Source organism: Rhinoderma darwinii, chromosome 9, assembly GCF_050947455.1.
Source record: "Rhinoderma darwinii isolate aRhiDar2 chromosome 9, aRhiDar2.hap1, whole genome shotgun sequence".
In the NCBI taxonomy this organism is placed as follows: Eukaryota; Metazoa; Chordata; class Amphibia; order Anura; family Rhinodermatidae; genus Rhinoderma; species Rhinoderma darwinii.
Window position 1 is genome coordinate 22,917,628 of NC_134695.1, and position 144,179 is coordinate 23,061,806.

The 144,179-nt window shown below is 43.4% G+C and overlaps 1 protein-coding gene and 2 long non-coding RNA genes across 4 annotated transcripts; 2 read left to right on the top strand and 1 right to left on the bottom strand.

The window, feature by feature from the left end:
• Positions 1-6,454: 6,454 nt before the first annotated feature.
• On the bottom strand, positions 6,455-116,445 carry BBS1 (Bardet-Biedl syndrome 1). 2 transcript variants are annotated; one of them, XM_075837362.1, is made up of 17 exons: positions 116,214-116,445; positions 108,277-108,347; positions 103,888-103,922; positions 103,522-103,794; positions 55,677-55,723; positions 54,926-54,964; positions 54,748-54,820; positions 37,946-38,077; positions 35,268-35,374; positions 33,052-33,172; positions 22,688-22,846; positions 22,071-22,140; positions 21,820-21,978; positions 21,517-21,650; positions 21,075-21,209; positions 15,816-15,902; positions 6,456-9,259 (listed from the first exon to the last, which is right to left on the bottom strand). In XM_075837362.1, the coding sequence occupies exons 1-17, from the start codon at positions 116,243-116,245 to the stop codon at positions 9,173-9,175; spliced, it is 1,761 nt and encodes a 586-aa protein (XP_075693477.1). In that variant the 5' UTR covers positions 116,246-116,445; the 3' UTR covers positions 6,456-9,172. The 2 variants fall into 2 exon arrangements, with proteins under 2 accessions (XP_075693478.1, XP_075693477.1); XM_075837363.1 differs by lacking the exons at positions 103,888-103,922; positions 116,214-116,445 and having other exon boundaries at positions 6,455-9,259.
• A 4,034-nt stretch (positions 116,446-120,479) lies between these two features.
• LOC142660291 (uncharacterized) lies at positions 120,480-122,475 on the top strand. Its single transcript, XR_012850448.1, has 2 exons — positions 120,480-120,846; positions 122,077-122,475. It is a non-coding gene; the product is annotated as an uncharacterized LOC142660291 (long non-coding RNA).
• A 4,317-nt stretch (positions 122,476-126,792) lies between these two features.
• On the top strand, positions 126,793-136,844 carry LOC142660292 (uncharacterized). Its single transcript, XR_012850449.1, has 3 exons — positions 126,793-127,048; positions 136,203-136,322; positions 136,507-136,844. It is a non-coding gene; the product is annotated as an uncharacterized LOC142660292 (long non-coding RNA).
• The last annotated feature ends 7,335 nt before the right edge of the window (positions 136,845-144,179 follow it).

A 144,179-nucleotide genomic window follows, 5' to 3' on the forward strand; every position in this document is an offset into this window, starting at 1 on the left:
AGTCCTGTACTGGAATTCCGGTGAGGTTCTCCAGTGGAGTCCCAAGTGTCTCAACCGCTGCCTGGGACAGATCCATCCGGCCCAACCTTCTCTTCCTCGGTCGTTGGCAGGATTACCCCCTCACTACTCACAGTTTGCGGATGTCTTCAGCAAGAAGGAGGCTGAGATGCTACCCCCACACCGGGCGTATGACTGTCCCATTGAACTGTTCCTGTTGCATCTCCTCCTCGTGGACGGGCATATCCTCTCTCCTTGCCAGAGACCCAGTCTATGTCCGTTTATATCCAGGAGAATTTGGAGAGGGGTTTTATACAAAAGTCCTCCTCCCCGGCTGAGGCCAGGTTCAATTTGTCAAGAAGACAGACGGATCTCTTCGACCTTGCATCGACTACCGGGGTCTCAATCAGATCACGGTCAAGAACAGATATCCGTTGGCACTAATCTCTGAACTGTTTGACCGCATACGAGGAGCCAAGACTTCTTCCAAGCTAGACCTACGTGGGGGCTTACAACTTAATCCGGATCCGCCAGGGTGATGGGCACTATGAATACCTGGTAATGCCCTTGGGCCTGTGTAACGATCCCGTGGTCTTCCAAGAGTTCGTCAATGACATCTTCCGAGATCTCCTCTATGTCTGTGTCGTGGTCTACCTCGATGACATCTTGATCTTTTCTCTAGACCCGACGAATCATCAGAGACACGTCCATCAAGTTCTGCTGCGATTAAGGGAGAAATCGCTTATATACTATGCTGGAGAAGTGCGTGTTTGAGAGAAATTCTCTACCTTTCCTGGGCTACATCATCTCGGATCAAGGCCCCAAGATGGATCCTGAGAAGGTAAAGCCCGTCCTGGAATGGCCAGGCCCTTAAGGCTTAGGCTGGATTCACACGACCATCTTACGTCCGTAATGGACGGAACGTATTTCGGCCGCTAATCCCGGACCGAACACAGTGCAGGGAGCTGGGCTCCTAGCATCATAGTTATGTACGATGCTAGGAGTCCCTGCCTCTCCGTGGAACTACTGTCCCGTACTGTAATCATGTTTTCAGTACGGGACAGTTGTCCTTCAGCGAGGCAGGGACTCCTAGCGTCGTACATATCTATGATGCTAGGAGCCCGGCTCCCTGCACTGTGTTCGGTCCGGGACTTCCGGCCGAAATACGTTACGTCCATTACGGACGTAACATGGTCGTGTGAATCCAGCCTTAAGGTCCATACAGCACTTTTTGGGATTTGCCAACTTCTACCGTCAGTTGATCCCAAACTTCTCTTCACTGACAGCGCCCATCTCTACCCTCACCAAAAAGGGCATGAACGCCAAGGTGTGGACTCCAGAGGCAGAATCTGCGTTTAATAGCCTGAAGAGTGCCTTCACATCAGCCACTACCCTCCATCATCCTGATGTGTCTCGACAATTTTCATTGGCGGTGGACGCCTCCTCGGTTGGTGCATGCACACTTCTGTTCCAGAGAGGTCCCAAAGGCAAGACAGTGGTATGTGGCTATTATTCTAAACTTTTCTCTTCCGCAGAGCGCAACTACTCGATTGGGGATTGAGAGTTACTGGCCATAAAGTTGGCTCTGGAGGAGTGGAGACATCTACTGGAGGGCGCAGCTCACCCTATTCTCATATTTAATGACCACAAGAACCTCACCTATCTCGTCAGCCCAACGGCTGAATCCCCGGCAAGACAGGTGGTCTCTGTTATTTGCTCAGTTCCCGTTTGAGCTCCACTACTGCCCTGCCTACAAAAATGTGAGGGCCGATGCCTTGTCCAGGTCGTTCAAGACTGAGGATGCCATGGAGTCTCCGCCAACCCTCTGCAAATTAGAGACAACCCTCTTGGGAGGACTTTTGTATGCCTGGTAGACAGAATAATTCTTCGCTGGGGACACAGCTCCAAACTGGCAGGTCAGGCGGGTGCCTGTAAAACCCGAGACCTGATTGCCTGCCATTTTCGATGGCCCACGCTGCCCAAAGACAGACTTTGTCTCGTCCTGCACGGTGTGCAAGGCTAACAAGTTTGCTCACTCCAAGCCTGCTGGCCTGCTCCAGCAACGGTGCCCAATGCACCCTGGTAGTATATAGCAATGGACTTTGTCATGGATCTGCCTCCCTCTGATGGATGCAGTACAGTCTTGGTGGTGGTGGACAGTTTCTCGAAAATGGCTCACTATGTTCCGCTAACCAGCCTACCTTCTGGCCAACCTCTTCATCCAACACATCTTCCGCCTGCACGGTTTACCTCTGCATATCGTGTCTGATCAGGGGGATTCAGTTCACCTCAAAGTTCTGGAGAGCCCTCTGTAAACTCCTCGATGTAAAGTTGGACTTTTCCTCAGCCTACCATCCCCAGTCCAATGGCCAAGTCGAGAGGACTAATCAGATCATGGAGAACTATCTACGACACTTCATCTCCAGGCAGCATGATGACTGGGTGCAGCTTCTTCCTTGGGCCGAGTTCTCTTATTACAACCACACAAGTCAGTCCACTGCTGCCACACCAGTCTTCATTGTTTACGGCCACCATCCACAAATTCCTCACCCGGTGTCAGCTACGTCCCAGGTGCCCGCAGCTGACTCTGCATTCAGGGACTTCCTGCCGATCTGGCAGCAAACCCGATCCTCTATTCAGCTGGAGGTCGACCTCATGGAACGAAAGGCAGACACAAGGAGAAAAGAGTCGCCTCAGTTTCTTCAAGGTACCAAGGTCTGGCTCTCCTCTAGGAATATCGGGGTGAGGGTGCCGTCATACAAGTTTGCCCCAGGTTCCTCGGACCCTTCGAGATCCTACAGCAGATCAACCCTGTCTCCTACAAGCTTCGGCTGCCTCCCACCCTCAAGATTCCCAACTCCTTTCAGGTCTACCTCCTGAAGCCTGTGGTCCTGAACCGCTACACCAAGATTCCTAGTTCTGAAGTTGCCCCTAGCGGTTCATTAGATACATTCGAGGTTAAGGAGATCTTGGACACCAAAAAAGTAGGAGAAAGAACTTTTTGTTTTGTTGGATTGGGGGGGGGGGGGGGTTAGTCCAGAAGAGAGGTCCCGGGAGCCAGAGGAGTACTTCAATGCTCCTACCCTCGTGAAGAAGTTTCTCTCCCGCTCTGGCCCTAAGAGGGTACGTAAGAGGGGGATACTGTAACGCCCATGGCCACGGACCATCAGGATTACTCACCCCGACGGCCACATCCATGGATCTGTGAGCGCTGGGTCGCATCTCCTCCTCAGGAGACGCCAGTGCTCACTTCTGCTTCGTTCTGCGGTGTCTTGTAGGGTGCGCTCGCACGCTCGTGCCCGGCCTTAAAGGGCCAGCATGTGCACTTGAAGAAAATTTTTAATTAGCCAATAGTCACCCTGGACTATAAGAAGGGCCCTGCCCCTTCCTTCATTGCCTGATCGTTGTTGTGTTTACCCGTGTTAGTCTTTGCAAATGGTTCCTTAGTATTTTCCAGGTACCAGTGTTCCCGTACCTGCTACCTGTATCCCGTGCTACCTTGTTCCTGTGCCTTAGAGAGTTGGAGTCGTGTTGTGTGACCGATCACATCTGCTGTCAAGGTTCCATCCGAGCCCAACCATCGCTACTGTCTAAGCTACCACAGGTACCCTTACTCGAACTATAGACATTGACTTGGTACTGTTTGGCCAGCTGCTATCCCGCTACGGCGGTACGGCCCAGTGGGTCCACATACCCACAGATCGTGACAGCCTTACTAGTGCCATAACTCTTTTTGTTTTTTCCATCCACATAGCTGTATGAAGGCTTTTTTTTTTTTTGCAGGATGAGCAGTAGCTTTTATTGGTACCATTTTCAAGGGCATGTTACTTTTTATTATATTATCATAAATTACACGTTAACTTTATTCTGTGGGTCAATATGATCACGGCGAAACCACATTTGTATAGTTTTTTTTAATGTATTGCAGCTTTTGCACAACAAAATCACTTTAAAAAGAAAAAAAATCTATTTCAGCAAGCCCTCTATCCGCAAGCCAATTAGCACCTTCCGGAGTGGTACTGCCATGGCCTTAAACGTGGCTCTAACCTATGCCAAGGTGTTCATGTCGGCCCTCGAAGAACACATCTATGTATCCCACCACTTCAGTCATGTGCTGAGGTGGTGGAGAAACATTGATGATATTTTTGTGATTTGGACTGGGACTATGGCACAGTTAGATGATTTTTACATGTTCCTAAACAATATCGGTGATGATATCAAATTCACGATGAGTTCATCTTTTGAATCTTTACAATTTCTGGATACATATGTGTACAGGATTGAAGACAGGTTGGTCACTGATCCCTATACTAAACCTTCGGGCCGCAACATCCCCGACGCATAATGGAATCCCTCCCTTTTAGTCAAATGCGGAGGGTAAAACAGATGGTTTACGAACCCCAGCTTTTGACCAGACGACTGGATAAAATGAGTAATACATTTGTACAAAAGACGCTACCCTCAATCCCTTTTGACAGAGATCTAAAGTCGAGCTATGGCTAGGGAAATTTTATTGACCCCCATAGGCGTGAGTTAGGATGTCTTTTGTGTCCACTTATTCTCAAGTTAGCAGCAATATCTGTAATATCATTCGTAGAGAGTGGCATATTTTGAATAGTCTATCTGGATCGACACCTGAATTTAGTTGTCCTCCAGGGATGGCATATAGACGTTTGAGAGATCATCTAGTGCATGCTGATGCAGGACAAATACAGAATTTACAACAGACGACACTAGCCCCACGTAAGGTTAGAAGCTTTCCCTGCTTAAAATGTGGGAATTGTGGGAACCTTGTTAAGGGTAATTGCTTTATTCACTGTTAGTGGTAAGGTTTTCAAGATCAAACATTTCTTAACATGCTCCTCGACTTATGTGAAATATGCATTACAATGTCCCTGCAAACTAGCGTATGTGGGAGAGACCACTCAGAAATGTAGAATAAGAATAAACAAACACAAATCGACCATAAGGACGAAGAGACTGGATCTCCCAGTCTCTAAACATTTTCTCTCTGCTGGCCATTTGGTCAGTGACCTAAAATTTTGGGTCATTGACCATATACCACCACATAGGAGGGGGGGGGGGGCAAGATAGCCAAACTAAAACATAGGGAGTTAGAGTGTATTTTCAAATTAAATACGTTATCCCTCAATGGCCTTAATTTTGATTTTGAGGTTGGACCTGTTGTCTACTGATGGTTCATTTTGACAATCTTTAGAGACTTGCCAAATCCCATACACTTTTTACTATTTGTCCAATTTTCTCATTATTTTTCACACGGAATCGACCGTTTCTGCTTTTTAAATATTTGAGTAATAATCTCAATGTCTATTAATATTTGTTTTATATCTTTTGTAATTGAAGATACAAGTGTGGACTGCCCCTCTGGATTCATGCGTCTTACCCTTTCCATTTCATGGTCATGAGGTCTTCTCTATATTTTTGCTTATCTATTTATATATCTTTCTCTGTACATGACATATTTATATCGTATTTTGATGCCTAGAATATATTATTATTAAACTTCATTTAAGAATTGAATGTGTTTGAGGCATTTCCGGTTACGATGTACTGACCTTTGTTTGGTTGGTCTAACCATTAGGGATTTGGATTATGTCTGGCCATATATACTGCAACACCTTTGAAGGGCAGAATTGCACCTCCTGTCGTGATCTGTTTGACTCCCTCTTAACCATCTGGTCAGGCTTCGGGTGTTCCCTGGGCTGAGCATGGTTGGATTCAACCTATTCTGGGGCCCATTCCATACTCTACATGTGGGTTGGGAAATTGGATAGGTGGGAGGGAGTCATTTTTTCACTCTGGTTATATGGGTGTTTAAATACCTCTGGTTACGAGGTTGGCAACTGTTTTAAACCCCTTTTCCCCCTATATGCATGAATAGGTGGGCTTTTACGTTTGTTTAAGTCTTATGTAACTATACCTTTGCCTCGTGCCCATTCTGTTTAATTGTTCATAATAAATAAATGTACTCCCATAGGGGGGTTCCCGCTTTTCTATAGGCACTTTTAGGGTATGTTCACACGAGGGCGTCCGTAACGGCTGAAATTACGGGGATGTTTCAGCCTGAAAACATCCCCGTAATTTCAGCCGTAACGGCATGTGCAGGCGTTTGAACGCCGCATCCATTACGGACGTAATTGGCGCTGCTATTCATTGGAGTCAATGAATAACGGCTCCAATTACGGCCAAAGAAGTGACAGGTCACTTCTTTGACGCGGGCGTCTATTTACGCGCCGTCATTTGACAGCGGCGCGTAAATTACGCCTCGTGTGAACAGACAAACTTTGCTTTCAATGGGCAGATGTTTGTCAGCGCTATTGAGGCGCTATTTTCGGACGTAATTCGGGGCAAAAACGCCAGAATTACGTCCATAATTAGTGCGTGTGAACATACCTTTACATCTATGTACACGATTATATCCTATCATATACGTTCGTTGGCATTTGCCTATTTCCAAAAGATGGCCGTTCCTCGCATTGTTGTACGGAGCATGCGTGAGTTAGGTCATAGGTGACGGACTCTGGACCCATGCACATCTGACAATTGTGTCATTTGCGCATGCGTAGTTAGGGAAACTGTCTCCCTTCCGGCGCTTTGCATTGATTACGGTTCTGACATGCACAGTAGTATTGTGCGGATGCTGGGTTTCACGAGGAGTAAGTCCACTATTGATAGATATCATTTGTATCAGATTTTGTAATAAACACACACATCTGGTTTATTGGGCATTTATATTTATAAATATTTTATATGGGGTCACATATTCTATACTGTATTAGTTACCAAGATACTTTGAATTTTGTTTTTCGAACGTCTCGTGATATGTGTCACGTTCACTGAATTTTTACATCCTTCTATTTTTCGCATTTTTATATTAATTGTATCTTATGATCACCAATGACTCGGAGTCCTTATATATTGTTTAACATGCTTGAGAAAGGCTCTGTTTAGCTGAAACGTCGCATGGGTGAAAAAAGTTCTCTTTATTTTGGATGTGCTGCCTTGTCTCATTTGGTAATGTATAGCTAACACCAAGCAGTGATGCCGCGGGCTCAGCTTGAGCCCACGTTATCACTGTGATGTAACTACACTGCAGTTTGCGGGAACCACTTCCTGACTGTGCCATACATACACGGCACATGTCGGAAAGGGGTTGAGAACCATTTTTCTTTTAAAAAAAAGATATATAAAAATCAGTAGGGTTCACTTAGAAAAATGGTGCAGTGATACAAAAGCTAGATGAGCACCAAGTTTATATTACATACCAATGTCATGTTTTTTTTCTCCTCCCTTATTTCTACTGTACACCATGTCTGAATAAGGTGCATATCATATAAAATCTAAGCCATTTTTTTCTAACACAAAACAGAGTGCAAAATCAAACATTTAATAAATGTGCCTGACTCTCCTTAATTAGGAGGACGCTAACTGCTACTCATCAATGTATTTGAATCATCTTTAATTTTGTTTCTGGAGAATTATATCTGGCAATGATGTGGCAAAAAAACAAAGCAAAACATTAAAAAAAAATAAAATGCACATTTAAGGCACTTGGCTGCTTTTATTTTTTTTAATTAGTAAAATTTGTAAAATAGGAAATCAGAAAGTTTTCTAATATACATGTATTAGGAATTCTGCTCAGTTTTCTTATATCAGTGTAGTAGGCCCCTGTCTCTTCACAGTCGAATGGTATAGCCCACAGATCAGTCCTATGTAATGCATCCATGGGCCAAATGATTAGGACTAAATAGGACGTCAGACCTCATGCACACTTGATTCTAGCATTCAGTTAGCAACAGGGTTACATGACATACATGTGTTAGGGCATTAGACGTCTATGAAGGACAGTGTCAAATGCCTTTGCCAAGTCCAAAAACACTATATCCACAGTGGCCCCTCTGTCTAGGCTTCTATTCACCTCTTCCTAAAAACAAGATCAGGTTGGCTTGACAATTTCTGTCCTTCGTAAAACCGTGCTGGCTGTCACTTATAATACTATTTTTTGTCACATACTGCTGTATATAGTCCCTCAAACATTTTTCCCACAATGGATGTTAAGCTTACTGGTCTATAATTACCCAGGAAAGACCTAAAGCCCCTTTTTTGAAAATAAGGACCACATTTGCCCTGCGCCAGTCCCTCGGCACTATACCAGACACTAGAGAATCTCTGAATATTATGTAAAGGGGCCAGAACTAAGTTCTTTAAGAACTCTAGGGTGCAACCCATCTGATCCAAGAGCCTTGTGCACATTTATTTTAACTTAGCTTGGACCATATCTACATTCTACAAAAAAATAAATAAATAAAACGCAAATACACACACGCGCACACACACACGCACACACACGCGCACACACACACGCACAAAGATGAGAATGTAAAAGCTGCTACTACACAGACACTATCAAATAAAGAGGAAATAGAGTTCTAATCAATAGACACGTCAGAATCTATGTCAAGAGAAAATTCTCAAAGCGGTGCCCAATACTCAACTAATCAATATTTCAAAAAGGACACAAAAAAAAAAAAAAAATATGGTTTAGGCTCAAATTCTAAGCATATATTTAGAAAAATATATGATATAATTTTACTTAAAAAACACAATTCAGCAAAAAAAACAAAACAAAGAAACACGGCAAGAAATTTACATTATTGCATTCATGATACCTCTATAACCAAATACAGACACATGTAGAGTATCGGCCAGTAAATTTAGACGCTGCTGTGGGTTGAAATACTTTATACTCCTCAGTAAAATACTATTAACCGGTTACATACCTGGACAGTCACCTGAATGCCAGTGGTCACATGATGTGTGAGTGGTGGGTTACATGAATAACACCATGTGTTGGCCATTCAGTTATCCTATGGAAGCAATACTATGGGCTAAAATGTGGGCTGCAGCACAATAATTTTTTTTTTTACAAAGGCAATCGAACGCTTATTAGAAAGATGCCAGCAGAAATTTTAATACAATCTGTATTTATTATAAAAGTGCACGATTTCCTATTCTACAAATAAATACAATAAAAACTGCACAACCCCTTTAAGGTGTCCAGTTTCCTAAGTGTCCATAAAGAAAGAACTGTTGTCCTTTGATGTTCTGGGTTTTCATGCAAGTTGATGGATATAGCTCTGCAGACGTCTTCTCCTCAGCCAGCCACTAGGCCTTCACTTACTGGCATGTTGATGTGTGCTGAGAGCAGCGGTGTACTTTTTCCCTCTCTCAGGACAAAAACCTAGCGAAAAAGAAAATATGGATTGATCAATATGCAAATCATTTGAAGTACAGTAAAACCACCCCAAAAGACTACCTCTATGAGAAGACCTCCCCCTTATTCAAACCAGATGTGACAAATTTTCAGTTCCACCATATACTATGAATAACGGCCATCATCTTTGAGAAGACCACCAGCCAGAAGACCACTTTTCAATGCAATTGTGTGGTCGCCTCAAGGAGGTTTCACTGTAAATTATACCCAGAGCCTCACTAACAGCAACAGTTTCCCTCAGTGGGTTCGTTAACAGGAATTATACCCTCATACTCTGTCTCATCTACAAAAGTCTCAGCATCTAAGTAGTAACCTCTAACCTTAGAAGACATTGACTTCATATGTTATTTTAAATTCTAAGACTGTGTGTGATTGACGCTAGTCATCTCCTATAAAGCCTTCCTTTTAAATCTTCTGATCTGGGTTATGTAATGAGTCACTATGGTAAAAAAAACCAAATAAATTACTTACCGGTAATTGGTTTTTCTTGAGCCCTATGACAGCACCCATTAAGAGATAGCCAGCTCCACTGGACAGCAACCAGGATTCATTTAAAGGAGTGAATACCCCCATGATCCCCAGTTGTTGGCAAGAACCGAGGACTAAATTCATAATTATTATACTTTAACACACCCTTCTTAATATTTACTGTAAGTGTAAACGTGGGTGGGAATTGGCGGGTGCTGTCATGGGCTGAAGAAAAAAACGATTTACCGGTAAGTAATTTTGATTTTTCCCTATAGCCCTATGACACCACCCATGGAGATTAGACTAGATAGTCTAGGGTGGGACTACCGCCTGCAAAACTTCCTACCAAAGGTCAGATCTTCATTTGATTGGAGCTGAAGCCTATATTACTTAAAGAAAGTATGCGAAGAACTCCATGTGACCGCCTTACAAATCTGTTCAATAGAAGCACATGCTCTTTCTGCCCAGGAAGAAGCTACTGAGCAAGAAGAATGTGTAGGAAACCCCAAAGGTGGAGTTTTACCCGTAGATGGATAGGCTAGAGAAATGGACTGGTTACTCCACCCTGCTATAGTTTTTTATTAAGCTGCCTTCCGTTTATTCTGACCCTGAAACTGTAGAAGTAGCTGGGAAGAGTGTCTCCATTCCCTAGTAAACTGAAGGTACTCCATTAACCAACGTCTAACATCTAAGTTGTGGAATTTCTCCGCTCTAATTTTTTGGATTTGCGCAGAAGAAGGGTAACACTATTTCTTAGGATCTATGAAAATCTGTGACAACTTTAGGGAGAAAGGACGGGGCAGGAGAAATTATAACTCTCTCCTCCAGAATGTTAGCATATGGCCTAATTATGGCAGAAGCCCCAATCTCCCCATCTCCTCTTTCTGAAGTGATTGCCAGGAGAAAGGCCAACTTAAGGGAAAGATTCTTAACAGATTTATTTAATGGGCTTAAAGGGAGGCTCAGTAAGGGCCTATAAAACAGTATTGAGATCCCAAGGTGGGGATTTTACTTTTAAAGAGGGTCTAAGTCTACAGGCTGCCCTCAGGAACCTTTCAACCCAAGGGTGCTCGGATATCCTAGCTTCAAATAGGGCACTAAGAGTGGAAACCTGGACCCACCTCAATGTGCTGGCATAAAGATTTATATTTAAGCCTTCCTGTAAAAAAATAAAAAAAAATTAAAGGGATATCCAGACCCTCAAAGATCGACAGGTTTGCCCTCAAAAATTTACAGAAGGCTCTCCAGGTTCCAACGTAAATCTCTGAGGGGACCTTTTTTCTACTGGCTAGAAGTGTCGATAACCTGATCAGACAGGCCCTTTTTCCCTAGAATCTGCCTTTCAAGGGCCATGCATTCAGGGTGCAGGCTTCTTACCTCTGGGTGAAATACTGGGCCCTGGGACAGGGGAGTCTGAAAATTGTCAGTAGCAACCCCATGGGTTCTTCCGTAGAGTCAAAGCCATGAACACCAGACCGACCCTTCTCGGCCAAAAAGGAGCAATTCGAATTACTTTTGCAGAATCCGCCTTGATCTTTTTCAGTGTTCTCCGAATCAAACGGAAAGGGGGAAAGGCATACGACAGGCCTTTTTTCCCCAAGATTGGGAGAAAGCATCCAACCCCCTTGGAGAAAGGGAAAAAAAACAAAAAACAAAACAACAAAAAACTGTCCACCTTTCGATTTACTCGAGAAGCAAACAGATCTGTTACCGGGACACCCCATAGTTTTGTAATCAGAGTGAAAACTTTCTGATTCAGACTCCACTCCCCCTGATTGATATGATGATGGCAGCTGAGGAAATCTGCCTTCTGGTTGTCTATCCATCAGATGTGAACGGAGATGCAATTCTGGTAACTGAAAATTATTTTTTTCCCCAGGACAACAGACTTGGGATTCTTGTACAGCCTTGTCTGTTTGTGTATGCTACCACTGTTGAGTTGTCAGAATATATTTTTACACTGCGATCCCTGACCACTGGTAATGACTGGGATAATGCTAGGAACACTGCGATTGAACCCTGGTCTCTTGATCCCACATGCCCTGTAGAAGAAGAGAGAGTCTGCTTCTGCTCCCAAACCGGGTGGGCTGGCATCTGTCATCCGTTTGAAGATATTCTCTCTCTTCCAAGGGTTTCCTTTTCCTAGATTTCCCAGATCCACCTACGAAGATAAGGATTGCAATTTCTGCGGGGACAAAACTATCTTGTGACCTAAGGACCCCTGTGTCTTGTCCCATTCTGATAAAATCTGATTCTGAAGGAGTCTAGAGTAGAACTGGGCCCAGTCTACTGCTGGGATACAGGCTGTTCGTAATCCCAGGACCGACATCGCTGCTCTTAAAGGGACCATCTTCTGTATGACCTCCCTGACCCTCACTACCACACTCTTTGCAACTCAAATGTCTTCCCTTCCCTTGGTAAGAGCAGAGTCCAGCATTATACCTAGAAAGATGCACTGCAGACAGGGGACTAGCTTTGCATTTTCCTTTTTCAATTCCCAGCCAAGCTTGAAGAGAATATCCTCTACTATTTTTATTCGCTGAAGAAGTATCTGATCTGACTCAGCCAACAGCAGAAAATCGTCCAGATAAAGACATTGTTAGAATACCTTTTTTCAAATATTTAGGCTAAGAGAAAAAACATAACACGGCACCACATGGTGCAGATTACCCAAGGAGGGATAAGGGAAGAAAGGGAACAGTGTTGGCACAGGCAACAGGCACAACTTTGGATAGGGCATGAAAAAAATCCTCATATGAAATGCTGCAGCCAGGTCCAATGCTCGCAACAGGAATGTTGCCACAGAACGTAAGGGATAAGGAGAAAAAAGTATAGGACCACAAAACGGCGCTGCTAATCCAAATAATTGTGATAAGTTTATTGGTAATAATAAAGGCTACGACGCTGGACAAGCATCTTCCTCAGGCCATGTGTTTACAATACAAGGGACATCTTAAATACAATAGGATGATGCATTGAACATAGGAAAAAACCGTCAATAGACAGGTCAGGGATCCCACATGACGTCACAAAGGGTCATCTCAAACGTATAGCAGAAAAAAGGTGTATCAAACAAACAAAAACACACAACATTTTCTGGAATGTTATATCCTATTTTAAAAGTTTGTAAAAAGATGAACCTTTGTGACGTCATATATGATCCCTGACCTGTCTGGTGGCGTTTTTTCTATGTTTAATGCATCATCCTATTGTATTTAAGATGTCCCTTGTATTGTAAGCACATGGCCTAAGGAAGACACTTGTCCACCGTCGAAACACGTAGCCTTTATTACCAATACATTTAGGTTATCACAATTATTTGGATTAGCTGCGCGCTTGTGGTCCTATACTTTTTTCTCCTTATCCCTTATTTTCTGAAATATGGGCCATCATCTCTGCACAATTTTTCGCTTGCGAGAGTCCAAAGGGGGAGAGCCCTGAACTGTAGGTGACAAAGTGTTCTCCAGAAATACTGCCACTCTTAGGAATTTTTGGAAGTGACTATGGATGGGCACATGATAGAACATGTCGCACAGATCCATAGTGGCCATAGCACATCCTAGAATTAGATTGTTTACGGCAGAAGTAATGGATTCCATGCAAAACTTCTCGTAAGATAGGCTTACATTTAGCTTCTTTAAATTTATAATAGCGCGATAAGTAGAGTAGAACCCTCTCCCTTTTTCTCCTGAAGAAACCTGGATTAATACTTCCTTGGAAGCAGAGAGTAAATTTCTTCGGAAAGGGCCCTTTGCTTATCTCGATCTGCGCGCAGGTCTATAATAACAAATTTTTCCTCTGGAAATAAAAGAAAAATCTAGATTGAATCCTTTTATAATGGAGTTTATCCATGGACTGGCTGAAATCTCCTGCCATTTGTGGGAAAACAGCAATAAACCCCCCCCCCCCCCCCCCCCAGTATCCCTGCCATCATTGCTGGAAGTTCTTTCTAAAGGACTTTCAGGCTTGGAATTTAACATAAATCCTTTGTTCTTTTTTTGGACCTTTCCAGCTGTTCTTATTGAACTATTTAAAGTCCTCCCTTTTATTGCTCTGAAAGGATTTTTTTGTTACAGGGAACAATCACCAAGAGGAAGCCTTTATTCCTATCTGAAGCTTTTTCAAGTAAATCATCTAGCGCTGGGCCAAATAACTCCCCCCAGGGTATGGCTCAAAGTTTAGACTTAGATCCCGCATCACCCTTCCAGCATTTGATCCATAAAGCCCTGCGAGGCAAATTTAACAGTGCTGCCGCTCTTGAACGCAAGCGTAAGGAATCAGCTGACGTATCAGAAACAGAGTCAATGGAACTGCTTAGGGTAGGTAATGAAGCAAACATCTGATCTCTGGCAGTACCGCTCTTAATATGGGCTTCTAACCTGCAAACCCATATTGTAAGGGATATAGCTACACATGTTGCTGCAATTGCAAGTGAAAGCGGCAATTTCTTCTTAGGTATACCTCCGCTCTCTTATCCATAGGGTCCCTTTTCAAACCCAAGTGCTCAAAGGGTAGAGAAGTCCTTTTTGAAATTTTTGCCACAGAGGCGTCAATTCTAGGAGCCCTATGCCAGGCAGAAGACTCCTCTTCTTCAAAAGGGCTACTTCCTTTTAATGGATCGTGGAATAAAAAAAAAAAAAATTCTATCGTGTTTTTTCCACTCCCTGGAGATCTGGAGGGCTCTGATGTTTTTATGGATCGGAAACACTTTCTTACTTTTGAGCCTTAAACCTTCGAACAGTATATTCTAGCTTTTTCTTTAAAATTCCACATTCTTTAAGATTAACTGATCTTTTCCCCGGGTCCTTAGAGCCCTAAAAACAATAAAAACAAGATAAAGCACCCAAAGGCCCCACACACAGCAGGAGGGAGGGAGGCACGGAGAGTCCACTGACAGGGGGGGTTGAAGAGAAGGAGCCAGACTATCCCCGATGGTTCCTAGTGGAGACTTATGCCGACAGGTCATCCATGAGCCCCTCAGATATAGGTTGGTCTCCTGCAGCCTGCTTTTATTTAAATCCTATATTGTCCCTGCCTTTCGTCCAAAAAGACAGGAAACAGTGCTTGAGTTGATGGAGGTATTTTCTCCTTTAAACAAATCCTAGCTCCTGTCCAGCGGAGGCAGTCTCTCCATGGGTGCTGTCATAGGGCTATAGGGAAAAACCAAATCCAACTTCCACAGCAGTGGTGCCATACAGCAGCAACTTTCCAATCAAAAACAACCACTTGCTTTCACAATGGAAATCACTGCTCAACTCAGTAATACCTTATGCTAATCTAGTATACAAACATCGGGGATGTCCGTATAAATTTCTGGAAGTGTGGGGTAGTTGGTGCTCATCGCCTCTTGCATCGTTCAATGTAGGGGACCTCAGGTCCTCCCTAAACAGTCTGGGGGTTTAATTGAGTAAGCAGGGATGGGGTAGCGGGCCCTAACTGGGGGGGGGGGGGAGGTTCGATAGGGGGTTGGACGAGATCAGTCCTGGATTGTACAACTATTTATAACAGGGTTGTATATATTTGCATTGCTTTTGTTCCTATAAATGTAATGGTTATACTCAGGAACATATCGGAAAAGGATGTACCAAATCTTATTATCACTGTGTAACGGAGATCGTTGTTGTTGTTTGTATGGTTATGTTACATTGAAATAATGGGTTTCTTGCATGTCACCCAAAATGTTATGTTTATCATACCTTGTGCACTGTGTATTTTCAATAAAATGAGTTAAAAAAAAACAAACAACCACTTGCAGTGTGACTTCCTCCTGGGACACGGACTTGATTCTCACAGTATCTTCCGGTTAGTAAGGGAGCATGGAGGATGTAACTGAAAAATGGCTGCCTGGTTGGTACAGTTATGGGGGCATTGTTGGTTTGTATTTTTCAGGGAATCCATGGATTTAGAAAATGGATACATCCATGGTTTACAATGCTAGCTACATATCCAGACACTGTTGCGACACCTGTCATCCTGCATTTAGCAGGTTATTGATAGACTGTGGGTTATGCTTAGATGGAGGACTCAAACAAAGCCAAATACAGATGATATCTACCTTTATTATATCAGAGATCCCTTTGTCAGTGCAGCAATCCACAAATGTCTCAATAGGATAATTCAAGCCAGGAACCAGCAATGGAACCTAAGAAAGACAGAGGGGGGGAAAAAAAAAAAAGAATGATAAAAGGATTAGCGAGGAGCCATCACTTATAATATAGTGCGTTTATTTATTCAAACCAGACTTCATATAATATATACATTATAGTGAAGAAAAGTCCTCTGACCTGTGTTCATCACTCAGATAAACGTATTATTATGTCATTTAGAAAGCACTAGCCGGGTAACAAATACAGTAGTTACATACTAAACCGGTTGATGGTCAAACAAAGCAAAATTCAGACGTTTTGCATTTATAAAACATAGTAAGGCTATGTTCACACAGAGTTTTTTGCAGGCGGAAATTCTTCCTCAAAATTCCGTTTGGAAGTTTGAGGCAGATTTTCCTCTCCGTATACGCCGATTTTCACGGCGTTTTTCGCAGGCGGCCATTGAGCGCCACGGGCATAAAACGCAGCGAAATACGCTTTCACTGCCTCCCATTGATGTCAATGGGAGGTCAGAGGCGTAAACGCCCGAAGATAGGGCATGTCCCTTCTTTCTCCCGCGAGACAGTTTTACCGCCTGCGGGAAAAAGACGCCTCCGCCTCCCATTGATTTCGGGCCGTTTTTGACGAGTTTTGCGGCGCGGTTTCCGCGTCAAAAAACTCTGTGTTAACATAGCCTAAGGTTGTCTCTAGACACTAAAATATTATGTATACTTTTTAATGAAACATTCTACTTGTGCCTAGGTTACATTATTGACCACTTATTTATTTTATCATAGTTTGTAAGGCCAAAAAAAATACATATGTCCATCCATTTCCACCTATCATTCTGCAATGTTGATCCAGAGGGCAAAACCCCCATGAGGCAAAAGCCACATTTCCTCATCCTAGGGAAAAATTCCTTCCAGACTCCAATATGAAAAATAATTACTGGAGCGAAGCTGGAGTTTCATAAAACACAACTTTTACGGTTATTCCCTCTTAAAAATGTGTTCATAATATAGGTCAATTTTTTGCATTGTGCATAATATTGACATGTGCAAATTATATAGAAACTTAATTTTTTTTCTCCTTGTTTAAAAGTATTCCAACACAATTCAATGTACCATTAAATGGGTTGTCCGAGATAAAATGACTTTGTGTTAATGCTTGTCATTTATAAATTTAGATACATTTGTAATATACATACATTTTCCAAAGCGGCCCGGGGGGTACTTGACGGGTGACGTCACTCTCTGCACTGGCTCTGGCCGCTGTGTTGATCTTCAATTCTTTTCCAGGTATACGATACGTCACTTGCCGTTTATGGGCTGTTCGGTTGTAACGCGCATGCGCGGTCCCTGCTGTTATCTCGAGAACAGCAGGGACCGCGAGTACAGCAGGGACCGCGCATGCGCGTTACGGTCTGTGCAGCAGAACAGCTCATACACGGCACATCACAAGTGATGTGTCGTATACCTGGAAAAGAATTGAAGATCAACACAGCGGCCAGAGCCAGTGCAGAGAGTGGCCAGAGCCAGAGCCAGTGCAGAGCCATCAAGCCAATCCAACTTGTGGAAGGGGCTTCTGGAAGCATGGGGTGAAATTTCTCCCGATTATCTCAGCAAATTAACATCTAGAATGCCAAAGGTCTGCAATGCTGTAATTGCTGCAAATGGAGCATTCTTTGACGAAAGCAAAGTTTGAAGGAGAAAATTATTATTTCAAATAAAAATCCTTATTTCTAACCTTGTCAATGTCTTGACTATATTTTCTAGTCATTTTGCAACTCATTTGATAAATATAAGTGTGAGTTTTCATGGAAAAAACAAAATTGTCTGGGTGACCCCAAACTTTTGAACGGTAGTGTATGTAAGCTGGGCGGAGTACATCAGGGTATATGTAAGCTGGGCGGAGTACATCAGGGTATATGTAAACTGTGTGGAGTACATCAGGGTATATGTAAGCTGGGCAGAGTACATCAGGGTATATGTAAGCTGGGCAGAGTACATCAGGGTATATGTAAGCTGGGCAGAGTACATCAGGGTATATGTAAGCTGGGCGGAGTACATCAGGGTATATGTAAGCTGGGCGGAGTACATCAGGGTATATGTAAGCTGGGCGGAGTACATCAGGCTATATGTAAGCTGGGCGGAGTACATCAGGGTATATGTAAGCTGGGCGGAGTACATCAGGGTATATGTAAGCTGGGCGGAGTACATCAGGGTATATGTAAGCTGGGCGGAGTACATCAGGCTATATGTAAGCTGGGCGGAGTACATCAGGGTATATGTAAGCTGGGCGGAGTACATCAGGGTATGTGTAAGCTGGGCGGAGTACATCAGGGTATATGTAAGCTGGGCGGAGTACATCAGGGTATATGTAAGCTGGGCGGAGTACATCAGGGTATGTGTAAGCTGGGCGGAGAACATCAGGGTATATGTAAGCTGGGCGGAGTACATCAGGGTATGTGTAAGCTGGGCGGAGTACATCAGGGTATATGTAAGCTGGGCGGAGTACATCAGGGTATGTGTAAGCTGGGCGGAGTACATCAGGGTATATGTAAGCTGTGTGGAGTACATCAGGGTATATGTAAGCTGGGCGGAGTACATCAGGGCATAATAGGATGATGTAATATGATAAATTAATAATAAAATTAATAATTTATGGCTATTGACGTACGCTTCGAACCAATCCTTTATGCACAGGCCAGGTTTTTTGGGGCAGTTGTCGCACTGAAATAGTGTCCTTTCTTATACCCTTTTTGGAACACTCTGCAAACAAGGGCAGGACCCCCAAAAAAAGTGCAATTTCAGGAACTTTGCTGAGAAAGTGTTGCCCTGCTATTATAAAGCAGCCTCGCTTCCAGCGGAGATCACAAAGTTCTGGGGCAGACATCAAGGGCCCAAGCAGAATTACCTCTTAAAAGCTGAAGGAATGTTCCCAATGGACCTGCACATCGCAATAGAAGGAAGCCTTACAATACAATGCTATGTGAGATGTGCACGGCTAGCTCTATGTATCATGGGACACGGCTATGTGGTAAATCTGGGGTATTGTACAAACCGTCTGTGTCAAAGATATTTTAATATCTTTCTATGTGTGAACCTAAATTGCTTAACATGACAGACAGGTGAAACTGTTAAACAGCCTACAGAGGGGGATGGGTATTCTAGAATAAGACTTCTGGTGTTGATTTTGCATTCAGCTGTAACAAAATCTGACGTGACAAGACTTGATGACATTGTATTTCTTTTGGCCAAAAATACATACGAAGATGAGCTTGGGATTCTGTAGGTTAAATATGTAGAATGTATATGTGTGCAAGTAGGAGGGTAACGCCTACTTTCAATTCCTTACAAATAAAGATGCATCTGCCCCTCCTCCCAGGGGCAGAGACTGTTTTGAACACCGACGCTGCGTGTCATGGTCCCTCTCTCCGGCCGGCTGGCCTCTCTCAAATCCACCAGTGAGAGAGCATTAGTTAATTTGGAACTCAAGGGACAACGTAAATTCTGCAGCGACATCTGCGCTCCAGTATTGCCTAATCTTTGACTCGACTAGCCCTATAAGCAGCACCAGGCCCTAAAGTGTCCTCGTCTCCGCTGCGTCTACAGGGTCCACCTGTGCAATCATTTTGCATCATTGCGTTCTGAGAGAAATAACGTTTTATTTTTCCGTTGACTGAGCTATGTGAGGACTTGGTTTTTGTGGAAAAAGCTGTAATTTTTATTAGCTCCATTTTGGGGTACATATTTTTTTTTATCAATTATTGCATTTTTTGGGAGACGAGAAAGTCAAAAAACTGCAATTATAGCACTTTTTTTTTTACAGTGTTCGTGTAGTATAAACAACATATTAACGTTGTTCTGCGGGTTGATAAGATTACAGCGATAAATTTATATAGTTTTACTACTTTCCCCACAATAAAAATACTATTATCTAATGCACACGACCGTAAAAAATCTCATTCAACCCATTCAGTTCTATTGGCTGCGGACACCTTTCCGTATCGCTACAGATATGTGTCCGTGCCGTAGAACTATACTGTAAAAGATAGAACATGTTCTATCATTAGCGTTTTTCGGGCCGTGCTCCCATACTTTGTATGGAACAACGGGCCGAAAATGCAGGCTGCGGCCGTCAGTCGTGGGCCGTAATTACGGGCAAGGCCATGTGCATGAGGCCTTAGTGTCACCATTTTCTGAGAGCAATAACTTTTTAAATTTTTCTGTTGATAGAGCTGTGGGAGGGCTTGTATTTTGTGAGACGAACTGTAGTTTTTATTGGTACCATTTTGGGATAGTTGCGATCACTTTTTATTCTATTTCTTTGTTTAGACTAGGTGACCAAAAAAAGAAATTCAGTCATTGTTTATTTAACTTTTTTTTCTGTGTTCACCGCAAGGGAAAAACAACATGATGATATTTTTAGATTTCAGGTGTTCCTAACGCAGCAATACCCATCATGTATTTTTTTTTTCCATTTTTTCACAATTATAAAACTTGATCAGGGAAACGGGGCGATTTTTTATTTTTTTTACACTTACTAGGGGACTTGAAGTCCTGATCTTCTGTACAATACACTGCACTACTTATGTAGTGTAGTGCAGTGCATTGTAACGATCATTTTTCGACAGTTAGCCTATTAGGTCCTGCCTTGGGCTTCCGTACATGGCCAACCAGGAAGCCATAGCAACCATCGGCACCCTGCGATGACTTAGGGTACAGAGGGAGCCCCCTCCCTCTGTCAACCACTTAAATGCAGTGGTCGCTATTGAGCGATGCATTTAAGGGGTTAAACGGGCAGCAATCAGAGGTAACTGATCGCCGCCGTTGCAGCCAGATGTCAGCTGAATATTACAGCAGACAGCTGCTGCAGATGGCGCAGGCACATCTCCTGTGTCCGTGCCATCTTCAGGACATGACTATGCACCCATTTGCGGGAAGTTATCCCTAATATGCACGTATAGTCACGCCTAATCACGGGAAGGGCTTAAGTTCGGGGTATATTATTTATGAAAAAGGCAGAAGCAGTAATATGGAGTGCCAGGCTGTCACTGATGGCCGGCACCCAACCTACAGCTGTACAATTGTTGGTCCAGAACAATATCAAAAGAAATTGCAGTCAAATAATTACCTTGGATGCCCAAAATTCATCAAGCGATCATTAAGGGGATAACTTTCACATTAGTGAGGAGACATGTAAAGTAAGGCAAGGCTTTACGATACCTTAAAAAACGCTGGTGTGAGCTGGTAAAGTTGTTCGTCATACAGAAAACTAATTAGCAGTTGCATGGAAGGTCGGTTCACGGATGTGTTCTGTAAATTCAATATTAGTTTGAACCGGGGACCAATTCCCTGTACCTAAAGAGAAGAAACAATTCCTAAATAATTACTGTTCATATAAATAGGCAGAAAGTTTGGAAAATATAATGATATCTGGTTGTTTGATCCAATTAGATATACTAGAATACATTCCATACATTTCCTCACTGAACAGTCGAACCTTCACCATGAGTTTTTTTTTGCCAAGTATAAAAAAAGGGACGTGTGGAATGAGACTTGCAACTTGATTAACAGAGAATGGAGGCCACACTAGAACGTGTTAGGAATATATTGTAACCAAACTAATAGCAGATCAAACCATAACCACAACGTATCGTGTACTCACAGCAGCATTTAAAGTAAGTGGCTCCTGCATTGTTGAGGACACCGGAGTGAGGTTGGCATCCAGGGCTTTAACATAAGCTCGGGCAGTACTAAGACGAAGGCGGTACAGATCCATTTGGAAAACACGGTGCATCACTGAGGGGAAAGGTATGGTTATAAAAAAAAAGCCATGGTCGTAATCCTATCTATGTTCATTTATAGTAGGAGTAGTAGTCTTTGCTTCCTTCAAACCAAATGATGCAACATTTTTAAAAGACACCGAATATATGCTTTAGAATATAGCACAGGTCATAGTTCATCTTACCCACTGCATTCTCTCTCTCACGAAGGGTCTGGTCTACATAAAGTTTGGTTTTCTTGGGTACATTGAGCTTAATGCTTTGTCCAATAGGAGGGCCAGGAGCTGTATCCTTACTGTCAAAATGAGTCGTCCTCTTCAATATCTTAATAATAAGACCCCCTCCTGTGAGTATGATAAAAAATATTTATGGGAAAAGAAAGTTGAGGGAATTTAGCCCATTAAGGAGAAAATCTGTTAAAAATGACACATAATACCTCTTGTAGTCATAATCAGAGTGTCATCCTCTCTTCCATATCTTCCAAAGCAAAGACTAGACACGATGTCCTGTGAAACAGAGTTTTAACATAGGTCACCGTTATATATATAAAAAAAAAAAAAAAAAAAAAAAGAAGGAGCATGTGACACTTGGTAAATTATAGTAAAACAAATGCCAATATATTCTTATATGTGAGCCCTAATACAGGAGATTGCTGGTAATTACATAGGACTACTTTGCGGAGTTCAATGTGCAGTATAAACGTAACTATTTTGTCAGGACCCACCCATCATCTAATAACCCATCTTTATGGAATACAGTTATAAAAAGATACTGTACACGAACACAAAAAAAGGGTAAACACTAAAGGGTGACTTAACGGATCAGTGTTTGCATCATTTATTCAACACCTCTGCATAGAGTAGCCCTCCATGGACAAATAAGAAGGATAGCATCAGGCTGGCAATTTTTAAGCTGATGGGGGTAACGGCTGTAGCCTCTTTCCACACCTCCCTGGTTTTGCAAATGAATGTATATTTTGATACAAAGCAACGATATGCAGACAGAAAAGTATATAATATAGAATAAGGCAAATCTCAACAGACACCAACTCACCGGGGTTGATATGACGCTCAGCAGGTTCTTATCTCTGTACAGGTGCACTTCCAGATTCTTTAATCCCACCAGAACAGCTTGGATGCTACGCGACTTCTGTTCTAGCAGAGCCATGGTTATAATGGATGCAGGCAGAGTAACTGTCCAAAGATGCTTTCCCTGTCATAGATGAGCCAATGTTATTTTTTTTTTTAACAATTCTTCATTTGTAGAACGAAAAAATAAAATTTTTGCTTATCAAACGGGATAAGAGACATAGACAAACTCTGCAAGCCATATCCAGCAAAAGACCGGTACATACACAAAATGTACACGCACGATCCAAGGAACCAATACAGCAGTACAAGGTACAAAGGAAACATAACAAAAATGTAAAAACTACGTACATAAGAGAGAACAAGTACTGTGCTCATTGAAGAACAGGAACAGTATGTAACGGAGACACAATGGTAAAAAGTCGGAGTAAGGGGTTGGGAAGGTCCACCGAGCCCAAAAGGAAAGGAGTGTCAACCTAAGGCAATAGTGTCCCTGGCAGCCCAAGGACCCCAGGTATTCGCAAATCACTAATGATTCCTATCGTCACAACTAAGTAAGCGCCTCCGTCCTACAGAGATGGTCAACGTTATCAACCCACAATCAAATAGGTGGTTCCACAGATCTCCATTTAGAGGGAATAAGAAATTTTGCTGCGGTAATCATGAAAGTCACTAGATCATTTTTCGCAAGTTGAAAAGTTGTCAGGTTTCCATAAGAGAACCAAGGCGGCTGATAAGGTCACGTTTGTTGCCAACAGCTAGGATAGAGGAGGAGATCACCAGCCAGAAAGGAGCAATCTTCCGACAGTTATACCAGATGTGCGAGAGTGAACCAGTGTGATCTCCGCAACGCCAACAAAGATCATCCGAGGTGAGACCTATTTAACAGAAATTTCAGGGTTCTATACCACGAGGTGAGGGTTTTAAAAGAATTTTCTTGGACTCACATCTAGTGTATCCATGAGAACCGCTGAGGATCTGGGACAAGCTAGGTTTGTCAATAGTTATCTCTAGTTCCACTTCCCAAGCCAGGATGAAGTTCGGTTTTTTATTTACCAGGACTTTATGATGCATTCAGTCAGAGTGGATTTTGGATAGTCATTTTTAAGGGGGTGAGGGGAAATGGGTGAGAAAATCTAGCCAGGAAGACACAGGGACGACAAGGAATTTATTTTTACAAATTTTACAGGATTGACGAAAACCAGACAAGTGTAGAAAGTTATTGTAGTGCAGTGGTAGAAAGGGAGGGAGATACATGGAGAGCAGGTCAAAGACCTCTGAGATAAGGGTGTTCCCTAGTAAATCCCAGAAGCCCTCCAGAGGGGGTTTACCGCTTAGTATGATAGGGTTCATACTCAAAGGGGCATTAGGTAAAAACGGTGTAGGAGGTTCTGAAGAAGCAAGATAGATTTTCGTTCCTATGATAATACCCCTGAAGCGTGGGCTGAGGTCTTTAGTGACAGAAATGTGTGGGAATAATCCCCACAATAGCAGGGAGTGAGAATTACCCAACAGATAGCATTCAATATCAATATGGTTGGGTTCTCGCTTCTCGTGCATAAGGAAAACCAACTATTTAAAAAGTGTGTAGCCAGGTAATAACCGTACGGATCCGGTAAACCAGTCCCACGCTGGTGATTCTTCAGAGACAATAAATTATATGATAGATGCTTCTTGGACCATAGGAAACACTTCGTAATTGAATAAAAAAAAGGACTGGGGTAGAAAAACGGGTACGGTCTGGATTAAGTATAAGAACTTGGGGAGAATGTAGGTTTTAAGATAGTTCTTCCTGCCTAACCAGGCCACAAAGGGGAGGTTTAGTTGTCTGTGTTTTAATGTGTTGTAAAAACTGGATAATATTAAGAGAAAGTAAGAATGCAGGGTCTTTAGGCAAAAGGATACAGGTGTTTAATTATAGTGTCTGGCCATTTAAAGGGCGAGTTTATTTTGATAGGATCTACAACTGCATGGGGAGCTGAAACGTTTAACACTTCAGATTTGTTAAAATTAATTTTGAAATTGAACGCTAATCCAAAAGTTTTCAAAGATCCGAAGAATCTCCGGGAAAGCGGGTCCAGGGTTGCTGATGAGCAACAGATCTGAAAAGGCAGCAGCTTGGTGCGTAAAATTTCCCACCTTTAGACCCGTGATCTTGTCGGATCTTCTGGATGAGAGTTTCCATCGTTAGGATGAAGAGGGAAGGGGATAAGGGGCACCCCTGTCTAGTGACGTTCAGTATTTGGAAACGGGGCGAAAGAATACCATTAAGTTTCAATCTGGCCCTAGGGGAAGAGTACAATGAGAAAATGGCCTGGATAAACCCGGGAGTGAAGCCAAACTTTGTCAGTACCGCTCTCATGTAGTCCCAGTTAACACGGTCAAAAGCTTTTTCTGCGTCAGTACTCAAAAATACCAAGGGTGTGTGCGATTTTCTAGCATAGTGTACAAGATTTATTAGGCAGGTAATGTTATGTCTGCCCTCCCTTCCCAGAACGAACCCAGCCTGCTCGAGACCAATCAGTTTGTGCAACAGGTGTTTGATCCTATTCGCAAGTAATTTATCCCATAATTTTAGGTCCGCAATCAGTAGCGAAATAGGACAGTAGCTACCACAATCAGCTTAGTCTTTCCCTTCTTAAGGAATGAGAGTGATATGGGCTTTGAGGGCTTGGAGTAACAAATGGGAACCTTGGAGAAAATAGTTAGACATTAAAAAATTTGGGGAGGAGACCCTGACATTTTTTTAAAGGTAAGAGTTAGGAAGGCCATCCGTTCCTGGGCTTTTACCATTAGGCATCGAACTTAACGTAATGGTCAGTTCCTGTAAGGTAAACGGGGCTAGTAAGGCAGTTTTATCAGTCTCAGAAAGGGAAGGCCGACTCAAAAAGCTCAGGAAATCAAATCAATAGGAGTGGGTGCTTGGGCATCCACTGGAAAATTGTATAGAGAGAGGTGTAGAAGGACAGAAATTCACGAGTAATATCATCAATGTCTGACACCTTAGAAAAGAAATTCGTCAGTTTTAAGTTACGATATGCGAGACATCTACCCGTTTATTAACCAGGGACGACATAACTTTAGGGCTTTTATCTCCCTGCACATAGAATTTAAAATTGGCTACGCTGGTAAAGTTTGACTAATCGAACGTTGAGGAGATCCTTAAGTTGGCGTCTCAATTCACAGGTCATCCTGTACTGAGATCTCTTACCTATAATTTCAAGAGATGAAATCTGGGCTAATAACGAGTTCAATTTGGACTGTCTCAGCTTTTTTAACCTCGAGCCTAACGGCGATGAAATCGCCCCGGATAAAGGCCTTTTGTTTCCCACACTAGATGGGAAGAAACGCCATGGGTCTCATTTCTTCTTAAGAAAAAAAATCAGATAAGGTGCAGGAGAAGAGCTTCGCCAGCGCCCAATACCATCAGCCGCCATCCTCGCTGCAGCCGTTTCCTTGCTTCGGGAGACACACTCAGCACTGCTCCCCTCGTGCTCTGCTGACGGCTGGGAGCCTTTCGGCGCCGTTGGCCGACATTTTTGGATCGGGTCCTACTCTCCGTGGCAGATCGGAACACTGAACTCTGCTACGCTCCCTGGAGAGGCTCATCAGCCTGGGACGCAGCCCCCGTGAAAACTACACAGTCTCCACTATTGCTGGCCACACACCAATCACCATAGGCGCTTCACTCCGGACGTTGTTGGGTGCGGCCGTCATCTTGGACCTGCATCTGTTCTCCTGAGGTGTGGTGTGTGTCCCATTTATTTGGCTCAAGCAATTCTCTGAAGAGGATCCCAATTTCGTTGTGGGCGACCCCCCACAATATCCTCCTCTCACCATATGATGTAGCGACTGGAGGATTCTTTCCCTACCCTATGCACTTAATACTGTAAAGTATACTCCTGGTGCACTAGCCTGAATATTGTATCTACCCTGTTACACATATATATGGTCTGTGGTCTAGCGGCAATGGTGCCTCCCAAACAATCCAAAATTACTGACAAGATCGAGAAATCGGCGGGAACTGCGTCTGGGTCACATTCATCATGACCCTCAGAGGCTGCTGCCTATCCTGACACCCAATCTGATTCTACCACAGAGCAGTCTATTCTAGATGTTTTGAAAGCCATCACTGAGTCCCATACAATTTTAACAGAAAATGTAGACACTCTCCAGACTTTGGCCTTCTTAGAGCGGATGTCCACACGTTGCGGGAAAGGGCTACCGAGTCCGAGCGGAGAATATCTGACCTGGAGGATGTTGTGACCACTCTCACAGCTCGTGTTGATACTCTAGAATCCCAGCACTCTAGTTTGGCAGCTAAAATGGATGACAGAGAATCGCTTAAGACGGTGTAATATCAGTTTTGTTGGTCTGCCGGAGGGAGTTGAAAAACCGGACCCCGCTGTTTTCCAAGCCTTGCCTTAAAGCGTCTTTTGGTCCGGACACACTTTCTCCCATATTCTGCGTAGAACTGGCACATCGTATCCAGACCAGAGCTCCCCAACTGGATTACCTCCAAGTACATTTATTAACAAGTTTCTCAACTTTAAAGTATGCTGTACTAATGCGGACACGAAGGACTGTGGTTTAGCCTGGGATGCTTTGAAAGCATATACAAGGGGAGTGATTATAAGGGCTGTCTCCTCGGATAGAAGAGGTGCCGGTTCACCTTGAGAAAGTTGGCTGTGGCGGAGATTACATTAATTCCAGGGAGGATTCGGATTTCCTTGACTTCTCAGCCAAAGAACGAGAATAGAGTCTATTTTTGACAGAACTACCAGAAAGAAAATATTGTACTCCAAAAGAGATGCTTTGAGCAGGGTGACAAAAAGGGCTCTTATTAGCATATCTAGCTGGAGAAGACACAGAAGCAAATCCTATATTGGGGATAATGTCCCCTGACAGATTCTCTTACCATTAATCAAACATTCGCCCAATTTTATGCTGAGCTATAATCATCCAAAGATACGTACTCTATGACTAGGCTGGAGGAGAATCTCAAGAACATTGACTTCCCTGTTCTAGATGGGGAATATGCTGCTTCTTAAGATGCTGAACTAACCTTGGAGGAGGTTATAGCGGCCATTAACTCCTCCCCGAATAGGAAAACCACCGGGATTGGATAGGCTCAATTGAATGGTATAAGTTGCATGTGGAATGGATTGCTGCGAGACTTCTTGACCAGTTTCAGTCCCTGTGCGGGGAGATAACCCTCCTTCCATCTATGAGAGAAGCCCTAATTGCACTGATCCCTAAGCCGCATAAAGTTCAGCGTAATTGTGGTTCTTACAGACCCATCTCCCTTCTCAATTGTGATATTAAAATTCTGGCCAAAATAATAGTTATGTGATTGCAGAAGGTGATATCACATGTGGTTCATCCAGACCAATCTGGCTTTATGCCGGGTAAAGCTACGGATATTAATTTTCAGAGACTATTTCCTAATCTCTCCTCTGCCTCTAACACCCTTGGCTCCCGGATTGTGGCCTCTTGACCTAGAGAAAGTATTCGACTCAGTAGAATGGCCCGTATCTAATGGTCTCCCTCATTTGCCCTAGCGCGAGGAACTAGACAGGGATGACCTTTATCGCCCCCTATTTGCACTAGATATTGAGCACCTAGCTATAGCCATAAAAACCTCGCTATATCAGGGGAGTTTATACTTTAGGCGGAAGAGAGAAGATTTCACTTTACGCCGATGATCCTCTTGTTTTTCTCAATGACCCTCATCAGTCACTGCGAGCCTTGCTTCTGTTATTTGATAAGTTTACACTATTTTCTGGTCTGAAGGATAACTGGTCAAAGTCCTTGATAATGGCGGTGGATGCGGTAGTCAGGGGGTCCACTCTCCCATCACCCTTGCAATGGGCGGATAATAGGATAATATTACTTATCTTGGTGTAAGAATTAGTCTGGGTACAAAAACTTTTATACCCGATAACATTTCTCCGCTCCTACAGCAGCTTAACCCCTTCCTGCACCTTGGCGTAAATGCACGTCCAGGTCAACAGTAACTTTGCGCACCTGAGCGTGCAGTTACGTCCACGCTTTAACAGTTAACCACCGCGTTGCTCTAGACCGGGTATCCTGGTCAGAGGATGAAGTCATAGAAAATAAGATTGTCACTTTTACGCAACTCAATAACAAACATCAGATCCCACTGCATTTGAAATTCTGATACTTTCAGCTTAGACATGCCCTTTGGTCGCAGTTTGCGTGTTATGATCTACGATTGTGCACATCCCCGGTGGAGGACTGGGTGATGCAGCAGACACTGAACAAGCCGTTCTCCACACTCTACAAACAATTATTACGGGTTTATACAAATAAAACTGACAGAGCTCTAGATAGATGGTCAATTATTTTACTCTCCGTTTCTACTGAAGATCATGCAGAACTTCTGGGTGCCCTGACTGGTCCCTTGAAATCTGCAAGGGATCGGGTCATTCAAGTTAAATTCTACACCAAATTTACTACACCCAGTCAAAGTTGTTTAGAATGGGGAAGCTTCCTTCTCCTATATTGCCCCGGTGCATACCTCCTAAAACACATTGCTGTTTGAGGTGTATCTCCTGTGGTTTACCTGATCCTTCGCTACCTACTCTGTATATGATGCATTTCATTTATCATTCTGTGAATTAATAGAGAGCTGTTTTATTCTGTTTGATTTATGTTTTCATCTAAAATGCTGTATATCTCTGAATAGGTGTGTACACCATTGCCTTTACGTGTATGCTAGACTATTTTTTTGTGGTGCCTATGCTGCCATTCTTGTGCTTTCAATAAAATGTGACTTTAAAAAAATTAGATAAGGCTCCTTCAAGTCATGTAACCTGCCTAACATCATCGAAAACCATCTCATTAAGTTTCCATGACCAGCTTAGAGGAGGTAAGGAAGTAATAGTAGGCTTCATATAAATAGGCGCGTGGTCAGACAGTCGTACAATCTGGGTGGAGTGCACGAACAGGAGATGTGAAGTCAGATATGAAAAGGTAAATCTAATCTGTGGTAGGTGTTATGGACTACACATTTCATTCAGCCGTACAGATCACTTGGGTGCTGGAGGTGCCACGCGTCTACTAGTTTGGCCGAGTGTAGTTTAGTAACCAATCTCTTAAAGAAACGAAAATGTTTCAGCAGATCTTGGTCAAGGAACCAACTAGGGGGTTGACTGCTAGATTTAGATCACCGCCCAGAATAATCATGCCCTCCGAAAAAATGAAAAGGTTATCTATCACCTCCAGCAGCCAATTAACCTGGTTTACATTAGGTGCGTACAAATTAGCAATGGTAGCAATGGGCCCAGCAAGGTGACATTAAACAAAAAGAGAAACGGCCCTCAGGGTCAGATTGAATCAGTGTGGGAGAAAAGGGAAGGGACCTCTTAATAGCAATGCTGGTACCTTTGGAGGCAGAGGAAGGGTGCGTGAAGTGGAATCACTGTAAGTAATAATGAAGGGACAGCTTGGGAATATTGTGGGATTTAAAAAGGTGTCTCTTGCCGTAAAGGAATAATCAGAGCCAATTTTTTTTATTTTAAGACAGATAGCAATTGGCTACGCTTCCTAAGGTCAGTAAACCCCTTGACATTATAAGAAGTAACGCAAACATTCTGACTAGCCATGAAAAATGTTTACTACAGGGAGGGGGGGGGGGGGTACCCAGAGAGTAATGAAACCTCTCCAGGGGCCAGAGTTACCTAACCATACAATACTGAAGAGAACGAGCACAGTACACCTCCAATGGATGGAGAACATAAAAACAAACAAGGGGAGGGGGGGGGTAATAACTGAATATTACAGATCCGCACCGACTGGGCCGAGAGATCTGGGCCAATGTGAAACTGCATGGTGGAGGAGTGCAAAACGGAAATGCATGAGTTGCAAAGGGTGGGGGGGACGGACGGACCAAAACTGTCATAGTGGGTGATGTATCAGAGGTAGGGCAGTTACCCTGGGATCCAATATAAATTCAAAGACATTCAAACATAGTTTAGAAATAAGAGAATAGAAACAAAAACTATATGATCGGAAGATAACATTGCAAAACAAATCTCACATATCCCAGCTGAAACCCGCAGACAAAGGGTTAGTGACTACTTGAAGAAACCAAATAAGAAACATCTCACAAATTCAGGAAGTGTCCATGTTGATCTTCTGAGGGGTAAGTTTCCCAGACTTCTTGCATGACGTGCCTGATCTGCTTGGGCCCAAGACTTCCCAAGGAGTGGGGGGGATGCAGAGTGGGAAGAGAAGTTAAGTCTTATCCATACCTGACTGGGCAGGAGTTCAAGTCCGGCTCATTCAGGTCTCCGAGGGCATTAGGGAGGTCTCTATGATGATGAATGACAATTCTGCCAGAGGCCAAAAACATGATTCCAAAAGGGAAGAGCCATCTGTATGGGACATGTTGATGAAGAAGCTCATTGGTCAGAGGTTTCAGAGTTCTCCGGTTTGCCAGCGTAATAGTGGAGAGGTCTTGAAAAATAGCAATGGAAGAGCCCTCAAACTGAAGATGGTGTATATCTCTGGATTCCCTTAAAATAGCATCACTAACTTGGGAGCTGAAGAGTCGACAGATGACATCTCTAGGAGGTTCTGTAGATTTAGGTTTGGCCCAGAGAGCCATTTCAATCGAAATTTCCTCAGGGAAGGTGTCATCCAGGATTAAGATGAACAGTTGTTTAACTGTAGAAGTCAAGGATTCCGGCTCCATGGACTCTGACAAGCCCTTTAAGCGGAAGTTATTCTGCCGTTCTCTATTATCCTGATCCTCTATGAGATCCATCACCGAATTGAGGAGAGTTTGGCAAGCTCGGAAAGAGGTAGTAGCGGCTGTGGCGTAGGCAATGACTGGTGAGTGAGAAGATTCCAAGTTCTCCACCCTGGAACCAATCTGTTTTACCCAGTTTGATTTCCTGCAGGTCCCGCTCCATGGGGTCTAGGGCTTTGGTCAGAGCTCTGGTGATGAAAGATCTAGATATGGGCATATCCAAGGCAGAATGTTGACCATTATCTTCGCTGCCGGAGTCCTGTTGTGAACTAGCAAGAGGTTTGGTCGGGCCCATTGCGGTATTTTGGAAAGTCCATGAGTTAGCCTTTACCAAATCTGTAGCGGAGTTCCTTTTCAGAAAGAGGTCAAGGTAACCGTGTCTGGTAAAGGCAGCAGATTCTCTGGTATTGCTGGAACCGATTTTAACCATCGTAGAGGTTTCTTCTGCTCAAAGGATCATGGGGCTACCCAACAGAGATCTAAGGTCAAGGCATATTCAGGCCCTCTTACAAAATGAAGGACGAAAACTGAGAAGTGCAGTAGAAAACCAGTGGCTATCTGAGAAAAATTAGGGCTTAGCCCTCAATATGGTTGAGGCCGTACAGTCTAGAGAAAATAGTTCTGGGTCTGCCCATACAGTCCGTAAATATTTGTGCAATACGTCTGAGGTAGTATAATGGGGTCTCTACTCTCTTGTAGAAGGAACTGACGGAAAAGTGAACCTCACCGGTAGTGAGGTCCAGAAAAATTAGGGCCAAGCCCCTTGCAGGTCCGGAGAACAGGTAGGCCGTTCAGACTCAACAAAGAAAATGCCCAAACTTCAGGTGCCAATGTCCAGCAGGCAAAGGCAGAAGGTGAGGTGGGGGGGGGGGAGGCTGATATAAACCTGTGTGGCACAGCAGGTTTAACTGTGGGCTTATCCCCAACTCAATTGCCTCACAGAGGCCACTCACCAACCCCGAGGATTGTCCTTCAGAGGAACAGGACAGCTATCTGTGGAGTTGCAGTGTCAGCCTGTGAAGGCAGAAAAGTTTTCCACGCGTGTCCAAGATGTCAGATAAGATGGCGGACCGGCTCTGTCCCTGTTTGGATAAATTTGTGGGGTCCCTGTAGGCTGAAGCAGTAGTCCAACTGCTGTGGCGCGTAGGGTGAGGGGTCCGGTATCTAGCGCAGCCGTCTCCAGGGCTCCAGAGAGGATGTCGGGCGAGAAACCTCCTCAGCCGCTGTGGAAATTGTAAATAGAGACCGCGGCTTCAAGCAGGCCGCGAAATTGGATGAGCACCGAAAACTCAAAATTTCGGTCTCAAAATCATCAGCGGGATGTCAGGAGTGTAGGGCTGATGGTAAAACCCCATTATCCGCTATAAACCAGGCAGGGTGGCGCTGGATAAGGCTTTGATGGTCAGGAGCTCTCCCTAGGTGAGACAATCCAGTTCCGCCGCTAGCCACGCCCCAGACAATCTTTATTTAGGAGTCTAACAATTTTTTATTGTTAAAAAAAAAAATATATGGTAGTGCTTTACAGATTTCAGTGTAGTTTCTGATGCGCTTACCTTTTGCGAGTATCCAAGCAGCGTCTCCTGTGAGGTTCCAATTATTATATTCTTCTGGACACGGACCATTCCTACTACCGGACTACGCAGCTCAATGCAATATTTTGGCCGCTTAGAATCTCTGCGAAAATTTTTTTTTAAAAAGAACATAATAAACATGACATTATAAAAAATGGGGTTCTCGTTTCAGAAAATGGAAGTTGCTTTTTGTATAATGAAAGTGTATAACATTTTTCAATATATTTTCTGTAGCAACTCCTCAGTTTTTAAGATCTCTGCTTGCTGTCATGGTATGAGAACTCAGTTTACTTCCAGGAATAGAAGTCAGTCATCAGAAATCTCGCTCTCTTTAGCTGATCTAGTGTTAATTGTTCTGAATCATGAAATCATACTTCCAATAATGCTAATTCGCTTTTATTTAAAGAGACTCTGTCACCACATTATAAGTGCCCTGTCTCCTATATAAGGAGATCGACGCTGTAATGTAGTAGACAGTAATGCTTTTTATTTAAAAAAACGATCTTTTTTCACAAAGTTAGGAGCGATTTAAGTTTATGCTAATGAGCTTTCTTAATGCCCAAGTGGGCGTACTTTTACTTTCAACCAAGTGGGCGTTGTACAGAGGAGTGCAGGACGCTGACCAATCAGCATCATGCACTCCTCTCCATTCATTTACACTGCACTAGCGATATAGATATATCGCTATGTGCAGCCTCATACACAAGCCCTAACATTACTAGTGTCCTGATAATGAATACACATGAAATCCAGCCTGGACGTCATGTGTACTCAGAATCCTGACACTTCTGAATCTTTTTTTTGTGAGATTCCGGCAAGTGAAACCAAATATCGTTTAGCTCCGAGATCTCGCGAGATTTCGTATACGTTGCTGGAATCTCACAAAAATCAGTCAGAAGTGTCAGGATTCTGAGTACACATGACGTCCAGGCTGGATGGTCATGTGTATTCATTATCAGGACACTGTAGTAATGTTAGGGTTTGTGTATGAGGCTGCAGATAGCGATATATCTATATCGCTAGTGCAGTGTAAATGGATGGAGAGGAGTGCATGATGCCGATTGGTAAGCGTCATGCACTCCTCTGTACAACGCCCACTTGGTCGAAAGTAAAAGTGCGCCCACTTGGGCATTAAGAAAGCTCATTAGCATAAACTTAAATCGCTCCTAACTTTGTGAAAAAAGATTGTTTTTGTTTTTTTTAAAAAAGCATTACTGTCACCTACATTACAGCGCCCATCTCCTTATGTAGGAGACAGGGCACTTATAATGTGGTGACAGAGTCTCTTTAAGGAGTATTCCTGTATCTGACATTTATGACATGTCCTATGGATATACCATTAATGTCCGATAGGTGCAGGTCCCAGAGCTGGCAACAGCATCTCTCTCGAGATCGGGGGTTCCCAGACCTCCTCCTGGTGAGATGGCTGCTAGAGGCCATATCCAGTCGGACGGAGACTCAGTGGCAATGCAGTTGGCAATACAGAAACCGCTAAGATCACTGAGCTTTGCTGTTTCTGTAACTCCCATAGAAGAGGATATGAGTTACGTGAATAGCATAGCATACCGATCTACGCTATTTCCGTAACTCCCATATGCAATAAGTGTCTATAATGGTTATAACCCTTTAATGGTAGAAATTTGAAAGGACTTTATTCTCTCTCTAAGTTTACAGTGTTTATCCTTCTATTCACAGGACATTACGTAACTACACCTACAAGCTAAAGATAAAAAGTTTAGGCCTGGAAGGATACGGAGGGTCAGAGCTTAGCACATTGGAAGCAATTGGTGAACAAATATATACTCACGTATCAAAAACTATATCTCAGCAGAGGCTGCCCTGATAAATTTGGTAAAATGTGGTCACGGTGGTTGGAGACTGGAAACTGCGGTCTAATTGTTACTTCTTGAATAACAGTAGTTGGGGGGTGGGAAGATCAGAGTACTAGAATGAATGTGAGTGAATGTTAGGTGTCCCAGTTCGGCATTAACGGATGGTGTTCTTCTATGTCCTGTATATGCAATTTATCTGCTTTGGATTGATTCTTATTCACTGTACTAATGCCTTTCTGAATGCCTTGATCGGTATGTAATGTATATTGTACGTGTTTTGTACAACAAAAGTTTGAAAATAAAGCCTTTTAAAAAGATAAAAAGGTTAAATACAATACATTGATACACCTAAATAAGCTTTTTTACCTTCGGAGAATGTACACATTTCCATTGCGGCATGCAACAGTAATGCGGTATTCAATATCATACTGTCCATTTACATCCAGGAGAGCTGGGACACTTGGAAGACTCACCTGTAAGAATGACAAGTATTATTTTAAGTTTACCATTATTATGGTGTAATCTTGCACAATCTGAGACGGCACAGGGAGTAGATACAGGCTTTCCTGTAATAACATAGGTAAAGTAAAAGTACTTGGAGAACCCCGCTGTAGATTTACTGTTACACCAGATGCCCATACCTAGTGTGGATGGTTTAACGCATCATTCAGAACAAAATATCAACATATGAAAGAATGAATAGCAATAGAAACCATTTTTACACTAAATTACTTTAGGGCATTTTACGACCTTGCGTGCTACAGGCACTCTCCTAATAGCTTCAATTCTCTCTTTTCTGAATTTGTCAGGAGCCCTCTAGGCATCTTGGAGAGTGGGGTCTGATTTAGCAGCATTCGTTTCACATGACCTGTGCCACACTGTTCACATATTTATTTCATTCTTTGAAGGTAAGGAAGATCACCTTCAATTAGCATATAGGGAGAATAGATCTACAGTGGTTGCTGTAGCCTTAAAGAGGATCTGTCACCAGATTTCACAATACAAACTGCATACGGTACATTAATAAAATAATCTCTTATACCTGATGAAGCTGGTGTACTTATTTAGAAAATCTGTGAATGGCTGTAAAATACTCAATATGTTCTTGCCTGACCTTAAAATGTTAAATTTAGGAGACCAAGTAAGTATATGAATGTGCAATCTCAATCTCCTCCCACCTAGAATTGACAAGCTCTTACTAGTGTCCCTCCTCCCCTGCACCATGCTGAAATATCGCACATGCGCAGTGCTAGCTGCGGTCTCCCTGGCTCTGCAGTAAAAAAAAAAAAAAAAGTAACAGATGGAGTTGGAAGCTGTAATTCCACACACTAACTGCTGCTAGGAGACAGGCTCTCTCGCTGCAGAGATCAGCTCAGCTTGTATGGAGAATTTGTGAGATTTCAGCATGGTGCAGGGGAGACGGGACACTGATAAGAGCAAGGCATGCATAGACTTGTTTCATAAATTTATCATTTTAATATCAGACAGGAAAACTTATTATACGTATAAGTATTATACAGCCAGCCATTCTGATTTTTAAAATAAGTACATTAGTCTCATTGGCTTTGCTGAACGTGCAGGTGTTCGCAATAGGAAAATGGGACAAAGCCGGTCAGCGGCTTATATCTTCACGAGCAAAAGGATCGATCGTACATGTTGAAATCTAACATGCTTTTTTTTGGACATCTGATGCCGAAGGAGAGTCCGGACACTGCCATACACATTAGATGGTCGACTGGCCCCGAAATCATCCAATATTCATCAATATGGCGACCTTTAGTTATATACACTATCGTAAATCTTGTTGATACGAGTTGTAATTACGCACGTGTACTGTTCATGTATTTCAGTTCAGCTTTGAATACAGTGGTGACTGCATGGTAAGTAGCAAAGTTGGGGAAGCTTGGACTGCCATTGGAGTTATGTAGTTGGCAACTGCGTTCCCTGACTGACAGGAATCAGGTGGAAGAGTTAACTTCGATATCTAGAAGGGTGAAATTAGGGGTACCAGAAGGATTCAATCGGAGTCCCTTTAACTTCTGGGATTGCGTAACGGGTTATCAAGATGCCATTTTATAGAAATACGATGATGACATAACGCAAATTGGCTTGATCTCGAATGGTGAGGAGACATAGATTCAGATACAGCATCTTGATACAGGTTGTCCTGCGATAATAATTTGTTTTTGAATGTGGAGAAGACTAAAAGAGATGGTTATTGATTTTATGAGGAATGTACAGGAGCATTCCCAGATTAGCTTGGATGGAAATCAAGTGGGAGCAGTAAGAGAATTTAAGCTTTTAGGGATTACTAGTTTTTTAGGATCTCACATGGTCTGCAACGATTTACGCTACAGTCAAGGCGGCCCAGCAGCGAATTTATTTTTTTTAACAAATTTGGAGAAATCTGGTTTTAGCGTTGAGGTCTTGAAGATTTTATTAGACAATTGAAAGTGTTTTAGACCTATGGCATTACATTATGATTTGGAATGGCCATAAGGAAAAGGTTGTGTAGAGTGGCAAAAACATATGGATCCATAATTGGCTGTGGTGCTTTAGACCTGTCAGATATTTTTGTGAAGTGATGCGTTAGTGTGGCAAATTAAAATTTTAAAGGATCAGATGCACCCGTCATAGGATTTGTTCGAAGTATTTCTTTTACCGCACAGAAGGAAGTCTTTTAAACTTGTATGAATTATTAGGAGTTCATTGTAGTTTTTTTTCGAAGTATTTAAAAACGCAGAATGCCACTGTGAAATTTACAAATTCCAATTAAGTCAATTGCGGTTTTTACGTGGTTTGTCATACTTAGAATATAAATGTTATTGCCACTTTTTATATTGGGATTAGCAGATAAATTGAATGCACACATCAAATTTTCAGTTTTCAATCCACTTATTTTAGTTGTAGAGCAAACATCTGTGCCTAGAAACCAAAACAAACATGCCTAGCCACATCATCTACTCACTATGGTGACCCTGCCACGTCAGTAAAATCAACGGAATAACAATTTTAAAAGAAAAAGGAACTATATAAAGACTCACACGGCTCAAAATAGTAAAGGCTTCTGGATCCAGAATAAATATTTCTCCACTTTCTGTACCAATCACAAGGCAACACACAGCATCTTCATCTGCCATGTTCTTCTTCAGAGTCCCCATACATGTGATTACAGTCTAAAACAGATTTAAGACACATTTGTGGTTTGTATCTAGCAAGAATATTTATGTTGCCATTTCCACTTAACAATTCATGCAAAGAGTCATGAGTGAAACACTGACAATTATTACTACTACTACGAGGTGGGTCTTCCGGTTGCTCCTTAAGTTTTGGATGGTGGGAAAGAGTCTGATGTATTGAGTACAGCTGTACTCTTCTGATGTGAGGAGTACAGCAGAGAAGAAGGTATTGTGAGCACGGGCAATTAAGTGTGGGTAGGTATCGGGAGCTTAGGCAACGTTGAGCAATGGGTAACCAGTACATAAATCGGCCGAAGAAAGAAGCAACAAAGGAATGAGAGAATAAGTAAATTAACCGGGCAGCGGAATAGAGGATGGATTGGAGGGTTGCAAAAGCGTTACATTGGAGGCCATCGTCAGGGATGATGGCGAGAATCTATGAGGGCATGTATTGTAAAAGCATTTTTTTTTTTTTACTAAAAGGTGGAGTAAAGAGCATATTTGAGAAATATTTTTGTGCTGGCAGCATTAGGTGGTACGGGTTTGGGTGTGTGGTCGGTAAACTAGAGCGGAGTGAAAGGCTATACCAAGGCGGCAAACTTGTGAGACTGGGGAGAGTGTGATGCCATTAACTGATTAAAAAGGCCTTATTCACTCGACAGTAAAAAACTGCCGTGACACGGCAGATTTTTTTAACGGCCATCACACGGCCGTTTTCAGAACAATGAGGTTCTATGTTTTTTGGGGTTTTTTTAACGGCCCGTGAATACCAGCTATCAAAAAATAGGACGTGTTTTATTTTTGGCCGATTTCACAGTCAGACGGCTCCCATAGAAGTCAATGGGTCCGTTTTTACCAGCCTTTTTTCAGGAATCAATCCTTATAAGGGCCGGTAAAAACTGATCCTGGTGGAGGACTCCCTGCACACAGCGCTACTTTGCGGTCAGGGGATTCCCAGCGCTCACTGCCCATACATGGACAGTGAAGTCAGGACTTTCAACTATGGATTTCCTCAGCCAGAGAATCGCAATATCTCTGGCCGGGGACTCCTGTCTTGGGAAAGCCCTTGAAGTCACTGCCCATATATGGACAGTGGCGTCAGGGGCTCCTCTGATCCCCCCAGTAGATAGCACCACTGTAGCTACCTGTAGGAGTGGAATCCCCGGTAGCCAGACCCCGCTCTGGCCTGGGATTCCGCTCCTGGAGAAGCCTCCCCCATCACTATCCATATATGGACAGGGACGTCAAGGGGTTACTCCTGGAGCGGAATCCCCGGCCAGAGCAGCCCCTGGCGTCACTATCCATATGTGGATAGTAACGTCTGATGCTACTCCTGAAGTGGAATCCCTGGCCAGAGCGATAGCGAAGCTCTGGCAGGGGATTCTGCTCTTAGAGGAAGCCTCTGACGTCACTGTCCATATATGGACAGAGAAGTCAGGTGCTCAGTCTATGAGCGGAATCCCTAGCCAGAGGGATTCCGCTCCTACAGGGAGTTACAGTGGCACGATCTACAGGGGGGTGCAAGTAAAAAAGGGGACTCTTGAGGCAGGGTGTGATGACTGGAAAGTAAGTCTTTACCGATTATATAGGTAAAGAATCGATGTGCGAAACACGTGTTGGCGTTTCTCGCCAAACCTTGGATTGTTTTGGTCTGTATACCCTGGCTTGCCTTACATGGTTTTGACTTCCTCATGTGTGTATATTCTTGATGCAGAGGTAGCTATCCATTGTACTAATAGAAAACCGGAAGCAACCCACAGAGACCAGAGGGCGATGGAATCCATTGACTTTAATGGGGTCCGTCGGGATGTCTGTGGTTTTACTGGAAATAGCGCAGCATGCTACGCTATCGTTTAGGTAATCTCAGCCAGATTGGAGATGGAGGCCCCTAAAAGAGCCATCAACTCAGATGTGAAGAAGGGCTAAATATTGTTATAATCACTTTTGCATTTTGTCTTTTGAAACTGGACAGCACATTTCTTAAATTGAAATGCAAAAACTGTTTTTATACCTTACATCTATATGTAAATAAAATGGTTATACTTTGAGTTATTAGCCCAAACCTTGAGCTGCATTACCGAGATTACGGTTTCTATTCTGATCACGAAACGAAAGATTTCCCAAAATATACATACATTAGGCCTGTAACTAGAGCTAATGTATTAAAAAGGTTTTCACATTTAAATGTATACTATGTATGTATTTTGAAACTATTTGCCAAAGAAAATTTTATTTAAAAAAAGACAAAAAATAGGAGCCGGAAGCTATACAGGGGTCGGTGCCGGAAGCAGGCAGCTCCGGTCACAGTATAGCAGCCGTGTTGCAGTAAGTCGGAATATTCAGATTTTATTTAGAATAGGAGCAGAGCTGCAGTAACCTAGCACGGCCGCTATACTGTGACTGGAGCCTTCTGCTTCCGTCACCAACCCCCATATAGCTTTCGGCACTAGGTGTCAGACCCCCCCCCCCCCAATCATACACTGATCATCTATTATGTGGCAAGGTCATCAGTATAAAAACAGCCCCAAACCTGGACAACCCCTTCAGGACAGAGTTTATTTGGGCCTTCAGGACAAGCCCCATTTTTTTTAAATCTAACATGTGTCACTTTATGTCATAACTCAGGAATAGTTTTACTTATCGAAGCGATTCTGAGACCGTTTTTTTGTAACACATTGCTCTTTAGGTTAGTGGTAAATATTGGTCGATCGGTTTAATCTATTTATAAAGAAATAAATTCCAAAACTTAAAGAAAATTTACATTTGAAGTCCTCAGTTTCTAAAATGGATAATGGTACCACACAAAATTAGTAAATAAGGTTTACTATATGTAGACATTATATTTTTAATTTAATTTGTTTTTCAGGACATTAAGAGGATTTTAAGTTTACTAGCAGTTTTCAAATATTCAACAAAACGTAAAAAAAAAAATTTTTTAGGCACCACTTCAGTTTTGAAGTGGCTTTGAGTGGTCTATATATTAAAAAAACAAAACCTCATAAGTCTCCTCATTTTAAAAACTGCACACCTCAACGTATTCAAAACAACATTTAGGAAGTTTGTTAACCCTTTAGGTGTTTCACAGGAATTAAAGCAAAGCGGAGATAAAATTGACAAATTTCTTTTTTTCTGGCAGATTTTCAATTTAGTTTAGATTTTTCATTGGTATAAGACGTAAAGTAGGAAGCATACAAAAAAAAAATATTAATCCTCGCTCGGGGGATCGAACGGAGATTAGCCATTACTAAAAAGGGGCAATGGTATGGAGGAAAGGGGGTGGGGAGGGACATCGGAAAGAGCAATATACAGGAACATTCAAAAAATAAAACAAAAACCAAGAGCTATGATATCAACATCCACAAGTAGTCACTTGATTACAGAAAGAACAAAGCATCCTTGTATCCATAGAGTACAATACACCTGTATAGAAAGGTATTAAAACAAAATGTTTACAAAGTAATGGTATATTGGAAGTTAGGTGCATGAGGGGAGGAGAGCCATGGGCCCCAGACCGTACGATAGAGTTCAAGTGAGTCAGTTCTTATAGCCTCTAACTTCTCATATATAGCTATACGATTAATTCTGCTAACAGCAGAAAATTCAAACCTACAGTACGCCACTGTGAAGCTATGTATATGCGAGCTGCTAGTAATATATATTGGGCAAGCTTAAAGGGAACCGGTCACCAGTATTTCACCTATTGAACTTTACTTATCCCTCACTGGCCGCTGCAATAAAAAGTTAATTTGCAAAATTAGCCTTTTTCTAAATTTAAATGTATCTGCTTGTAAAACAGATAGTAATACCACAAAAGAGTTACTAATTAGCATTTCCCATTTGCATACTGTAGATTGCCATAATTTTTTTAAACATCCTTTTATTTTTCTAGGCCGTTACAAGGCTTAGAACTTTAGCAGCAATTTCTCACATTTTCAAAACCTACTTTTATAGGTAAAGTACAGTGAAGTTTACCGCTCAGACGGCACTGGTAATAGTCCAATATCATTCAGTAACGACACTCTGACAGAAAAATGCAGTGGACAATCCGCAATCCAACGAGGGTGTGGATGGTAATTCTTATCCCTGTAGTCTCACATAAGAATTACCATCCACACCCTCATTGGATTGCGGATTGTCCACTGCATTTTTTCTGTCAGAGGGTGTCCATACTGAATGATATTGGACTGTTACCAGTGCCGTCTGAGAAGTAAAGTTAAAGAGACTCTGTCACCACATTATAAGTGCCCTATCTCCTACATAAGGAGATGGGTGCTATAATGTAGGTGACAGTAATGCTTTTTATTTAAAAAAACGATCTTTTTTCACAACGTTAGGAGCGATTTTGGTTTATGCTAATGAGCTTTCTTAATGCCCAAGTGGGCGTACTTTTACTTTCGACCAAGTGGGCGTTGTACAGAGGAGTGCATGACGCTGACCAATCGGCATCATGCACTCCTCTCCATTCATTTACACTGCACTAGCGATATAGATATATCACTATGTGCAGCCTCATACACAAGCCCTAACATTACTACAGTGTCCTGATAATGAATACACATGACCATCCAGCCTGGACGTCATGTGTATTCAGAATCCTGACACTTCTGAATCTTTTCTGTGAGATTTACAGCAACGGATACGAAATCTCGCGAGATTACGAGGTAAACGAGATTTCGTATCCGTTGCTGTAAATCTCACAGAAAAGATTCAGAAGTGTCAGGATTCTGAGTACACATGACGTCCAGGCTGGATTTCATGTGTATTCATTATCAGTACACTAGTAATGTTAGGGCTTGTGTATGAGGCTGCACATAGTGATATATCTATATCGCTAGTGCAGTGTAAATGAATGGAGAGGAGTGCATGATGCCGATTGGTCAGCGTCATACACTCCTCTGTACAACGCCCACTTGGTCGAAAGTAAAAGTACGCCCACTTGGGCATTAAGAAAGCTCATTAGCATAAACTAAAATCGCTCCTAACGTTGTGAAAAAAGATCGGTTTTTTAAATAAAAAGCATTACTGTCACCTACATTACAGCGCCGATCTCCTTATATAGGAGACAGGGCACTTATAATGTGGTGACAGTCTCTCTTTAACTGTACTTTATATATGTCATTTAGGGCATTTGTTGGATCATACCCAATTTAGTTTTACCTGCTCTGGTCTGAGAGATATATTGTGGGTATTTGAGCCAGGAGAAACTACCATTAGATTTGTATTTTTATAGGTACCAGTTCAAAACTGAAGTGGCTTTGACGGCCTTATATATTAGAAACCCCCATAAGTCCCCCAATTTTAAAAACTGCACCATTCAAAGTTTTTAAAACAGCATTTAGAAAGTTTCTTAACCCTTTAGGTGTTTCACAGGAATTAAAGCAAAGTAGAGGTGAAGTTTACGAATTTCTTTTTTTTTAACATAAAATCCATTTATTTCTGTAATACAGAAGGTTTTACTTGAGAAATGCAACTCAATATTTATTGCCCAGATTCTGCAGTTTTTAGAAATATCCCACATGTGGCCCTAGTGTGCTAATGGACTGAAGCACAGGAGAATCTAGTGGATTTTGGGGCCTCCTTTTTATTAGAATATATTTTAGGCACCATGTCAAGTTTGAAGAGGTCTTGTGGGGCCAAAACTGTGGAAACACCCCCAAAACTGATCGCATTTGGGAAACTACACCCCTCAAGGAATTTATAAAGTGGCATAAGGAGCATTTTAACCCCACAGGTTTTTTGCTGAATTTAGTGGAATTAGTCCGTAAAAATGAAAATCTAAATTTTTTCCAATTAAAAAAAAGAAATGATCAATTTTTACAAGGCATAAAGAAAAAGCACTCCAAGATTTGTAAAGCAATTTCTCCTGACAGCAATACCCCAGATGTGGTAATAAACATCTGCTTGACCACACGGCAGGGCTCAGAAGGGAAGGAGCACTATTTGGCTTTTGGAACTCAAGTTTGCTGGATTGGTTTTCGGGTTTCATGTCGCATTTGCAAAGCCCCTGAGGGACCAAAACAGTGGACACCACCAGAAGTGACCCCATTTGGGAAACTACAGCCCTAAAAAGAATGTATCTAGGGGTATAGGGAGCATTTTTATCCCACGGGTTTTTTGCTGAATTTAGTGTATTAGGCTGTGAAAACATCAATTGTTTTTTTATACTTCTTTTTTTTTTTTTTTTTTTTACGCCGTTCACCGTGCATTATAAATGACATATTTAATTTATTCTGTGGGTCGATGCGATTACGGCGATACCATATGTATATAGGTTCTTTATGTTTTACGGTGTTTGCAAAAAAATTATTTTGTTTTTGTGTCGCCATATTCTAAGAACCATAACTTTTATTTTTTCATCAAGAAAGTGGTGTGAGGGCTTGTTTTTTTGCAGAACAAACTGTAGTTTTTATTGGTACAATTTTTGGGTACGTGCAACATTTTGCTCCCTATTTATTAATTTTTTTTGGGAGCTGAATGGACTAAAAATAGCGATTCTGGAATTGTTTTTTACATTTTTTATGGCAGTCACCGTGCGGGATAAACAACCTAATATTTTTATAGTTCAGGCAGTTACGGACGCGGCGATATCAATTATGCATAGTTTATTTTTTTCTAATAATAAAGGGACTTTATAAAAAAGGAAAAAAAAGGGCCATTTTTAATTTTATTACTTTGAACTTTGACTTTAGTTTTGTAAATTGTTTTTTTGTAACTTTTGTTTTTTTAGTCCCACTAGGGACTTGAAGATCCAACTGTTGGATCGTTGTTATAATACCCTGCAATACTTATGTAATGCAGGGTATTATACCGGTCAGTTTCACACTGACAGGGGGCACATTAGGCCCTGCCTCTGGCTAGTAGCAGCCTGTACTGGGCGATACCGGGCTGCAGGGAATACCTGTGTGCTCTGTTAGGAGCACGCGTAGATTAACGGGCTGCAGGCACAAGGACCAGTGCTGCAGCCCGTTAATCTATGTGGGGTGGTCGGGAAGGGGTTAAATTTGGAGTTGGGCATCAGGGGAGGGACAGCCCCCAACAAAAACGTAGGTAATAGTTTTGGGACTCTAATCTCTGACATAGTATTTCGGCCGTTTACAGCCCGAAAAACGTCCGAAAATAGGCCGTGTGAACATACCCTTACTGGACAGTTTGGCTGCAGTGGAGCGGTTGAAAACAGCGCTGAGACGGCTTCATCTGTGCTGCGGGAACGGACCTAACATCAGGCACGTACGGTCTCTTAAACTTCGCTCATGCGCCCCCCAGAGATTTTCAATTTAATCCATCTATTTCAGTAACACAGCAAGTGTTAAGAGAAACCCGACTCAACATTTATTACACAGATTCTGCAGTTTTAAAAAAAAAAAAAATATCCCACCACATGGCCCTAGTGTATTTCTGGACTCAAACACAGGTTTCAGAAATGAAGGAGCGCCTAGTAGATTTTGGGGTCTCCTTTTTATTAGGATGTTTTCCAGGCACCATTTCAGGTTTGAAAAGGGCTTGAGGTGCCAAAGTAATATACACCCCCAAAAATACCCAATTAATTTTTATATTAAGTGTATTTCAACCCGTTAGTGACCGCCCCATAGTGTTTTTACAGTGGCCACCAACGGCTTTATTCCGAAGCATAGGCCTATTTACGGTGCTGCATCGGAATAAATAAACAGAGCAGGGAGCCGTTAAATCTCAGAGGTAGCTGAGGGCTAGGGGCATCCCTGCGCGAACGGGTGAGATAGATATCAGTATCGATCTCACCCATTTGACACCTCATTAGCGAGCGCAGCATCTGAGTGGTTTTGGAGAGAGGGAGCTCCCTCTCATCCCACTGACACCCGGCGATAAGATCGCCGAGTGCCTGTGTCTCCGATGGCAGCCGGGGGCCTAATAATGGCCCCCAGGTCTGCCTGTAATAAAATGCCTGCTAGCCTCTGGCATGACCGAGCAGATGCCTGTCCGTTTTACACGGACAGGCATAATACACTGCAATAAAGAAGTATTGCAGTGTATTATAAATGCGATCGGATAATCGCATAGTGAAGTCCTAGTGGGACTAGTAAAAACTTAAGAAAAGTTTCATAAAAAGTGAAAAAACAAAAAACAAAACACTTTTTCCCTTTACAAAAACCAAAAGTTAAAAAGTTCACATATTTGGTATCGCTGCGTCTGTAACGACTCCAACTATAAACTTATTACATCATTTAACCCGCCCGGTGAAGGTCGTAAAAAATGTTTAAAAAAACATGCAAAAATTGCGGTTTTCTTTCAATCAAGCCTTAAAAAAAAATGTGAGAAAAAGTGCTCAAAAAGTCGCATCTACTCCAAAATGGTACTGATAAAAACTACAAGTCGTCCCGCAAAGAAAAACCCTCATACAACTGCATCGGCGAAAAAATAAAAAAAGTTATTTCTGTGGTGTTGAGACAGATGCGATCTCTAGTACACCTGATACTGAGGGAATATAACGGCCATCTTCAGAACGTGAATCCTCTTCCACCATGATTTCCTGTTTTTTAGGTGTGGGAGGGGAGGTCAGCTGGGAGGTATGCTTGAGAAAAGGAAGTCAAAGGATTGTATCTCCTGTTTGACCATCCGTTTAATTTGCTCCAGTAAAGATGGCTGCTCATCCCTGATAACTTTTTCTATACACATTTGACATAAATTCTTCTTATTTGGAGTAAATTTTTTAGTGCAAATAGAACATCTATGAAACAATGTTTCTTTTTTAAGCTTTAAAAGGGGGCTCCTTTTCCGGCTGTACACAAGAAATAGACAAGATAACAGGATTAAGCCGGCGTGTGTCTTACAGTGGAGCGCACGCTTGGCTTAGAGGAGTCAACGCTACTTCCCCCATGGAAGTAGAATGGCTCCGGAGAGGACCGCAGCCAGTATCAACCCCAGCTTTACCATTTGTTACTAGCCTTCCCTGCCACCAGCCCAGAGACGGTAGTATCCTCTTGTTGCCCAATAAAGGACAGGAAAAAACACTGTGGAGGAACGGTAGGGTGGGACAATTTAACCTCTTGTGCTTTTTCCTGTCCATATTATAGGCGGGGTCTTACCTCCTGTGGTGTGGTCATGGAGGGTGCCTTGAGAAAAAATGGTTTTATTATTTATCTTTTTAAATAATTTTAATTGACATCAATTAATAATTTTTTTTTAGTCCCACTAGGGGACTTCACTATGCAATCTTTTGATATACAGAGCTTTACACTGGCAGGCAGTAATGCTTTGGTATATTGACAGGAAATCTATTAGGCCATGCCTCTGGCACAGGGGGGTGGGGGGGGGGGGTTTCTTTACTAGGCCCCAGGGAACCCTCTCCATCTGTAAACCTTTTAGACGCCACGGTCGCTATTGAGGGTATAGTACGTCAGTAGACCAGTAGGACCGTATGGTGGTTGTTTTTTTGTTTTTTTTTTAAAACTGGCATATTTAGAAAAGGCCCCCAAAATCTTTGCATTTCTGTGGCATCAGTGGGATGCCACATCTGGCTTCTTGCATAGTAAGATGTGGGGTGACTTGCCAGAAATTCAGATGCGTACAGGTTGGTTTGTGTAACCATCAGGTTCATGAACGCTTCTGTGAAGATTTAAAAAACAAAAACAAAATACAGTTCACTGTACCCGTAAATAAAACCGTGTAAATTTTTATTCCCGGGGCAGAAATAAATTCTGCAATTTGGGGAGAAAACATATTTGAGGGCATCCAATTGGAGTCACATGACGGACTGTCACTCTGCCTACTCCGTCTTTGCGGAGGTTCTACACGATCACTTGATGAGGACATTATTGGGAAATGTTCCTCATCATCACTGGCGGTATCGGTGTCTGAACACAGCATGGTGTAGGCCTCCTCCACAGCCATACAGAATAGACATTTTATTTTTCGGACTGAAAATGGCTGAAAACTCCACAAAAAAAATAAATAAATAAGTACCTAAATTATACTAAATGTACACTACCGTTCAAAAGTTTAGGGTCACTTAGAAATTTCCTTATTTTTCCAAGAAAAGCACAGTTTTTTTCAATGAAGATAACATTAAATTAATCAGAAATACACTCTATACATGGTTAATGTGCTAAATGACTATTCTAGCTGCAAACGTCTGGTTTTTAATGCAATATCTACATAGGTGTATAGAGGCCCATTTCCAGCAACCATCACTCCAGTGTTCTAATGGTACATTGTGTTTGCTAACTGTGTTAGAAGGCTAATGGATGATTAGAAAACACTTGAAAACCCTTGTGCAATTATGTTAGCACCGCTGTAAACAGTTTTGCTGTTTAGAGGAGCTATAAAACTGACCTTCCTTTGAGCTAGTTGAGAATCTGGAGCATTACATTTGTGGGTTCGATTAAACTCAAAATGGCTAGAAAAAGAGAGCTTTCATGTGAAACTCGACAGTCTATTCTTGTTCTTAGAAATGAAGGCTATTCCATGCGAGAAATTGCCAAGAAACTGAAGATTTCCTACAACGGTGTGTACTACTCCCTTCAGAGTACAGCACAAACAGGCTCTAACCAGAGTAGAAAGAGAAGTGGGAGGCCCCGCTGCACAACTGAGCAACAAGACAAGTACATTAGAGTCTCTAGTTTGAGAAATAGACGCCTCACAGGTCCTCAACTGGCAGCTTCATTAAATAATACCCGCAAAACGCCAGTGTCAACGTCTACAGTGAAGAGGCGACTCCGTGATGCTGGCCTTCAGGGCAGAGTGGCAAAGAAAAAGCCATATTTGAGACTGGCTAATAAAAGGAAAAGATGAATATGGGCAAAAGCACACAGACATTGGACAGAGGAAGATTGGAAAAAAGTGTTATGGACAGATGAATCGAAGTTTGTGGTGTTTGGATCACACAGAAGAACATTTGTGAGACGCAGAACAACTGAAAAGATGCTGGAAGAGTGCCTGACGCCATCTGTCAAGCATGGTGGAGGTAATGTGATGGTCTGGGGTTGCTTTGGTGCTGGTAAAGTGGGAGATTTGTACAAGGTAAAAGGGATTTTGAATAAGGAAGGCTATCACTCCATTTTGCAATGCCATGCCATACCCTGTGGACAGCGCTTGATTGGAGCCAATTTCATCCTACAACAGGACAATGACCCAAAGCACACCTCCAAATTATGCAAGAACTATTTAGGGAAGAAGCAGGCAGCTGGTATTCTATCTGTAATGGAGTGGCCAGCGCAGTCACCAGATCTCAACCCCATAGAGCTGTTGTGGGAGCAGCTTGACCGTATGGTATGCCAGAAGTGCCCATCAAGCCAATCCAACTTGTGGGAGGGGCTTCTGGAAGCATGGGGTGAAATTTCTCCCGATTACCTCAGCAAATTAACAGCTAGAATGCCAAAGGTCTGCAATGCTGTAATTGCTGCAAATGGAGCATTCTTTGACGAAAGCAGTTTGAAGGAGAAAATAATTATTTCAAATAAAAATAATTATTTCTAACCTTGTCAATGTCTTGACTATATTTTCTAGTCATTTTGCAACTCATTTGCTAAATATAAGTGTGAGTTTTCATGGAAAACACAAAATTGTCTGGGTGACCCCAAACTTTTGAACGGTGGTGTATATAACTTGCAATACAACTACCTATATATTTTTTTAATTATATATACATTTTTTTAAACTTTTTATATTTTATGATCACTACTATCTCTATATAATTTTTTTTATATTTATTTTTTATTTTTAACAGAACACAAGAAATGACAGCTCCAAACAACTCCCCAAAAATCAAGCAACAGTTCAGGGGGATTATAGGGGTCTCTATTTCTATTTTTTGTACTGGGACACAGTATTTCACAGCTCTTCTCTCCGGTTGCCTCACAACTGTGACAGAAATGAGGAGATTGGAGCTAGGGGAAGGCATTTTTTTTTTCCACATTTTGGCTGTGATTGGTCAGTCTGGATTGACTGTCCAATCACAGCCATCTCCAGGAGGGGATGGCTGTGATCGGTCCCATCACTGACATCTGTGACTATCAGCTGTCTATGACAGCTGAAGTCACTATTCAGTCACAGCATGTTTACATGTTGTGACAGTTTAACCGCAAGACGAGAATGCTCGTCCTAATGCAGCAAGTATACTCGCCCTGTGGCGGCAAGAGGCTAAGCATTAAATGGAATATCAATTAGATACACTATCAATGTCCGATTGGTGGGGGTCAGACAGCGGACCTGTATGGGCCACAGCCATAGTAAAGCATATTGTCCCCTATAATGCACCAACAACCGTAAGCTAGTAGTTTTAGTATTTTTACAACAGCTGGAGGGCTACAGATTGCAGAGCACTGATGTTCTTTTAAATGGACATTCAGGCCCTGTGTTTTTTTGCAGGCAGAAAAAATCCGCCCCAAAGTTCCTAAAGGAATTCTAAAGCAGATTTTGAACTGTCTGCACGTATTTTTCCCTTTTACTGATTTTCTTGCCCCCAGCCGTTGATGTACGGACCGCGGTCGCCGTTTCATTTCATGGAAACCGAGGCAAGAAAGGACACGCCACATTTTTTTCCACGAGCGGCCAAAAGACAGGGGAAAAACAAAAAAAAAAAAAGCCTCTGCCTCCCATTGAAAAAAAATGGGGGGCCATTTCGGCCGTTACAGAGCAGAATTGACGTACTAAAGAAGGTTGTGGGTGTCTCTGTGCACTGCAGGCCAATACAAGTGTATGGAGAGGGGAGGGGGAGCAGAGGATGGTAGCAAGAGCAGAGTGAGGATGTGTTTCCATGTCACCCCAGTGTTGAATTCTCAGAAACACTACTCATTACTGCTGTATAATCTCCATGCTGCTACAGCTTCTATATACTAGTCAATGAATTAGAATATTAAAAAGTTAATTTTAGTAATTCAATTCAAAAAGTGAAGCTCATATTATATAGATTCTACACACAGAGTGATTTCCAGCTTTTTTTTCTTTTAATGTTGAAGACTATGGCTAACCGTTAATGAAAACCCAAAATTTAGGGTCTCAGAAAATTTTTATATTGGGTAAAAGTTCAAGATTGTAGACTCCTGGTGTCACACTCTAATCGGCTAATCAACACAAAACACCTGCAAAAGGTTTCCTAAGCCTTTATATGGTCCAACAGTCTGGTTCAGTAGGCTACACAATCATGGGGAAAACTGCTGAATTGACAGTTGCCCAGAAGACAGTCATTGGCACCCTGCACAAGGAGGGTAAGCCACAAAAAGACAATGCTAAAGAAGCCGGCTGTTCACAGAGTGCAGTATCCAAACATATTAATGGAAAGTTGAGAGGAAGGAAAAAACTGTGATCGAAAAAGGTGCACAAGCAACAGGGATAACCGCAGCATTGAAAGGATTGTCAAGAAAAGGCCATTCAACAATCTGGGGGAGATTCTCAAGGAGTGGACTGCGGCTGGAGTCAGTTCTTCAAGAGCCACCACACACAGACGTATCCAGGATATGGGCTACAACTGTCGCATTCCTTGTGTCAAGCTACTCTTGACCCAGAGACGTCAGAAGCGTCTTACCTGGGCTAAGGAGAAAAAGGACTGGTCCGTTGCTCAGTCCTCCAAAGTCCTGTTTTCAGATAAAAGTAAACTTTGCATTTCATTTGTAAATCAAGGTCCCAGAGACTGCCTAATGGAAGAGTGGAGAGGCGCTCAATCCAAGTTGCTTGCGGTCCAGTGTGAAGTTTCCAGTCAGTGATAAATTGGAGAGCCATGTCATCTGATGGTGTTGGTCCACTGTATTATATCAAGTCCAGAGTCAGCGCAGCCGTCTAGCAGGGCATTTTCGAGCACTTCATGCTTCCCACGGCTGACAAGCTTTATGGAGATGCTGATTTCATTTTCCAGCAGAACTTGGCACCTGCCCACACTGCCAAAAGTACCAAGACCAGGTTTAATAACCACAGTATCACTGTGCTTGATTGGCCAGAAAACTCGCCTGACCTAAACCCCATAGAGAACCTATGGGGTATTGTCAAGAGGAAGAGGAGAAATACCAGACCCAACAATGCAGGCGAGCTGAAGGCCACTATCAAAGCAACCTGGGCTACCATAACACCTCAGCAGTGCCACAGGCTGATCGCCTCCATGCCACGCCGCATTGATGCAGTAATTCATACAAAAGGAGACCTGACAAATGATTGAGTGCATATATTGTACATACTGAAATGTTGGCCTACTGAAAAGTATTAAAAACCATTTTTGAAATTGGGCTTTTTTAATATTCTAATTTTGAGACACTAAATTTTGGGTTTTCATTAACGGTTATCCATAATCATCAACATTAAAAGAAAAAAAATGCTGGAAATAGATCACTATGTGTAATGAATCTATATAATATATCAGTTTCACCTTTTGAATTGAATTACTGAAATAATTAAACTTTTTGATGATATTCTAATTCATTGAGAAGGACTAGTATATGTGATATATAGAAGATGAGAATCTTGCTCTCATATCTCTATGTGTGATGTTTAGAGAAGACATGATAGAGGTTAGGTTCCGCACACTAGTTCAGAGACAACTGAAAATTAGAGATAGAGCTTTCAGAGGGGAAAACTTCTAAAAAATTAAATAAATAAAAAAAATGCCACAAACATGTCATATAAATGACCATAAATAGCGTTATTCCTAATCTACACACATACAACAGCTTATTCTGATAGGTCATCTGGAAAGTTAGGTACGCTTTATCTAGACTGATAACTCCTTTTGCTTTAAAAGGTTTGGGTTTTTTTAAATTCTGCTTTTTAAAAGCAGAAGACATATTTTAGAAGAAAAAAAAATAAAAAGTACTGCCTGCCTGTTGGGGACTCAAACCCCGGTCTCTCGCGTGATAAGCACTTTCCACTACACTACCAATGTGAAACCAGTTTTTCTGTTTTAGGAGGCTGGGCTGCATCAGTAGGACAACGCCAGTGAAGGAAAAACTTGTCTTTTTTTTTTTTCACCGATTACAGCCGAAAAATCTGCAGCGCAATTTTTTTAATTAAATCAATGTTTAGTTTTTCCGATACAGCTACTATGTGGCCTCTATACATAGAAGCTACAAAACGAATATAGGTATCTGAACAGAGCAAGTGAAATTCTCATGCCAGCATATCTTATTTTCCCAGGGCTGTCCTTCTCCAGGTTCAGATCACCCATTCTTGCAGCAGGAGACATTTTGCTAGTAAGTATATTAGGGAACCAAAAGTACACTTTATTCTATAATCTGCAAACTTTCACGTTTCCCTGAATTTGCCTCTAATTAGGGCTTCAAATCAGATCTCCTGACCAAAAAAAAAAAAATTTTAAAAAATGTAACCGGATTTATTATATTTTTGTTTACGGAATTCACCAGTAAGGTTTGTATGACCAGAAATGAGGATTATCAGCAATAGTGGTTACAACTATTGGAAAGACAAAATGAAAGAATCATTAAAGGGGTCACCCAGGATTAGAAAAAAAATGGCTGCTCTGGTCTTCCTTACCTGCACCAGTTCTAAATGTACATATTTATATTTATTTTTTGTGTACGTACCCTTGATTTTATTACTTTAGGCCCTTGCGGTATTCCTAGTCTGCACGTCCTAATCTCCCCCTCCGCAGGTTTCTACTACCTTCCGCCCTTCCTTTATTTTTTTCTTCCTTCCAAACCCCAGTTGAACCATCATCACATGGCTGCATTTTTTTCCTATACAGCAATCAAGGACTCTAGATTTCAGAGAAGACAGTCCCCTCATAGGTATCTGCTTCACAACGGAGTACCCGAACTGGGGCATCCAGTAAGCTCTTCTTTTGGTGCCCCACACTAACAGATTGCTTTGTTACACCCTTTGCCGTCTCATCCCTGGAGGCTCTACACTGGTGGGCTACATATTCTTCTTCACCACAGGTATTGTGACAACAGAAAACCATTTCTAGACACTTTTCTTCGTCCTTTCTTCCCTCCTTTACCCTTCCTTCCTTTTTTATCTATTTCTCACTTTGGCTAAAAAAAAAAACTTGAGCTTTTGAACCAAAGGCAGAAGAACTAGAATCATTACAAGTAGAATTAGGCCCGTGACCATACACTTTAAGCATCATACAGAAGCGTCTCTTCACGGCCAAAGTCATGTTGGGCAGGAGATCACAAGTGGAGGTACACTTTAAAGATAAAGCGAGTAGAAGTTCCTGAACTACATTTAAGAATTTGATGTATGGAATGGTTGAAAAACCATCAACCCTGTGGGGGCATATGTGACATCAGCTTATAGGTGTTCTACAGCAATATACACTGCCTTGTACTGCCGCTCAAAGATAAACCTCCAAAGACTCATGTATGGACACGCTGCTGCGCCTGGATAAATATTGAAAGGGCCGCAGCCAAGGCCCCTTTGTACCTGTGATCAATGGTGGTCCCGCAAATTAGCCCCCCCATGATCACCCATTGATGGCCTATTCTAAAGATAGTTATCAACATATATTACCGGAGATCCCCTTTACCATTACATGCTTTTTACAAGTTCTACTCAAGTGTGCTCCGATTCAGTCAAGTACAGAATTGCTGGCTACATCTTAGAGTAAGTTTAGCTATTCCACGCTGAGTTTTGTACACCGTAGACAGCTGACGGTGGAGAGATCACAAGATCACTCCACACGTTTGCTGTACAAGGATTTAACCATTTCATTTTTCTAACACTATCACACAATAAAATCTAATTATTGTTACCTGTCGTTTCAGAGGCAACGGTTTATATGTGTTCACAAAGGTCTCCATCTCCTGCGGATCCAGCATAAGGTACCTATAAAAGAGAAACAAGACAGATGTGATGAATTGTTTTTTTCGATTGGCTTAGAAAGACTAAATACTGATCAAGTTGGAGCAGTATAGAGTGGATAATACATACCGAAGTGACCTGACAGACAGAGGAATTTCTGCTTTATCTCTGTAGGAAGGATAAACAAAACACAGCAGAACAGGCTACAGTTAATACTGATAAAATGCATGTTAGCTAACTATCAATTTATTATCACTAATAGGCAGAGCATGAAAGATAGGTCCTGTAATACTGCTGTATTGCCTGAGCCAAGATAGGCAGCTAGCAAATTGACAATACCAAAGGGAAACAGTAGACAGTTAATTAAGACAGGGTTCCAGGCACAGAACACTGACCTTAAAGAGGCCCTGTCACCACATTATAAATGGCCTATATTGTACATGATGCGATCGGCGCTGTAATGTAGATTACATCAATGTTTTTTATTTAGAAAAATAGGTCATAACTCCGTCAAAAATGATTGTTTTTCTAAATAAAAAAAACACTGCTGTAATCTACATTACAGCGCCGGTCACATCATGTACAATATAGACCACTTATAATGTGGTGACAGAGCCTCTTTAAATTAATGTTAATATTTAATTGGATTTCTGTTATAAAATATTTGTCTGCTAGCGCATTTTTATGTAGAATAGATTGCTACTTACAAACAATAAATTTAATCTGCTCTATAATGTAAGATACAGGACAATTTAGAAACAGCATTTTAGTGAATTTCATTTTCCATATACACAGTAGAAACATTTTAGCTCCGTCAATCTTGATTATACTACCACTACTATCTGAGAGGATGGAGTAGCACAGAGACATTGCTTCCTACCTGATTCCATCCAACATCTCTTTCAGCGTCATGGGGTCAATTTTGTCCTGTGACAAACGGCAAAAATGTTTTTTCAGTTAAAAATGTTAAGAGGGTTTGTAAACTCTAATTAAATTACATTGTAATTAAACTCTTTCATTACATGTAATGTCATGTGGTAAGCTTGAGGGCCCTTGCACATGACTGTATTATGGCTCTGTACAAAGCCGTAATACCGTGTTCAGTAGACTTCCTAATGATGTCATACAGAGATTTTAGGAAGATTAAAACACGACAATATTTTTTGTTTTTGGATGCCGTATTACAAAGCTGTTCTATCCAAGCTATAACTGTAATATGGTACGGTGTCCGCCGCCATATGGTGCCTCTGCAAAGCCCTTACGGCTATGTACTATGGCGTTGCAGGTAATATGTGTGCCTTAGGCCTCCTTCACACACACACACACAATAATTCTGTCAATTGAAACTGCATCAGGCGTTTTTTCATTTAGTGTCATTTTTCTAGCCTTTTTGGAGTCCTGTGGAGAAACCTATAGAAAAACACCTAAAAAAAACAAAAAAAAAAAAACACACACCACACCCAGAGCATGTGGTTGCCTCAAAAATGCCACAAACCAAAACGCAGTTGTATGCAGTGCATTTTATATTTTACTATAGACTTTGGCCTTATTCACACGAACCTATATTACGTGCGTGAAAATCACGCATGTCACACGGACCTATGTTAGGCTATGGGGATGTTCAGACTGTCAGTGATTTTCACCCAGCGTGTCCGCTGCGTAAAACTCACAACATGTCCTATACTTGGGTGCGTGCTGCGCGAAACACAGGCATGTCAATGGGTGCGTGCAAATCGTGCACGGCACACGAAAGCACTTCCGTGATTCGCACTACAGTTGTTAAAGACGTGAAGGGAAACATAAAAGCCCCTCCTTCTTTACTGTTTCGTAACATAAAAACAGAGTGTCATAATGATGCCGGCTGCGCGAAAATCACGCAGCCACGCACCATATACAGATGCCACACTGAACAAAACGCAGCGTTTTTGTGCGTGCGTAAAATGGACATATTCGTGTGTTAAAGATAAAAGTTCTGGCCAAACTAAAATAAAAATGAGCAGGTAAAACCGCCACGAAAAACGCAGCTAAGTGCTGTGTGTGAATCCAGCCTTAAAAGAAAGCTTTATTAACAAGCAGACACAGCACAGCGCATCTGCATCTACATTAACAAAGAACAGGAGCAGGAGTGAGAGGACTGGGGTTTGACCCTGTCGTGTAAGGCTCTATTCACACGACAGGGTCTGAGTGTCGGTCGATAAAACGTCTGTTTTTCTCGGCCGTTTTCCATCAGTTTCTCTGGTCAGTTTTTTTTTTTTTTTCTTTAAACGGAAGAATTTCATTTGGCTATTTTTTTTGCCACACACTTTCCTCCATAGACAATGCCAAGCAGCCACTGTAGATACTGCCACACAGCGCCCCTTGTAGATAATGCCACACACTGCCATCTGTAGATAATGTCACAGCCCCCCTCTAGGTAGTACCACACAGCCCCCCTCAAGGTGGTGCCACACAGCCCCCTGTACATGACACCACCATAGATGCCGCCCCCAGTAGATGGAGGAATAAAAGCAAAAATGCAAAAAGCTGGCGTATTCCATGCGCTACTGATCGGTACGGTTAACACGTAAAACCAGATTCCTCAAGGGTACCAGTGTGGTCGGTAATAAAAGAATTTATTGGTACAATATAGTAAAAATAAAACACAACTGTTTGACAGCGAACAGTTTTGAAACCGGACCGGTTTCTTCCTCAGGTAGTATATAAATCAATGGGTGGGGTGCCGGTTAAATAACCGAGTGAAAGGTCACTTAAGGCAAGAACTACCGGGTCGGGTACAGAATTAAAACACCAACTCAAATTACATATCGGGACATACATATGATCACTACTGATTAAAACAATTAAAACGAAGATAAAAAATATATATATGAATCATATATATATACATATGTCCAATGAAAGACAATTAGTTTCTATACATTATAGTTGGAAGCTGTCTAGTTGTAAAAAAACATACTATATTAGACGTAAATGAACGCATATATATATATACACAAAGTCATGCACATGTATAATTACATGCGTTCATTTACATCTAATATAGTATGTTTTTTTACAACTAGACAGCTTCCAACTATAATGTATAGAAACTAATTGTCTTTCATTGGACATATGTATATATATATGATTCATATATATATTTTTTATCTTCGTTTTAATTGTTTTAATCAGTAGTGATCATATGTATGTCCCGATATGTAATTTGAGTTGGTGTTTTAATTCTGTACCCGACCCGGTAGTTCTTGCCTTAAGTGACCTTTCACTCGGTTATTTAACCGGCACCCCACCCATTGATTTATATACTACCTGAGGAAGAAACCGGTCCGGTTTCAAAACTGTTCGCTGTCAAACAGTTGTGTTTTATTTTTACTATATTGTACCAATAAATTCTTTTATTACCGACCACACTGGTACCCTTGAGGAATCTGGTTTTACGTGTTAACCGTACCGATCAGTAGCGCATGGAATACGCCCGCTTTTTGCATTTTTGCTTTTATTCCTCCATTTACTATTGAGACTTTGCACTCCAAGTTCTCAAATCGGGTCCTATGCTGCAACTTGATCCTGCTACCAATACCCCGTGGAGGCTATCTATCGGGAATCTACTACACTGGATGTTATGCTCCCAGCATAACCGCACCAGGTGAGCACTTTTCAACACCTTGTTCACACTTGTACCATCACAGTGTCATGCACTATTGTGCGCTTTGTGTTTTTTCTACTCTTTTTTAGCCCCCAGTAGATGGCACATACCCCCCTCCATGTAGATAGCGCCACTGTAGGGGACCGCTCCAGGAGAAGTGCCTGACTTTACTCTCCATATATGGACAGTGAAGTCAGGGACTTCTCCTGGAGCAGAAACACCGGCCGTTGTGCCCTGGGATTCCGCTTCAGGATTAGGGGACTGCTCCAGGAGAAGTCCCTGACCTCACTGTCCATATATGGACAGTAAAGTCAGGGACTTTTCCTGGAGCGGAATTCCCGGCCACAGCTTCGGCAACATGGTGGCCGGGGATTAGGGATTCTGCCCCTACAGGGAGCAAAAAAATCTCCTCCTCCTCCTATGCACTTCACACTGTGGGGAGGAGAAGAGAGCGAATGAGCGTCAGAAAGCTCGGCAGTCACTCAGATCACATCCAAGCGGTAGCCGTCCTTTGCTCGGCCCCATAGATTTCTGTGGGAGCCTTGCAGCCGGGAAATTGGCCCAAAATAGGGCATGTTTTTGATAGCCCGGTCAAGAATAAAAATAAAAAAAATGGCCGTGTTAATAGCCCCATTTGTTGTCCCGTTCTCCTAGGCAGCTTCTTAACCCATTCAGTTCCTGCTGCATTTCAAGGCTTAAAGAGGCTCTGTCACCACATTATAAGCGGCCTATATTCTACATGATGTGATCGGCACTGTAATGTAGATTACAGCAGTGTTTTTTATTTAGGAAAACGATCATTTGACCTATATTAGCTTTATGCTAATGAGTTTCTCAATGGACAACTGGGCGTGTTTTACTATATGGCCAAGTGGGCGTTGTGGAGAGAAGTGTATGACGCTGACCAATCAGCGTCATACACTTATAATAAAATGTAAAAAAAAGTAAAAATTTAAATTTAAAAAATAAAATTATTTTTTTGAAATAAAAAGTGGTTTGATTTACTAGAAGTGCAAAAAAATAAATAAATACAAAGCACACATATAAGTAATAAAGTTAACTCATTAAACTGCCGGATGAACTCAATAGAAAAAAAAATAAAAATAAAATAAAATTAAAAAAAAATACATAAACGGCGAAAAAATAACCCACTAACCATTCATCACCAATAAGTCACATATACCCCAAAATTATACCAATGAAAAAGACATCTCGTCCCGCAAAAAAAAAAAATCCTCATGGCGACATCGACATACAAAATAAAAACGTACATCTCTTGAAAAGAGGCAACGCAAAAACAAAATTTGTTTAAAAGGGTTTTAATTGTGCAGAAGTAGTAAGAAAAAAAAAAAAAAAACCTGTAAATATTTGGTATCGCCGTAATCGTACTATTTATTTACACCACATAGTGAACAGCGTAAAATTTGAAACGCGAAAAACAACGCTTGAATAGCTGGGTTTTTTTCAATTCCTTCCTTACAAAAATTAATAAAAGATAAGCAATATAATAAATACACCCATTGTGCAATTGACGATTACAAGTCGTCCCGCAAAAAACAAGCCCTCATATGGCCATGTCGACATATAAATCAAGAAGTCATGACTCTTGGAAGGAGGGGAGGAAAAAAACGAAAAAGAATGTTTGGTCCGTAAGGCCGAAATAGACCTGGTCCTTAAAGAAAACCTTTCACCTTCCCATACATGTGCAGCTGAGTGCAGCATGTAATGGGGGGGGGGGGGCTGCACAAACCCTGGGGCACTTTACATTTTTTTAATAACTCCCTCCGTTATTTAGAGATCGGTGCCGTTATATTTGGCACCCGATATTTAAATGACCCCCTGAACAGTCAGCGGGGCGAAAAACTGGCAAGGGGGCGTGTTACTATATCTGTGACACTGTCCATCATGATCACTATGTGCAGAGTAAATGAATGGAGAGAAGTGTATGAACCCCTTCCCGCCCCTTCACGTAACTGCACGTCAATGTGTGCAGTAAGTTCGCGCACCTTGACGTGCAGTTACGTCTGTGCTTTAACAGTTAACCGCCGCGCGGCGCTACACCGCAGCGGCAGATAACTGTGCAGGATGTCTGCCCTGCATTCCCCGTTGCCGATCAGCGGCCTATCGCCGCTGATTTTGGTAGTTAACCCCTTAATTGCGGCGTTCGATTTGAACGCCACAATTAAGGTGTTTAGCGCCGATCGGCAGCCCCCATGTGAAATCACGGGGGCTGGCGATCGTACCCATGGCAACCGGACGCCAGACAATGGCTTCCGGGTTGCCATGTACAGAAGCCTATGAGGACCACCCCGAGGGTGGTCGTCGTAGGCTTCCTGTCAGTGTGACTGTGACGTCACACTGACAGTTGGAATGCATTACACTATGTAGGTAGTGTAATGTATTCCAGCAGCGATCAAAGCTGCAAGTCTAAGGGTATGTGCACACGCTAGCTGGCTTTTACGGCTGAAATGACAGCCTGTTTTCAGAAGAAAACAGCTGTGTCGTTTCAGCCGTAAATGCTCCTCCTCGTAATATACGAGGCGTCTGTGACGCTCGTATATCTTGAGCTGCTCTTCATTGAGTTTAATGAAGAACGGCTCAAATTACGTTGCAAAGAAGTGCCCTGCACTTCTTTGCCGAGGCAGTCAATTTACGCGTCGTCGTTTGACAGCTGTCAAACGACGACGCGTAAATTACAGGTCGTCTGCACAATACGTCGGCAAACCCATTCAAATGAATGGGCAGATGTTTGCCGACGTATTGTAGCCCTATTTTCAGACGTAAAACGAGGCATAATACGCCTCGTTTACGTCTGAAAATAGGTCGTGTGAACCCAGCCTAAGTGTCCCCTAGTGGGACAAGTGAAAAAAGTAAAAAAAAAAAAAATGAATAAAAATGTTTTAAAAAAAGTGTAAAAATAAAAGTTAGAAATGACAAACATGAACTGCTTTTTTTCCTATAATAAGTCTTTTAGTAGAGGAAAAAAAATGAACACGTAAAAAAAAAAGTACACATATTTTGTATCACCGCGTTCGTAACGACCTCAACTATAAGACTATAATATTATTTTTCCCGCACAGTGAACACCGCAAAAAAAAAAAAAATGAAAAACAAAGCGAGAATCACTATTTTTTGGTCACCACCACTCCCAAAATATACAATAAAAAGTGATCAAAAAGTTGCATGTACGCCAAAATTGTACCGATACAAATTACAACCCGTCCCGCAAAAAACCAGCCCTTACACAGCTTTTTTGACTGAAAAATAAAAAACTTACGGCTCTGAAAATATGGTGACACAAAAAATTAATTATTTTCTAAATAAGTTATTTTATTGCGCAAACGCTGCAAAACATAAAAAAACCTATATACATATGGTATCGCCGTAATCGTACCGATCCGCAGAATAAAATATAATGGTCATTTATAGCCCAGGGTGAACACTGTAAAAAATTAATAAAAATCATTGTCAGAATTGATGGTTTTTGGTCACCTGGTTTGCCGAAAAATGGAATAAAAAGTGATCAACAAAATCGCATGTACCCCAAAATGGTACCAATGAAAATTACAGATTGTCCCGCAAAGAATAAGCCCTCACACGGCTCCGGTGGTGAAAAAATAAAAAAAGTTCCGGCTCCCAGATTATGGCGATGCAAAATGTGCAGATCGTTCCAAAAGCGGATAAGATTGGGCGCCATTTATAATATAAGTGCAACACTGGCCACATATCTGCGGATTATTATTTATTTACCGCATTATTATACCCTCTTATTATGCCCCTGATGTACTTTGCCCAGTCTACATTTGCCCCCACATTATAAACTGAAATACCAGCAAAACGCCAGAGCTACTACCAAGCAAAATCTGCGTTCCAAAAGCCAAATGGCGTCCGTCCCTCCCTTCTGAGCCCTGCAGCGTGCCCAAACAGCCGTTTACGTCCACCGATATAGCATCGCCATACCCGGGAGAATCCGGTTAATATTTTATTTGTGGTATTTGTGGCACAAACTGGGCACCACATATAGTGCACTAAAATGGCACATCAGTGGAAAATTGTAATTTTCACTCTGAACCATCCGCTGCGCATTAAACCCTTCGCGCACCATGACTTAATAGCATGTCGTGGTGTGGGGGTGATATATGGAGCGTCTCACGCGCTGAGCCTGCGCCATACGCTGTGGGTGTCAGCTGTGTATTACAGCTGACACCCGGGACTAACGGACAGAAACAGCGATCGCGCTGTTACAGGATCATGTAAAAATGACAATATACTGCAATACATTAGTATTGCAGTGAATTCTACCAGTGATCTAACGATTGCTGGTTCAAGTCTCCGAGGGGGACTAATAAAATATGTAAAAACAAAAAGTAAATAGTTATTATTAGTGGAAAAAATTAAATAAATATTTAAAGTCCAAAAAGAAACCCTTTTCATATTTTTTCTCTAAAGTAATGTAAAAAAAAAAAAAAAAAATATACAAAATTGGTATCGCTGCGTCCGTAAAAGTCCAAGCTATTACAATATACCATTATTGAACTCGCACGGTGGACGCCGTGAAAAATAAAAGAATTTTAAATGGCAAAATCGCAGTTTTTTGGTCACCTTCACTCTACCAAAAAATTTAATAAAAAGTGCTCAAAAAGTCTTATGTACCAAACAATGGTACCAATAAAAACTACAGCTCGTCCCGCAAAAAATAAGCCCCCACACCACTCTATTGACGGAAAAATAAAGAAGTTGTGGCTCTTGGAATGCGGGGAGGAAAAACGAAAAAGAAAAAAGCAAAAGATGGAACAGTCCGGAAAGGGTTAATTATTTTCTAATGAAAAAACATTTATAACCACATGTGGGGTATTGCCGTACTCGGGAGAAATTGCTTCACAAATGTTGGGGTGCATTTTCTCCTTTATCCTTTGTGAAATTGAAAAAATTCAACATTTTAGTGGAAATAATGTTGATATTAATTTTCACGGCCTAATTCTAATAAATTCTGCAAAAGACGTGTGGGGCCTAAATGCTCACTATAATCCTAGATAGATTCCTTAAGTGGTGTAGTTTCCCAAATGGGGTTACTTTTGTGGGGCTTCCACTGTTTCGGTCTCTCAGGGGCTTTGCAAATTCGACATGACACCCAAAAACTATTCCAGCTAAATTTGAGCTCCAAAAGCCAAATGGTGCCCCTTCCATTCTAAGCCCCGGTGTGGGTCCAAACAGCATTTTATTACAACATATGGGTTATTTACGTAATCAGGAGAAATTGTTTTACAAATGTTGGGGTGCCTTTTCTCCTTTATTCCTTGTAAAAATTAAACATTTCTAAGTTCTTACAGAAAAAAAGTAGATTTTTACCTTTACAGTCTAATTCCAATGACTTCAGCAAAACAACTGTGGGGTCAAAATGCTAACTTTACACCTAGAAAAATTCCTTGAGGGGTGTAGTTTCCAAAATGGGGTCACTATTAGGGTATGTTCACACACACTAATTACGGACGTAATTCGGGCGTTTTTGCCCCGAATTACGTCCGAAAAATGCGCCTCGATAGCGTTGACAAACATCTGCCCATTGAAAGCAATGGGCTGACGTTTGTCTGTTCACACGAGGCGTATATATTTACGCGCCGCTGTCAAAAGACGGCGCGTAAATAGACGCCCGCGTTAAAGAAGTGACCTGTCACTTCTTGGGGCGTAAGTGGAGCCGTTATTCATGGACTCCAATGAAAAGCAGCACCAATTACGTCCGTAATGGACGCGGCGTTCAAGCGCCTGCACATACCATTACGGCTGAAATTACGGGGATGTTTCCTCCTTAAAACATCCCCGTAATTTCAGCCGTTACGGACGCTGTCGTGTGAACATACCCTTAAGTGGTTTCCACGGTTTTCATCCCTCCAGTGCATTGCAAACGTGACATGGCACTGTTCCAGCAAAATCAGAAATCCAAATGGTGCTCCTTCTCTTCTGAGGCCTGCTGTGGGTCCAAACAGCAGTTTATTACCACATATGGGGTATTGCTATAATTGTAAGAAATTGCTTTACATATGTTGGGGTGTTTTTTCTACTTTATTCCTTGTAAAAATTAAAAAAAAATTTACGTTTTTTCACAAAAAAAAGTAGATTTTCATCTTCACATACGAATTCAAATAAATTTAGCAAAAAAACTGTGGGTTCAAAATGCTATCTACACCCAAAGATAAATTCCTTGAGGGGTATAGTTTCCAAAATGGGGTCACTTTTGGCGGGTCTTTACTGTTTTGGTACCACAAGACCTATTCAAACCTGACATGGTGCCTAAAATATATTCTAAAAAAAGGAGGCCCCAAAATCCATTAGGTGCAGCTTTGCTTCTGAGGCCTGTGTTTCAGTCCATTACCGCACTAGGACCACATGTGGGATATTTCCAAAAACTGCAGAATCTGGGCAATAAATGTTGAGTTGCATTTCTTCATTTCTTGTGGTACAGAAAAAATGTATTACAAATTAATTTTCGAAAACAAAAATGACATTTGTAAATTTCACCTCTACTTTGCTTTCATTCCTGTGAAACGCCTAAAGGGTTAAGAAACTTTCTGAATGCTGTTTTGAATACTTTGAGGGGTGCAGTTCTCAAAATGGGGTGATTTATGGGGACTTTCTAATATATAAGGCCCTCAAAGCCACTTCAGAACTGAACTGGTCCCTGAAAAAATAGGCTTTTGAAAATATGAGAAATTGCTGCTAAAGTTCTAAGGCCTCATTCACACGGCAGGGTTTCCCGTCCGGGTGCCGGCCGTTCATAAATCGGCCGGCACCCGGCTGCATTAGGAATGATAGACCCCTAATGGGGCTATTCACACGACCGATTTTTTGACGGCCGGAAAATCCGGCCGTCAAAAAATAGGACATGCTCTATCTTTGCCCGGACACCCGGCCGCCCGGCTCCCATAGAAGTCTATGGGGCCGGGTATTACACGGCCATCACCGGAATGTGTTCCGAGTGATGGCCGGGTTTCCCGGCGCTTGCGCTCTATCTCCTCCTCCTCACAGCGCAGAGTGCATGTGAGGAGGAGGAGTTGATGCCATTCTGACGAATGGCATCGCTGCACACTGTGTTGCAGGGCCGGGGTGTACAGCAGGTGGAGGGAGCGCTGCGCTGGCTCCCTTCCCCTGCTTGTTAAAAGCACCCTGGCTCGGCGACACCTTAGATGGCGCCGCTAGTAGCAGCAGCTGCTGCGGCTGCTACTACTGCAGCGACGCCACTATAGCAGAGCGGGGAGGTATCTCCCCGCTCTGCTATGTGCTAGCCGCACTTTAGCTCCTTGAAGGAGCGGAATCCCCGTGTGTTCGGGGATTCCGCTCCTGGACAGAGCGCTTGATGTCTCTGTCCATATCTGGGCAGTGACATCAGGGGAAACTCCTGAAGCGGAATCCCCGAACACATGGGGATTCCCCTTCAGGAGCTGCCGCTGATGTCACTGTCCGGATCTGCCCGGCCCGGCACGGATGCATAACTTTATGCAAACCGGCCGGGCAGAATGGCCGATTTTACCGGCCGGCACTCGGGCTCGGACCCGACCCGGTCGTGTGAATCCCGCCTAAGCCTTGTAACGTCCTAGAAAAATAAAAGAATGTTCAAAAAACGATGCAAATATAAAGTAGAAATATAATCTAGTAACTATTTTGTGTGGTATTACTATCTGTTTTACAAGTAGATGCATTTAAATTTAGAAAAATGCTAATTTTTGCTAATTTTCTCTAAATCTTGGTGTTTTTTTTACAAATAAATATTGAATTTATCGACCAAATTTTTTCCCTAACATAAATTACAATATGTCACGAGAAAACAATCTCAGAATCACTTGGATAGGCAAAAGCATTCCGGAGTTATTACCACATAAAGTGACACATGTCCGATTTGAAAAATCGGCTTCGTCCTGAAGGCCAAAACAGGCTCAGTCCTCAAGGGGTTAAGAAAGTCATTAGCATAAATCTAAAATAGGTCATAACTTGGTCAAAATTGATCGTTTTTCTAAATAAAAACCACTGCTGTTATCTACATTACAGCGCCGATCACATTATGTAGGAGATAGGGCACTTATAATCTGGAGACAGAGTCTCTTTAAGGGGTTAAACTGGTTCCTAAAGACATCTTAGATTCTGTCTCCTTCCTAGTGCAGGACTACACGGACAAGAACCAATGATATGCTTCACAGGCATTTTTAGTGTACAAGTGTGCATTTCCTATGCTAATGATCAGGCCTCAGGAGAAAAGACTAAGGTCCCATGCACACGAACGGGAGAATTGCGGCCCCATTCATTTCTATGGGGCCATAAACACGACCGTGGTTTCCACGGTCCGTGCATGGCCCAGGAGCCCGGACCGCAGAAAGAACGGACATGTCTTATTACGGCCGTGTTCTGCGGTCCAGGCTCATAGAAAATAATGGACCCGGCCATGTGAATGGCCCGCGATTTGCGGGCGGGCTCGCAGGTGACACTCCGCGGCCGGCCGATCTGAAAATCACGGCCGTGCACATGGCTACGGTCGTGTGAACGAGGCCGAACTCCAGCTTACAACATTACACACTGTTTTTTTGAAAGAATATACAGTGATCTGTGCATGACTAGCAAATTACTAATAAATGTTACTATTGGTATAACAGTTTAGCATTTCCAAAGCCAAGATGAAGGGATACAGAGTATTTCAAATAATACCTACTTGACCTTGCAATCCCATTAAGGTCCTGTTCACACTGCGTTTTTTGCAGGCAGAAAATTCTGCCTGTAAAAAAATCAGCTCCGGTTTTTTTGGAGTGGTTTTGCACCTCAGACGTTTTGTCACCTCTTTCTTCAACGGGGACAGGAAAAAAAATCAGAGCTTTTTGTTGCTATAAAACACGTCCAAAAACGCTGTGGTCGTTCGCGACATTTTTTCGTCTCACATTGATTTCAATTGGATTTTTGAGGCGGAAAATGTCTCAATTTAAGGCATGTTGCTTTTTACCGTGAGCGTTTTTTCCTCTTGTGGGATAAAAACGTCTCCACCTTTCAATGTGAGGCAATTTCGGCCCTTTTTTTGCAGCGTTTTCCATAAAGGCTGTAGGAAGATTAAAAATTTACCACTGCTCGGCATATTACCATTAGTATTGTCTAAGGCCCCATGCATACGACCGTAAAAAAAACTCTGTAATTGTGGACCGCAATATGGTCCGCAATTACGGACCCGCCTGTTTCTATTGGCCGTGGACACCTTTTCAGTGCCGTAGAACCGTGCCGGGAATTATGGAGCATGTCTTACTTTTCGGATTTTAAGTGCATGAGGCCTAAAAGTAGAGCTTCATCTTAACCCCTTCCCGACCACCCCACGTAGATTAACGGGCTACAGAGCTGGTCTTTGTGCCTGCAGCCCGTTAATCTACGTGTGCTCCTAACAGCGCACACAGGTGCTCCCCGCAGCCCAGCATCTCCCAGTACAGGCTGCGACTAACAGCCTTAGTACTGGGGGAAAACATCGGGTTGGATCACAGCGGTGATCTGAGCCGATTAACCCCTTAAATGCGGCAGTCAATAGCGACCGCTGCATTTAAGTTGCTTCCCCCTGAGGAAGCAACCATTACTGCGAAACGCGCGTTGGGGTTCCCTGTGGCCGATCTAGCACGGACGCACTTAGATACCTTTCATAAATGGGTAAGATTGCTTTTGGATACTGCTCACTACTAAGATACCACCTGTTTCCCCTTGTGATCCTTTGTTGATTTGGCATTTGCCTGCGAATTTGTGAGATTAAAAGGACACTGCGGGTTACTATTATACAATCCACTTTTGGAATGTTACATTGTAGTATCTAGGTGGGTAATATATCTATTTGGCACCCAATACCATTATACCTGTTCATTCAGTCCTTTTTTCCGTGCTTCATTTTGTACCACAGTGCTAGTACTAGAGTCTTCACAACTATGTGTTTTTAATTGTATGTTATCTTGTTTAATAAAATTGATTTATTCTTATATAATATGACTACCAGCTCTATCTTTTCTTCGGTATGGTATGGTTCTTAGAATATGGCGACACAAAAACAAAATAATTTTTTTAAAACCGTGATTTTATCGTGCAAACACCATAAAACATTAAAAAAACCTATATACATATGGTATCACCGTAATCGCATAGACCAACAGAATAAATTAAATATGTAATTTATAATGTACGGTGAACGCCGTAAAAACGCAAAAAAACTTGTTTTTTATTTTCACTGCCTAATTACACGAAATTCAGCAAAAAACCTATGGAATCAAAATGCTCACTATACCCCCTAGGCAAATTCTTTTTAGGGCTGTAGTTTCCCAAATGGGGTCACTTCTGGGGGGTATCCACTGTTTTGGTCCCTCAGGGGCTTTGCAAATGCGACATGACACCCGAAAACCAATTGAGTAAACTTGGGCTCCAAAAGCCAAATAATGCTCCTTCCCTTCTGAGCCCTGCCGTGTGTCCAAACAGCCGTTTATTACCACATATGGGGTATTGCCGTAATCAGGAGAAATTGCTTTACAAATCTTGGGGTGCTCTTTCTTTCTTCCTTGTAAAAATTGATAATTTCTAAGTTTTATTGGAAAAAAATTTAGATTTTCATTTTTACGGACTAAGGCCGGATTTACATGAGCGTGTGCGTTTTGCGCGCGCAAAAAAATGCAGCGTTTTGCATGCGCAAAAGGCACTTAACAGCTTTGTGTGTCATGATCATATGGTGCGCGGCTGCATGTTTTTCGCGCAGCCGCCATCATTATGACAGTTTGTATGTTTGTAAACAGAAAAGCACGTGGTGCTTTTGTTTACATTCATAGCTTTACTGCGGTTGCATGAATCACGCACGTCCCACGGAAGTGCTTCCGTGTGGTGCTCGTGATTTTCACGCACCCATTGACTTCAATGGGTGCGTGATGCGCGAAAAACGCAGAAATATAGGACATGTTGTGAGTTTTACGCAGTAGACTCACGCTGCGCAAAAATCACAGACTGTCTGCGTGGCCCCGCACGTTGCACGGACATATATCACGTTCGTGTAAATCTGCCCTAATTCCACTAAATTCAGCAAAAAAACCTGTGGGGTTAAAATTCTCACTATATCACTTGATGAATTCCTTGAGGGGTGTAGTTTGCCAAATGGTGTCTTTTTGGCGGTGTTTCCACTGTTTTGGCACTACAAGATCTCTTCTGACATGGTGCCTAAAATATATTCTAATAAAAAGGAGACCCCAAAATGCACTAAGTCCACCTTTGCTTCTGAGGCCGGTGCTTCAGTCCAGTAGTACACTAGGGTCACATGTGGGATATTTCTAAAAACTGCAAAATCTGGGCAATAAATATTGTGTTGCGTTTCTCTGGTAAAACCTTTTGTGTTACTGAAAAAAAAAGGATTAAAACAGATATTCTGACAAAAAAAAAAAAAGAAATTTGAAAATGTCCCCTCTACTTTGCTTTAATTCCTGTGAAAACACCTAAGAAACTTTCTAAAAGCTGTATTGAATACTTTGAGGGGTGCAATTTTTAAAATTGGGTGACTTATGGGGGTTTCTAATATATAAAACCCTCAAAGCCACTTCACAACTGAACTGGTACCTATAAAAATAGGTTTTGGAAATTCTAGAAAATTTGAGAAGTTGCTGCTAAAATTTTAAGCCTTGTAACGTCCTAGAAAAATAAAAGGATGTTCAAAAAACGATGGCAATCTAAAGTAGACATATGGGGGATGTTAATTAGTAACTATTGTGTGTAGTATTACTATGGGTCTTACAAGCAGATACATTGAAATTTAGAAAAATGCTAGTTTTTGCAAGTTCTCTCTAAAGTTTGGTGATTTTCACAAGCAAATACTGAATTTATTGATCACATTTTTCCACTAACATACAGTACAATATGTCACGAGAAAACAATCTCAGAATCGCTTGGAGAGGTAAAAGCATTCCCAAGTTATTACCACATAAAGTGACGTCAGATTTTAAAAAATTGGCTGCGTCCACAAGGCCAAAATTAACCTCAGTCCTGAAGGGGTTAAAGAACGGAGTAAACTTACCTGTCTTCTCGTCCCTTCCTTGCTTCCTCCCTCTCCCCCCCCCCTCCATTGCATCCCAGGGCGGACATGGCGCAACATACACAAACGGACCTGAGAATGGGCTCACTGAATGTCAAGGGTTTACACAGCCCTGGAAAGCGATCCATACTTTTCAATCTGTTGAAAGGCAAGCATATACAGGTGGCGTTCCTTCAAGAGACTCACCTATGCCAGCAAAAACCTTTCAAACTTTCTAACGCATGGTTCCCCAATGCATACCAGTTTTTCTACTGATACGAAATCCAGGGGGACAAGTATCTTGATCTCCAGATCTCTACCATGGGAATTCAAGGGGTCTCGCAGTGATGAATTGGGACGGATGCTCTTGATCAAAGGAGCTATTGACTCAAGTATACACCTTTGCTTCATTTTACCTGACCAACTCCGGTCAAGGCACAGCCCTTATTGGTTTCTTGAACGCTCTGGAGGAGTTTGGGGAGGGTACCATTGTTCTGGAAGGGGACTTCAATGTAGCGCTAGATCCCACTCTAGACACATCAGGTGGGTCATCATCCTTCTCGATGGCACATCTTCGCCGCATTCTGAAATCCTTTCATGAACACCAATTAGTGGACACATGGCGGCTCCTACATCCAACAGATAGGGACTTTTCTTTCTATTCCGCAGTGCACGACAAGTACTCCAGAATTGACATCTTTTTCGTTAAACATCACTCGCTACACTCTATACGTTCTGCGGACATCGACTCGATCTCCTTTTCGGATCACGCTCTAGTCATCCTGACCCTCTCGCTACATTCCCCTCTTTACCGCCAATCTCAGTGGAAGTTGAACCCGGCTCTTCTTTCGGATTCAGTCATTATTGCGGATATTCAGCGCTCCATAGCTGACTATTTCACGACTAATGTCACAGAGACCACCAATCCTCGCATTATTTGGGAGGCTCATAAATGCGTGATCAGGGCTATGTTTATCAAACATGGAGCCCGTCTGAAGAGGGAACGGTCGGTGGCCACTGTCCGTATGTTGTCAGAGATCGAGCCCCTTGAGATCTCACACAAACGTTCCCGTGACCCGGAATGTAGGATTGCCCTCCTCCGCAAAAGAGAGGAACTTCGTACCTTGTTGATGGCCGAGCCAAAGCCACGCTCTCTAAATGTAAACGTCACTTATGAATATGGCAACAAAAGTAGCAAATCGCTGGCTAGAGCCTTGCGCATTCAACAAACCCAGAATTATATACCCTCTATTGTATCCCCCTCGCAAGCATGGGTCCGATTGCCGTTGGATATAGCTTCTGCATTCCGGGACTTCTACGCTGCTCTTTAGAATACGGACTCCACTAATCCTTCCGTAGCATCCCGTGAATTCAGGTCTAATATCTCTACCTACATTGCAGACTCTGGTCTACCCGCCCTATCGGAAGATAATATTACTAGCCTGGAAGAACCACTTACTACGCAAGAACTCTCATACGCTCTAAAACATTCCCGTGTAGGCAAAGCCCCTGGCCCAGATGGATTTACAATCCAATATTATAAAAAATTTCTGACGACACTAGGATCGCATTTCTTAGCCTCCTTCAATTCCTATTCCGCCTCCTCCCCCATCCCTCCCGACGCTCTTAGGGCACATATTGCGGTGATTCCCAAGCCTGGTAAAGACCCCACGCAATGTGCTAGCTACAGACCAATATCCCTCCTTAATACGGACATCAAACTGTTTGCCAAGATTTTGGCGGTTTGGCTTGCGCCACTGCTTGGAGATGTTGTGCACACAGACCAGGCGGGGTTTATGGCAGGTAGAGAGGCACGTGATAATACAACTGGAGCCATCAATCTTATTCACAAGGCAAAAGTCTCCAATGTACTCTTAATGCTTTTATCTACGGATGCGGAAAAAGCGTTCGATAGAGTCAACTGGACCTTTATGGAAGAAACCCTTTCACGCCTTGGTCTTGGATCCCACATGATGGGTTGGATAATGTCCCTGTACTCATGCCCAGCCGCTCGATTTCGAGTGAATGGACTTCTTTCAGATGAGTTCCCTATACACAATGGCACCAGACAGGGATGTCCCCTATCACCTTTGATCTTTGTACTGACACTGGAGCCCTTTCTCCGCCATATTCGTGCTAATCCGGATGTGACGGGACTAGAAACGAATATCTCAGCTAACAAGGTGGCTGCTTACGCGGACGATCTGCTTTTCTTCCTGACCAATCCAACCGTCTCCCTTCCTAATCTCATGCGAGAATTTCATCGCTTTTCAAGCTTATCCAACTTTAAGATTAAGCTCTGAATGTTTCCCTCCCGCCCCACCTTATCGCAGCCCTGACACAATCTTTCAGTTTTAAATGGACTCTGTCAGCTCTGAAATATCTTGGAGTTCGCTTATCATCAGATCTGAGAGATCTCTTTCACCTGAACTTTCCTCCACTCCTTGCTAAACTCAAGGCGGACTGCGCCAGATGGTCCAAAGGCACCTTTACATGGATGGGTCGCTGTACCATCTTCAAAATGAATGTACTTCCCAGGCTACTATATCTATTTCAGACCCTTCCCATAGCTATCCCGATGCAGTTCTTTAACAGGTTCCCGACCGCTGGCCGTAAATATACGGCCAGCGGTCAGGGTCTCTAAAGTCCGGCGTATAGTATATATACGGCCGCACTTCAGAGACTGTGCACGCGCGATCGCGTGCACACAGCTCTATGCCCTGGCTGTTGCTAACAGCCATGGGCACTGGGCAGAATGTCAGGGGTCAATCTTTTGACCCCTGAACATGTGATCGCTGTGACAACCAATCACAGCGATCACATGCATTTCTGCATAGAAAACAGTGTGCACGCGATCGCGTGCACACAGCCCTGTGCCCTCGCTGTTACCAACAGCTCTGGGCACTGGGCAGAGTATCAGGGACCAATCTGATGGTCCCTGAACATGTGGTCGCTGTGACAACCAAATCACAGCGATCACATGCATTCCTGCTTATAAAACAGTGTGCACGCGATCGCGTGCACACAGCCCTGTGCCCACGCTGTTACCAACAGCTCTGGGCACTGGGCAGAGTATCAGGGACCAATCTGATGGTCCCTGATCATGTGGTCGCTGTGAAAACCTATCACAGCGACCACATTTGTTTTATTTTGACTTTTCTGGCAGTAAATCTCCTGCCTCTTTTCTTCTCCTCAAACATTGTTTCAGTTTGAGGAGAAGAAGAGACTCGGGAGAATTGCTGCCAGAAGATTACAGTTACAGTTACAAAAAAAATACAGTTACACTCTAAAACATTCTCTGTATAGATAGATTTCTATCTATCTATACAATCTATCTATCCATCTATCTTTTTTTCTATCTATCTACCTTTCTTTCTTTTATTCTATTAGAATAGGCAGGTAGGGAGTATATAATTATATATATATCCACATATATATAATATATATAGCAATAGCGGTTTATTTTTTTGTTAGCGGTAGTGTAGATATATATAGCAGTTAGTTTGTGTGTTTTATAAAAAAAATAAAAAAAATAAAAATTTGTTTAGTTAGTGTTAGTGTTAGTTACGTTATGGCGAGGAAGTTGTTTAGCGCCGAGGAGGCATACGCCATGCTGTGGTCTGAGTCGGAGACCGCATCAGAGATGGCGTCCGAGATGGAACCTGTTTTAGGTAGTGACGATGACAGTGTCACTTCAGGTTCATCTTCAGGGGACGTTGTCCCTGATGCAGTCGAAACTGCAGAACATGAAAGCGCAGGGCCAAGTAGCGCTGTAGCACGGGACAGCCTGGTCCCTCCAGTCCAGGCTCTTGTATGGGCACCTGCCCCATCTTTTGGGCCTAGAATCCACGGATTTACGGCCACTCCTGGCATAACCGTGGACAATACAAATTTTGTCCAAATGGATTACTTCCATTTATTTATAACGGACGACATCCTAAATCAGATTGTCCACGAAACAAATTTCTATGCCACGCAATATATAAGGCAGAAACCTTCATCCACCCATGCCAGAGATTGGACGCCCACCAATTTGCAGGAATTAAAAAATTTTTTGGGGCTCACCCTAAATATGGGTATTGTCAAAAAGCCCTCCATTAGGTCTTACTGGTCAACAAGACCCGGCCAAGCCACCCCAGTATATTCTGCAGTAATGCCCAGGTCTCGTTATGAGACAATAATGAGGTTCCTCCACTTCAATGACAACGCACAGGCCCCCCCAAGTACCGATGCAAACCGGGATCGGTTGTTCAAAATAAGACCGCTAATAAATTCCCTGAATAATTTATTTCTGCAACTCTACACCCCTGAGCAGAATGTAAGTGTGGACGAATCCCTCCTCAACTTTCATGGCAGACTTAGCTTTCGCCAATATCTACCTTCCAAAAGGGCAAGATATGGCGTTAAGCTCTACAAATTGTGTGAAAGCGGGTCAGGATATACCACCGCCTTCAGGATTTATGAAGGGCGGGACCGCACAATAAATGTTCCTGGATGCCCCCCTGATCTTTCCACCAGCAGTAAGATTGTGTGGGAGATAATGTAGCCTCTGCTTCACAAGGGGTACCTCCTGTACTGTGATAATTTTTATTCGAGTGTGCCCCTGTTTAGGCATTTGCATGCTGCAAGGACTGGGGCATGTGGTACCATGCGCAAAAACCGAATTGGTTTTCCACAGCAATTAGTGGGGAAGCGCATGGTAAAGGGGGACTCCTGTGCTTATGCATCTGAAGAATTGCTGGCGGTCAAGTTCAGGGATCGCAAAGATGTGTATGTGCTAAGCACGATTCATACCGCAGGAACAGTGGCAGTGAGGGAAAGAGGGGCAACATCGGACAAGCACAAACCAGTGAGCGTGTCCGAATATAACAAGTACATGGGGGGGGTGGATTTAAGCGACCAGGTTTTACAGCCCTATTTAGTAAAACGCAAAACTAAAACCTGGTACAAAAAGGTGGCCATTTATTTGTTACAGGTGGCCATCCACAACTCATTTGTGCTCTATAAAAAAAACAGAGGCAGAGACACATACCTGGATTTCCAGGAAAAAATTATTGAAGGCCTCATTTTTGATGTTCAGGACACCCGAGAATGCCCCCAGTCTGAGGATGTCACGCGACTGACTGAAAGACACTTCATCAGTCGGATTCCCCCAACAGCAACCAGAAGCAACCCTCAGAAAAAGTGCCGCGTCTGCAGAAAAGACGGGCACCGCAAAGATTCCCGATATTTCTGTCCCTCATGTCCCTCACAACCAGGCCTGTGCATTGAGCCATGTTTTAAAAAATACCACACTGTTCTGAATTATTAGATTTTAGTTAATTTGTTGAAAATATATTTGCCCTACATTACGTTTTTATTTTTCCCCTGATTTTACTCCAAGGGTGAGGGAGGGAATGGGTGGGGGGGTGGATGTCATGTTTGATGTTTTCTAAAGTTCATCTGCTGGAGAGCTCCATTTGCATTAACCTGCAATTTCTTATTTTAGAAAACCCCAAAAAATAAATTCCCATTATACCCCTAGATGAATATTTTGAGATTTCTGCTTCAAGAGCAGATATTTTGGAAGTGTTATAGAAACTCTGTTGAGTTTTGTAAAACCAGCTTTGAAAAAAAGCGATTTGTGAAATAATCTTCTTCTATCCTCCGCCCTCCTACATCTCTATGTGATAAATAAGGCCACATATTTGGTATCCCCGTGCACGGGAGAAGTGGCAGAATGTGAACGGAGATTAATTTTGACCGTGGTCTATACCGTGTGTGAAAAATGCTGGTATAAACTGACGCATTTGCTAAAAAATTGCTAATTTTATTTTGATCCATCTTATTCAAGAAACTTTCAGAAGAAAACTGGACTTGCTAAAAATATGATAAACCACTTGAAGGAAACCTTGTGGGGTCTACTTGTGTGAATGAAGTCATTTATGGGGTGTTTCTAATGTTTCAGCAGCATTAGGCCCCCCAGAAAACAGTATGCGGCTCTAAAATCAAATGCAAAATTCCTGGACCGAAAAGGCCAAAAAGCCTCCTTTTATGCCAAGCCCTGGCACATGCCCGCACAGCGAATAAGGCACACATATTTGGTATCCCCATGCACGGGAGAAGTGGAAGAACGTGAAAGGAGATGAATTTTGGCCGTGGTCTATACCGTGTGTGAAAAATACTAGCCTAAACTGACGCATTTGCTAAAAAAGTGCTGATTTTATTTTGTTCCATCTTATTCAAGAAACTTTCAGAAGAAAACTGGACTTGCTAAAAATATGATAAACCCCTTGAAGGAAACCTTGTGGGGTCTACTTGTGTGAATGAAGTCATTTATGGGGTGTTTCTAATGTTTCAGCAGCATTAGGCCCCCCAGAAAACAGTATGCGGCTCTAAAATCAAATGCAAAATTCCTGGACCGAAAAGGCCAAAAAGCCTCCTTTTATGCCAAGCCCTGGCACATGCCCGCACAGCGAATAAGGCACACATATTTGGTATCCCCATGCACGGGAGAAGTGGAAGAACGTGAAAGGAGATGAATTTTGGCCGTGGTCTATACCGTGTGTGAAAAATACTAGCCTAAACTGACGCATTTGCTAAAAAAGTGCTGATTTTATTTTGTTCCATCTTATTCAAGAAACTTTCAGAAGAAAACTGGACTTGCTAAAAATATGATAAACCCCTTGAAGGAAACCTTGTGGGGTCTACTTGTGTGAATGAAGTCATTTATGGGGTGTTTCTAATGTTTCAGCAGCATTAGGCCCCCCAGAAAACAGTATGCGGCTCTAAAATCAAATGCAAAATTCCTGGACCGAAAAGGCCAAAAAGCCTCCTTTTATGCCAAGCCCTGGCACATGCCCGCACAGCGAATAAGGCACACATATTTGGTATCCCCATGCACGGGAGAAGTGGAAGAACGTGAAAGGAGATGAATTTTGGCCGTGGTCTATATCGTGTGTGAAAAATTCTAGCCTAAACTGACGCATTTGCTAAAAAAGTGCTGATTTTATTTTGTTCCATCTTATTCAAGAAACTTTCAGAAGAAAACTGGACTTGCTAAAAATATGATAAACCCCTTGAAGGAAACCTTGTGGGGTCTACTTGTGTGAATGAAGTCATTTATGGGGTGTTTCTAATGTTTCAGCAGCATTAGGCCCCCCAGAAAACAGTATGCGGCTCTAAAATCAAATGCAAAATTCCTGGACCGAAAAGGCCAAAAAGCCTCCTTTTATGCCAAGCCCTGGCACATGCCCGCACAGCGAATAAGGCACACATATTTGGTATCCCCATGCACGGGAGAAGTGGAAGAACGTGAAAGGAGATGAATTTTGGCCGTGGTCTATACCGTGTGTGAAAAATGCTAGCATAAACCGACGCAATTGTTAAATTCTTGCATTTTTTTCCAATTTTGCCCACTTTAGAGAAAAAAAAAAAAATGATATATACTGACAAATGCCACTAAAACAAAGCCCTATCTGTCCTTTAAAAAGAGTGTAAAATTCAAAGATGAACTTTATTCACCTGCTGAGTTATAGTCATCTAAAGAAGCGCATAGCAAAATTGTGAAATTTGCTCTGGTCATTTAGCTGTAAAACAGCCTAGTCCTTAACCGGTTAAAACGGTCAATTCTCTTCAGATTGCCTTCGTTTGGAATGGTAAGACTCCACGACTCTCCCGCACACGGTTGTGTCGATCCAGGGCATCGGGAGGGCTAGCACTCCCTGACGTCCGCACTTATTACATTGCATCTCACCTTGCTCGGGTAGTTGATTGGTGCAGACAAGCGGCCTTTAAACCATGGGTGGTCCTGGAGCAGAGTTTCTCCTCTATTCCATTATCGGTTCTCCCTTGGCTACACCGTAGCCGACTCAAACACCTCCACCATCATCCCACTATAGGCCCAACACTATTGTGCTGCTCTCTCCCTTCAGTAAGGACATCTTGCCTGCCACTCCACTCCTCAATGTATCCGATACTGGGCAACCCATCCTTTTCCATTAGCATGACGGACCCAGTTTTCCGTACATGGCAGACCTCGGGATGGTTTCAAGCAGATCGGTTCCTGACGGACAATGAATGGCTCTCTATTGCGGATTTGGCCCAGGTTCCTGATCTCCCCCCGTTGGGACATTGGTGATCTTTGCAACTAAGACACTTTTTCGCCTCTATCTCAGCTCCTGCTTCCTACCAAGTGGACAAAGACCCCATTAGAGAATCTCTGTACTGGCTCAGAGTTGGCTAGACATACAAACTCCTTATGGATCCCCACGATTTGCCCACCCCTGCATAAATTTCTAAATGGGAGGCGGATCTGGAGATCTCCTTCTCTCCCACACAAGGCCAGCATATACTCCTCATGGCCCAAAAGACCTCAATCTGCTCACGATACCAAGAAGCAAGCTTCAAATTGCTCTCTCGCTGGTATAGGACCCCACCCCGCCTACATAGCATCTTCCCTACAGCGTCCCCTATGTGTTGGAGATGTGGGCAAGACATTGGTACTCTCCTACACACCTTCTGGTCGTGTCCCCTTCTTACCCCATTCTGGGAAGGCATAAAACGGGTGATAATTGAAGTCACAGATACAGGTATAACATTAGATGCGGCCCTCTTCCTTCTTCATCACTGCGACATTCCAGCGAACATATATAAACGCTCTCTGCTTCACTTTCTAGTGATGGCAGCACGTCATTGCATCCCACGTTGGAAGGATCCTTCTCCCCCCACGCTATCCCTCTGGGCTTCACAGGTTAACGACATTATGCATATGGAGGACTTGACATCCGTTATTTACGACTCAAGCTCCAGGTTTTGCCAAACTTGGTCTCAATGAATAGTTTTTCAGGACTCAGACTCCTATAAAGACATTATACGAGAGCCACATTCCTCTAGCCAGCCGGATTAGCGCTTCTGCCTGTGGGATGTCGTGGAGGGTTCCCTCCTCCTCTTCTCAACCATTCCCTTCTTCGCCCTTCAGTTTGGGCACTCAGTTCAAGCCCCACTTTGGAGGTTTGAGTTCTCTCTTTCTTGCCCTTTTTTCTTCACTCAGAACAACTTCTCTACGCGGGAATGATAGTGTATATCCACCGGTGTATAACAATGTATATATGCTGTGTTTACACTTACTGTTGGATTCTTTACTTTAAATATGCAATATGCTTTGTCTTATGTACCCTGTATGTTATAAAATGGATCTCTTTGGTCAACAAAATAAAGACTTAAAAAAAAAAAAAAAAAAAAAAAAGAACGGAGTAAAAGAAAAACTTGCGCAGCATTCTTCCATACACCTAAGCACTTCTCTTTCTCTCAGGCTCCATGCACACGACCATTTTTCATCAGTAATTACGGACCCATTCATTTCTACTGGCCACGGACACCTTCCAGTATATTTACAGAAATTATAGAACCTGTCCTATTCTTGTCAGTACGGCAAGGACTCTCCCATAGAAGTCTACGAGAGCGTCCGTAAATGTATCTGTCAATTTATCTTGCGTTTCCAATTGCGAAATTTATCTTCCTAGTTCTAAGGAAAAACAAAAAGTCGCAGCATGAAAACGCACAGATTTACGCAAAGTGTAAAAACGCACTGAAATACGTATCAAAAAACGTGCGATTAGATGCGTTTTTTTACTTCCGAATTCCCCTCGGTTTTGGTGCATATTGTCTGCAGCAAAATATCCATGCATGCACGTAGCCTTAAGAGCGTTTTTTTATGCTGTCAGATGTTTAATTTAAGTAGACAATGAAATATAAAACGCACTACATGCAAAAAGGTTTTGACGTGTGCCATTTGTGAGGCAGTTTTGGGGTCAGTGGCGGTTTCTTTTTCCTAATGCATCATGGTCTATGGCGTTTTTCCTTAAGGCTTCTCTAAAGGACTTAAAAAATGACTAAAAATAAATAAATTTTACAAAATGACAAAAAAAAAAGCCACCAAAAACGCATGTTACATTTTAATAACGCTAGCGTTTTAAAAAGCTTTTCTTACATTAAGTTTAAATTGGCAGAACAAAAAATAAAAGCTGGTCGAAATAGTTTCCGGAAAACTATAGGCCTGTAAGTTTAACAGGTTCCTGACCGCTGGCTGTGTTTTTACGGCCAGTGGTCAGGGTCCCTGAAGTCCGCTGTATAGACTAATTACGGCGGCACTTCAGAGATTGTGCGCACGTGGTCGCCTGCCCACAGCCCTGTGCCCTGGCTATAGCGAACAACCCTGAGCCGAGTATCAGGGGCCAATATTTTGGTCCTTGAACATGTGAATCACAGCGATCACATTTGTTTTTATTTTGAAAGTTCTGGCAGCAAATCTCCTGCACCTTTTCTTCTCCTCCCATTGTTTCAGAGTGAGGAGAAGAGACTTAAGAGAAAATTGCTGCCAGAATAATACGGTGTAAAAAAAAACAAAAAAAAAAACAGTGTTGCACTAGAATACATTCTTTGTATCGGTAGATTTCTATCTATACAATCTATCCATCGATCTTTAGTTCTATCTACATTTCTATCTTTGCTAGATTAGAATAAGCAGGTAGGGAATATATATATAATATACACATACAGTACATATATACACACACACATTATATAATATATATACACTACCGTTCAAAAGTTTGGGGTCACCCAGACAATTTTGTGTTTTCCATGAAAACTCACACTTATATTTATCAAATGAGTTTCAAAATGACTAGAAAATATAGTCAAGACATTGACAAGATTAGAAATAATGATTTTTATTTGAAATAATAATGTTCTCCTTAAAACTTTGCTTTCGTCAAAGAATGCTCCATTTGCAGCAATTACAGCATTGCAGACCTTTGGCATTCTAGCTGTTAATTTGCTGAGGTAATCGGGAGAAATTTCACCCCATGCTTCCAGAAGCCCCTCCCACAAGTTGGATTGGCTTGATGGGCACTTCTTGCGTACCATACGGTCAAGCTGCTCCCACAACAGCTCTATGGGGTTGAGATCAGGTGACTGCGCTGGCCACTCCATTACAGATAGAATACCAGCTGCCTGCTTCTTCCCTAAATAGTTCTTGCATAATTTGGAGGTGCTTTGGGTCATTGTCCTGATGTAGGATGAAATTGGCTCCAATCAAGCGCTGTCCACAGGGTATGGCATGGCGTTGCAAAATGGAGTGATAGCCTTCCTTATTCAAAATCCCTTTTACCTTGTACAAATCTCCCACTTTACCAGCACCAAAGCAACTACAGACCATCACATTACCTCCACCATGCTTGACAGATGGCGTCAGGCACTCTTCCAGCATCTTTTCAGTTGTTCTGCATCTCACAAATGTTCTTCTGTGTGATCCAAACACCTCAAACTTCGATTCGTCTGTCCATAACACTTTTTTCCAATCTTCCTCTGTCCAATGTCTGTGTGCTTTTGCCCATATTAATCCTTTCCTTTTATTAGCCAGTCTCAGATATGGCTTTTACTTTGCCACTCTGCCCTGAAGGCCAGCCTCCAGGAGTCGCCTCTTCACTGTAGACGTTGATACTGGCGTTTTGCGGGTACTATTTAATGAAGCTGCCAGTTGAGGACCTGTGAGGCGTCTATTTTTCAAACTAGAGACTCTAATGTACTTGTCTTGTTGCTCAGTTGTGCAGCGGGGCCTCCCACTTCTCTTTCTACTCTGGTTAGAGCCTGTGTGTGCTGTCCTCTGAAGGGAGTAGTACACACCGTTGTAGGAAATCTTCAGTTTCTTGGCAATTTCTCGCATGGAATATCCTTCATTTCGAAGAACAAGAATAGACTGTCGAGTTTCACATGAAAGCTCTCTTTTTCTAGCCATTTGGAGAGTTTAATCGAACCCACAAATGTAATGCTCCAGATTCTCAACTAGCTCAAAGGAAGGTCGGTTTTATAGCTCCTCGAAACAGCAAAACTGTTTACAGCGGTGCTAACATAATTGCACAAGGGTTTTCAAGTGTTTTCTAATCATCCATTAGCATTCTAACACAGTTAGCAAACACAATGTACCATTAGAACACTGGAGTGATGGTTGCTGGAAATGGGCCTCTATACACCTATGTAGATATTGCATTAAAAACCAGACGTTTGCAGCTAGACTAGTCATTTAGCACATTAACAATGTATAGAGTGTATTTCTGATTAATTTAATGTTCTCTTCATTGAAAAAAACTGTGCTTTTCTTTCAAAAATAAGGGAATTTCTAAGTGATCCTAAACTTTGAACGGTAGTGTATATCTATCTATATATAACAGTACTGTGCGCTAGTACACCAGTCTGGCGGCTGACCGTTCCGGACAGGGCAGATTGGAAATCAGGTATGATGGGTGTGAGAGAATTAGAATGAAGAGGCCATGAGTTTGCACCCAGGAATTTAAAGGACTATGCACCCTGGGTGTACTAGCGAGATCCCGCGAGAACTGCTAGGCAACTCGCGGTGCGAGACCCGGCACTTAGCGAGTGCACGGCCGCTTGTTTTCCCGATGGAATGCACCCTCCTACTGGGCAACCCACGGGATCTCGCTCTGAGAGCTGAGCGACACTCGGCACTCACCGTACACATTGCTGTCGGCCTTTGGACGAGATATAATTTTTCTGTCTCTCCCTGCTCATAACCAGGGATTTCAACGTGGTGCCTGGCTTGGTTAGGGGACAGCCCTCCGGTCACTCTCCGTGGGGCTGCCTTGCTGTCTGCCATACACCAGGTGGTATTTACTGCATTCATACCCTGCTTTTTGTCAGGGTCTGTCAGTCACACAGTTTAACTGTGTGACTACTCTACAACATCTGCATCAATTGGTTTGGGCGAGTGTCAGAGCTGTGCAATACGGTTTTAATGCATCACTGTGTGATCCCACATGACAGTTCCCACAGGTCTCTCTACATATGATAGACAGTCTTTCCATATAGACAGCAGCTCAATTATAATTTTTGGCAGTTCAACTCAAATCGGTATATCACACAATTGGCCTTGGGGTATGTGAATTTGGGGGTCACTCACACATACCCCTTTTTGCACCTCACGCATCTTAATCTCACTTGTTTCATTTTTAATTAAATAATTAATAAAAGTTACATATTAATAGACCACTCACTTGTCCCCATTCCCCTATCCTTTATTTGACTCTATTCTGCAGTAATGCCCAGGTCTAGTTATGAACCAATAATGAGGTTCCTCCACGTCAATGGCAACGCACAGGCCCCCCAAGTACCGATGCAAACCGTGATCGGTTGTTCAAAATAAGACCGCTAATAAATTCCCTCAATAATTTATTTCTCCAACTCTACACCCCTGAGCAGAATGTAAGCGTGGACGAATCCCTCCTCAACCTCCATGGAAGGCTTAGCTTTCGCCAATATCTACCTTCCAAAAAGGCAAGATATGGCGTGAAGCGTTACAAATTGTGTGAAAGCGGGTCAGGATATACCACCGCCTTCAGAATTTACGAAGTGCGGGACCGCTCAGTAAATGTTCCTGGATACAACCCTGATCTTTCCACAAGCAGCAAAATTGTGTGGGAGATAATGAAGCTTCTGCTTCACAAGGGTTACCACCTGTACTGCGAAATTTTTTATTCCAGTGTGCCCCTGTCTAGGCATTTGCATGCTGCGAGGACTGGGGAAGTGGTACCATGCACAAAAAACGAATTGGTTTTCCGTAGCAATTAGTGGGGAAGGGCATGGTAAAGGGGTACTCCTGTGCTTATGCATCTGCGGAATTGCTGGCGGTCGAGTACAGGGATCGCAAAGACGTGTATGTGCTAAGCACGATTCATACCGCAGGAACAGTGGCAGTGAGGGAAAGGGGGGCAACATCGGACAAGCACAAACCAGTGAGCGTGTCCGAATATAACAAGTACATGGGGGGTGGATTTAAGCGACCAGGTTTTACAGCCCAATTTAGTGAGACGCAAAACAAAAAACGAGTACAAAAGTTCCATACGGTGTTTGAAAAATGCTAGCATAAACTAATGCATTTGCCCAAAAAATTTAAATTTTATTTTGTTCCATCTTATTCAAGAAACTTTCAGAAGAAAACTGGACTTTCTAAAAATATGATTGTGTGAATGAAGTTGTTTATGGGGTGTTTCTAATGTTTCAGCAGCATTAGGCCCCCCCAGAAAACAGTATGCCGCTATAAAATTCCTGTAGAATTCCTGGACCGAACAGGCCAAAAAGCCTCCTTTTTTGCCAAGCCCTGGCACATGCCCGCACAGTGAATAAAGCGTACATATTTGGTATCCCCATGCACAGGAGAAGTGGAAGAATGTGAAAGGAGATTAATTTTGTCCGTGGTCTATGCTATGTGTGAAAAATGCTAGCATAAACTGACGCAATTGCTAAATTCTTGAATTTTTTTCCAATTTTGCCCACTTTAGAGAAAAAAATAAAAATGATGTTTACTGACAAATGCCACTAAAACAAAGCCCCATCTGTCCTTTAACCCCTTCCCGACATTTGACATATCCATACGCCAAAGTCGGGTAGGGGAAGTATGGAGCGGGCTCACGCAGTGAGCTCGCTTCATACGATGACGGTGTCGGCTGTATGTTACAGCCGACACTTCAGAGTAACTAGCGGCATCGCGCTCGAGCGCAATCCCACTAGTTTAACTCGTTAAATACTGCGGTCAATACCGACCGCAGCATTTAAATCGTCAGAAAGAGGGGGCGACCCCCTCTAACAGCTCATCGAGCCCCCCGCAACGCAACGAATAAGCATCATCCACTTCTTTTTGTTAACTCCCAGCTTCTGGCAGTGCACAGACACACAGCGTGTTCGAGAGATCGTGCTGTGACGTCACTTCCTGCCCCAGGTCCTGCATCGTGTCGGACGAGCGAGGACACATCGGCACCAGGCGACAGAGGCTACAGTTGATTCTGCAGCAGCATCGGCGTTTGCAGGTAAGTCGATGTAGCCTCTGTCGCCTGGTGCCGATGTGTCCTCGCTCGTCCGACACGATGCAGGACCTGGGGCAGGAAGTGACGTCACAGCGTGATCTCTGGAGAACACGCTGTGTGTCTGTGCACTGCCAGAAGCTGGGTGTTGACGAAGAGAAGTGGATGATGCTGATTCGTCAGCTAGTAAAACAAGTAAAAACGCCCAGATGTACACACACAATACAAGCCCACTTGTACTTAACTTTAAACACGCCCAGTTGTACTTAAAGGAACAGTGTCATCACAGAAAAAATTTTCATATGTTCAAGATGTTAGTGCTTTATTAAAAACGTTTATATTTATTTGTGTGTTTGTGTTTTACTTTTTCTTATTTTTACACTTTTTCTTCCCTATGGGGGCTGCCATTTTTTGTTCCATTTCTGTGTGTGTCGATTAACGACACATACAGACATGGAATACGGCAGCCACAGTCCCATAGGGACGACGAACGGCTCCCGTCCCATTCACTTGTTTGTACGGCGTCTGTGTGGGAACTGCGCATGCGCCGCTCCCACACAGTCCAACTTGAAATTGGCGCCGTCCGGCGCCATTTTCCTGTGGACCGGAAGTCGCGGCCGGACAGTAATATTACTACTTCCGGTCGCGGCTTCCGGACTTGTGCACTTGGACCAGCGGCAGCAGACGGAGCGGACGGGCCGGAGGGAGCCGTGGCGGCAGGAGCAGGTAAGAGATTTCAATGTATGTTCGTGTTTGTGTGTGTTTACTACTGTATGTAAACCTACTACACTGTGTGTTAGCTCAAAAAATGGCGACACACAGTGTAGGAGGTTAGACCGTTCAAACCCCTCGTTTATCCCGGCACTAGCCAGGATAAAGGAGGGGGGGATGCTGAGAGCTCACTAGAGCGAGGGCTTTTTACCCAATTTTGCAATGCTGCAATTTTGGGAATAGCTCCATCTAGTGACCAGAAATGGGAAATACTATAAATTAGAATTAATTTATAATATTTCCTGACTCGTGAAAAAAATAAAAAAAATGTGAACAATGTTTAATCACCCACACACTAAATGTTTAATTAAAAAAAAAAAAACATGTTTTTCTGGCAACACATTGCCTTTAAGAAAGGCTAATTTGCATAAATATAAAAATGCTCATAACTTGGCCAAAAATGCTCGTTTTTTAAAAAAACTAAAAACTTTACTGTTATCTACATTGCAGCGCCGATCTGCTGCAATACGAGATAGGGGTTTGAAAATCTGGTGACAGAGCCTCTTTAATGAACGCCCCCAGGTCCGGCAGGGCTAAATAGTTGCCTGTCAGAATCACGATATACTGCAATACATTAGTATTGCAGTATATCGTGCAAGCGATCTAATGATTGCTGGTTGAAGTCCCCTAGGGGGGACTAATAAAAAAAAAAAAAGTAAGAATGAGTTAAAGTTTTTTTTGTGTAAAAAAAAATAAAATAAAAAAATTGAAAAGTTCAAAAAAACACCCCTTTTCCCCCTAGAGCATAGTAAAAAAATTAAATAAACATAATTGGTATCGCCGCGTCCGTAAAAGTCTGAACTATTACAATATATCATTATTTAACCTGCACGGTGAACGCCGTAAAAAAAAAAAAATTGTAAACGCCAGAATGTCTATTTTTTGGTCACCTCATCTCCCACAAAAAATGAAATAAAGTGATCAAACCGTCGCATTTACACCAAAATGGTATTATTAAAAACGACAGCTTATCCCGCAAAAAATAAGCCCTCATACCACTTATCGACGGAAAAATAAAAAAAGTTATGGCTCTCGGAATTTGGCGAAGCAAAATAAATTCTCTTTTTTACACTTAGGTTTTTACTTGTAAAAGTAGTAAAATAAAGAAAAAACTATATATATTTGGTATCGCCGTAATCGTATTGACCCACAGAATAAAAGTTAACATGTTGTGTTAATTGCACAGTGAATTCCGTAAAAACGGCGCGCAAAAAACCATGGAGGAATCGCTGTCTTTCATTTTCTACCCCACAAATAATTTTTTTCCCGTTTCCTAGTACATTATACGGCAAAATAAATGGTGCTACAAAAAACTACAACTCGTCCCGCAAAAATCAAGCCCTCATAGGACTATATCGACGGAAAAATAAAGACGTTATGGGCTCTGGAATGTGGGGAGGAAAAAACGAAAATGAAAATCTGAAAGTTGTTTACGACGGGAAAAGGTTAAATTCAAAGATGAACTTTTTTCACCTGCAGAGTTATAATCATCTAAAAAGCACATAGCAAAATCGTGAAACTTTCTCTGGTCGTTTAGCTGTAAAACAGCCTAGTCCTTTAGAGTGCGTGAAAACCGCATGCCACTCGCAAAACACACCGATTCATAACGCAATGCACACTAACAAATTCACGTGCGTTTTTTTTTCGCGTGTAAATCTGTCTTCTCATGTGAATGTAGCCTAAGGCTACATTCACACGAAAGTAGCCCACCTTCAGACGTGAAAAACCTCTGTTTTCCACGTCAGAGGTGGACCCGTGCGAGACGCGTTGTCACGGATACCCCCCCCCCCCCCAGACTACAGTCTATGGAGGGATGCGTGACACGCAGTAAAATAGGACAAGTCATATATTTCAATGGACCGTTCACACTCTCCGTTGAAACAACGGTCATGTGAACAGCCCCATTAAAATACATGGGTCCGTGTGACGGCCGTTCTTTTAACGGCCGTCACACGGACGAGATTCAGGTTAGTTTGAATGTGCCCTAAGAGATGTTATTCTCCATTATCTCAACGCAATTAAACGGTTAACACAGCATCAGCATGGGGTTACAAGGGATCGGTCCTGTCAAACCTATCTGATTAGCTTCTATGAGGAGGCAAGTTCTACACTGGACCTGGGTTAGACTGTGGATGTGGTGTATCTAGACTTTTCAAAAGCATTTGATACTGTGCCACATAAAAGGTTGGTATATAAAATGAAAATGCTGGGACTGGGAGAAAATATGTGAAATTGGGTCAACAACTGGTTCAGTGATAGAAAACAGAGGGTGGTTATTAATGGTACATCCTCAGAGTGGGTCGCAGTTACCAGTGGGGTTCCACAGGGGTCAGTGTTGGGCCCTCTTCTTTTTAATATGTATATAAATGACATTGTAGAGGGTTTACAGAGTATAAATTCAGTATTTGCTCTGTAAAAGTAATGAACAGAGGAGGATAAAGTAATATTTGGGGAAGTTTATCCCCTTCAGGACGCAGCCTGTTTTGGCCTTGCGGACACCTCAGATTTTTTCAAATATGACGTGTTACTTTATGTGGTAATAATTTTCAGAACCATTCGGATAGGTGAAAGCATTCCAGATTGTTTCTCATGACATATTGTACTTTATGTTAGTGGAAAAATTTAGTCAATAAATTCAGTACTTATTTTTTTAAAAAACACCAAAATGTAGGAGAAAATTTGCAAAAAGTTGCATTTTTCAAAATTTCAATGTATCTGCTGGTAAAACAGATAGTAATACCACACAAAATAGTTACTAGTTAACATTTCCCATATGTCTACTTTATGTTGGCATAGTTTTTTGAACATCCTTTTATTTTTCTAGGACGTTACAAGGCTTAGAACTTTAGTAGCAATTTCACATTTTCAAGAAAATATAGAAAACCTATTTGTTTTTTATGGTTCAGTTCAGTTCTGAAGTGGCTTTGAGGGACTTGTATATTAGAAAGCTCCCATAAATCAACCCATTTAAAAAAATGCACCCCTCAAAATAGCATTCAGTAAGTTTAACACCTTTTGGCGTTTCACAGGAATTAAAGCAAAGTAGAGGTACAATCTCCAAATTTCATATTTTTTTTTGCCGAAATTCAATTGTAATAAAAAAATTAATCGTACCACAGGTACAAACGCAACTCAATATTTATTGCCCAGATTCTGCAGTTTTTAGAAATATCCCACGTGTGGCCCTAGTGTTCTAATGGACTGAAACACAGACCTCAGAAGCAAAGGAGCACCTAGTGGATTTTGGGACCTTTTTTTTAGAATATATTTTAGGCACCACGTCTGGTTTGAAAAGGTCTTGTGGGGCCAAAACAGTGAAAAACCCCCAAAAGTGACCCCATTTTCGAGACTACACCCAGCAAGGAATTTATCTAGGGGTATAGTTAGCATTTTGACCCCACAGGTTTTTTGCTAAATTTATTGGAATTAGTCTGAAAAAAAAAAAAAAAAAAAAATATAAATTTTTACAATGAATAAAAGACAAAAAGCACCCCAACATTGGTAAAGCAATTTCTCCCGATGATGGCAACGCCCCATATGTGGTAATAAACTGCTGTTTAGACCCACGGCAGGGCTCAGAAGGGTAGTGCCATTTGGAGCACAGATCTTACTGGAATGGTTTTCGGGTGCCATGTCGCGTTTGCAGAGCACCTGAGGTACCAGTACAATGGAGACCCCCTAAGAAGTGACCTCATTTTGGAAACTGCACCCCTCAACGCATTTATCTGGGGGTGTGATCACTTTTATGACCCCATAGTTTTTTTGCTGAATTTAGTGGAAATCTGGTATGAAAAATAAAATGTTACATGTTGCACAAATGCGTCGTTTATTGGACAGGTTTTTCAGACACAGAGCACGTAAGTGAAGGAAAGCACCTCAACATTTATTAGGTTATTTCTTCAGAGTTCAGAAATACCTCTTAAGTGGTCTAAATATGTTGTCTGGACACATAGAAGTACTTAGAATTGAAGGAGCACCACAAGAATTTTGCCTTATTTTTACTTGGAAGATTTTTTAGCACAAGCATAGGCGAAAAAAAATTGTGCAGATCATACACATTTGGTATAGTATTAGGTATTCATTTAGAGGTATGAGAATTTTTAGTTTTGTTATAGGATTTTTATTGTATTTTTTTTTTGGAGTGAACAATTTTAAAAAGGGGCTAAAAGACCAGAATGATAAATGGAGGGGATGGATGGGGGCAAGTATAACATTTTTAATCCAGTGAGGTGTGGTAGATGCGGAAGCAGTCTTTCACGCAGAGTCCAGGTTTGGATGGACAAGTGTCACACTGATATATGGTATCGGATACCCCTTTTTGCACAGACACCGCACCTTTTTTGTGACTTGCGTTATTTTGCTGTGGCAGGCACTTCACTTGGAAATTGCTGCCAAGGAATTATTAGGGAATCATTACTTTGAGCAGCAGTAGTGTCCCCCACCTCATCTCCAAGCAAGAGAAGTTTGATAATTTTTTTAAGTATCTACCCGGGTGGCCAGCTTTTGTTGTATAGTGCCATCTGGACAAGGTACACTGCAAATTTCTTGTACCAGATTTTCCTTTTTCTTATGGCACTATACGGTTTTAAAAGCTGTTCAGGTCAAACCCTCCCCATGAATTTGTTATATGCCTGTATGCACACAGGCTTCAAGACGGATGATGTGAATCCACGTGTGGGGACAGGGGTGCAGCTGGTGTCATGTATAGTTTACAGCATATAGACATCTTTTTTGTCGCTAAATTTGAGACACACGATCAGATCCTGAAGCAATGTCCTGCTTTCACCGATTTGCAGGGATTGGCTGATGAGGGTCTTGGGAAAGGTGCCTCTCATTCTTTTTTGCACCGTCACACACGCCAGTTTTGTCTACAAGTACACTTGTGTACCAGTTGTCCAAGTACAGGTTGTACCCCTGATCAAACAGTGGGTGCAGGAGGTCCCACATTATCTTCCCACTGGTTGTTATGCAGGGTGTACAGTCTGGGGGTTGTACTGTCCAGTCCTTCCCCTCAAATCCGGAAAGCATGTGTGCATCCGGTCTCCTATTCACACAGCTAGTAGACCTGGATCCCGTACCTGGTGCACTTATTGGGCAAATATTGGCGAAACTTCAGCCTGACCTTGAAGTGCACCAGGGATTAATCGATGGTGATTTATTTTTCCGGGGGCGGGGTTGTAAATTGTTTGTGAAAAATATTAATGAGGGGCCTAATTTGAAAAAGTCTGTTGAAATTGGGGTCATCCTGGGGGGGGGGGGGCATTGGGAGTTTTCACTGAAGTGAAGAAATTTATAATTGTCCCCAAAGCGGGGTCTGGTCATTGTATTGTGGTACAAAGAACAGTGATAAAAACCACCCGTGGACCAATAGGATCTCACTTCGGGCTTTTTAGTGAGACGATGTTGACTAAACTAACCCCCAATAAGAATTGGTTGGTTGTCACTGATTGGGCTGGGCATAAAAGGAGTTGGGCTGTTCTGAAATAAATTGGTCGGCATAAATGTTGGTTTGGTCCACCATAAACTTGATGAAATGGTCTGTAAAAAAAAAAAAAAACAATTAAAAAAAAAGCCCATTACAGCCCTTCCGTCTGCACGTGAATTCTATCCGCAGCAGTAAAATTCTGTGATTTGGGGGGGTGTAATGGGTTGGTGGTGACCAATGCTGGCAGTACCAAAGTCACTCAAAACAGCAGTTCTAGGGTCAGGCAGAACCTGGACACAAACCCTCCTGTGAATACAAGGAGGTTCCTCAGGGTCACTGGAGGAGGAAGACGAGAGTATGAACTCTGGTTCATTTTTTTTTTCCCCCCACATAAATCACTAACCCTTCTAAACACAGGTTTTTTTTTTTTTAATTTTTTCAAACACAAATTTCATACATATATACACATGCTTGAAAAAGGTCCTATAGCAGGACAAAATGTTGCAGCTGTTGACTCAATAAAACTAAATGCTTTTTTGAACCATTGGAGTGCGGTGGGATTTCTTCTATTGATCTCTCATAATCCACGGATCTGGATTACCTGCTTGCAGCCATTACCGTGGTGCAGTGGCGTAACTACCGCTATAGCAGCCGTAGCGGCTGCTATGGGGCCCGCGGAAGTCAGAGGTTAGTCATGGAGAACTTCGGGGGACTTTCGGTCCACCGTTCTCCCTATTGCTGCCAGCGATCACACATGTATCCCCCATCTTGTGGATAGGGGATACATGTCTTATGTAGGAACAACCCCTTTAATGGCAGAGCGGGGAGATACCTCCCTGCTCTGCCATAGTGTTCAGTGGCGTCGTGCTGTAGCAGCCATAGCGGCAGCTAGCGGAGCCTCCGGCCATGGTGGGGGCCCGTACCGGCGGGCGACACGGGCCCCCTCATGCCGCGGGCCCCATAGCAGCCGCTATAGTGGTAGGATAGGGGATACGTGTCTTTTGTAGGACACACTATAGGTCAGATTTTTTTGGGGGGTTGGGGCTGCATGACGTTACCTACAGGGGGGGGGGCTGCATGGCGTTACCTACAGGGGGGGGGGCTGCATGGCGTTACCTAGAGGGGGGGGGGCTGCATGGCGTTACCTACGGGGGGGGGCTGTATGGCGTTACCTACGGGGGGGGGCTGTATGGCGTTACCTACGGGGGGGGGGCTGTATGGCGTTACCTACGGGGGGGGGCTGTATGGCGTTACCTACAGGGGGGGCTGTATGGCGTTATCTACAGGGGGGGGCTGTATGGCGTTATCTACAGGGGGGGGGCTGTATGGCGTTACCTACAGGGGGGGCTGTATGGCGTTACCTACAGGGGGGGGGCTGTATGGCGTTACCTACAGGGGGGGGCTGTATGGCGTTACCTACAGGGGGGGGGGCTGTATGGCGTTACCTACAGGGGGGGGCTGTATGGCGTTACCTACAGGGGGGCTGTATGGCGTTACCTACAGGGGGGGGCTGTATGGTGTTACCTACAGGGGGGGGCTGTATGGCGTTACCTACAGGGGGGGGCTGTATGGCGTTACCTACAGGGGGGGCTGTATGGCGTTACCTACAGGGGGGGCTGTATGGCGTTACCTACAGGGGGGGCTGTATGGCGTTACCTACAGGGGGGGCTGTATGGCGTTACCTACAGGGGGGGCTGTATGGCGTTACCTACAGGGGGGGCTGTATGGTGTTACCTACAGGGGGGGCTGTATGGCGTTATCTACAGGGGGGGCTGTATGGCGTTATCTACAGGGGGGGCTGTATGGCGTTACCTACAGGGGGGGCTGTATGGCGTTACCTACAGGGGGGCTGTAAAAAGGCACTATCTACAAGGGGGGGGGTTGTGTGACACCCAGGGGAGGGGGGGGCCCCCAAGTCAAAAGTTTGCTATGGGGCCCAGTCTTTCCTAGTTACGCCCCTGCCGTGGTGGAATTTGACCCAGAGTGCTGCTTATATAGCTCACTTACTGACTGACCAGCTCAAGGACGGACGCCGACAAGTGATGCAACGAATGACAGTGATGGATTGACACTGACAAGTGACGCGAAGGACACGGATGCTACAGATTGACGCTGACTAACTGATGCAACAAATTGAAGTAGACGAGCTAGACATCTACCTAATAACTAAATATAATTATTTCATTATGATGGAAAGAAAAAAAATAAATAAATGTGGTGGAAGGGGTTAATGCAGTTTTTTCACTGAGGGGCACACAAAACGGCACAGGCTATGATCTCTTCACCTACTAAAGAGGTTAGAGCCGGAGACCGTTATTTTTCACCTGCCCTGGGTGAAAACGCACTGTGATTGATGGATCTGAATAGTAGAAGTGGGTAATTGCGGGTGACATGGGATGGGGCTGTAGTCACCGTGCCCAGATATAACAACAAGTACCGGGAATGGTTTTAAATAGAAATGCAACGTGATCGGTGGATCTGCACAGATCCACCGATGACATAGAACGCCAGCATTGGACAGCTATTATGGGTCCATTGCCGGTGACAGCGGAGTGTCAGCTGATCTCCCGGTTCACACTGTCGCAGACAGTGTGCACCGGGAGCGGCTCAGTAACTGTACGTCCTGGTGCGGAAAAGTAACCCCTAGCCAGGACATACAGTTGCATCCTGGTGCGGGTAGGGGTTAATGTGGATAAATTTAAGGTAATGCACTTGGGACGAAACAAATTTTACAATTATGCATTAAATGGTAAAACACTGGGTAAAACCGCTACTGAAAAAGGACTTGGGGATATTGGTGGACAGTACATTCACCTTTAGCAACAAGTGCCAGGCAGCTGCTGCCAAGGCAAATAAAATCATGGGATGCATCAAAAGAGGCATAGATGCTCATGCAAGAACATAGTTTTGCTGCTATACAAATCACTAGTCAGACCACACATGGAATATAGTGTACAATTTTGGGCACCTGTGTATAAGAAGGACTTGGCTGAACTAGAATGGCTGCAAAGAAGGGCGACCAAGTTAATTAAGGGAATGGGTGGTTTGCAGTACCAAGAAAGGTCATCAAACCTGGGGCTATTCAGTTTAGAAAAAAAAAAAAAAAAGACGGCTTAGGGAGCGATCAAATTACCATGTACAAATATATAATTAGACAGTACAGAAATCTTTCATATGATCTTCTTACACCTAGTCATGTAACAAGGACAAGGGGGCATCCTCTACATCTAGAGGAGAAAAAGGTTTCACCATCATCACAGATGGGCATTCTTTACAGTGAGAGCAGTGAGACTATAGAACTCTGCCACAGGAGGTTGTGATGGTTGATTCCTTGAACAAGTTCATGAAGGGCCTTGATGTCTTTCTTAAAAAATATAATATTACAAGTTATGAGTACTAGATTCTGGAGATGGGATGTGGATACAGGGATTTGATCCGATTGCCTAATTTGGAATTGTGAAGGAATTTTTCCCCCATTTAGGCAATTGCCATCAACCTGTTTTTTTTTTTTATTTCCTGTAATGACGGGGGTAAGGAAACAGACAAATTAGCCCTAATCTACCCGCCACTCAGTCCCTGCCTACTTGCAACGACCCGCCCTAGGCTACGGGATACAACTGGGTGACAGTCCCTACGCTCAATAAGTGCACGACAGACAAACAGACAAGGGTACACAGAAGCAAGGGAAAAGGGGCAGTTGCCCACGGCAACACCGAGAGCAACAAGATTAGTGAACGAGCCGAGTCAAACCAGGAGTGTACGAGGTACCAAACGCAGAGCAGGAGAGTAGTGAACAAGCCGAGTCAAACCAGGAGTGTACGAGGTGCCAAACGCAGAGCAGGAGAGTAGTCAGTAAGCCAGGGTCAATATGAAGCAGGGTCAAATAGATCAAGAAGCTGCAGCAGGGCCAGGAAACCAAACGAGAAGAATCACAAGCAAGGAGGAACAGGAAAGGCAGGTATAAATAGACAGAGGGCGGGAGCTAGCTCCATCTGGCCAGGCTATGATAGGCTCTCCCACTCCTAAGCCTGCCATCCTGAGTGGTGGAAGATGGAGTCAGTCTCCCAGACATAGAAGCATGTGCAGACTGATTACCTATGGGCGTAGATACAGAAGCTGTGCCTAGCAGATCCTTAACATTTCCCTCCTCTGGATCAACATGGTAGGTTTATAGGTTGGAGTTGATGTGGATATAAAAAGTCTAGATAGACTTCTACCCAAAAAGGCTGAATGCGGTCATAAAGTCAAAGGGTAATTCAACAAAGTATAAGTTTAAGGGTGTGCATATTTGAAAACTATTCATCTTGGAACCGATTTTGTAACATGACAAAAACCTGGCATTTTAACAGGGGCGTGTAGACTTTTTATATCCACTGTAGGTCTTCTTCAAACCTTATCAACTATGTAACTATGTGTGTGAAGGACGCCTTAAAGCATACCTTTTACTTTTAGCGAAAAATGATGGTAGTGAAGGTGTGTGCACTATAATAGTTTAACTTAATTACTTGTGTCTGGCTTCTAGCAGCAGCGTTGACTGTAAAAATTCTGCTCTGCCGGCTGCTCGTAAGTCTTCAGTAGGAGACAGATTGTCCTGCTAGTCTCCACGGCTCCAGAACAGCTGCCAGCGCTATAGAATCCTATAGCGCTGGCGGCCATTCTGCATACAGGAGCCATGGAGTCGAACAGGATGCTCTGTCTCCCACTGATGAGTTATGAGCAGCCGGCAGAGCAGAATTTTTACAGTCAACGCTGCTGCTAGAAGCCAGACACAAGTAATTTAGATAAAGTATTATAGTGCACACACCTGCACTACCATCATTTTTCGTTGAAAGTAGGGGTATGCTTTAAGCTGGTCACAGCCATTACATATTTTAACAGTAAATCCTGCTGATTTATGCAGGAGAAACAGGCAACGGGCTCTTAGGGCACTTTTCAGCAGGTGCTCGCGTGCTTTAGTTAGGACATCTTAAAGAGGCTCTGTCACCAGATTTTGCAACCCCTATCTGCTATTGCAGCAGATAGGCGCTGCAATGTAGATTACAGTAACGTTTTTATTTTTAAAAAACGAGCATTTTTGGCCAAGTTATGACCATTTTTGTAATTATGCAAATGAGGCTTGCAAAAGTCCAAGTGGGTGTGTTTAAAAGTACAAGTCCAAGTGGGTGTGTATTATGTGCGTACATCGGGGCGTTTTTAATACTTTCACTAGCTGGGCGCTCTGATGAGAAGTAACATCCTCTTCTCTTCAGAACGCCCAGCTTGTGACAGTGCAGATCTGTGTCGTCACTCACAGGTCCTGCATCATGACGGCCACATCGGCACCAGAGGCTACAGTTGATTCTGCAGCAGCATCAGCGTTTGCAGGTAAGTCGATCTTACCTGCAAACGCTGATGCTGCTGCAGAATCGACTGTAGCCTCTGCTGCCGATGTGGCCGTCACGATGCAGGACCTGTGAGTGACGTCACAGATCTGCACTGTCACAAGCTGGGCGTTCTGAAGAGAAGAGGATGTTACTTCTCATCAGAGCGCCCAGCTAGTGAAAGTATTAAAAACGCCCCGATGTACGCACATAATACACACCCACTTGGACTTGTACTTTTAAACACACCCACTTGGACTTTTGCAAGCCTCATTTGCATAATTACAAAAATGGTCATAACTTGGCCAAAAATGCTCGTTTTTTAAAAATAAAAACGTTACTGTAATCTACATTGCAGCGCCTATCTGCTGCAATAGCAGATAGGGGTTGCAAAATCTGGTGACAGAGCCTCTTTAAGCTGCCGAAACACTTCAGATAGCTGTCAATCGACAGCAATTTCTCCCAACTCCCCCATACACATGCAAGCTCAGTCGAGAATTGATTAGGCATTCTGTAAATAAAGTGTAAAGAGACATTTATGGCTTACGATGGGATTGTTAGGACCACCACTGATCCAGAGAACGTTAGTGCCCTGTTCCCAGCTAAGTCTGGCCATACATTTTTAGCTGTTTGGCCGACAGCTATTCCTCCCGACTCCCCCATACATTTGCAAGCTCAGCTGAGCATGCATGTGTTTTCAATGGGGAGAGGGAAATAAGCCGCTGACCGACACCTAAATGCCTGATCCTTCCTTTCCAGACATCCGTTAGGGGAAATATACATTAGAACATCAGCAAGTCCAGCTGAAATCAGTGGGTACAGAGGACTTTCCTCTAATGTGTATGAGCAACTTTACAGATGCTCTAACAAAATCTATATATGACCTGTCCAATCCTTTGTTACCCTGGACAGAACCATCTCCAAAAGGTGTCCGCTAGTCCCTAATCACCATCCTCCAAATAAAACGGTCATACCAGATGTTTATAGGCTTACAGCTACGCTATATGGACAAAAGTATTGGGACACACCTCTTAATTATTGAATTCAGGTGTTTCATTCAATCCCATTGCCGCAGGTGTATAAAATCATGCACCTAGCGATGAAGTCGCCTTTACAGAAATTTGTGAAAGAATGGGTCGTTCTAAAGAGCTCACTGAATTCCAGTGTGGTACTGTAATAGGATGCCACCATTGCAACAAGTCAGTTCGTGGAATATCTGGGAGGGAAGAAATTTCACAATCAACTGTGAGTGATATTACTGTAAAGTGGAAGCTTTTAGAAACCACAGCAACGCAGACCACCTAATGTTACAGAGCGGGGTTGCCGAGAGCTGAGGCGCATAGTGCTTAAAAGTCACAATTGCTCTGCTGAATAAATAACCGCAGAGTTCCAAACCTCCTCTAGCGTTAACATCTGCACAAAAACTGTGTGGTGGGAGCTTCATAACAGGGGTTTCAATGGTTGAGCAGCTGCATGCCAGCCTTAAATCACCAAGCACAATGCCAAGCACCCAGCGGCGGAACTACCACTGTAGCAGCCATAGTGGCTGCTACAGGGCCCGTGACATGAGGGGGACAGTGTTGCCTGACCAGGCACATTAACATTATTTTCCGGGCCGGGGGGCACAAGCTCCCTCACGCCCGGTGCTAGCCACTGCCACATTTCAACAATGCGGCAGAGTGAGAGAGTTGATGGCGATGCTCAAAAACGGAGCAGGGACCTGGATGTTACTGAACATCAGGACGTTCGTAGGAGCGGAGTGAGCAGGTGGTAGCAGCGCTCGGGCTGGAAGAGGATGGAGGGAGGAGCTAGAGGGAACGACGCAGTTGGAAAAGCAACGATCAGGACAGGACGACAGTAACAGGACGGATGACAGGTAGAGCCAGTGAAAAAGTTTAAGGGAGGAGGGGAAAGTTTTGCTTAACAGTGTTAACACCTATACTATAGCCTGCCTGGCCCTGTCCTCTGCCATGTTATAGAACATATACATTCCCTCCCTGATTCAAACTTCACACACATTACATTAAACGGGTCCTCCAGGCATCTCATATTGATGGTCTATCCTTAGGATAGGCCATTAATATCAAATCGGTGGGGGGGGGGGGGGGGTCTGTCACCCCAGGCGATCAGCTGATTGATGGGACTGCAGCGTTCGTCGCCGTGTCCTTTTCCAAGTTTACAGGCACAACACTGTACACATGCACAGTGACTGTGCCTGCGATTGCATGTAAGTGAACAGGACTGCGCTACAAGCCCAGGCACAGCTGCTACCGGTGTACAGCGTTGTGCCTGGTAAACACTTACCAGCGGGTGTGCCGGGAGTTGGACCCCCAACGATCTAATATTTAGGACCTATCCTAAGAATAGGCCACCAATAAAAAATAAAAAAAATGTCCAAAGTACCCCTTTACGACATGCCACGTACGTAGCAGCCGTCGAGCAGAAGTGTGGGACAGGCTCACAGGCTGAGCGCGCTCCATACTCAGCAGGTGTTGGCTGTATAATACAGCCCAGTGGCGTAGTTATAGGGATCGCAATTGTGACAGGGCCCCCGAAGCCAGGGGGCCCCATGCCACGTCTATTAAAAATTACTATAGTAACTGGGGCCTATGTAAAAAAAACTACACAGTCCCTTGTAGTAACAATATACTTACCATCGTTCCTGAGCGCAGCGGAGATACTGACATTTTCTCGCATCATGAAGTCAACATGCTGTGCACGTCACAACACTTGATGGCGTCAGGATCTCCGCTGTGCCCGAAGCCGAAGAGGAGGGTAGATATAACATTACGGTCTGCTGGGGCCCTGTATCTAAGCCTACCATGTGGTAGGAATAGATACAGGGTCCAGACAGACAGTATCACACATGGGCCCTGTGTCTAAGCCTACCATATAGTAGGCTTAGATACAGGGCCCCAGCGGACAGTAATCTTATACCAGTATAAGATTACAGTCTGCTGGGATCCTGTATCTAAGCCTATGTGGTAGGCTTAGATACAAGGCCCATCAGACAGGATCACACATTGTTTGATAGTGTATGCTGGGCCCCGTATCTAAGCCTACCACATAGTAGGCGTAGATACATGGCCCCAGCAGACATTAATCTTCGACTGTATAAGATTACAGTCCGCTGGGGCCCTTTATCTAAGCCTATCACGTGCGTTACTGATGGGGTGGGATTTTTTTGATTTTGTGTTTTTTTTTTTTACAGGTTTGGTTGTTAGACTACTTTGATGACTGTTTTTTTTTTCTTTTCAATAAAATAGTTAACGAGGGTTGTATGGGGTGTTTTTATTTCAATAAAATATATTTTTTCTGTGTCCTTGTATTTTTTTTAAACGTCATTACTACCGCCTTAGTAATGGCCGCTGGCTGATTGACAGCGTCCATTACTAAGGCAGGGCTTAATATTAGCCGGTGGAAAGGCTAGCACTAACCCACCATTATTACCCAGTTACCCACTGTCACCAGGGGTACCGGGAAGAGCCGGGTGCACACCAGTACACAGCCATCACTGCAGGTGGTCGGGTACTGGATCGCACCCGGCTCTTCCCGGTCAATAAAAAACCGCCGTCATCGAAGTAGTCCAACAACCGAACCTGTAAAAAAAACAAGCACAGAAGAAAATTAGTAACACATAAAGCAAAGCAATTATTATCTCACCTTTCCTGGGTCCAGCGATGGAGCCGCGATGTCCGCTCGCTGGGCGCTATATCTAAGCCTATCCATAGCGATTGGGTCATAGTGATATATACACTACCGTTCAAAAGTTTGGGGTCACCCAGACAATTTTGTGTTTTCCATGAAAACTCACACTTATAGTTATCAAATGAGTTGCAAAATGACTAGAAAATATAGTCAAGACATTGACAAGGTTAGAAATAATGATTTTTATTTGAAATAATAATTTTCTCCTTCAAACTTTGCTTTCGTCAAAGAATGCTCCATTTGCAGCAATTACAGCATTGCAGACCTTTGGCATTCTAGCTGTTAATTTGCTGAGGTAATCGGGAGACATTTCACCCCATGCTTCCAGAAGCCCCTCCCACAAGTTGGATTGGCTTGATGGGCACTTCTTGCGTACCATACGGTCAAGCTGCTCCCACAACAGCTCTATGGGGTTGAGATCTGGTGACTGCGCTGGCCACTCCATTACAGATAGAATACCAGCTGCCTGCATCTTCCCTAAATAGTTCTTGCATAATTTGGAGGTGTGTTTTGGGTCATTGTCCTGTTGTAGGATGAAATTGGCTCCAATCAAGCACTGTCCACAGGGTATGGCATGGCGTTGCAAAATGGAGTGATAGCCTTCCTTATTCAAAATCCCTTTTACCTTGTACAAATCTCCCACTTTACCAGCACCAAAGCAACCCCAGACCATCACATTACCTCCACCATGCTTGACAGATGGTGTCAGGCACTCTTCCAGCATCTTTTCAGTTGTTCTGCGTCTCACAAATGTTCTTCTGTCTGATCCAAACACCTGAAACTTCGATTCGTCTGTCCATAACACTTTTTTCCAATCTTCCTCTGTCCAATGTCTGTGTGCTTTTGCCCATATTAATCTTTTCCTTTTATTAGGCAGTCTCAGATATGGCTTTTTCTTTGCCACTCTGCCCTGAAGGCCAGCATCCCGGAGTCGCCTCTTCACTGTAGACGTTGACACTGGAGTTTTGCGGGTACTATTTAATGAAGCTGCCAGTTGAGGATCTGTGAGGCGTCTATTTCTCAAACTAGAGACTCTAATGTACTTGTCTTGTTGCTCAGTTGTGCAGCAGGGCCTCCCACTTCTCTTTCTACTCAGGTTAGAGCCTGTGTGTGCTGTCCCCTGAAGGGAGTAGTACACACCGTTGTAGGAAATCTTCTGTTTCTTGGCAATTTCTCGCATGGAATAGCCTTCATTTCTAAGAACAATAGACTGTCGAGTTTCACATGAAAGCTCTCTTTTTCTAGCCATTTTGAGAGTTTAATCGAACCCACAAATGTAATGCTCCAGATTCTCAACTAGCTCAAAGGAAGGTCAGTTTTATAGCTCCTCTAAACAGCAAAACTGTTTACAGCGGTGCTAACATAATTGCACAAGGGTTTTCAAGTGTTTTCTAATCATCCATTAGCCTTCTAACACAGTTAGCAAACACAATGTACCATTAGAACACTGGAGTGATGGTTGCTGGAAATGGGCCTCTATACACCTATGTAGATATTAAAAACCAGACGTTTGCATCTAGAATAGTCATTTAGCACATTAACAATGTATAGAGTGTATTTCTGATTAATTTAACGTTATCTTCATTGAAAAAACGGTGCTTTTCTTTCAAAAATAAGGAAATTTCTAAGTGATCCTAAACTTTTGAACGGTAGTGTACATACATACATTTTGGGGGGCGGGACATGTATTGGGGTATAGCCCCTGACGGTTTAAGATCTTGCGGTGCTCCTGGCTGCTTGTGCTGCATTGTGTCAATTAGCAAACCCAGCAATGCAGCTGAAAGCTATGGGCCGTCAGTCATGTGAAGAAATTGGGGCCCCTCCCAGAAGGACTTTGCATCGTAGGCCTATGAGCCTTTAGCTATGTCCCTGCAAAGGGGGGGGGGGGGCATGTGGCACTATCTACAGAAGGCTGTATGGCACTATCTACAGAGGTTTGTCCAGGTGCTTTAAGTTTCGGGTCAGTTTTCTTTTATAACTATTAGTCATCATTTACACGAGCGTAATATACACGCGTGCGACGCGCGTGCTTTTCACGCGTGTCTTTCGCACCTATATTAGGCTATGAGGCAGTGCAGACAGTGCGTGAATTTTGCGCAGCGCGGGTGCGTTGCGTAAAACTCACGACATGTCCTTTCTTTGTGCGCTGTTCGCGCATCATGCACCCATTGAAGTGATTGGGGCAACAGCTGTCAAACTCTGAATGTAAACAGAAAAGCACCACGTGCTTTTCTGTTTACAAACATGCAAACGGAGTGTCAAAATGATGGCGGCTGCGCGAAAATCACGCAGCCGCGCATCATACACTGATCACACACGCATGTGTTAAGTGCCTTTTGCGCATGCCAAACGCCACGTTTTATTTAGATCTATGAAATAACATAATTAAGTGATAAAAATGTTATAATATTAGCACTTTAGTTACAGGGTTACGAAAATTGTAACAAAAGGTTAATAAGAGTACAATTGGAAGCCTAGCTGTTTTTACACAAAGCTAGGCCCATAAAGGTATGGCTGGGTGAGTTTGGTATGGGGGAACTTGACTGGCTCGCACAGAGCCCTGACCTCAACTCCATCGAACACCTTTGGGATGAACTAGAACAAAGATTGCGAGCCAGGCCCGCTCATCCAACATCAGTGCCTGACCTCACAAAAGCATTTAGATGAATGGGCAAAAATTCCCACAGATCCACTCCAAAATCTTGTAGAAAGCCTTCCCAGAAGAGTTGAAGCTGTTTTAGCTGCAAAGGGGGACCAACTTCATACGGATTTAAATTGTGCTTTAAAAAGCTCCTGTAGGTGTAATGTGTCCCAATACTTTTGGCCACATAGTGTTTATGTGTATGCTAAATGAGACTTTTGTATTCAAGTTCTCCCACATCTATGTTGTCTGTGAAGAGCTTCCATTTCTTGATCATACCTCTTTAGCCTGATCCCACACATCTTTCTCCAGGGGGTTGACCTCAAGGGCTGGCAAAGTAAATTTGAAGTAAGGTCTCAAATTCTTGTACACATATATGAACGGTCCAGAGGCCACAGCCACAGCTGGTGTACGTGGCTCATTCTGGTCCATCAAGAAGGATGCAACACCAGTTGGCATGTCAAGCAACGCATTCTCCGACATCAGACTTGTTCCCTTATAGACTTTCAGCTTCATGTTATATGGCCCACTGCCAATATCACCAGCCACCATCTGCATTGGATAAAAAAAAATACCGATCTGTGCGAGTATACGCCAAGCTATGTCACTTCAAAAAATGTGTAATCTCTCATCTTTCAAACTTACCTTAAAATCACCGTCCCCATTCAAATCGGCGAGAGCTTAGAAGAGTATAGAAAACAAGTTAATGGGGTTTTTTTTCTTGTTTTATAGCAAGTTATTAGTGGTTCACGACAGTGCTCCAGGGAGCGGTGATGAAAACATGAACCCTAGCACATGCAAAAAGCTGAACTTTCAGTCACATGGTTACTTTTACATACTTAAAGGGGTTGTGCCACGAAGGACCTTCATGCCCACCACTAGGCACCAATGTCTATTGGGCAGACAGAAACAGCAGAGTACAGCGCTCGGCTGTTTTCGCCAGCCTCATGGAAATTGAATGGAGTGGCAGGGGCATACAAGACAACTGCTCCATTTAAGCTCCTCCTAATTGCAGTTGTGCAGTAAAGGGAAAGGTGGGCTTGGGACCTCCATTCTTGAGATAAGGAGGGTCCCAGCAGTGGCACCCCCAGCAATCAGACATTTATCACCTATCCTGTAGATAGGTGAAAAAGGTCCTTTGTGGGACAATCCCTTTAATAAAGATTCTATCGTGTATCTAAAGCCACCAAGCAATTTCACTAATCCATGCCGATAAACAATTAATTAATACCCCATACATCATAAATATACAAAGAGTAAAACAAACACTGGATTATAAATCAATTATGTTGGTCACTGAAAAAAATATAATAATAAGTCTGATTTTACCATAGTAATGTGAAAATAGAGAGTCTCCTTTAAGAGCTTGATGCATGCTCTGTAATAATATGCAACTATCCTAATCTGTTACTTATCCTTAGTAATCTACTTAACTCTTAAAGGACCAGACTAATTTTCTTTTTTATGCTTTTGTTTTTTTCTCCCCGCCTTGAAAAAGTCCAAATAATTTTTTTTCCGTTGACAGAGCCACGAGGGCTTAATTTTTACAGGGGCAAATTTTACTTTTTAATGGTAATATTTAATTTTCATGTGTGATGTACTGGGAAGCGGGGTGGAATTGGAAAGAAACAGCAGTTTCGCTATTTTCTTATAGGTTTCGTTTTTACAGTGTTGACTGTACGGTGAAAAGGACATTACCTTTATTCTGCGGGTCAGTAGGATCACGGTGATACCAAATTTATATAGCTTATGTTATGTTTTAGTACCTTTTAAATAAAAAAATTGAGTTTGAAAGAAACAAAAAATTGTTTACATTGTCATATCATGACCGTATAACTTTTTTATATTTCTCTGTATAGAGTTGTGCAAGGCGTCTTTTTTTTTATGGGCAAAGATGTCGTTTTTATAGATACTATTTTGGGGAATGTCTGCCGCTTCGATCACTTTTTATTACATTTTTTGGGTGGGGGTTGAAATGGGAAAAAAAAACGATCCAATACGGTGAAAAAATGGCCGAATCGCAAATATTTTTATAGTTCGGGCATTTTTGTACGCGGGGATACCTAATGTGTTTTTTTTTTTGTTTATTTATTTTTATATGTGATCTAGGGAAAGGGTGGTGATTGAAATTTTTAAAAAAAGAAATAAATGTAAAAAAAATTTTTTTTAAAAATTCTTTAATTTATTTTTTTAGCCCCCCCTCTAGGGAGCTTGAACCTGTGATCATTAAATGGCTTATGCCATAGACTGCAATATCACACTCAATGGTAAAATCAGTGTATTGCTATGGAGACCTGCCACAGAAGAGCTGCGAGTGGTCACAAGGTTCCCAGCTGCTAGAGGAACACATTGGCTCCCGCGATCTCGCCGTGTGGGAGCCGGTGAGTAGAAAGTGAAAGTAAAAACCCCTCAGATGCCGGTGGTCACATCTGACACCAAAATCTGAGGGGTTAAATGCTTGCGATCAGAAATCTCTCTGATCGCAAGCATTGCAGCTGGGTCCCTGTTGTGTAACACAGCAGATACCTGGCAGATATGGTGCTCGCTCTGCTTCTGAGCGGGCGGCATTTTTAAATACCCTTTACCGACGTAAATTGCCGATGAAGCGACGGGAAAGTGTTAATCCATGTGGAGTGTAAAAAAAAATTCCAATATATAAGATTTCAATCCCTAAGGCGTCATGCACACAAACGTAAGGTTCAGTTCACATGTTGCGTAAATACTGCAGATTTTCCGCAACGGAAGTCTCATCCACACACTGCGTAAATACTGAGCGGGAAATTTTTTTTAATAAATTTGCTCAGAAATTGACCTGCGGTGTGGAATTGCATGTCAATTGCATTTGCGTAAATGCTGCTTATTTGTTGCAGCTTTTTCTCGTTTAATTCAATGGAGACATAAAACCTGAGACAAATAGCAGTTGTTGCTTTTTTTGTGGTGAGTTCGCAGAGATTCCGCCGCAAAAAACGCAACTCAGAAAAAAAATTTATTTATATATATATATATATATATATATATATATCTTACCCAGGAGTCTGTGTTTCTTCTTCAAGGCTGACCTCCTGGGAAGAAGTTTCATTCCATGTGGCCGCTGCAGCCAATCACAGGCTGTAGCGGCGGTCACATGGGATGAAAAGTTATCCCTAGAGGCCGGTCTGGATGACGTCACAGGGCCGGCCTCCTGGGATGACGCTTCATCCCATGTGACCGCCGCTGCAACCAATAAGAGGCTGCAGTGGTCTCCTGGGATGTAACATCATACCAGGAGGCTAAGTGTTGCAGTTTTCCGCAGCGGACATTCCGGGTGAAAAACTGCACCAGAGTTTGGTGCGGTTTTTCACCCGGCATTCCCTGCGGCGCAGAGGGCGGATACCCTGCTTGCCCCGTGTGAACTCAGCCTAAGGCCTTATTTACACGAGCGCTGCGCCTCTCGGACGTGAAAAACCGCAGTTTTTCACGTCCGAGGTGCATCCGTGCTCAGTGCTGCAGGACGCGATGTCATGCATCCCCCATAGTTGAGAGTCTATGGAGGGATGAGTGATGCGCGAAACAACGGCTGTGTGAACGGCCATATTGAATTACATAGGTCTGTGAGACGGCCGCTGTTTCAACGGCCGTCCCATGGACGTTTAACACGCTCATGTAAATAAGCCCTAAGGGTTGTTACTGTCTGCAAATATGGATACACAGCGGAGCTGTCCGTAATTTTTGGAAGCGCCCATCAACTTCGAAACGCCCATTTGTTCAAATCTGTGACGCAATCGCGGACAAGAATAGGACCTGTTCTATATTTTGCAGATTATTTCTATGGCCCGGACACACATCCGTAAATATACAGAAAAGGTGTCCGTGACCTGCAGAAATGAATGGGTCCGCAATTTCATCCGTAATTACCTGATCCATAGTGAAAACTACGGTTGTGTGCATGGGGCCTCACAAACTACATTGCCATACCTTTTAGGCGCCCTTAGAGACTATATATCGATCAGGTTACATATGGTGGACTTTTTAACATAAAAATCTTGCAGTTGAGATGGTGATACTCAGAGACGTAATTCATAGCTCCTGGGCCCCAAGGCACATTCTGTAACAGGGCCCCCAGAGCTATTTCTTATAATATAAAAGTACTGGTCTCCTCATGCAATCTTCTGGGCCTCCTCAGGCTCCAGGGCCAGGTGTGAGTACAACCTCTGCACCTCCTATAGTTATACCCCTGGTCATACTGTCCAAATAGATTTGTAGCTTTAAAGGTAATCTGTCACCTCCGAAACCCCCCTAAACTACAGTAATAGATTAAAAGAGGCTAATTCCGAATCTGCAATTTTTATCTTTCTACTCACTTACATTACCCGTTCTAAGTCCACAAGCGAGCCATGGGCTGCAATGCAAATGACAAGTCTTAGTAGTGCTCTCCTCTCTATGCTTAGTAGTGCTCTCCTCTCTATGCTTAGTAGTGCTCTCCTCTCTATGCTTAGTAGTGCTCTCCTCTCTATGCTTAGTAGTGCTCTCCTCTCTATGCTTAGTAGTGCTCTCCTCTCTATGCTTAGTAGTGCTCTCCTCTCTATGCTTAGTAGTGCTCTCCTCTCTATGCTTAGTAGTGCTCTCCTCTCTATGCTTAGTAGTGCTCTCCTCTCTATGCTTAGTAGTGCTCTCCTCTCTATGCTTAGTAGTGCTCTCCTCTCTATGCTTAGTAGTGCTCTCCTCTCTATGCTTAGTAGTGCTCTCCTCTCTATGCTTAGTAGTGCTCTCCTCTCTATGCTTAGTAGTGCTCTCCTCTCTATGCTTAGTAGTGCTCTCCTCTCTATGCTTAGTAGTGCTCTCTATGCTTACAGCAGGGGAATGCAACAGAGTAGAAAGATAAAAATGGCACATTCAGAATCAGCGTCTTTTAAACTATTTACAGATTACTGTGGTTTAGGGGGGTTTCCCCGAGGTGACGGAGTCTCTTTAAAACAGGGAACAGGCTTCAGTTTTAATTACTTGTGATCTCTGTATATAGAGAGTAACCGCTACCCATTCAGGTACTTTACTTACCGATACAGGAGGAGAATGTATTTAGACTGGCAACAGGATCATAATGAGCATCCAGCCATTTTGAGGACTCACTAAATAAAGATACATAAATGAAAAATTGTAACTGAAACATTTGTTAGCGAGACCAGATAATCACTAATAACATATTGCTGGAGATTTATTATTACCGGTAAGGCTCAATGCACACAATGCATATGACGTGCGGTTTTGCCGCACAGATTAATTTGCGGCAAATCCGTAGCGTAATACAGTACCAGCATAGTGTGAGATTCCAGGAAATCTCAAGTACATGCTGTGGTATTTTTTGGGAAGGAAATTGACCTGCGGTGTGTATTTTAGAATCCGCAGCACGTTAATTTATCATGAGTTTCCGATTGCGAATTGTATTTGCCTAGTGCTGTGGAAAACCACCCCAAAACCCGCAGCATGAAAACGTGCCGAAGAACGCATCAAAACGTCAAAAACCGCATGATTAGGTGCAGTTTTTACCTGCGAATTTCCTGTGGTTTTCCGCAGCAAAATACGCAACTTGTGCGTGTAGCCTCAGAGCGCTTGTCCAGTCTCTCCGTGCAACAAGAGTCAAAACAGCAATTCTGAAGCACCACTCACTTTTCAGTCACATTAGTATTGGACAAAGTGGCGCATGGGCTTCATAAGAGTATATTCAGATTTCTGCATCAAATCTGCTGCGTGTGGACATGCCCCAATTACGGTGCTCAGCCCGAACGCCATATTTTTAAATCTTTTTGTCAGAAAACTGACAGAAACACAGATAACTCTGCCCCATTGTGCGCTCTTTATGGATCTTGGCGATGCCGACCAGGACACACATTTGAAATGTAGTGTTTTATTGATACAAACCACAGAAAAAGGGAACATATATTTACTTTAAAAAAAAAAAAAAAAAAAGGCGCCATGCACACGACAGTACCCGTAATTACGGGCATGGCCGACCACAGACAGCCATCCAGATTTGCGAACCGTGCTCCATTATAAAGTATGGGAGCACAGCCCGTAAAATAAAAAAAAAATAGGACATGTCCTATTTTTTACAGAAGCTTTCTACAGTATTGCTTCTGTCAAATGACGGAACCATTGCACAACTGAGACAAACGGAAACCATTTGCACCGGATCTGTCACCATTCAAATCAATGGTGATGCAAACGGAAACCTATGGTTATCATTTGCTTCAGTCAGGGTTCCGTTCATGGGTTCCCCTGACGGAAAGCTCCGACAGAACCCAAGCCGAGCCATGATGCAGATGTGAACGAAGCCTAACCGAGCACAACTGATGCAAAAATAAAACTCAATGGGTTTTTTGACGGAAATATTAACTTCCGTTCTTGTGGTCCTCTGACGGATACGCTAGAATGGAAGCCACAACGCAGAGGTGAACGCAGCCACGGCTTTTTTCTGCAATTTTTTTTTTTTTTAGTGTTTAGGTTTCGTTCACATCTGCGTCGGGACTCCGTTCATGGGTTCCGTCTGAGCTTTCTGTCCTGGGAACCCATGAAAGGAATCCAAAACAGAAACAAATGGAAACGATAGGTTTCCGTTTGCATCACCATTGATTTCAATGGTGAAAGATCCGATGCAATTGGTTTCCGTTTGTCACCGTTGTTTAAGGGTTCAGTAGTTTTGACGGAATCACTACGGATTGTCCAGACGTTGCGGAATTGCTGCCTTTTTCACGTCCGGAATAGCGGACGGAAAAAATGCAGCAGAATACAGTAGCAGCAAAGTGGAAGAGATTGAACAAATCTCATCCACACGCTGCGTAAATAAAACACTCCAAAATTTACCTGCAGCACGGGAATTTATTCCGCAGCATATCAATTGTATTTGCGTAAACTCTGCTTAATGTTGCAGGAATCCCCCACTGAATTCAATGGGGAGCTAAATCCTGCAACAAATAGCAGTTGTTGGGTTTTTTGCACGGGTCCGCAGCGATCCCGCCGCAAAAAAGGCAACTCAGAAAAAAAAAAAAAAAAAAAAAAAAAAGGCCTGATACTTATCAAGTATGTTTTCCTTCCTCCAGCATGGCCTCCTGGGATGACATTTTATCCCATGTGACCGCTGCAGCGGCGGTCACACAGAACAAGGCCGGCCAGGGTGACATCAGAAGGCCGGCCTCCTGGGATGATACTTCATCCCAGGTGACCGCCGCTGCAGCCAATCATAGGCTGCAGCGGTCTCCTGGGTGGAGACATCATCCCAGGAGGTTGGCCTGCTAGCTGGTGCTGCAGTTTTCCGCAGCAGACATTCCGGGCGAAAAACTGCACCAATATGGTGCACTTTTTCGCCCGGATTCCCTGCGGCGCACGGAACGGATACACTGCATGCTTTTACGCAGCGTATCTGTCCTGTGTGAACTACGGTTGCACGATACATCGAAACTTCGATATGGTTTAGATGCCGTGCAACCTCAAACGGTTCAATACCGTTATTTCATGTATTTCGATACGAAGCTGTGCGGCAGCACAGCTTAGCATTGTAACACATGAATGTATGAGAGCGGGGCTGCGGCTGTGTGATACAGTCATTGCCCCGCTCCTGAGTCCTAACAGGTGCGCGCGGTCAGCATTATGTGATGCGTCCGGCGCTGAACTAATGATTGCCGGCACTGAAGACAGAACATGGCAGGCACACTGCAAAACACCCCCATGTTTTGTCTTCAGTGCCTGTGCCGCTGCTCATTAGTGCAGGGTCGGCTGCATCACCTCATGCTGACCGCGCCCGCACTTACTGTTAAGAGCGGGGCAATGGCTGTATTACACAGCCACAGCAGAGATCAGAGAAACCTCTCATCTCCACCTTTAATCCACGGCCGAAGCTCTGGCCAGGGGATTCCGCTACTGGAGAAGCCCCTGGCGTCACTGTCCATATATGGACTGAGACATCAGGGGCTCCCTCTAGGAGTGAAATCCCTGGCCAGAGGGATTCCACTCCTACAGGGAGCTACAGTGCCGCTATCTACGGGGGTGTTCTCTACATGTTGGGGTGCTATCTACAGGGGGTGTGTCATTTATGAGGGGGTTTTCTACAGTGGGGTGTAGGGTTGTCACAATACCAGAATTTGGACTTCAAAACCGATACTTCGTGTAGTATTGCGATACTTAATACCAAAACCATACTTTTGCCAACAAAAAGAAAAGTTCTTTCATTTTCTGATGAGGCACGTATTATGAATTTTGAATCTCCATGTGCCTCACATTAATAGTAATTAACCCCATCATGTTCCTCAGTCATAATGGACAACATGGTAATGTGTGAGGTACATGATGGGGTTAATTACTATTAATGTGAAGCACATGGAGATTCAAAATTCATAATACCTCGTGCCTCACATTAATAAGTGAAAGAAAGCAGATTTTATTTGACTTTATAACAGCGTAAACATCATAAATGACGTTATAAATTTATTACGGTCACGACGATACCGAATGTGTATATCTTATGTATTGAGACTTATTTGAATGTTTATTGTAAAAAAAAAAAATTTTTTTTATTATTTAACATTACTTTATTTTGTTTTACTTAATTATTATTCAACTTTAATGTACTGGCATATATCTATATGCCAGTACATTAGCCTGTGTACTGATAGTACATACCTAAGTATGCCCTAACAACAGGAAATATGGTAAGACAGCACTGGGGTCCTTCAATGGACCCTGGGCTGTCTGCCTATATATAGTATGTTCCTCGATCGTGTCACAGGGATTACCTGTGATGTGATTAAAAGGGCATCCCCCCCTTCTCATTTTCCCCTGAATGCTGCGGTGGTGGTCAGCTTTGATCGCAGCATTCATGGGAATAACGACGGAGATGAGAGGTTTCTCGGATCTCCGCCACGGGGCTGCAGCTGTGTAATACAGCCATTGCCCAGCTCCTGACAATAAGTGTGTGCGCACGGTCAGCATAAGGTGATACGGCTGGTGCTGCACTAATGAGCAGCGGTGGCGCATGCACTGAAGTCAGAACATGGGGGTGTTTTGCAGTGCGCCCGCCATGTTCTGTCTTCAGTGCCGGCAATCATTAGTGCACACTTATCAGGACTCAGGAGCGCGGCAATTGCTGTATTACACAGCCGCAGCCCCGCTCTCATACATTCATGTGTTACAATACCGAGCTGTGCGGCTGCACAGCTAAGTATCGAAATACATGAAATAACGGTATTGAACCGTTTGAGGGTGCACGGTATCAAACAGTATCGAAGTTTCGATGCATCGTGCAACCCTAGTGGAGGGTGGTGCTATCTGCAGGGGACACTGTGGCACTATATGGGGGTGTGACTATCTGCAGGGGACACAGTGGCACTATCTACAGAGTCATTGTGGCACTCTACATGGGAACGGTGGTGTTTTCAGGGGGTTTGGACAATAAAGGCAACAAATTAAATCCATCCGTGTTTTTTAACGCCCATGAAAGACGGATGGTAGACAGCCATTACAAACAGACAGACAGACTAGAAATGGATGACAACTTAGAAACACACTGATGCAAAATGGCCATGAAAAACTGACGGTTGATCAGTTTTTAATGGCCATTTTTTTTTCACGGACGTGTAAATGTAGCCTAAAAAAAAATATATTTTTTTTTACCTATACATATATACCACAAAAAGAAAGCACTACATGTCCCAAAAAAACAATGCAAAATTCACATCGTTACATAAACACATATAGAGTTATACTGCGTTACATCTGTGCACAGCAAAACTGAGAAAATTGCTTTTGGTCACTAAGGTTTAAAATACGTTCGCTATTAAAAGGGTTTCCATTGGATAGGTCATCAGTATATCATCGGCTCGAGCCCGACGCCCGGACCCCGCACCGATCAGCCGCTACAGTGGCCTGCGGGCACCAGATGTTAATGCCCATTATGCGATGTACATAGTCGGAAGTAGTTGGCTCCGTACATAGAATAGCGACTGTGCTGCAGAACTGCAGCTTTGCCACTATTCTGTGGCCAGAACCAACTACTTCCTGCATGTACGTCCGGCGGCAGCAGGAGCGGCTTAAAGAGACTGTCACCACATTATAAGTGCCCTGTCTCCTATATAAGGAGATCGGCGCTATAATGTAGGTGACCGTAATGCTTTTTATTTAAAAAAAACGATCTTTTTTCACAACGTTAGGAGCGATTTTGGTTTATGCTAATAAGCTTTCTTAATGCCCAAGTGGGCGTACTTTTACTTTCGACCAAGTGGGCGTTGTACAGAGGAGTGCATGACGCTGACCAATCGGCATCACGCACTCCTCTCCATTCATTTACACTGCACTAGCGATATAGATATATCACTATGTGCAGCTACATACACAAGCCCTAACATTACTACAGTGTCCTGATAATGAATACACACGACCATCCAGCCTGGACGTCATGTGTACTCAGAATCCTGACACTTCTGAATCTTTTTTTTGTGAGATTCCGGTAAGTGAAACCAAATCTCGTTTAGCTCCGTAATCTCGCGAGATTTGGTTTCACTTGCCGGAATCTCACAAAAAAAAAAAAAGTCAGAAGTGTCAGGATTCTGAGTACACATGACGTCCAGGCTGGATGGTCATGTGTATTCATTATCAGGACACTGTAGTAATGTTAGGGCTTGTGTATGTAGCTGCACATAGTGATATATCTATATCGCTAGTGCAGTGTAAATGAATGGAGAGGAGTGCATGATGCTGATTGGTCAGCATCATACACTCCTCTGTACAACGCCCACTTGGTCGAAAGTAAAAGTACGCCCACTTGGGCATTAAGAAAGCTCATTAGCATAAACCAAAATCGCTCCTAACGTTGTGAAAATAGATCGTTTTTTTAAAATAAAAAGCATTACTGTCACCTACATTACAGCGCCGATCTCCTTATATAGGAGACAGGGCACTTATAATGTGGTGACAGAGTCTCTTTAATGGTGCGGGGTCTGAGTCCCACAGATCATGTACTGATGACCTATGTTCTCCAGAAGTGGACAACCCCTTTAAGGGGTTAAAGAGGCTCTGTCACCACATTATAAGTGCCCTATCTCCTACATAAGGAGATGGGCGCTATAATGTAAGTGACAGTAATGCTTTTTATTTTAAAAAACTATCTGTTTTCACCACTTTATTATCGATTTTAGATTTATGCTAATGAGTTTCTTAATGCCCAAGTGGGCGTATTTTTACTTTAGACCAAGTGGGCGTTGTACAGGGGAGTGTATGACGCTGACCAATCAGCCTCATGCACGTCTCTCCATTCATTTAGGCAGCACATAGGGATCCTGCTAGATCAGTATGTGCTGCCTTATACTAACATTAACGATACTGAAGTGTTTAGACAGTGAATAGACATTACTTCCAGCCAGGACGGGATGTCTATTCACAATCCCTGCACTTCGTTACGGTTTCTGTGGTAGTTACAGCAGAGGAAGAGTAATCCCGCGAGATTGTGCTGTAAATGACAGGTTACAGGGAGATTACGCTTGCTCTGCTGTAATTACGCTATTGATTCCGTCGGAAAACCGGAAACCTGCCGGAATGCTGACGAACGGAAACCATTAGCGAGGTTTCCGTCACCATTGATATCAATGGTGACTGAAACGGAAGCTGTGCTTTCACTTTCCGTTGCGGGGTTCACCCGACGGAAACCTCAGACGGAACCCAGGAATGGAAATGAACGGTGATGTGAACAGGCCCTTAGTCCAGTTATGCTCTCCTGCATAACCGAATATCAGGAGTGGGGAGACAGTCCTGCACGCTGGGCGGTACATTTGCCATAGCAAACATATGAAGCATAATGGACCTGTGCACGATACGCTTCAGGCGTCGTACGTTTGTCAGGGCAACTGTATCGCCCAGCATGCAGGAGTGTCTTTCCACTCCCGAGCTTAGTTCAGGCGGGAGAGTATAACTCCACCAATAGCGGATCATCATAGGGCGTTTTGGGCAATGTGTCGCCCATGGTAACGTCACCACTGAATCTTGTGGTTGGCAGCCCCGGGCAGATGATGTAATGTGATTCAGAAGAATTTGTCATTAACTTTTAACAACCCTAGATCGCTGGGAGTCACATAGGGGATTCAGTATTAGCGCTTAGTGTAAGGCGAGTTCAGCGGCGGATTAAGTAGGCCATAGGCCCCGGGTGCAGCAGGTAGGGTTTGGCAGCCAGAATCAAGCTGCACTGGAATAGAAGAAGGATCTCTGTAATCTTCCTTTTTTGTGGCCCTAGAATGTAACAGGATTGGCGATCAGGTAAGGGCCTGTTCACATCAGCGTTGGCTTTCCGTTCAGGGGTTCCGTCGGGAGAACCCCGCAACGGAAAGTCAAACTGAAACCACAGCTTCCGTTTCCATCACCATTCCGGCAGGTTTCCGTTTTAATGACGGAATAGTGGAGTCGACTGCGCTATTGATTCAGTCGGAAAAACGGAAACCTGCCGGAACAGTGACAAACGGAAACCATTAGCGATGTTTCCGTTACCATTGATATCAATGGTGACTGAAACGGAAAGCCAACGCTGATGTGAATAGGCCCTTACAGGAAGCTGCAGACGGATAGAAAATAGGCTATTACATAGCTGCGGTTATGTGACATGATCATACGCATCCTCCGGTCCATATACCCTCACATACAAAAATTATTCTAAAATAAGAAACTTTGCACATTATTGCTTATTAATAACTTAATATACAAAGTGGTAGATGGTGGTTCAGATGAAAACACATTTTATTTTATTTATCTAGGGTAATGAAGGGGTTGTTTGAGCGTCTCTGTATGAGGAGGCACAGATCGCCTCATGATCGCTCTGCCCATATGGGGGGGGGGGGGGGATGGGCGCGGAGTGCCGCTTCTCTTTTCTCCAGGGTTTCAAGTCCCCTTTTTAATATTTAGCCGATGTTGCAGACAGCTACACGACAGAGACCAGAATCAGCCATGATGAACAGAGATCTCACCCCTCTCGGCTGCTGTCTGATGAGGATGACATGGTGGGCTCCCTGTGTGTCTCCAGCTCAGACTTCAGCGTTAGTTCACACGTCTTTCGCTCCTCTGCGCTACGTGTCAGGTACCGTCCCGGCTAGTAACTACTCTCTCTATAGGCCGCTTTGCTGTTGTCACGGCAACTGGGGGCTTAAAGAACTAACCAATTTGTCCCCGCCCATTGCAAAGCTTGTATTGGACGAACCACACGACGAACACGCCTGTTCTAGGCTCTTTTTTTTTTTTTTTTTCAAACTTTATTGACAAAAGGTTCACAATGCACTAGGACGCTGAAAACACAAACAGCTGCAACAATCAGCTGCATTTAACCCCTTAATGACCAGTCTATTGTTTACGTTTTTCCATCGTCGCATTCCAAGATCTATAACCTTTTTATTTTTGTGTCGACATAGCTGTATAAGGTCTTGTTTTTTGCAGAACAAGTTGTATTTTTTTAATAGCACAATTTTGGGGTACATTTAATTGATTAACTTTTATTAACGTTTTTTTTGGGGGGTAATAAAGAAAAAAAAGCACTTACGCCACTTTTTTATTGCATCCTTAATTGACGCCGTTTACCGTGTGGTCTAAATAACATAATCAATTTATTCAGCGGGTCGTTACGATTGCGACAATACCAAATTTATATAGTTTTCTTATGTTTTACTACTTTTACACAGTATGTTCACACGCTTACTAAAAAACGTCTGAAAATACGGAGCTGTTTTCAAGGGAAAACAGCTCCTGATTTTCAGCCGGTTTTTAAGCAACTTGCGTTTTTTTTTGGCGTTTTTACGGCCGGTTTTGGAGCTGTTTTTCTATTGAGTCTATGAAAAATGGCTCCAAAAAAAACGTCTCAAGAAGTGGCATACACTTCTTTTTCTCGGGCACGTAAAAAAAACGACCCGTCAGAACAGAGCGCCATTTTCAATGGTCAGATGTTTAGAGGCGTTCTGCTTCCGATTTATCGGCCATTTACGGCCTGAAAAATGGCCAAAATAAGCCGTGTGAACATACCCTAAAACTGTCAGGCATCTGCTAGGCATGGCCTAGCAGGCATTAACTAGAGTCAGACCTTGGGGCCTTTCTAAGGCCCAGGTATGAAGTTTCAGACCTTAAGGCCTAATTCACACGAGAGATAAATCAAAGAAACAAACATGGCGCCACATAGTGTGAGTAAGCCCAATAAGACAGTCAGAGTATGACGAATGGATGCTTACCACAGCTGGATAGGTCAATCGCTTTGAACTAGATGTAGATCGTGGAGAGTGCTGCTGCCGAAATCCCAAACGGTCACGCCAATGGGTTACCGTGCAATGGCCTGAGGCAGATGCCGGTGCGGCATTGAAACGCGTAGCCTTCTTACTAATAAACACTATTATTAATTCCTGCATCTTTATTGAGTAGCAGCGCCGTAGTCATATCCCCCTTTTTCTACCTCTATTTGCTAATTCACACGAGAGTTTTCGGTCTGCGATATACGGTCCGTGTGTCGGCCACATTTCCCGGACCGAACACACTGCAGGGAGCCGGGCTCCTAGCATCATAGTTATCTATGACGTAAGGGGTCACTGCCTCTCCGTGGAACTACTGTCCCGTACTGAAAACATGATTACAGTACGGGACAGTTGTCCTGCAGCGAGGCAGGGACTCCTAGCATTGTACATAACTATGATGCTAGGAGCCCGGCTCCCTGCACTGAGTTCGGTCCGGGACTTCCGGCCGAAATACGTCCGTCCATTACGGACGTTAATGTGGTCGTGTGAACCAAGCCTAATAGTGAAATGACCTGTGGGTGAGGGAGTGCAAAAAAAAGGTGCTTCCATGGCCCCTGGCTGCCATAGAAAGCACCAACACTCTGCGATCGCATAGCAGGGTGCCGGTGGGGTAAGAAAGGGAGCCCGCTCCCTCCAAAACCACTTAGACGCAGCACTCGCTATTGAGCGCCGCATCTAAGGGTTAAACAATGGGATTTCGATCTGCCTGCTCCAGCAGCACTGCTCCAAGTTCTCAGCTACCTCCCGGCGGTGCAAATTTATTCGGATGCAGCGCCGTGAAAAGGCGTATGCATCAGAATAAAGGCCTATTTTGGTTAAAAGAAGCCATTTTTTCATTATTTCTTTTTTTATTTCCTTTACTTCAATATAACATCTGACCAAAGTGGAAAAATACTGCAGCAATCAAAGTGCACAAAATTTGGTATGAACGAAAGCGGTTCTGTTGTGAATATTGCAATTATTATTCTCTCGCTGTGGAGTACGCACGTATTAAAAGAGGTTTTCCACTTCCAGCAAATACATTTTATATATTTTTGTATCATTAAAAGTGATCAAATTTTCCAATATAACTTCTGCATTAATTCCTCACAGTTTCCAAGATCTCTGCTTGTTATTACGTAGGAACATTCATTGTTTACTTCTAGTGGATAACATTCTGTCCATGTTCATGTGATGGACACAGGTGCTGGGATCATTACAGTTACAGTATGTGTATCAGAGCTGCATCTTGTAACGATCCCACCACCTGTGTGTCCATCACATGACCATGGACAGAATTGCCTCTAGAATTGCCTCTGGAAGTAAACAATAAATGTTCCTACTAAATTACAATAAGCTGAGAACTAATATACAGAAAATAACATTCATTTGCTAAAACCGGACAACTTCTTTAATTATCATTAGAACAACAAAGGTATTTATTGTTTCTTAAAAACACATACAATCCTTTAGGTTTGCACATGTTAAACCCCCCGAGACCTGACCCACCAAGAAGTACACAACAAATAACCTTGTGGCAATAATTCTGTCAGCACAAGCATAGTACAGTTTAGGAAACCCGATTGATCGCTATGCCTCACCGCTGAGCTGAGGCACACCTGCCCCAGCTACTCGGCAGCTGAGACCACTTACCCAGACTGTACGCTTCTGGAGCAGCCGTGCCTGTACCCAGTCAGCCCAACATTTGTAAATACCTGGGCTCGTTTAAATGGGGACCTGACTAAGGCCTCATGCACACGGCCGTGCCCGTAATCACAAAGTATGGGAGCACGGCCCGCAAAAAATGAAAAGTAGGACATGCTCCATATTTCCCGGCACAGTTCTACGGCACGGACACCCTAGCGATACGGAAAGATGTCTGTGGCTAATAGAACTGGGCGGATCCGCAATTACAGAGTTTTTTTACAATCGTATGCATGCAGCCTAATAGTTGGGGCCTCCCACTGAAAAGCAACCCTGCCACACATTCTGTGGTATGCTCACCATGGTACTTATCTGTACATGATACACAGCTTCTCAGAAGCTGAGTCAGTGTCGCCAAACCCAGGTGTCAGCTGTATGTTACAGCTGACAACCTGCTGTAATGGTGGGGACCGAAGTTAGCTCTGATCCCTGCCATTAACCCCTTAAATGCAGCGGTCAAAAGTGATCGCTTCAATTAAGGTGTTTTCAGCTCATTGCCACCCCGGCAATTTCGTTGCCGGGTGGCAATGAGCTGCAAACACCTTAAATGGTGGCTGCAATGGCAACCGAAGGCCTAATAATGGCCTCCCGGTCTGCCTAGTACAGAAGCCTTTCAGGCCCCTAAAAGGCTTCTGTAGCTGACGACAAGATGGCGCCGGCTCAGGAGCTAAGTCGGCGTCATCAGAGGTGGTTGTCAGCTGTATGTCCGGCAGGGACCTGAGCTAGCTAAATTGCCACCTGGTCGCCCCATTATTTCGGGGAGAGGGAATCTGTGTGACAATATCGGTAAGTATATTGATGCTATACTCAAACCCTTGGTAGAAACGCTACCCTCGTATTTAAGGGATTCCTCTAACCTTCTCCAAAAGTTGGAGGGTGTCCACTTGGAAACAGACGTGCTGCTCGTTACCTGTGATGTCGAATCATTGTATACCAATATTTGACACCAGGATGGCTTGCGAGCAGTAGCATACTTCCTGAGGGTGACCAATATGGACTCCCCTACTTCCCAATTCATTCTAGGTCTTTTGGAGTTTGTGCTTACCCACAACTTCTTCACCTTTTAAATGTTTTTTTTTACCTACAGCTCCAGGGTATGGCAATGGGAGCAGCGTGCACACCCTCATATGACAATCTATTGTTGGGGCTGTGGGAGAGAGACCTATTTTTGTCTGATTTGATGCCATCAATGAGCAAGGTTGTCCTTTGGACCAGGTTCTTTGATGACATTTTTTTGATTTGGCAGGGCACTAAGGATGAACTTTCTTTGTTTATGACAGAATGGAACACTAATCATTCCAACATTAGGCTGACATGGAAGACCGATAACATGATGATTGGTTTCTTGGATGCACTTATTAAAAAAGACAAAGATGTATATCTACAGATGTCCATAGGAAGGAGACGGCAGTAAATACTTAATTACATGCATCATCTTCGAATCCGAAGCACATGATTAGGTCCGTTCCTATGGGCCAATTTCTGAGGATGAAAAGACTGTTCATTTGAGGTTGATTTTGAAACAAGGATTTTTGGATAGAGGACACAGCAAAAGATGTATTGGTAGAGCATATGATAGAGCGTGTCGGAGCACGAGGACACAATTACTTCAACCTACAACCAAGGGGTCTTCTAATACATGCATCAGGTATGTAACAACGTATCATGAGAGACATGATGAAATGACACAATGTTTAGCTAAATATTGGCCTATTCTGCAAACCGATCCTGTTCTGTCTAAAATATTGACCCCAGACCTTCTGTTGCCTTTAGACAGGCGACAAATCTACATGGTACATTGGTTCAAAATTATCACAATCCTCCAATCTTTGGAGCAAGTAGACCAAGATGGGGCTGTCGCCCATGTGGACGATGTATAGTTTGCCCCAATATCGACACAAGTGAAGTCTTCTGCGACTCGGCTAGGTCAGTAACATACAAGGCCCATCACTTGCAACACTAAAGGGGTCATTTATTACGCACAATTCCCCTGCTCGAAGATCTATGTTGGGCTCACAACAAGAGAGCTAAAAGTGCGAATAAGGGAACACGTCAATGGAATAGAGGCAGCTAGGGGGACTGAACAGGGAATGGTGGAGCATCTTTAAACCCTACCGAGACATTTCCTTCTTCACCATAGATGCGACTCCAAGTCCTTACGAGTGAAATGTATCGATCATGCGGAAATGCATCTAAGAGGTGGATCCCTTATGAAGAGATTATTACAAATAGAGGCCCGTTGGATATGGAAATTAAAAACTGTCCAACCATTGGGATAAAATGAGAGCTTGAGCTTCGCAGCATTCCTGTAAGGCCCCATGCACACGAACGTGTTTTTGCGTCCGCAATTCCCCCGAAAATCCACGGGAGAATTGCGGACCCATTCATTTCTATGGGCCCATACGCACTATCCGTGTTTTCACGGGTCCCCGCATGTCCGCAAATCCGTGCCGCACAAACTCAGGACATGTCTTATTACGGCCCGCAAATTCGATGCGGACATGCCCATAGAAGTCAATGGGCCCGTGGAAAAGGCGGGTACACCTCCGTGTGTCAACCGCAATTTGCGGATTTGCGGAAGTGTTGCTAGGCGACGACCGGGAATGTGTTCTGTCGTCATCCTGTTTTACCTAGGATTTTTTTTTTATCCGCATTTTGCGGATTACATACGGATGAACTGCGGATTACATACGGATGAACTGCGGAGGAAATTTCACGGAACACGGTCCTGGAATTTGCGGACCAGAAAAACACTACGGTCATGTGCATGAGGCCTAAGTAGTGTAAAGGTCTCCCTTGTTCTGTGTTTTTATGGTGTCCAGTTTTTTATGCATTGGGCATTTTTATTGTGAATTTTCATTTTTTATTTGTATTTCAGAGTAATATTCTACGATTTCTAGAGTCTACTGAGATGTGTTTCATATGTCCATCCAGTCGGTTGGAATGCCCATTTAAATATGTTGGAGATACGAATCGGTGTCTGCCGCCGTCTGCCATTGGATTGCCCTCCTCCTTCTTACCTTCCCTTATATACACATATATATGATGCATATGATACAGATCTATGTATCAATGCCAGTTATGTTTGTTTTCACATAGTCATTATTTATATACTAACATATGACATTTGGTAGCCGTTTTACATATATTCCTGTATTCATTTCATGCACTTGGTTTGTTTTAGTATTGTTGCACTATGGATCTTTTTGGTGACTCTTCTATCAGAGGTATATGTATGCTTAAGGCATATAAATAAATATCTTTGGTTTTATACGCACATATTTGTTGTATTCACGTATATAAAATATAAAAGTTCCTATTTATTTAGGTATTTTTTTATTAGCATTAGGGCTTCTTCAGACAAACGGGATATACGTGCGTGCAACGCGCGTGCTTTTCACGCGCGTCACACGGACCTACATTAGTCTATGGGGCCGTGCAGACAGTCGCGTGATTTTTACACAGCGTGAGTCCGCTGCAAAAAACTCACAACATGTCCGTTCTTTGTGCGTATTTCGCGCATCACGCACCCATTGAAATCAATGGGTGCGTGAAAATCACGCGCACCACACGGAAGCACTTCCGTGGGAGGTGCGTGATTCGCGCAACAGCTGTAAAACTATGAATGAAAACAGAAAAGCACCACGTGCTTTTCTGTTTACAAACATCCAAACGGAGTATCATAATGATGGCTGCGCGAAAATCACGCAGTTGCGCATCATACGGGGCTGACACACGGAGCTGTTAAGTACTTTTTGCGCACGCAAAACGCACACGCTCGTATGAATCCGGCCTTAAAACATTTTTTATTTTTTCCCGAGGTTAGCATGTTTGCTTTGCACGTGCCATGTCCCTGGTTCAAGGCCTGATTTAATTTCCAACAATTTTTTTTCTACTCATACCCTCACACATTATGGACTTCTTCCTTTTAAGTATTAGGCTGGGTTCACACACACTATTTACGGACGTAATTTGTGAGTTTTAGCCCCGAATTACGTCCGAAAATGCGGCTCAAAAGCGTAAAAAAGACGCCCGCGTCAAAGAAGTGCCTGTCACTTCTTGAGACGTAATAGGAACCGTTTTCCCTTGACTCCATGGAAAAACAGCTCCAATTACGTCCGTATTGGACGCAGCGAAAAGCGCCTGCACTTGCCTTTACGTCTGAAATTGCGGAGCTGTTTTCTTCTGAAAACAGCTCCGTGATTTCAGACGTAACGGAGGCTGCCGTGTGAACATACCCTTACAGTTCAAGTCATATAAGCCTAATTTACCTTATGGCCTAGTACCATTATTTGGAATGGAGTGGTTAACACTCCTCACAGCTTAAGAGCTTATTTAGACGAACGTGTAATACGTCCGTGCATCGCTTGTGATTTTCACGCACCTCGCACGGACCTATGTTAGTCTATGGGGCCGTGCAGACTGTCCGTGAGATTCACTCACGACATGTCCGATATTTGTGCGTTGTTCGCGCATCACGCACCCATTGAAGACAATGGGTGCGTGAAAATCACGCGCAGCACACGGCGTTTTAGCCCCGAATTACGTCCAAAAATGCGGCTCAAAAGCGTCGGCAAACATCTGCCCATTCATTTGAATGGGTCTTACGATGTTCTGTGCCGACGGTCATATTTTTACGCGCCGCTGTCAAAAGGCGGTGCGTAAAAAAGACGCCCGCGTCAAAGAAGTGCCTGTCACTTCAGACGTAAATGGAGCCGTTTTCCATGGACTCCATGGAAAACCACCTCCAATTACGTCCGTAATGGACGCAGCAAAAGACACCTGCACATGCCATTACGGCTGAAATTACGGTGCTGTTTTCTCCTGAAAACAGCACCGTAATTTCAGCCGTAACGGACGCTGCCGTGTGAACATACCCTTAGGGTATACAGTTGTATCGATCCTGGGCTATTAAATAAAGATTCAATGAGATATTATTTTGGGCAGATGCAGAGTTAACTGTCGGGTCATTGACCACTATACGGTTGCTCCCCCTGCTGGAGAGACTGGCACAATTCCCTTGTTTGTTTATCCAGGAGGTGAAGTTGACGCGTGCGCACTCACCTGCAGCCTCCGTTGCCATGGATGCTTCTGACGCATGACGTTTTGTGTCATTGTCTGACGTCATCGGTATCGGCCGGATGTCGCGTCTCATACTGGCTATCTGCTCATTACATCCTTCAGCTGTTACTTGATAAGCCAACTGCTCCTGATTGGTCTATGGACCTTTAAATGTCTCTGGCACCACCCCCAGACGAAGGCCTGGAGCCGAAAAGTTTTTCTCCAAACATCTACTCATTGATTGCCATGGGAAAAACAGCGTTCTGTTCCGATGGGCCGTTTTTTTACGCGGCCGTTTTGAAAAACGGCCACGTAAAAAACGGCCGCGAAAAGAAGTGCAGGTCACTTCTTAGGACGTTTTTGGAGCCGTTTTTGATTGACTATTAAAAACAGCTACAAAAACGACTGTGAAAAACGCGAGTGGCTTAAAAAACGTCTGAAAATCAGGAGCTGTTTTCCCTTGAAAACAGCTCCGTATTTTCAGACGTTTTTGAGTTTGCGTGTGAATATACCCTTATTATATAACTATATATGACATTCACTCATTGTTATAGTTTATTAAAAAATGCTATTTAAATGTCATCTAAATCTCACCTAACAATTACAAGTTAGATGTAGGCGTATGCATGGTGATTGAGATGACATCATCTCTCTCTGTGCTTGTGTACATATTTAATTAAAGGCATAAACTCTATTTTTGTACCCATGTTGTGAAGGTTTTTGTACCTTCGTGCATTAATGACTGCTGCTATTTGGTGTCTATTACCTCACTGTGGTTAGTCATCTCTGAATTTTATATTGAGATATGTGTTTTTAAGTTTTTGGATTTACTAAAAATTTATACTTTTACAAATATTTGAGTGTTATAGACTATTTTCGTTGTAACTACTACCAAGCAAAATCCATGCTCCAAAAGCCAAATGGCGCTCCCTTCATTCTGAGCCCTACAGTGTGCCGAAGCAGCTGTTTACTTCCACATATATGGCATCGCCATAACCGGGAGAACCTGATTATCAATCTTTGGAGTGTGTGTCTCCAGTGGCACAAGCTGGGCACCACATATTTGTCACTAGGGAAAAATGTAAATTTTTACTTTGCACCATCCACAGCGCATTGATTTATGGAAAAGACCTGTGGGGTGAAAATGTTCCTTACACCCCTTAAAAAAATGCCTTGAGGGGTGTAGTTTCCAAAATGGGGTCATTTCTCAGGGGTTTTATTATTTCACATCAGAGCCTGTGCAATTGTGAACCAATACTTTATAAATTGCCAAATTAGGCCTCAATTTTGAATGGTGCTCTTTCACTCCTGAGCCTGGTCGAATGTCCAGGCAAAAGATTAGGGCCACATGTAGGGGGTTTTCTAAAACTGGGAAAAACAGCATAGAGAGCCGTCTTGTTATGGTGGCACAAAATGGGCATACCTATGGAAAAATTCAAATTTTCACTTTGCAACATCGAGTGCACACTAATTTTTGGAAAACACCTGCAGAGATAACATGCTCACTACACCCCTTGGTGAATAACTTGAGGGGTGTAATTTCCCAAATGGAGTCACTTTTGGGTAGTTTCCACTGTTTTGGTCCCACATGGGGTTTTGCAAAAGCGACATGGCGTCAAGAAACCCATCCAGCAAAATCTATGCTCCAAAAGCCAAATAGCGCACCTTGTCTTTTAAGCCCTGCCATATGCCCAAATATCAGTTTATGACCACATATGGGGTATTTCCATACTCCAGAGAAGTTGCTTTATAAACGTTGGGGTTCTTTTTTCCTTTATTTGTTGAGAAAATGAAATATTTTTAGCTAAAGCTCCGTCTTATTGAAGAAAAATGATTTTTTTTTTACTCTCACTGCCCAATTCTAATAAAATCTATGGACTCAAAATGCTCACTACACCCCTAGATTAATTACTCAAGGGGTCTAGTATCCCAAATGGAGTCACTTTTGCATAGTTTCCACTGTTTTGGTGCCACAGGTGGTTTCTAAAAGAGACATGGGGCCACGAAACCAATCCAGCAAAATCTGTGCGACGTAAGCCAAATGACGCTCCTTCTCTTCTGAGCCCTTGCCATATGCCCAAACAACAGTTTATGAAAACATATGGGGTATTTCTGTACTCCTGAGAAGTTGCTTTACAAATGTTGGGGGACTCTCTTTATTCCTTAAAGGGAATGTGTTGCGAGTTTTTTTTTTTTGTTTTTTTTTAAATTGAACAGTTAGTGTAAAAATGATTAAACATTGTTCTAATTTTTTACTTTTTTTCACTAGTCAGGAAATATTATAAATTAGATTCTAATTTATAATACTTCCCAGTGCTGGTCACTAGATGGAGCAATTCCCAAAATTGCAGCATTGCATGTGGTAAAGCAACCACATAGCTTTTATGCTGCAAATTTTGTGAAAACTCACTCGCTCTAGTGAGCTCACAGAATCCCCCCTCCCTTATCCTGGCAAGTGCCAGGAGAGGGAGGGGTTTGAATGTATTCAAACCTCCTTACACTGTGTGCCGCCATTTTCAAAGCGACTACACAGTGGAAGGAGGTTGTACTGCGAGCATACCTGCGAGGAGACGCTTTGAGGAGGACGAGGGGGACCAGCGAGGCGGACCAGGACCAGCGAGGAGACACTTTGAGGACGAGGAGGACCAGCGAGGCGGACGAGGAAGGACGAGGAGGACCAGCGAGGCGACCGAGGAGGACCAACGAGGCAGACGAGGAGGACCAGCGAGGCGGACGAGGAGGACCAGCTAGGAGGACCAGCGAGGCGGACGAGGAGTACCAGCGAGGCGGTAAGTAACGATGACATAGGCTGTGTGGCAGCATATACAGTGTGGCATCATACCAGGGAGGCCTGTGGCATCATACCAGGGAGGCCTGTGGCATCATACCAGGGAGGCCTGTGGCATCATACCAGGGAGGCCTGTGGCATCATACCAGGGAGGCCTGTGGCATCATACCAGGGAGGCCTGTGGCAGCATATACATTGTGGCAGCATATACAGGTTGGCAGCATACCAACGGAGGCTGTGGCAGCATATACAGTGTGGCAGCAAATACAGTGTGGCATCATATCAACGGAGGCTATGTGGCAGCATATACGTTGTGGCAGCATATACGTTGTGGCAGCATATACAGTGTGGCAGCATATACAGTGTGGCAGCATATACAGTGTGGCATCATATCAACGGAGGCTATGTGGCAGCATATACAGTGTGGCAGCATATACAGTGTGGCAGCATATACGGTATGGCATCATACCAACGGAGGCTATGTGGCAGCATATACAGTGTGGCAGCATATACGGTGTGGCAGCATATACGGTGTGGCAGCATATAGAGTGTGGCAGCATATAGAGTGTGGCAGCATATACAGTGTGGCATAATACCAACAGAGGCTATGTGGCAGCATATACAGGGATACAGTGTGGCATCATACCAACGGAGGCTATGTGGCAGCATATACGGTGTGGCAGCATATACAGTGTGGCATCATACCAACGGAGGCTATGTGGCAGCATATACCGTGTGGCAGCATATACGGTGTGGCAGCATATACAGTGTGGCATCATACCAACGGAGGCTATATGGCAGTATATACAGTGTGGCAGCATATACAGTGTGGCATCATACCAACGGAGGCTATATGGCAGCATATACGGTGTGGCATCATATACAGTGTGGCATCATATACAGTGTGGCATCATACCAACGGAGGCTATATGGCAGCATATACGGTGTGGCAGCATATACGGTGTGGCAGCATATACGGTGTGGCATCATACCAACGGAGGCTATGTGGCAGCATATACGGTGTGGCAGCATATACGGTGTGACATCATATACAGTGTGGCATCATACCAACGGAGGCTATATGGCAGCATATACGGTGTGTCAGCATATACGGTGTGGCAGCATATACAGTGTGGCAGCATATACAGTGTGGCATAATACCAACGGAGGCTATGTGGCAGCATATACAGGGATATAGTGTGGCATCATACCAACAGAGTCTATGTGGCAGCATATACAGTGTGGCAGCATATACAGTGTGGCAGCATATACAGTGTGGCATCATACCAACGGAGGCTATATGGCAGCATATACGGTGTGGCATCATATACAGTGTGGCATCATACCAACGGAGGCTATATGGCTGCATATATATGGTGTGGCAGCATATACGGTGTGGCAGCATATACAGTATGGCAGCATATACAGTGTGGCATCATACCAACGGAGGCTATGTGGAAGCATATACGGTGTGGCAGCATATATGGTGTGGCAGCATATATGGTGTGGCAGCATATACAGTGTGGCATCATACCAACGGAGGCTATATGGCAGCATATACAGTGTGGCATCATACAACGGAGGCTATATGGCAGCATATACGGTGTGGCATCATATACAGTGTGGCATCATACCAACGGAGGCTATATGGCAGCATATACGGTGTGGCAGCATATACGGTGTGGCATCATACCAACGGAGGCTATGTGGCAGCATATACGGTGTGGCAGCATATACGGTGTGACATCATATACAGTGTGGCATCATACCAACGGAGGCTATATGGCAGTATATACATATACGGTGTGTCAGCATATACGGTGTGGCAGCATATACAGCGTGGCAGCATATACAGTGTGGCATAATACCAACGGAGGCTATGTGGCAGCATATACAGGGATATAGTGTGGCATCATACCAACGGAGTCTATGTGGCAGCATATACAGTGTGGCAGCATATACAGTGTGGCAGCATATACAGTGTGGCAGCATATACAGTGTGGCATCATACCAACGAAGGCTATATGGCAGCATATACGGTGTGGCATCATATACAGTGTGGCATCATACCAACGGAGGCTATATGGCTGCATATATACGGTGTGGCAGCATATACGGTGTGGCAGCATATACATTGTGGCATCATACAAACGGAGGCGCTGTGGCAGCATATACAGTGTGGCAGCATATACGGTGTGGCAGCATATACAGTGTGGCAGCATATACAGTGTGGCAGCATACCAACGGAGGCTATGTGGCAGCATATACGGTGTGGCAGCATATACGGTGTGGCATCATACCAACGGAGGCTATATGGCAGCATATACAAGGATACAGTGTGGCATCATACCAACGGAGGCTATGTGGCAGCATATACAGTGTGGCAGCAAATACGGTGTGGCATCATACCAACGGAGGCCTGAGGCATCATACCAGGGAGGCCTGTGGCATCATACCAGGGAGGCCTGTGGCAGCATATACGGTGTGGCAGCATATACAGTGTGGCAGCATATACAGTGTGGCAGCATATACAGTGTGGCAGCATATACAGTGTGGCATCATACCAACAGAGGCTATATGGCAGCATATAGAGTGTGGCAGCATATAGAGTGTGGCAGCATATAGAGTTTGGCAGCATATACGGTGTGGCAGCATATACAGTGTGGCATAATACCAACGGAGGCTATGTGGCAGCATATACAGGGATACAGTGTGGCATCATACCAACGGAGGCTATGTGGCAGCATATACGGTGTGGCAGCATATACAGTGTGGCAGCATATACAGTGTGGCAGCATATACAGTGTGGCATCATATCAACGGAGGCTATGTGGCAGCATATACAGTGTGGCAGCATATACAGTGTGGCAGCATATACGGTGTGGCATCATACCAACGGAGGCTATGTGGCAGCATATACAGTGTGGCAGCATATACGGTGTGGCAGCATATACGGTGTGGCAGCATATAGAGTTTGGCAGCATATACAGTGTGGCATAATACCAACGGAGGCTATGTGACAGCATATACAGGGATACAGTGTGGCATCATACCAACGGAGGCTATGTGGCAGCATATACGGTGTGGCAGCATATACGGTGTGACATCATATACAGTGTGGCATCATACCAACGGAGGCTATATGGCAGTATATACATATACGGTGTGTCAGCATATACGGTGTGGCAGCATATACAGCGTGGCAGCATATACAGTGTGGCATAATACCAACGGAGGCTATGTGGCAGCATATACAGGGATATAGTGTGGCATCATACCAACGGAGTCTATGTGGCAGCATATACAGTGTGGCAGCATATACAGTGTGGCAGCATATACAGTGTGGCAGCATATACAGTGTGGCATCATACCAACGAAGGCTATATGGCAGCATATACGGTGTGGCATCATATACAGTGTGGCATCATACCAACGGAGGCTATATGGCTGCATATATACGGTGTGGCAGCATATACGGTGTGGCAGCATATACATTGTGGCATCATACAAACGGAGGCTATGTGGCAGCATATACGCTGTGGCAGCATATACAGTGTGGCAGCATATACGGTGTGGCAGCATATACAGTGTGGCAGCATACCAACGGAGGCTATGTGGCAGCATATACGGTGTGGCAGCATATACGGTGTGGCATCATACCAACGGAGGCTATATGGCAGCATATACAAGGATACAGTGTGGCATCATACCAACGGAGGCTATGTGGCAGCATATACAGTGTGGCAGCAAATACGGTGTGGCATCATACCAACGGAGGCCTGAGGCATCATACCAGGGAGGCCTGTGGCATCATACCAGGGAGGCCTGTGGCAGCATATACGGTGTGGCAGCATATACAGTGTGGCAGCATATACAGTGTGGCAGCATATACAGTGTGGCATCATACCAACAGAGGCTATATGGCAGCATATAGAGTGTGGCAGCATATAGAGTGTGGCAGCATATAGAGTTTGGCAGCATATAGAGTTTGGCAGCATATACGGTGTGGCAGCATATACAGTGTGGCATAATACCAACGGAGGCTATGTGGCAGCATATACAGGGATACAGTGTGGCATCATACCAACGGAGGCTATGTGGCAGCATATACGGTGTGGCAGCATATACAGTGTGGCAGCATATACAGTGTGGCAGCATATACAGTGTGGCATCATATCAACGGAGGCTATGTGGCAGCATATACAGTGTGGCAGCATATACAGTGTGGCAGCATATACGGTGTGGCATCATACCAACGGAGGCTATGTGGCAGCATATACAGTGTGGCAGCATATACGGTGTGGCAGCATATACGGTGTGGCAGCATATAGAGTTTGGCAGCATATACAGTGTGGCATAATACCAACGGAGGCTATGTGACAGCATATACAGGGATACAGTGTGGCATCATACCAACGGAGGCTATGTGGCAGCATATACGGTGTGGCAGCATATACGGTGTGACATCATATACAGTGTGGCATCATACCAACGGAGGCTATATGGCAGTATATACATATACGGTGTGTCAGCATATACGGTGTGGCAGCATATACAGCGTGGCAGCATATACAGTGTGGCATAATACCAACGGAGGCTATGTGGCAGCATATACAGGGATATAGTGTGGCATCATACCAACGGAGTCTATGTGGCAGCATATACAGTGTGGCAGCATATACAGTGTGGCAGCATATACAGTGTGGCAGCATATACAGTGTGGCATCATACCAACGAAGGCTATATGGCAGCATATACGGTGTGGCATCATATACAGTGTGGCATCATACCAACGGAGGCTATATGGCTGCATATATACGGTGTGGCAGCATATACGGTGTGGCAGCATATACATTGTGGCATCATACAAACGGAGGCTATGTGGCAGCATATACGCTGTGGCAGCATATACAGTGTGGCAGCATATACAGTGTGGCAGCATATACGGTGTGGCAGCATATACAGTGTGGCAGCATACCAACGGAGGCTATGTGGCAGCATATACGGTGTGGCAGCATATACGGTGTGGCATCATACCAACGGAGGCTATATGGCAGCATATACAAGGATACAGTGTGGCATCATACCAACGGAGGCTATGTGGCAGCATATACAGTGTGGCAGCAAATACGGTGTGGCATCATACCAACGGAGGCCTGAGGCATCATACCAGGGAGGCCTGTGGCATCATACCAGGGAGGCCTGTGGCAGCATATACGGTGTGGCAGCATATACAGTGTGGCAGCATATACAGTGTGGCAGCATATACAGTGTGGCATCATACCAACAGAGGCTATATGGCAGCATATAGAGTGTGGCAGCATATAGAGTGTGGCAGCATATAGAGTTTGGCAGCATATACGGTGTGGCAGCATATACAGTGTGGCATAATACCAACGGAGGCTATGTGGCAGCATATACAGGGATACAGTGTGGCATCATACCAACGGAGGCTATGTGGCAGCATATACGGTGTGGCAGCATATACAGTGTGGCAGCATATACAGTGTGGCAGCATATACAGTGTGGCATCATATCAACGGAGGCTATGTGGCAGCATATACAGTGTGGCAGCATATACAGTGTGGCAGCATATACGGTGTGGCATCATACCAACGGAGTCTATGTGGCAGCATATACAGTGTGGCAGCATATACAGTGTGGCAGCATATACAGTGTGGCATCATACCAACGAAGGCTATATGGCAGCATATACGGTGTGGCATCATATACAGTGTGGCATCATACCAACGGAGGCTATATGGCTGCATATATACGGTGTGGCAGCATATACGGTGTGGCAGCATATACATTGTGGCATCATACAAACGGAGGCTATGTGGCAGCATATACGCTGTGGCAGCATATACAGTGTGGCAGCATATACGGTGTGGCAGCATATACAGTGTGGCAGCATACCAACGGAGGCTATGTGGCAGCATATACGGTGTGGCAGCATATACGGTGTGGCATCATACCAACGGAGGCTATATGGCAGCATATACAAGGATACAGTGTGGCATCATACCAACGGAGGCTATGTGGCAGCATATACAGTGTGGCAGCAAATACGGTGTGGCATCATACCAACGGAGGCCTGAGGCATCATACCAGGGAGGCCTGTGGCATCATACCAGGGAGGCCTGTGGCAGCATATACGGTGTGGCAGCATATACAGTGTGGCAGCATATACAGTGTGGCAGCATATACAGTGTGGCAGCATATACAGTGTGGCATCATACCAACAGAGGCTATATGGCAGCATATAGAGTGTGGCAGCATATAGAGTGTGGCAGCATATAGAGTTTGGCAGCATATACGGTGTGGCAGCATATACAGTGTGGCATAATACCAACGGAGGCTATGTGGCAGCATATACAGGGATACAGTGTGGCATCATACCAACGGAGGCTATGTGGCAGCATATACGGTGTGGCAGCATATACAGTGTGGCAGCATATACAGTGTGGCAGCATATACAGTGTGGCATCATATCAACGGAGGCTATGTGGCAGCATATACAGTGTGGCAGCATATACAGTGTGGCAGCATATACGGTGTGGCATCATACCAACGGAGGCTATGTGGCAGCATATACAGTGTGGCAGCATATACGGTGTGGCAGCATATACGGTGTGGCAGCATATAGAGTTTGGCAGCATATACAGTGTGGCATAATACCAACGGAGGCTATGTGACAGCATATACAGGGATACAGTGTGGCATCATACCAACGGAGGCTATGTGGCAGCATATACGGTGTGGCAGCATATACGGTGTGACATCATATACAGTGTGGCATCATACCAACGGAGGCTATATGGCAGTATATACATATACGGTGTGTCAGCATATACGGTGTGGCAGCATATACAGCGTGGCAGCATATACAGTGTGGCATAATACCAACGGAGGCTATGTGGCAGCATATACAGGGATATAGTGTGGCATCATACCAACGGAGTCTATGTGGCAGCATATACAGTGTGGCAGCATATACAGTGTGGCAGCATATACAGTGTGGCAGCATATACAGTGTGGCATCATACCAACGAAGGCTATATGGCAGCATATACGGTGTGGCATCATATACAGTGTGGCATCATACCAACGGAGGCTATATGGCTGCATATATACGGTGTGGCAGCATATACGGTGTGGCAGCATATACATTGTGGCATCATACAAACGGAGGCTATGTGGCAGCATATACGCTGTGGCAGCATATACAGTGTGGCAGCATATACAGTGTGGCAGCATATACGGTGTGGCAGCATATACAGTGTGGCAGCATACCAACGGAGGCTATGTGGCAGCATATACGGTGTGGCAGCATATACGGTGTGGCATCATACCAACGGAGGCTATATGGCAGCATATACAAGGATACAGTGTGGCATCATACCAACGGAGGCTATGTGGCAGCATATACAGTGTGGCAGCAAATACGGTGTGGCATCATACCAACGGAGGCCTGAGGCATCATACCAGGGAGGCCTGTGGCATCATACCAGGGAGGCCTGTGGCAGCATATACGGTGTGGCAGCATATACAGTGTGGCAGCATATACAGTGTGGCAGCATATACAGTGTGGCATCATACCAACAGAGGCTATATGGCAGCATATAGAGTGTGGCAGCATATAGAGTGTGGCAGCATATAGAGTTTGGCAGCATATACGGTGTGGCAGCATATACAGTGTGGCATAATACCAACGGAGGCTATGTGGCAGCATATACAGGGATACAGTGTGGCATCATACCAACGGAGGCTATGTGGCAGCATATACGGTGTGGCAGCATATACAGTGTGGCAGCATATACAGTGTGGCAGCATATACAGTGTGGCATCATATCAACGGAGGCTATGTGGCAGCATATACAGTGTGGCAGCATATACAGTGTGGCAGCATATATACGGTGTGGCATCATACCAACGGAGGCTATGTGGCAGCATATACAGTGTGGCAGCATATACGGTGTGGCAGCATATACGGTGTGGCAGCATATAGAGTTTGGCAGCATATACAGTGTGGCATAATACCAACGGAGGCTATGTGACAGCATATACAGGGATACAGTGTGGCATCATACCAACGGAGGCTATGTGGCAGCATATACGGTGTGGCAGCATATACAGTGTGGCAGCATATACAGTGTAGCAGCATATACAGTGTGGCATCATATCAACGGAGGCTATGTGGCAGCATATACAGTGTGTCAGCATATACAGTGTGGCAGCATATACGGTGTGGCATCATACCAACGGAGGCTATGTGGCAGCATATACAGTGTGGCAGCATATACGGTGTGGCAGCATATACGGTGTGGCAGCATATAGAGTGTGGCAGCATATACAGTGTGGCATAATACCAACGGAGGCTATGTGGCAGCATATACAGGGATACAGTGTGGCATCATACCAACGGAGGCTATGTGGCAGCATATACGGTGTGGCAGCATATAGAGTGTGGCAGCATATACAGTGTGGCATCATACCAACGGAGGCTATGTGGCAGCATATACGGTGTGGCAGCATATACGGTTTGGCAGCATATACAGTGTGGCATCATACCAACGGAGGCTATATGGCAGCATATACAGTGTGGCAGCATATACAGTGTGGCATCATACCAACGGAGGCTATATGGCAGCATCCCTTTGAGGAGAGGGAGCGCGCCAGTCAAAAGAAGACCTTGAGGAGTGCGTTCGGGGAGCGTAGATACTTTCAACAGGGGCGGCAGCAAGGGGACTCCCATAATTTTCCTACAGTAAATTTGGACGGAGGCTTTTTACGAGGGTTAGTGCAAAGTATGATTCTGCTGGTTTTTTTTGTGGTGGGAGGGGTGTTTATTAGAGGCTGCTGGTTATGTGTGTGTGCATGAGATATCCAAGATAACTGTCTGCATGTTTGGTGCGGGGTAGTCTATATTTGCGGTTGTATGTGTGATGGAGACAGTTGGGATTACCAGTGTTGTGTTTGGTGTGAGGTATCTGTGTGAGGGGCTTGTTCAGGGTGTGGGTGGGTTTGTGATTATCGTTGGCGTGTTTGTTGTGCGGTACTTTGCTGAGAAAAACGGGCGTGTTACAATTCTCCAAATCTTACTTTATTTTGCAAATTATGGAAATTTATATATATTTTTGGAATTATTTTAGGAGGAGGGCAAGCAACGCGATCAGATCCAGACGACAGCGGCGGCAGCAGCAAGCAGAGCGGATTACCACGGCGGAGACGAACAGGCCATTTTGAGCAGCAGAAGCGAGGAATTACAGAAAGTAAGTAAGACCGAACCAAGGGAGTTCAGATAAACATACATGACACACAAGTTCACAAGATGAGCCAAACTATGCAGAGTGACGAGACAGGGATGTCATTCTTCCAAAGCGACCATGTTGCGCATAGTTCACCGGTTGAAGGTGATCAAACCATTGATAAATTTTTTATTTTATTCTTCTCTAGGAAATATAACTTTGACATGCCGCATGATTGGCAGAAACGTTCTGTAATACAATTTGAAGGTCCGGTCGGATGATGAGACAAAGCAAGGTGTTTTCACCTGCTGCTAAAGGTCCGGTCGGATGATGAGACAAAGCAAGGTGTTTTCACCTGCTGATGAAGGTCCAGTTGGATGATGAGACGAAGCAAGGTGTTTTCACCTGCTGATAACTTTTTTGTGATTGCCGTTGACGTCTGTGTGTTTTCAATGTAAATGTCTTTTACTGTTTCGTCTTCCATTTTGTACTTTTATGTGTTTGTCCCTATCCGTCAATGTTGCCTTTTTACCTGATCTATTTATTTGTGACTATGGAACAAAATATTTTTTTGTTCTGCATGTAAATCTTATATTTGTGTTTATGATGAAAGACTTTTTCTGTGTTACTTTGGAAGCCATTTATGGCTTCATCAATAAAAAAAATATGGTTTATAAATGTTATTCTCTTTCATTCCCTGTCTCAATTACAGAAAAATAACAATTAATTTGGGGTTAGTCGCACAAAACTGCTCTCCTCAGCCATTGAGATGGTGAAACTGTCTGGCACTGCGATCATTGACTGTTTTTCAGTGATAGTGTCAAACTACACACTACTATTTTCTGCCTTGGTGAACAGTCAATTCCCAGTGCCAAACTGTTACCTAGAAACAATTTAACATGTTCAATACTCACTTCTCCACATGACATATATCTGCCACCCACCATAGTCCAAATTTGTGGGATAACTTTGAGGGTGAGTTCACACGCAGTGACCGAAGAAGTTACACAAATAGTATGTTTTATCTTCTAAAACCCGCTGTGGATTTTAGGATTTTCTCCAAACTCACGACTTTTCAATCTTGCGCTTAGAAAACCCGAACTCACAGATCTAAATCAGAATTCTAAGTATCGTAGCACACCCTCATTAGGGGTATCACCTCTCTTTATCTAATCCCTCGTTATTACAGTAATTATGTTTTCTCATGCCATAATATTGAAATTTACTTTTTTGATAGAAATGCCGTCGTGCATTGTGTCTGGTTGTGACAGTCGGTCTAATCAAGCTACTTACTGTCAAGGAGTGATCCTGCATGTTTTTCCAGGCAACATTGACAAGATTAAAGTTTGGCTCCAACAGGCCAGACAATCCTTGGACAATATAGATGCACTCTCACAAAGAATTTTGGATGGAAAAAAACAAGATTTATTTAGACTATGTTCCAAACACTTCGAACAAGACTGTTATGTTTATAAGTCTGAAAAGAAGGTACGATGGCTGAAGGAAAGTGCAATTCCCACTATATTCCCTTATCAGGAAACAGAGTCTCCACCATCTAAACGGAAACGTACAGAACATGAACACAGTTATTCTTGGGCAACACAATGCATGCAATTACCTTTGGCTACTACATCCACCAACACCATTACATACGTTTCTACCGGTACCTCAATGCAAAACGATCCACCAACGTCAATGTCCCAAGTGATGGGAGTGAAACATGTCAAAATTGGTGTCAACAGTATTTTTTTTCAAAGAAATGCAACAACAAACACCGAACAGAGGACATTGTCAACGAGAGCCACCAACACACCTTTCAAAAGAAAAAGATATGCAACCACTCAATCACACATCTTCACACTGGATACAGGATGCCAGTTTCCAGAGGAAGAACTTTCTTTTGAAAACCAATCAACAATGAAGTTGGATAATTTTTACCCATCTAAGTTTTCAACCCCCCGCTTAAAAAGACAAACATCATGTCAAGGCATATTGGAGGATCCAGAGGAAAACTTTGTTTCTTCTACTGGCAGAAATGATGCAAGAGATCTGGACTACGAACCACAAGATGCAAGTCTGTCATTTGACAACGTGACAACCAATTTGTTTTCAGAACCAGCAGATGAAGACCTAGTAAAAGAGCGCACATTTTTGGTTTTTGAATCGGCTTTAGATGTACTGGTTGCTCAGTGCGCGTGTTTCTGTGGGCAAAAAATAGAAAACCCAGTTAAATTACAGCAAGGTACCTATCTTTCACTACAAGGCAAATGTTCCAATGGACATGATTTTTTTGGGGAAAGTCAACCCAAGTTTCATCGTATACCGGTTGGAAATGTTCTGATTGCAGCTTCCATTTTATTTAATGGTGGCAACTATGCCAAGATGTCCCACATTTGTTCATCTATTGGGATTCAATTTATTTCACATTCAACTTACTTTCGTCACCAAAGAAAATTTTTATTTCCAGTGGTGGACATTCACTGGAAACAAGAAAAAAAGGAAGTTCATAAAGAAATCAAACAAACACCATTGTGTCTCCTTGGTGACGGACAATGTGATAGCCCTGGGCATAATGCAAAATATTGTGTGTACACAATGATGGATTATAACAGCGACAAGATTGTTGACTTTGAAATCGTTCAGGTTACACAAACCACATCTTCTGTGGCTATGGAAAATTTGGCCTTTCAAAACTGTCTTGACTGTGTTATTCAAGATGGGCTCAATATGCATGTTCTTGCAACAGACCGTCATGTCTCCATACGTAAAAAAAATACGTGAACAATACCCAGAGATTGAACATCAATTTGATATATAGCATTATGCAAAGTCCATTCGTAAGAAACTGAAGGCTGCGAGTAAAAAAAGAAGCTGTTCCCAAGTTGGTGATTGGATCACGTCAATAACCAATCATTTTTGGTACTGTTGTTGTACTGCTACCGGTAATGTGGATGTGCTGCGTGAAAAATGGCTCTCTGTACTTCAACATATTCGTAATGTACATGAATTACATGGTGACATTGTTACACAATGTGATCACAGATATTTAGACATTGATGACGATCGAAAACACAATTGGATGTCAGCAACATCTGCAGCCTATGAGCAGGTGTAAAAGATCGTAAATGATAAACAAATATTGAAAGACTTGCCCCACTTGTCATATTACTGTCATACTGGAAAAATCGAGGTATTCCACAGCTTTATTCTGAAATACCGACCAAAAAGAATACATTTTTCTTTTGACGGAATGGAAGCACGGACAAAACTTGCTATTTTGTCACATAATCATAATACAAAACGGGAACAATCAAGAGTCCACCGACAGAACACAAAGTCGGATCTGCTTGGTAGCATGAGGTATAATGTAGTTTTCTCAAAACTAAGCAAAAAATGGACTGCAAACAAAGACTACGTACCAATGTCTTTCTCACACCTCTTTCCTATGTTTGTCAATGTGATCAAATTGTCAAAACAGGAAATTGAACATAGTTGGCAAACACGGAAATTGACCCTACCACCAAACATAGCCACAGAACCACAGCCGGATAAAGCAGCAGCTGTTATTGCTCACAAATCCCGTTTTTAATGTACTGAACTAGGTTGTGTTTGCCCTTCTCCCAAAATGCCTTACATTTAGACTTACGTTTGTATTTTTTTTGTGTCTTATGATATTATGTGTCAAGAATTATTTACTAAATAGTCCCTCTTCACTTGCACCCATACTATGAAGTCAACACAAAGCCCTGTAGGGAAAGTAATTGTGTTATTGTCATCAATTGTTATTGTTCATAAATTTACAATAGTACGGACAATATTATAATACATAAGTTGTCAATTCAGATCAATGGAGAAGCAAAGCACATAAGCAAATTCACAATTTCAATGATTGTGCAGTGACCTACAATGAAGCATGTTTCATTTACTATACATCATCCTGCTGACAATACCATCAATTATTTTACAATATAAACCTACTAGCTTACAACTATTTCCCACTATTTATATTGCCTGCCACTGGAAGAATTTGTAAGCAAACTATCTGTGTAGATTGGATGTTGATTCTGGGATTTAGGCCTCATTTACACGATCGTGTGCGTTTTGCGCGCGCAAAAAATGCAGCGTTTTGCGTGCGCAAAATGCACTTGACAGCTCCGTGTGTCATCCGTGTATGATGCGTGGCTGCGTGATTTTCGCGCAGCCGCCATCATAGAGATGAGGCTAGTCGACGTCAGTCACTGTCCATGGTGCTGAAAGAGTTAACTGATCGGCAGTAACTCTTTCAGCACCCTCGACAGTGCATTCCGATCACCATATCGAGTAACCTGTTTAAAAAAAAAGAGGTTCGTACTTACCGAGAACTTCCCGGCCGCTGCCTTGGTGACGCGTCCTTGGTGACGCGTCCTTGGTGACGCGCCTCTCTTGACATCTGGCCCCACCACCCTGGATGACGCGGCAGTCCATGTGACGGCTGCAGCCTGTGCTTGGCTTGTGATTGGCTGCAGCGGTCACTTGGACTGAATTGTCATCCCGGGAGGTCAGACTGGAGGAAGAAGCCGGGAGTTATCGGTAAGTCAGAACTTTAATTTTTTTTACACGTTCACGTATATTGTGATCGGAAGTCACTGTCCAGGGTGCTGAACCAGTTTAACTCTTTCAGCACCCTGCACAGTGACTGTCTCCTGCCGGGTTCGGTCAAAACGAGTTCGGCCGAACCCGGTAAAGTTCGTTTCGCTCATCTCTAAGACACTCCGTTCAGATGTTTGTAAACAGAAAAGCACGTGGTGCTTTTCTGTTTACATTCAGTTTGACAGCTCTTGCGCGAATAACGCAGTTCGCACGGAAGTGCTTTCGTGCGACCTTTGTGGTTTTCACGCACCCATTGACTTCAATGGGTGCGTGATGCGCGAAAAACCAACGATTATAGAACATGTCGTGAGTTTTACGCAACGCACTCGCGCTGCGCAAAATTCACGCATCGTCTGCACTGCCCCATAGAGTTATAGAGGTGCGTACGACACGCGTGAAAAGCACGCGCGTCGCACGCGCGTATATTACGCACGTGTAAATGAAGCCTTAGGCTGGGTTCACACGACCATGTTACGTCCGTAATGTACGGAACGTATTTCGGCCGGAAGACCCGGACCGAACACAGTGCAGGGAGCTGGGCTCCTAGCATCATAGTGATATACGATGCTAGGAGTCCCTGCCTCGCTGCAGGACAGCTGTCCCGTACTGTAATCATGATTACAGTACGGGACAGTAGTTCCACGCAGAGGCAGGGACTCCTAGCGTCGTACATCACTATGATGCTAGGAGCCCGGCTCCCTGCACTGTGTTCGGTCTGGGTCTTCCGGCCGAAATACGTTCCGTACATTACGGACGTAACATGGTCGTGTGAACCCAGCCTTACTCTGATTGCCATATTTGGAGTCGGGAAGGAATTTCCCCCACACACAACAAATGAAGAACAAAACGAAAATAACCGGGGATATTTGACTCTGCCAACCTGTTTTTTTTTGCCTTCCTCTGAATCAACACTAGCACTTTATATCCTGTTTATTATTTTCTGGTATGTCCAATACTTATCCTGTGTTACTATGTTAGAATAAATAAACATCTCAAGTATTTATTTTCAGAATAATTTTTTATTGTAAAATATAAAAACATAGTAAAGTAATCAAACACATTTAAAAAATCTGCCATTTCCGAAGCATTATTGTCAGTGGCTAGATTGAAACCAACATATACTTGGTTTTCTTCAGGAACTATTGCTCTGACTTTCCGAACTGCACATGCTGGAATGGTTCGCCGTTTTTTTGTCCAAGGTAACCGTGAACCCACATCGTGAACATTCGGTATGCGACCTTCCGTAAGGACCTATACAGGATAAAAAACTATTGTTAGGCAATCATATTTGCACACTATACAGAGGACAATCTTATACTGTCACCCCTAACATGGTCATATTATTTACTATATAATCTATAAACATAAGAGCTCACAAAGGCTGTAGCGACACACATCGGTTGGTTGCTGCGTGGAACACGATCAAAATTTACTGCTAGTGTTACACGGACCACATAAGAATTTGGGCAGACACATATTAGACACATGCATGCTGCTCAAAATAAACATAATAATATATATTACAGGAATAAGGTTAGGATCACAATAGCATCATTCAAACATGACTGGACCATAGTTATAAATTAATCTCACTAAATAATTTCCTTACCTGTTATTTAGTGGTGCTGGACGTGTTGGACCAAAACATCGATACATTTCACATAGGGTAAGTTGGTCCTTGTCCAGACATCTGTCAGTAAAAGTAGGATGCTCTGTAATGCACGTAATCGGCTCATCTTCCTCCATGATGTTGAGCACATTACGTATATCTTTGCAACAGACGCATTCCTCTTTAGTCGGCAAATTCATGCAGTTCCCACACTGACACCACGATTCCACAGGTTTTACTGACGTTGATGGACTTTGTCTCAGACTTTGCTCTTCTCGTTTTCTTATTGGCTGGAGTACAAGAATTTGATTTGGATCTTGATCTTTTTGACACCTTCCTCGAAGTTCCTGATCTAATATCGCTCTCTAAAAAAAGAAACAATGTTGGCACTATAAAATGGAATGTAAGTCAACATTATGCGCATTGTGACAACAGTACAGAAATTACCAGCTGTGCATTGCGTTATTTTATCATTGATTTTGGAGTGACCATGTACATCTAGAAATTAGATTTTGCATTATAAAATTGTGGCACCCAACATAGGTATATTCAACAGTAGAGATGAGCGAACCGGGACAACCGAACCTGGTTTCGGTCCGAACTTCCGGAAAAGTTCGGTTCGCAGCGAATCCGAACTTCACCGGGTTCGGCCGAACCCGTTTTGACCGAACCCGGTTAAAAACATTATACAAATCGGCAGCCACTTGTCTCTATCAATCACTGATAGAGAAAAGAGGCTGCTGATTAAAAATAAAATAAAAAGCATTTCATACGTACCCGGTCGTTGTCTTGGTGACGAGTCCCTCTTCTTCCTCCAGTCCGACCTTTTCTGACGCGGCAGCCTGTGATTGGCTGCAGAGGCCTCTGCAGCCTGTGATTGGCTGCAGAGGCCGCGGCAGCCTGTGATTGGCTGCAGCGCTCACATGGGCTGCATCGTCATCAAGGAATGTCGGGCCGGATGTCGAGAGGGACGCGTCACCAAGGCAACGGCCAGGAGACCGGACTGGAGGAAGCAGGGAGTTCCCGGTAAGTATGAACGTCTTTTTTTTTACAGGTACTGTGATCGGTAGTCACTGTCCAGGGTACTGAAACAGTTACTGCCGATCAGTTAACTATTTCAGCACCCTGGACAGTGACTATTTAGGGTATGTGCACACACACTAATTACGTCCGTAATTGACGGACGTATTTCGGCCGCAAGTACCGGACCGAACACAGTGCAGGGAGCCGGGCTCCTAGCATCATACTTATGTACGATGCTAGGAGTCCCTGCCTCTCTGCAGGACAACTGTCCCGTACTGTAATCATGTTTTCAGTACGGGACAGTAGTTCCACGGAGAAGCAGGGACTCCTAGCATCGTACATAACTATAATGCTAGGAGCCCGGCTCCCTGCAGTGTGTTCGGTCCGGTACTTGCGGCCGAAATACGTCCGTCAATTACGGACGTAATTAGTGTGTGTGCACATACCCTTACTGACGTCGCCTAGCAACGCTGCCGTAATGACGGGTGCACACATGTAGCCACCCGTCATTACGGGGCCTCATGCACACGACCATAAAAACACCCGTTATCACGGGTCGTAATTACGACCCGAAATAGCGGGCCCATAGACTTCTGTTAGCCACGGGTACCTTCCCGTTT

Coding starts and splice junctions, on each gene's coding strand:
- BBS1 (XM_075837362.1), bottom strand. CDS start 116,245: ATGTCATCCTCATCAGACAGCAGCCGAGAGGG. Junction 108,348..116,213: donor TCAGACAGCAGCCGAGAGGG/GTGAGATCTCTG, acceptor ATCTTTATTTAG/TGAGTCCTCAAAATGGCTGG. Junction 21,979..22,070: donor TCTGATTATGACTACAAGAG/GTATTATGTGTC, acceptor TCATACTCACAG/GAGGGGGTCTTATTATTAAG.